The 144,179-nt window shown below is 35.2% G+C and overlaps 4 protein-coding genes across 5 annotated transcripts; 1 reads left to right on the top strand and 3 right to left on the bottom strand.

The window, feature by feature from the left end:
* Window positions 1–6,939: 6,939 nt before the first annotated feature.
* On the bottom strand, window positions 6,940–26,698 carry vrk1 (VRK serine/threonine kinase 1). Its single transcript, XM_056477548.1, has 13 exons — window positions 26,618–26,698; window positions 24,419–24,599; window positions 24,043–24,098; window positions 21,652–21,721; window positions 21,007–21,094; window positions 19,383–19,491; window positions 18,133–18,225; window positions 14,209–14,341; window positions 12,723–12,843; window positions 12,403–12,461; window positions 9,437–9,609; window positions 7,317–7,410; window positions 6,940–7,220 (listed from the first exon to the last, which is right to left on the bottom strand). Exons 2-13 carry the CDS (start codon window positions 24,579–24,581, stop codon window positions 7,102–7,104), a joined length of 1,278 nt encoding a protein of 425 aa, XP_056333523.1. The 5' UTR covers window positions 24,582–24,599; window positions 26,618–26,698; the 3' UTR covers window positions 6,940–7,101.
* Window positions 26,699–27,564: 866 nt separating this feature from the next.
* On the top strand, window positions 27,565–105,535 carry si:dkey-288a3.2 (protein phosphatase 1 regulatory subunit 37). The gene is made up of 12 exons (XM_056477287.1): window positions 27,565–27,694; window positions 29,424–29,521; window positions 35,917–35,962; window positions 38,423–38,587; window positions 39,031–39,131; window positions 39,616–39,735; window positions 40,845–40,992; window positions 47,746–47,901; window positions 48,023–48,135; window positions 57,132–57,273; window positions 57,404–57,570; window positions 105,001–105,535. Exons 1-12 carry the CDS (start codon window positions 27,565–27,567, stop codon window positions 105,169–105,171), a joined length of 1,557 nt encoding a protein of 518 aa, XP_056333262.1. The 3' UTR covers window positions 105,172–105,535.
* Window positions 105,536–113,864: 8,329 nt separating this feature from the next.
* On the bottom strand, window positions 113,865–125,589 carry ak7b (adenylate kinase 7b). Its single transcript, XM_056477161.1, has 18 exons — window positions 125,500–125,589; window positions 124,736–124,915; window positions 124,511–124,622; window positions 122,398–122,492; window positions 122,157–122,267; window positions 120,732–120,815; window positions 120,563–120,651; window positions 120,384–120,474; window positions 120,224–120,301; window positions 119,965–120,114; window positions 119,696–119,824; window positions 118,734–118,827; window positions 118,342–118,470; window positions 118,187–118,240; window positions 117,523–117,720; window positions 115,873–116,093; window positions 115,606–115,764; window positions 113,865–114,099 (listed from the first exon to the last, which is right to left on the bottom strand). Exons 1-18 carry the CDS (start codon window positions 125,587–125,589, stop codon window positions 114,064–114,066), a joined length of 2,100 nt encoding a protein of 699 aa, XP_056333136.1. The 3' UTR covers window positions 113,865–114,063.
* A 615-nt stretch (window positions 125,590–126,204) lies between these two features.
* On the bottom strand, window positions 126,205–133,427 carry galcb (galactosylceramidase b). Of its 2 annotated transcripts, XM_056477375.1 has the most exons (17): window positions 133,227–133,427; window positions 133,035–133,103; window positions 132,874–132,937; window positions 131,428–131,541; window positions 131,194–131,333; window positions 131,055–131,093; window positions 130,538–130,668; window positions 130,104–130,259; window positions 129,441–129,565; window positions 129,208–129,335; window positions 128,817–128,906; window positions 128,621–128,710; window positions 128,307–128,451; window positions 128,026–128,203; window positions 126,906–127,069; window positions 126,738–126,814; window positions 126,205–126,584 (listed from the first exon to the last, which is right to left on the bottom strand). In XM_056477375.1, exons 1-17 carry the CDS (start codon window positions 133,365–133,367, stop codon window positions 126,441–126,443), a joined length of 1,995 nt encoding a protein of 664 aa, XP_056333350.1. In that variant the 5' UTR covers window positions 133,368–133,427; the 3' UTR covers window positions 126,205–126,440. The 2 variants fall into 2 exon arrangements, with proteins under 2 accessions (XP_056333350.1, XP_056333351.1); XM_056477376.1 differs by lacking the exons at window positions 131,055–131,093; window positions 131,194–131,333; window positions 131,428–131,541; window positions 132,874–132,937 and having other exon boundaries at window positions 133,227–133,426.
* Between the last annotated feature and the right edge of the window lie 10,752 nt (window positions 133,428–144,179).

Genomic DNA, 144,179 nt, shown 5'->3' with positions numbered 1-144,179 from the left:
CATACTTTGAGTAACATTTACAACAGATACTTTTACTCTACTTGCACAACATTTTAGATTTTCAAGTAATGGTACTTTTACTTGTGTATGATTTTTCAGTACTCTTTCCACCACTGAAAACATGTCAAGGATGAAAAAGTGATCCAAATGATCAAACTGATTGTCAGTGTTGTGGGAAATACCCCTTTAAAAATCGACAGTCTATTAAACTAAATTACATAAATCACACATTTGTTTCTCTTCCACATTCAATTAGTAAAAATCAGTGGGTCTCGTACAGTATGACCAGTCTTTTTTTCAAAGTATTAAACGTTGGTCCATTGACTTAATAGTGGGTTCACCTCAAACAGATTATGTACACATCTATTCCAATCCTCATATGTTAATAATTTGCATTTGCTAAAGTCAATATAGGCTTAAAGTAAGATATTTTACATTCATCTAATTGAAGTGCTTCCTTATCTGCTTGTCCATAGCCAGCAAAACCAACACAGCCTGCAATCCAACAAATCATCGCATTAAAATTGTGCTTCTTTAAAGAGTCCACTCTAAAAGATTCTATTATGCCATCAATCAAGCAGGATAATTGACTCCCTGTTAATAAAATGATGTTCAGCGTCCCATCAAGAGCCTAAATAAATACATTTGGTTTCGTCAAACGACACACCAGCGTGAAGGCCATTAGACAGTGGGACTTAATCGAAGGCCATAAGCAAGCATCCAGGCATATTGTGATTTTGATATTGCTGAAAGACAACGATCACCGGCTAACGGGCCGGAACGCAAGTTTGAACATCCTCTTTAGGACCCCTTCAGAATTCATTAGAACATATAGCAGCACTTCATTAGATGGTTTTCAGTGGGCATGAGATACGTGTCTGTGTCACATTAATTAAGACTCCTGCCTCGTCTATTTTCTCACCGATGTCACCAGCGGTTACTTGGCACTCATCGCTAGTCTGAGACACGGAGGGTCGTCTGAGAGAGTCCTGATGAACGGCACGGACAGTTCGCCTCACACTGATGAACATGTCTTTTTGATGACCACTAAACCCATTCAAACCCCTGCCAAGGGTAAATCGAATTAAAGATTGCAATTTGGCCCGCAGACTTGGACTTGGCACTTTTGCTTTGGACAAGTCTTTTGCCTGGAGGATCAACGGCTTAGAAGGCAGAGCTTTTCAACTTACAAACAGTAAAAGCACACACACACACACACACACACAAAACACGGGCAGAATCCAGCCAATAATGCTGAAAAGAAACAGAAAAATCAGTTCACTTATTTATTTTTTTCCCCAGAGTTTCTCCCCTGTTTCCCCCAAAACAGAAATTAAGCATGTATCTACATTTTATCATGTGTAGTATCACCTTTGAAAATTGCAGGTAGTGGAGTGTTTAACATTCTCTTGTCAAGCATACCCCTGCTGGGACAATAAATGCCTGTCCAGTTTTGCTCACAGCGGCGGCGGCAGATTAGAAACAGCAGGAGGACGGTGTAGTGTGAATACAATACCGATAAGAACGCGCGTCTTAGCCCCATTGCTATGCCTTTCCTCGGTGAATGTGAGAACCTGCTGTTTTCTAATATTTACACACAACTAGAATCGCAAATGTACCATAACTGCATTGAAAGAGCTCTTTCTCTCTCGGCCATGTAAAATCAGTATATTTCTTTTTCCATGTGTGGGTATTTGGGAACGGGGGCACATGGGGATGGCGAATAAATACAAACACAATAACAGTGAAATTTATTTCATCTAAAGAAGGAGAGAAAAGATGGAGAAAGATAAAAAGATGGTATTGATATAAGACTGGAGAATCTATTCGTTTACGCCACCGAAACACACAAATGAAGATACAAATTTATTGGACGCCGCAACAGAAACAACTGTAATAAAGTCAAATGTGTGAAGTATGTGAGTTTAATTAGCTTGGAATCCTTATTGACTAAGTTTCATTTATTTTATTCTGTCACTGTTGCTTGCCAAATATTAACTTTATTATATAACTTGAGACTCTAAACGTTGGCTTTCTGTTGTTTTCTCAAAGGAAAGGTACTCTACCTAGCAAAATAAAAATTAAATAAATATCATTCATTTTCTTTTAAGCTTGGTCCCTTTATTAATCAGGGGTCGCCACAGTGGAATGAACAACCAACTTATCCAGCATGTTTTACGCAGTGGATGCACTTCCAGCTGCAACTCATCGCTGGGAAACACCCATACACCGGAGCACCTAAAGAAAACCCACACCAACATGCAGACTCCACACAGAAATGTCAAACCAGCGACCTCCTTGCTGTGAGGTAACAGCGTTAGCCACTGCACCGCCCCATAAATAAATATTCATTTTTTTTTCGGCCCAGTCCTTTTATCAATCAGGGGTCGCCACAGCTGAAGGAACCACCAACTTATGCTTTACGCAGTGGATGCCCTTCCAGCTGCAACCCAACACTGGGAAACACCCATACACTCTTGCATTCACACACATACACAACGGCTAATTTAGCTTATTCAATTCACCTAGAGCATATCTTTGGACTGTGGGGGAAACGGAGCACCAGGAGGAAACCCAGGTGAACATGGGGATAACTTGCAAACTCCACATAGAAATGCCAACTGTCCTTGCTGGGGCTCGAACCAGTGACCTTGCTGTGAGGGGATCATGCTATCCACTGTGCCACTGTGATGCCCCTTAATAAAGATATAACAACAAATTATAGTTTATAGTAAAAATAAAGTTCCCATAAACATTTGGCACCGGGATCCAATGTTCATACACTAATGTGGGACTCTAAATGTGGGATTCGGGTAAATGTTTCTGTAAATACATTGGCAGCCTTTTAGATTGTTTAAAAAAAAAGGTCATAAAATTACTTGCCATCTGTATCGTTCACGTTTCTGTAAAACAGATTACAATAATTAAGTAAAATAATGATTTCAAAAGCAATTTAAAAAAAGCAAAAAAACTTTGAGACTATTTTTGGGATATTGCAAGTATTATTTAACATTATTTTATACGCTAACAAAATGTTTATTTGAAGGGGAACAAAGTAAAATTGGAACTACAGTGCTCAGCATATGACTACATCCCTCACAAAACTTTCATTTAAATTCATATTTTCTATAGAATGCATTAAACTATTATGTTCTGCATATATATTAGGTTAATCAGTACTGAAGCCGAATCTGGAGCTCATCTAACAAAATAACTTACAACAGTCCAAAAAACATTAGCTCAAATTTATATTTTAGGGAAAAATATGAAATACGATTAAAAAAAAAAAAAAGAGGAAATAAATCGAGAGAAAAAAACAAAAAAACAAAAAAGACTTAGTTGAAATTTTGCAGTTTGTAATTTGTTTTGCAATATTTTGCATGAATTTAAATGTATAATCTTTCTATTTCTAAAGATGTTTAGTGAATAAAATATTATTTTAATAAAAATATCTGATTAATAAATCCATTTTGTTTAAATGCACCAAAATATATGACCTATATTCAGTGAGAAATGGATAAAACTATTAATTTTATAATTTATCTTTATATTAATATTAATTTACTCGTATGCGGAGTACTATATCATTACAACCTAAAACTTTGTTTTTTTGTAATGGCAAAGCTGAAATGTGAACAGCCATTAGTTCAGGCTTCAGTCACATGATCCTTTAGTAATCATTTAAATATGCTGTCTTTGTGCTGTCTAATAATGGTGAGAAACACATGCTTGTGTATATATATTAAGAAAAGCACCCATCTGAAACAGATCTCTTTTAAAGCATTACACATGTTCACTGTAACTGTTGATAAAGTTAACACATCCTTGTTAAGTTAAACTATATATTTTTAAGTAACTTAACCCTAATAAATAAATGCTTACTGTTTACTAACCCCTTATAATTTGACACAAATTTTGTCCTAATTTTTTTTAAAATCTGTTTTTGGCCAAATCTTTTTTTTATAATGCCAACATTTGTTTAGAGTGCACCACTCCAATAAAAGCCAAAAGTTTCAAGAGCACAAAAATCCGTTAATAACAACCAACACCTTTTCCAAAACACTGAGGAAAGCAGAGCTCCAGTGAAGAAATGATTCTCCAGCTTGAAGCCCTCCAGCAAACCCCAACAGCCCGGGACAAACTCTGAGAAACTAAGAGAGTGGATATAAACACAGGTCAATCAATGGCCACAGCCAGGCCCATCAAAGCAGCACGTCCTCCGGTGAGGTACAGGTGGGTAATGTTGCGTTTAAGGTTTGCCTCCCCCACCCAGCCTGCACCCCCCAGCTGTGCAATCATTATGTACTACTGCCCCCTACTGCGGAGCAATGGCTGTGCGCCCTGAAGGTCAGCGGTGAGGAAGGGGAAGAAAGCACACAGGGGTGCACTTTAGTCCTCACTGTTGGAACAATCGATGCCGGCATCAGCTCAGGGCTCATGCTGCTCCGCTCTAAAAACAAACATTAGGAGAAACATCTTCCTCTTTCACTCTTCTTGCTGGGCCACCAGAGTCTAACTAGAGTTAACAAGGCAACCAAGGCTGTGGTCCCCCCTCAGCAAGGTAACCCGAGAGGGTAAAAGGTGGAAGATTGGCCTCAGAGGAGCCACAAAATGGGCAAATTGGGGATAGATGGTTAAAAGAAAGCTCAAACTCTGAGCTTTTGGGGAATGAAACAAATTGGTTTAATTTGTCATGGTTTGGCAACTCAGGTGCATCTATTTAGCATCCAGATTTGGATTATTTTGCAGTTTGGCTTAACAGAACACAGGACAAGCTGAAGAAAACTACAAATTGGTCCAGGGCTGGTACAAAATCTATTTTCTCTAATCAATTCTTAGTGGTTTTCCAATTAATTGTGATCTTTATTTGAATAATCCAAGTCTGGGTCAATATTTAAAAAACTAAAAACATCACATGGCTAATGTCAGGGTTTCTGCAGGTTTCATCAAGTCAAATTTAAGACTTTTTAAGACCCTTTTAAAACCATTATGAATGAAACTTTAGACTTAAAAGGGGCTAAACACTAATGATTATTTGTAATGCTTTATGCTTGCCATGAAAAAAATCAAATGTAATTATTTCTTAGCAACATACTTTAATGTGTCAAAACAAGAAAAATCTATTTGTATATATTTTTTATTTTTAATGACAAGTTTAACATTGTTAAAAGTATATTTACTGTGGAGGCAATTACATAAATTTAAAAATATATATATATATTTGCTGGATTTTGGTCCAAATTGATTGAGTAAAACTTCTATTCAACCTAATGCATTTCTGTTTTAAAACATTACGTTTCATGCCTATTTATAAATATTGTATCTATTCCCACTTACTCCTGTAAAGAGTTTTTTGTATTATTGAAAGTTAACGTAAAGGGATATATTGCTCTGTTATTATCATGAGCAACTGTGTCATTTGTGTAACCTTTTAGTTTTCTTTCCCAGATTTTAGTAAGATGGATTTTTAGTGAGTGGATGAATGTCAGCCAGATTGGGTAGCTTTACTTGGACAAAGGAAAATTAAAAATTAAGACCCGTTTAAAATGATTTAAGACATACAACACGCTATTTCAGTGAATTTAAGAATTTTTAAGGCCTAAAATTTTGTTCAATTTGCATTAATTATATAAATGAATGGTTTACAACACAATTCAATAATTAGAATCAGTCTGATGATGCATGTACACACATTTTAATAAAATGAAAAAAAAAAAAAAAGGGCGTTTTGTGGGCCTGGAAAAAACTTAACAAAAAGTTTCGATCCTACTGTCATCATCTAAACTACAAAACAGCAATTTTCTGAAAACACTGTCATCATCGTGCATTCACCCTACAAAGACATGCATAATGCAGTGTCAACTATATGCTACATTTTTCAAAATAGAAAAAAAGTCTATTTTTAGCACATTTTTTGGAATGCAAACATACCATGAAATGCTGCATTTTTCTAGCTCTGCAGATTATGTGCAAATGATGGAAAAAAATGACCATGCCGTTAATACTATACGTTAATAATGTCTTCCATTTGTAAAAAAAAATTGTATATTTTAAATGAAACGCGAACAAATAAATCATGATTTCAATCATATCGATTCTAAACCACAGCATGTGAATTTACGGTGAAATCAGCAAATCTGTATTTATGCCTTGGATAGATTCTTTCTTTGATAATGCAGCAGCAACTTTGTTTCTTTTATAAAAGAACACGCTCGAGTTTGTTTTTATCTGACAAGTACAACTCTTGGAAAACATAACTGTGCTCTTCCAGTCACGACCCTGTATACATGCCATATCTATTATTCATGTATTCTAACCTGTCCTCATCAAATTATTCCTGTCCCCTCAATGTCATATCAATTTTGCTGCGATTAAAAAGCAAACAATTCAAGATGACATTTGGACCTAAAAATACGCCTGCGAACGCTGTCGGTGCGTTATCAAAACCTGCGATAAAGTTACAATGCATAACAAGTGGTGCAGCCACAACTAACTTTTAATGATAGCTCTTTGAAACCCTTTCCTAGCGGAGAACAGGAAGTTAAGAAAGACTCGAGCGAGAGTGACACGGAAAGTAGGACCCAAGTGCTAGTCTTTTGTCTCCACCTGATCAAATGGCAGCCGAGCGGAAAGGCGCAGAGCCCCCTTCTCCAAACGCACGTACCCGGCTCAGTGGCGTCTGCCACACGTTTGCCTGCCTCAATGCAGGTATCAAAGACCAGCTCGCCTCTCCCACAGACGTCGCAGTGCCAGCCGCACGCCGGCTTTCATAGCACAACAACAAGGGGAAAATGTGGCGGGGGAAGAGTCGGGACTCTGAGCTCCTTCAGGGATTTCCTTATCGGGGGCAAAGCAATCCCCCCTGGACCTCATCCGCATAGGCTTGATTATTCAAGGCATTACAAAGGAATGAAAATAACTCACAACTCAAAGCCACTGTCGTTTTTTTTTTCTTTACCCCATATTTATTATCATTTCACTGCGAGAGTGTACCCAACACCCTGCTAAAGTTTAAGAAAATTCAACCACAGAGAACAAATACAGACCAGACAATTTAAAAGATACAAAAAGAAAACGACTTGAACTGGAGTGCAAAAAGGATTAAGAGTTCTTCTTAGGCCTTCCTCGGCTTTTCTTCACCGCTGGCTCAGTGGAGGCCTGAGCTTCTTTCTTTGCTGGACGCTTTGCAGGACTTGCCGTCTTTTTAGCCCCATTCACTTCTAAATAGGTTACATGTTCATTTTAAAAACATTTATCATTTCAACAAAGACGACTAATATTGTTGATTGACACTGGGGTCTGTTTAGTTGACTTACCCTTCTTCTGAGGAGCTCGCCTCTTCTTTGCTGGGGTGCCATCGGTATCGTCAGCAGACTGGCCTTTTTCCTCTGCCTTCTTTCGCTTGGGAGTCTTTCAGTCAAAAATAAAGAGACAAACACAGGGATGGAAAAGATGGAAGAGCAGTGGTCAATGCACTTGCCTAGAGCAACCTTGGAGCAAGTTCAAATAAAATATTAAGAAGGGACCTTTCGCTCAGTATACACATGGAAACTATTACGTACGCCTTGAGCATTGTGAACGCTTGAGAAAATGTAATTACGATTCAGCTATCCAGCAAATCCAGCAAGAACAAATAAAATAATTTGAATGTCAAACACAATACACAATACAACAAAAAACGTTTGGGGGTCAATAAAAAGAAGGGGTGTGGAATCAATCCCACCTCCCATTCATTAAACATTAATGAGCAGCACTGTACTTTCAGAATGTTTAAACATTATTAATAATTAGAAAAGTTTCTTCTGCTCCAAATAAGAATATATTGACCATGAGCGACTGACGCAGTGGCTGTTAAAATTTCAGCTTTGAGGTCACAGCATTTTAAAATATATTTCAACAGAATAACCATTAACCACCTTTTTATCAAATAAATGTAGCCTTGGTAAGCATGGAGACTTCTTTCAAGTGCTTAAATAATTATTCCTGATACCAACCCCTCAAACTCTAGCACATTTTAGCATTGGAAATTATCAAAGGAATGGCAAGGAAACTGATTTCAACATTGAGAATTTTTGGAGGGGTGGGGTGGGATTCCAAAAAATAAAAACCTTCTATGAGTTAATCTATTTTAACAATTTTATCAATCAAAAATCCATGTTTTTTTCCCTCAAATGAAAATTCTAGCATAGAAGCTCAAGTCCTCAATTCAAGGAAATCATACTAACCGAACCAGGGGTTATGAAGAAGATGCACTTAACGACAGCAATCAAATTCTCCCTTTTCTTCACTCAGACTGCATAATGAATGCTCGCCCCTCTCTCGGACTTGAACTATCATCCTTACTAGCCCCCCCCCCAACACCCCCTCACATTTCCCTTCCATTTTGCCAATTGCTGCCTCATGATTACCATCCAGACCCTGCTGAGCAGAACAGATTGGCTCGATAATTACATACAATAACGGCAGTGGGCAGGTAACCCTCAGCTGGCATGGGCCAGCTCCCTGGTGGCACCTTCCATATGCAAACTGCATTGTGGGAAGCGAGGAGAGTCCGTCCCCTCCCCTGTCGTAAGTGCGGCTCGCTGATTGCCGGCCTGCGCCGACTCCAAGGTTACCGTGTCAGCAAATTTGTGATACATTAGCAGGGAATAAACACAGGCACTCAGGACCTGTCTGTGGGAGGAAGAGGAGGGGCCACTGGGATAAACACCCGGGCGCTGGAGAGAACCTGAGATGCAGACGGCTTTGTTGCCAAGAGCTCTTTGTGCCGGACCCCATGAATGAAGCCACAGTCTTATCGTTTTCACAAAGTATATGCCATCAAGGGCATCTTTGTGGGCTCAGGCGATTTGTTTTACATGAAACACACAAAAACGAAACACGATGGCTGCAAAAGATGATTTCGCTGGAAATCCAGACAAAACTGTTCAATAACCTCTTTTACAAGTATAGAGATATGTCCATTTATTTCAGAGGACTGCGATCCGACAACTTGAGGGTGTGGAGTGCAATATTAAGATATCAGGAAACTAAGGTCAGGTGGCATCCTTCCATTTGAAATGCAGAAATAAACACTAAAAGATTTGACACTTAAATTAACATCGTGACACTTTCAGGTGAAATGAGGTGAACAAGGGGCACGTTTGCAAGAAGGAATTCAAAAAAGCTCAAGACACGTTTGTTAAAAGCATCGCAAGTTAATCGTATTTGAAAATCAATGCACTCAACAGCATTTCCTACTAACCCGAGCAATTAGTCTTGGATCGTGTGTGGGCATTTTCAAATTTGAATCTGCTTTCAACAGGTAAACAAATTATAGGATGCTGAAATGGGCTCCTTTTATAAACGGCTGACTTCAAAAAGGTAGCGCTGGAGCATTTTCAACATGGTGTGAAAGAGGTCGTCTTTTTGATGCTCTACTGAAGGTGGCTCTCACCTTGACAGAGGGCAAACTTGTGCTGTTGGTCGACACTCCAAAGTCCAGCTTTTTGTCATCTGTTGACCCTATGGACTTCAGGCCTTGCTGCAAAATACCTCGTAATTTTGCGTAATCTGGCTTCTCTGTGTATCCGAGAACCTTGACCTCTTGCATGAACTTCCCCATTTCAGCTGAAAATAAAAAAAAGACATTAAAGCACAACAATTTAATCGTAAGGCAGATGGATTTATTTTTTCAGACAGAGCGATGTGGCTGCACACTATTAAAGACACTTCTGGGTCAATAAACAGCAATTAAGTGTGAGATTAAGTGAAAGTTACTTGGACCTTTAAGTTAACCTCGTACAAACAGTCCGACGTTAATAAGGTGCATGTTCACGTATGCTTAGCATTGTGCAGGCGAAGACAGAATGATCCCTGTAGGGCAGCGTCTTCACAGCAGACGCTCATACTTTAACCTTCAGGCTAAGTTTAGAGGAGAAGGGCTGACATTTGTCACTTTGTTCCTTCTACTTCTCCACTCACAAACTGTTGTTTACTGTCGGCTGCTAAAATAGTCACACCAAACAGAATTAGTCGTGATGGCCGCGCTAACAGTGCCGCCTCCCATCACCTCGGTGTTGTGATGCTCCGTGTACGCACAAGACAACAGCCTGAGGAGGGATCTCGCCGTCTGCCGCGCGGCTGTCACAGGGCTTAAGAACTGCCATCACATCAGCGACTGAGCAAAGGGAGCCAATGACATCTTTGATTTTTAAACGACACAAAGAAAGAACGCCCTAAAGTTCTGCAAAAGTATACAGGCTGCCACACGCTGACTGCAAAACTAGGCAACGCAGAGGTCGAGAACGGAGAAGGGTGAAAAACAAGTTTGTTTAAAAACTTCATCTTTTATTTATTGCGTTGTTTTGTGGTCGAGTAGGAGAGCTGATGTGGTGCTTGCATTTGTATTTACATACCTGAGGGTTACAAAAAGTCGAAGATTACATAAAAAAACATTGAATTTTAAACAGAAGTAACATTTTATCATTTTAAATCGATGTAACAGTTGCAACAAATGCTATGATGTAAATGAATATGAGATTCTGCTTAATGTTGGGGCAAATTTAAAACCCCTTACAATATCAAACATGACTAGACAAATACAGGTTATGTTTTATTTACATTTTTAAATTAGTTCCATTACATTTTACTACAAATATCTATTAACAGAAATTATGTATATCAGGGCTCGACAATAAGGACTGCGCGATGGCCCAGGGGTAACGTGCGAGACGCTCGGGACAGTAGACAGGATCGTTGCCTTGTCATTAAAGTTTAATTTTGCTGTGACTGTTTGTCAATTGTGTGCAAATACAGTCTTGAGATGCTTCACAACTACACGTCTGTTTCGGAACTTTGTTTGTCCAGTTAGCGCGGTACATTTGGCATATGTGAATCGCGCAATTGTGCTTGGATCTGCACCAAATCAATCGCCTGAATGAGGTGGTTTCAGCTCGATTGATACGAACTCCGGAGCAGATTGATTGTAGCGAAAAAGCAAAATTAACTAACAAACCAGTATATGTCTGTGTCTTGTATTAGGCCTTTTGTTTCATTCATTTGTGCACTGACACCTCGAAAGAAAGATCAACATCTATTATTTCGCTCTATAATTTAAGTCTATAACGCCTAACTCTAGCCAACATTTTTTATAGATTGACTGATTCAATATATATATTTTTACAAAACTTGACAACTGAAATGAGCTCTGAATGAGAAAGTCTAACTTCTCTGATTTATATTTGGTCTGTGGGTGTCAAAATTGCACAACATTTTCAACGATTATTATATAATCAAAAAAATTACAATTGTGAGGTAACTATATATATATATATATATATATATATATATATATATATATATATATATATATATATATATATATATATATATATATATATATATATATATATATATATATATATATATATATATATATATAGTTGAAGTCAGAATTATTAGCCCCCTTTGAATTTTTTTTTTTTTTTCTTTTTTAAATATTTCCCAAGTGATGTTTAACAGAGCAAGGACATTTTCACAGTATGTCTGATAATATTTTTTTTTCTGGAGAAAGTATTATTTGTTTTGTTTCGGCTAGAATAGAAGCAGTTTTACATTTTTTAAAAAACATTTTAAGGTCAAATTCTTAGCCCCTTTAAACCATATTTTTTGATAGTCTACTGAACAAACCATCGTTATACAATAACTTGCCTATTAACCTAGCCCTACCCTTAATTTTTTTTTTTCTAATTTATTTACATCACATTTGTACTTTTAAAATTGTCTGTAGAATTTAAGTAAAAGTTATGCTAATTAAAAATGTATGTATACAATTATGTTTGACTTTTGACACATTATTTAAAATATGTGGCTAATGAATAGCTGTTAAATTCATTTTTTTAATGAAAACTTTGGCAGGGCAAGTAAAAATCTAAACTACCCGATCAGGCCAGTAGAAAAAATCCTTAGCGTTCAACCCTGTATATTCATACAAAGCACAAAATGAACACGCTCTACTTTAAAGTTAGTGTGAGAAGTTGCTGGAAATTAGCACGGAGCTGATAGATTAGCTCTAATTAAGGCTAAATCACCAGGTCCGCACTCATTAACAAGAGAAGAGGCCCTTGCACTCTTGTTTGCGAATCAGAGCTCGAGAGTGCGTCACTCCAATTACCGCTTGGCAGACAAACAAAAAGTAATACTGCAGAATTCACAGGTGCTGCTGCCGTTGCCACAAGGTTAAAAAAATAATAATAAATATACTTAAATCCCATTTAGTAGTGAAAAACTGGCGAAGATTTCAGACTATTAAACAACCATATTACTATATAACGGATAATTTACAACCAAAAGATCATTCACCTTTTTGAATGCACGACAGCTCCTCGCATAAACTAAACGACTGCTCAATTTTTTTCTTACCTGGTATATTTCCTGAAGCGAAACAGCTTTTCAAGAACTCATCAATATTGTCTCTACACCTGAGGAAAGGAAAATTGAAAAATGAATCAAAGTAAATCATAGAAATGCATTTATTATAATTCCCTAAATCTAACCTATTATTATTTGTATCCAGAAATGAGCTATAAGGCAATCAAGGGAAAAAATTAATTACCTATACTGCAGGGGCATTATTATCATTTGAGTTAATATTCATTAGCCCATGGCAAAAAATATCATGTAGATTGCACCTTGGTTCGAAAAAGAATTAATTTGCCACAAGTGACATTATAGACACTTACCTAAGCTTGGAGTCTCTGACGTAGAGCGGGTCCTGAAGTTTGTCTTCCCAGGGCAGATGGCTGCATAACCACTGGATCATGCAGTAGCCCATGATTTCCAGGTCAGCTCGTCTTGATGGAGCTGAAATGTAATATTTATTCCACACAGAAAAGAAATAAACATAATAAAAAAAAACAATGCTAAGAATTATTACATTTGACATAGCTTGACAAAAGTGTACCAAAAGGCGGAGCTAGACGCACAACTGAATTGGTTTACAGACAAACCTCACCAACAAAGGAAGCACTATTTTTTAATACACAGCCAAGACATTACACCGTAATAATACATACATTTAATAACGAGCTATGAAAAATCATGTCGTCGTCTTGATGATCAGCCACAAAGCCAAGAAGAAGAGCAGAATCTACCCTGTGCACCGTAGTTGTTTACAAGGTCGTCTAAAGCGCAAGCGGTTTCGATTTCTCGTTTGTGCTCGAGGCGCGTCTATTTTTGAAAAAACTAACTTCTTAAGCTGATGATAAAAACGGGAGCGTGATTATTGAAGTGCTTCTGACATCCGATGCTTTCAGAAACGGACAAACGCGAGAGTGAAGCACGAAATAACAAAGGGGAAGCCCGAAAAAACAAAGCAGCAAATGATTCTTTCAGCAACCTAAAAGATGAACAAACTGCCATGTTTAACTATTATGATCATCTTTTGGACTATTATGAAGTCCGAATGATGAAATTACTTTCTAACAAGAGGTTGCATGTGCTGGTGAAGATTATAGATACAGATGAGAGGTTTGCACTGACCGTAGGCTATATGTTGTGTGTTGTTTTTAAATATATGCTATGTGTAGTTGATCTGTAATTGGTAACATTTCGGAGACTGTAAGGGGCTGTATGTGTTCATATATGTTGCATTTATTTATATATTTTACGGATTCCAAACGTTACAGTAGGCTATTTCGCATTGATCTGCAGTTATAATCAAATCATTTTCATAGAAATGTTAGTAATTAGCATTTATACAAAAGTATTTATGTGTATAAAGCATCTGTTTTGGAGAAATTCTTCTCATATGATATAAGAACGACCCGTACAGCTTTACTTTGACATTTCCTCAAGCGAGAATGACGTTGACTGAAACTTTGTTGTACACCATGCCCACCAAAAGGATACCATTGGCACGTTTTTGACAGTGGAAGCGCAAGTCTGATAAAGGCGACCCATACCGTACCGTACTGTACCACTCAGTGGAAACGGGCTATTATGCTCTCCAGGGTTCAGATGGCAACATTCACAATTAGCAAAAAAAATTACATAATTGTACAATACCTCAATTTAGTCAAATGAAACCTTCCATGACACACAAAATCATTATCAATGTCACAAGCTTAATCTATAATGACCATTTAATCATCTGCTTAAATCTTGAATCTTCTTCATCTAGGCGAAAATCTAACTTAAAAGTGTGATGTGATTGTTCCAATTACTTACAGACTCCTTTGTGTGCGTCAATGCTTGTGAACTCAATGGTACCGTCATGACACCTCTTTGGGTCTTCTTTATACTCCTTTGGCACTCCTTCAGGAGCATATCTATAGGCCAGTCCGTAATCTACTAAAAATACCTGTTAATTAAAACAAAAAAACTTAGAATCAACTGTGCAACAAAAACATCTTAAAACAATTATAGAAAGACTTAAAAAATGATTTGATATGACATTATATTTACAGATGCTAGGCACACGAGATGATAAAGTCTTCTTTAAGGTTACTGCAAATAAATCGCATATGCTGCTGCAAAGTAACTGATTGCCAATTAGCAGTATGTGTCACCTATAAAGGAGGTCTGACAATTAGCGCTTTGATAGCGGAGTTTTCAAAGCAACAGGAAACAGCTAGCAGAGCTCCAAAGACACCAAAACAGTCAGTGCGCAAATTACAGGTGCACCTATCTCCTCAAAAAGTGGTAGATTATTTGAAGTGTCCATGTAAAGTCTCAAAAATAACTGCATGTGCCAATTTCCAGCAGCATTAGATTAACAGCTCACCTACAGTGAGAAACATCACAAACATTTCTGAACTAAACTTTTTTTAAACTAAAACGTTGTCATACATGTGGTAAGCAGAGGCTGCTAATCACAAACAGCTTGCTTTTTCATCAAACACACAATGATTAGAATAAAAATACAGAAACATTCACATAATATAATCTGTTAAATGACTCATTGTGCTATTTACATCCGGACAGAGTGTAAAGAACAAAATGTCATCATCATACACTGCCAAATGTTAAACAGTTTGTAGGACGTTCTGTCATTGCAGATGAGTCTTTAAGAGCTTAATTTAAGGCGAGTAATAGCTTTTTATTTCATGCTTAATCTCAAAATATGTATTTGACCAACTTTTCAGGGAGATCTGAATACTGAGTTTCCTACACATATCTGTATGTGTAACAGTGGAGCCCTCACCTAACTTTCACTTATAAAATCCATTCCTAATACATAACAAAATATAAAATATTTATTCTAAAAAAGAAGAAGATAAAAAAGTGCAATTACAAATGTCACTATGTTTACATGTTAAGGACATCTCTGTAGCTCACATTCAGACATAGGTTTCATGAACCGATCTGCTTTCTGATTTCCGAATCTAAACTTCTACTTTTCCTAGTTCTTCTGCTGTCCATCTTTACAACCTTATAATTTTAACAGAATTAGAGTTTCTATTATTTTGCTTAATAACAGAAATCTCTGTATTACAGTACTGTCTTCCATAAAATATATATTTTTTTAAAGAATTATTCAGGATGAACAAGCTCTAAAATGTAAAAAAAAATAATAATAATTACAAAGAAAAATTATGAAAAACAAACATATTCCATAAAGAAAAAAATCCATATAAATTTTCCAAAAAAGACAGCATCACAATTTTTATTTATAACTTTAAAACGTCAAGGAAAAATTATTAGCTCTCTTGTGAAATTATAATTAACTTTTACATATTTTCCAAGTATGTAAAACACAGAGTACTGTTTAACACAGAGAAGATTTTCTCATTTTAAACTTAAGAGTTTTATTGACTAATTTCTACTAACTAATTTCATTTGTCTTCATGATGACAGTAAATAATAATTTCCTAGTTATTTTACAAGATACTAGTATTAGGCCTAAAGCATAAAGCAAGATCCACCTCCTTTTGTAATTTTAAAACCTCACTCACACACCAGATGAGTAGCACCTTTGCACCTACATCGTCTATGTGTCTATGATGGCACAAAGTTTTACTTTTAGGAACAATGCGGCTGCACAACATATCAGAATCACCGTGCCTGTAATTATCCATCAGTCCAAATAAAGCAAATTCTGCAACATGCATATGTGTATCTATAAACCCTTATTTCTGTTAAGAACTTTTGCCAATACAGGCCTAAATCGTCACAACTTAATTTGAACACAGAATCAATTCTAAACTTTTGAGAATCGATCCAGAATTATTGAGAAAGTATTTCAATGCATCAATTGTTTTTCTCCCTTTAGTGTTTAAAGGTGAGTTTTTGACTCTTCTAAAGCTTAAACATACCCTAATATGTCTGCAAATATTTAAGAAACATGCCAAGTGAACACTTGTTTATCTGAAAAACAATGCTAACGTCAGATATTCTGCTTTAAAAATGTGCATTACATGCCGGAATGTCTGTCTTTGTATTGGTCATTTAACCCGAACAATGCCAGTTTAGGCTATTATTTTTAAGCACCCCGGGTTGCCTTGATGAAAAAACACGTTTCATCCATTTAGTCAGAAAGGCTCTCAAAGTACGCATCCGCGACTGAAATGTGACCTCCGGTGGACAATAACAGCCTCCAAAATAAGACGCAGATTCAGAGTTCCACATGAGGTGGTTATTAATTAGTAAATAATATAAATATTTTGAACGTAAACATTAGGTGAGCAGGTTATATTGTAACCCTGTGTCCTAACATGCTACGTGACAAGATTTGCAGTGATAAGCAATTTGTCTGCTTGCCCCATACGAAACACAACAGAAATTTAAATACAGCCATTCAGAAGCACAGAATAATACACTGCACTCCAGCAAAATGGTAATCTAATTAATACATATTAAAACTCTTTAACATTATTAAATGTACATGCTGAATCACTGATATGTGTTGGCTTGCACTGAAGATCCATTTCAAATGGTTCATTTTATTTTTAAGATTTGAGGTGAACTATCTGCTGCTGCTTTTAGTGGTGTGGCAATGTTTTTTGAAATGGAATTCAAACTCACATTGAACACTAAATAAAGCACATGAGGTGTATCTGAAGTGATCATTGTCATAGTTTTCTGTTGTTCAGCTGCAAGAAATAGAAGCTGTTTCTAAAATATAAATTCGAGGTGTTGGTTAGAACAAAAACTCCTTTTAATATGGAAAATATTCCTTCTATTGAGTGTCATTGCTTTCACGGTTTTTCATTTACACGGCTTTTCATTTACACAGTTTAAATCAGCCTTTAAGCTCAACAGTCAGGCACACTCCTTTTTGTCTTCAATCTGGCAACCTGCGCTTGCGTTTGCTTTGAACCAGGTGTGCAATACCTAGTTCAACCACTGGGTGTAAAACTTACATACTGCACCTTTAATACATGAAATAATTCCTTCTATAAGATTTCATTATATATTAACTCTGTGCAAGAATTATTGAACTGATTGAGACGAGTATCTCCTGAATTTGAGTCTTTGACATAGTTAAACCGGTTCAAAAAGTATTCAGAAATCAGTGTTCTAAAGTGAAAAAACGTGCTAACAGTTTACAAAAAACTACATCCTGATATACCAATCACAGACAATTCACTGGCAGTAATCAAAAAAGTGAGAGGCCTTTCTTGCATTTTAATGCCTGTGCTCTGTTTGTACACCCATTTATTAAACAGTAATACATGCATTCCGAAGCAAAGAGAACACCCTAGCAATTTCAAAAAGGGATGCTCAGTCACCAAATAAGCAGTGACTAATCCCAAGAGGCCGAGTTTTAAATTGTGACTTTAAAAATAGCAGCTTAATAATACACCACTGATACATTATTAATCTTCAAATTAAATATTTGCTCCTGCCCAGCCCCCCCAACCTTATTTGCTAGAGACAGCTTCAATACTGTCTCTAATCTCTCCAGTTTATGAGCCGCATTAAAGGCTTAAATTGTTTTGCTTTTTTCCCAACCCAAATCTCATTAACAGATGGAAAAAAAATAAGACAAGTAGTTTCTTCCATTGCAAATCACTGGTACTCCAATTAAAAGAAGCAGGAGCTCTGTACAGTCCTGTGGTCTGAACACATTCCCTTCTGCATCTCTACAGTTCGAGCTGTACAGCCATGGCAACAGAGATCTGTTAAACATGTGCAAGGCTTGAAACAAACCTGATTGGGGTTGGTGTAGGACAGGAGGAGGTTGGAGGCTTTGATGTCTGCATGCACATATTCATGGTCATGGATGTACTCCAGAATGTCAAGCTAGAGAGATGAAAGATAAGTTAGAATATAAGATTTTCTCACTGCCTGCACTGACACAATAGTAGTGTTGAAAACTTATGTGCATGTTTAATAAAATTGCAACTTTTTATGTAAAGTAAGTTTAGGGTAAAAAGTTTTGGTACATATTGACAAATATTATGAACAATTATGTCAACTGTGGATTGCTCCCTTTATTTTAGCAATATGTAAAAGTTATTTTACTGACGATTGCTCAATTTATTTTTGTAACCCTGCTTATTATCAGTTATTATCATTATTTACATTACTCAGTCAGATTTCTTTCAGTGCTGAGAATAAGTAGGCTGGTCACAATAATCTATATATCGCACAACACATGGACATCAATAATTTTTGGTAATGCAATATATATCGAATAAATTTTTGCAACAATTTAGCTTATTGTGTAACATCTCTATCTCTATTGGAAGCATCAGTTTCAGTATGGTTTTAAAAAAACACCATAGTACTTAATATAAATTAGTATGGTATATTCTAATGTAGGTGCCTGACAACTGAAAATAGATCTGGTAGCAGGCATCACATCCTCAGTTTCTTTTTACCTTGCACTTTTTGTAAACATTTATTATTATTTATTTGTTTAAGATATACATTTTCCCATTCTGATTCCAATGCCTCAATTTAATTACAGCCAATTGTTAAAATGACTGTAATTAAATGAAATATTCTTAGAAATAAAATATTCTGTGTTCTTTGTTAGAGTGTACTTGCATTATGATGCTATTATATTGTCATTCTGGCATTATATACTGTATCAAGGGGCATAAAATGGTCTTAAAATGACAATAATATTATTTATCGCAAACTATTTTGTTGCAATATATCATACAAAAAAATTGATTTCATGACAGGCCTAATAATAAGCAACTTCCATGTTTTTCCCTTATTTTAGATAAGCCACAAATAGTATTGATTTTTTTGTTGATAGTGTGCAAGTGTAATCGCTGACATCTCATTTTAGTATTTCGGAATTGACTTTATTGGTCATGTACTTTAATCCTTTTTCTCAAAAAAGCTACATTATATGCTGCCTTATAACAGGTAAAATTTGAAGAAAAAAAATAATTTTCAGTGAAATCAAGTACAGGATGACTGTCATACTCTTAAAAGAAACCTACAAGTCGAAGGCCCAGCTGTAGAACCAGTTTCCTTGAAAACTTCTTCCCATTTCCTTCAAACAACTTCTGTAGATCTGTTCCAAATCGATCCATTACCATAAATCTATACCTGGTGATTGAGGTGAAATGACACTTATGCATATTCAACAAAAAATACATTTAAATAAAAACAGCATGCCACTTGTTGGTAACCCTTTATAATAACTACACACTATAAATCATTTATTAAGAATTAGAAAATAGCTATTTCATTATTTGTTAAGCATTAACTCTAGATTAATAGACGTTACTAGGTAGTTTATAAATACAGCTACAAATGCTGTATTCGTGATTTATATGATTGTGTTTTCATAATTTGTTAATGATTTATTTTTCATTACTAAATTATTTCCTGGAATAAACTATTCAAATGAAATTTTATATATCTTATTATTCAAGTATATATTAATAGTTACTATGAATGTTAATAAATGCTTTATTAACACAACTTCATCCAGTTTTGTGACCTAATCTAAAGTCAGGACTATCTTTGCTTTGTAAATCCCATATAACATTTAAAGGCTCAGCATCAAATGAACAATGAATCTTTGCAATCCTATCTAAAAATATATAATTACTGTAAAATGTAAACATTGCTTAATAACAGGAGTGTCAAAATAAAACATAAAATTGAGTACAGTAATTACTATTAATTTATTTTAGATAAGATCACAAAGACTTATTTTACATATAATAGGGTCTTAAATAGTCCTGATTTTAGATTGGGTCACAAAACTAAATCAAGTTGAGGCAAGTGCTATTTTGAGGTTTCCACCTGGATTTTGCCATCCCAAATTTAAAAGCTTCCAAAATACACATGCAGAGGTGAAAATGCAAAAGATTGGTATTGGTATCACTTTAGAGAAAACCCTTTGAACTTTCATAAAACACTATAGAAAGTGATTAAAATAATTGTATATGTTGTCTGTATTATAATAACCTTTACAAAAAAAAGAGGCGCTTTTTTTTGTAAACTCAAATTTGAAAGTGTACTGTTTAGGTTCTGTGTGGTCTAGGTTGCTGTAATTAATTTTGGTGGTTCCTGCACATGTCAGTAATCAGAAAAAAGAAAAATGTCTCAATCATAATCTATGCAAAAGTTATTTTATTCCAACTGATGAGAGAACTAATCCACTTACGGGGGTATTGGGCCAATACGGACCTTTAAAATTTCAAGAATTCTGAAGTAAATGACATCACGGACCCGGTACTGGTTACACAGAGCTTAAAGCATTTATTAACATACAAAGTAACTATTAATATATGCCTGAATAATAAGATATACAAATGTTCATTTGAATATTCAATCATTTGCCTACGCCTTCTTAAAGATCTTAGAAAAACTATTCTTAAATAAATGGTTTGTAAATATTGCAATACTTAATTTTGTAATTAGTGCTTATAAATCAAGAATACAGCATCTGTATCTGCAGTTATAAACTGCTTACTAATGTCTATTAATGTAGAGTTGATGCTAAACAAATAATAAATTAACTATTTGCTAATGCTTAATAAATGATTCATAGTGTGTTATAAAGTGCTACCTTGTTATGTAATAACTTGGAAAGTGATGTTTTTCACGTACCTTTTCCCATTTTTCTCATGAAAACCAGAACCCCAATATTTTGGAACTCCCAAATACTCCATTTTCTTTGACTTCATCCAAGCCCCGACTGAATTAATATAAAACATTCTGTCACAAAAACGACTCGCAACATATTCACACCTCACTGTGAAATGAAGAAACACTACCACCTCTAAAATTAACATTATCACACCAACATTTAAAAGCAATCAAATAATCAATTCATCAAGTGAGTAAATTATTCAAAACTTTTATTCTTTAAACTTGTTGGTGCTCAAAATAATATAAGAGTATCCCTTGGGGACCCAACTGTGAATGTGCCGCAAGGTAATCTGCTGGTGGGACAAATATTTACCAACATTACAATATTCTGATGAATAAAACATGAGCATCCCTTAGTAATATTGCAGTTAATTGTCAAGGGAGACTGACATTTGGATTGTTATTAAATAAAGCGCAATGCTGTGGCCTTGGGGCAGCCATAAGAGCCACCAAAGGCAGAGAGTTATGGTTTGTCTGTCTCCATAAGGCCCTCAATGGTGAGCTCAGAACTTTCTTTAATTAAAAGAGTTGCTCTTCGACTTTATTTTTTTCAGTGTGGTTCATCATGCATATGAGGGCGTGTTTGCAGTCACAAGGGCATACTTAGATCAGGTTTGGCAGCTCGCATGTAGAACTTCAGTTCAGAGAAGAGAGGGCCATTTTCACTTGGTTCCTGCAAGACACAGTGAAAATAATCACCAAAAATAGCTGACATTTGGAGAAAACTATATAATAGATATTAAAATTAAAATTTCCCAGAAGAGGGAAAGCGTACGTCCATTATCACATTTCCATGGGATCTAATTTCATCTAAACACTAAATCAGAATTTAGCTTATGTTAAAATTTCTGCGTATTCACAAGAGTGCTGAATGCTTATGGAATGCTTATGGAAAGGTTGCTAGGATGCTGGATAGTTGCTTCTATGCCTCTATATACTCTTATGGTCGTTGTTGCTGATGTAATCCATTTTCAAAACTGGACTGCATCACTTTCTAAAACGAGCTATGTCTAAGTATTTTTATGTATTGACAGTATATTCAGGAATTAGAGAGTGAAATTCAATATCTTTTAAGACCTTTTTAAGACTCTTTCCATACATTTTAAGACATTATAACTACTTTGAGTTTCAACTGGAAACACTGGCGAAATTTTAACTTAAAGTAAATTTACTTAATATTAATGTAAGAAATGAATTCAAAATTAAAACGTTATTCATATACTGAATACAAATCTATTAAATCTAGCTAATTCAGCAGGTTGGCACCAATAGAGCTGCAGAAATAATGGTGTGGCCTCATTTACTGCAGTAAACAAAGCAGCATGATGTCAAATCTAGCAGGATTTTATTGATTTCATAAACTACACAGCATCCTGATATTCACAGATTTCATTCAGGCAAACTTTAGCATACAACCATACATTGCATAATAAAAAATTATATAAAATGTAATACCTTGCAAAATAGCGTTTAAGACTTTTAATACTTTTTAAAGGCCTTAAATTTCTCTACACTGATTTATGAACTTTTAATACTTTTAAAAGACCTCACAGACACCCTGATTGATTAGGGGTTTTTATCTTTTCATTGGATTAGATAAAAAAAGAGTTAAGACCTCAACATGTGAGTGGAGGGATCAGCAAAAGACCTCTAGCCGGTAATTGAACTCAGGTCACCATGAGAACCACAGTGGTATGTGTTGGCACACTTAACTACTAGGCTATTGATACCGCCGTTGACTACTTTGCCAATATGTAAACTGCTTGTAAGGAAATATTCAAAACAAGACCTTCGCAGGTTGTCCATAAAAAATGTGTACGCTCATTTTTTTATGTAAAGAACTTGGGACACTTTGGAAAACTAAAGCATGTTTTTTTGAGAACCTATATTGTGTTCTGTACAGCCATTCATTGATAAATATATTACATTTATGGTCCCAAATATACTAGTCAAACAATCAAAAGTGTAATTTTAATGACCTGTCATCAAGATGCACAGAAAATGCAAAGCTTGTGCAAACACAATACTATGATCATCTGATTTTGCTTGCCGATCAAATATTCATTATCCAAAATAAAATGTTTGAATGAATGAATTTAGCTAGATAGAACGATAGATAGAACGATAGATAGAACGAGACAGAAAGACAGACAGACAGACAGACAGACAGACAGACAGACAGACAGACAGATAGATAGACAGACAGACAGACAGATAGATAGATAGATAGATAGATAGATAGATAGATAGATAGATAGATAGATAGATAGATAGATAGATAGATAGATAGATAGATAGATAGATAGATAGATAGATAGATAGATAGATAGATAGATAGATAGATAGATAGATAGATAGATAGATAGATAGATAGATAGATAGATGGATAGATAGATGGATAGATCTTGAAAAATATCTAGTAAAATATTTTTTACTGTCATCATGGCAAAGATAAAATAAATTAATTAATGGAGATGAGTTAATAAAACTGTTATGTTTAGAAATGTGTTAAAAAAAAAATCTTTGTTAAACAGAAATGGGGAAAAAAATAAACGGGGGGGGGCTAATAATTCTGACTTCCACTGTGGATGGATGGATGGATGGATGGATGGATGGATGGATGGACAGACAGAAGTATAGATAGACAGATAGAAAGACCGACCTAGATACACAGATAGACAGAACGACAGAACGACAGACAGACAGACAGACAGACAGACAGACAGACAGACAGACAGACAGACAGACAGACAGACAGACAGACAGACAGACAGACAGACAGATAGATAGATAGATAGATAGATAGATAGATAGATAGATAGATAGATAGATAGATAGATAGATAAAAATCTAATGTATTTATTACAGTGTGTGATGTAGACTCTTTTTTTTAGAACTACACATTTATTGTTATAGTTATCATCCATGTTGTGATGATGTAATTAGAAATAAACACATTACTTGAGCATTTGTAAACATAGCTTTTGCCCCTACCACTTTAATGACATAAGGTGCATCAGCGGTGACAGGTCCAGAAGAGTCTTCATTTGCTAAGAGGATGAAAGACATATTCAGATACATGATTAACCACTGATAAATAAAACCACTATATACAGTGCCTATGGACAATCATCACACCACTTTGAAATAATTATTTTTCCAACAGCCTGAAGTAAAATCACAATCAAAATTCAGCCTTCTAAAATGTTTTTGTAGCCTTCTCCTAACCTGTGCCTTTCTACAATTTTATCCCGAATGCCTTTTGAAGGCAATGTGAGTAAAAGTATAGATTTTCACAGGGTAAGATGATTTTCTATAGGCACTGTATTCGAACCTCATAATTTCCTTTGGCTTTTCTTATTAATATTACCAAGATACAGCAGGCCAAAACCTCCTTGTCCAACAGCTGATCCAAGCTTCCATTTTTTCTTTGCGTTATCTGTCAGGACTTCTCCAGACGGGAATTCTTCAGCCAGTTTTCTCTTAGCTGGAGCTCTTGCTTTCTTCACCCCATCTGCCTTCTTTGGTGGCATCTTGCTTGATTATAAAAACTTCAAAGAAAAGGAACCCAAGTTTTATTAGAACACTTGTAGTGGGGACCACTTGTAGTTATATATACACTATTTAGTTATATAATATATTGTACTTTTATTTTACAATATTTTCTCATTTTTAATATTTTTCCCCATTGTGAATAATATAGGCAAACAATAAAAAAATGTAAAAAGTAACTAACCTAACTAACTAGTCTACTAAACATTATGTAGACTAATGTCTACATAATGTTTCTTTCTTTATAATGACCACGTTGGTAATATTACTTTGAGATTATACCCTTTTATGAATTTAAATTAAAATAACATGCACACATAGTTGCAGAAATGTGCTGATTTGTCAAGATTTCTATGACCACTGTAACCACACATTTGTTTACATGTAGTGGTGGTCAAAATTAATAGAACACCGGACAGAAATAAAAATATTGACCATTATTTTTCTAAAAACATTATTAAATTTCATAATGTTCATGACACATGCAGAGAGTTGCTTTGAGCATAACAAAAACCAAATAAGTCATACAGTATAAATCCATTTTCAACTTTAATATTTGGAATTTTGTCCAACTTCTGCTGCAATTACACAGTAGAACATCTCTCTGGCAGAGTCTCAATATATTTGATAAGAATGTCAACACTAACATAACACCTTCTGCAACCAAAGCTAAAATCTTTGCTTTCGATTCTATTAAGAAACATGAATATGTGACATTAACAGTAAATGTTTTTGTAAAAATTACCTAAAACGCATTTTTATTGTTCTATGGTTATAGAGCATACTGATGACTCTTAGATATTTGGCTCATTATAGGGGTATTGTGTTAGCCAATTCAACAAACAATATCTCAAACCTCATACAGCAATATGCCAAGTGTTCTAATAATTTTGGCCACCACAATATATTTGCATACATATTTTAAACAATAGGTGTAGTTCAAATTTCCACATATATTAACATGGTCTAGACATTCTCTGGCATTGTCAATATATTTAATAAGAGCGTCAACACTATTATAACTTCATCTGCAACCAAAGCTAAAATCTTTGCTTTCGATTCTATGAAGAAACAGGAATATGTGACATTAACAGTGGATTTGGCCTGAAATGTTTTAGAAAAAAGTACCTAAACTTCATTATGACTGTTCTATGGTTTATAGAGCATACTGATGACTCTGACTATTATTTTGCTCAAAATATGGGTACTGTGATAGTCAATTCAACAAACAATATCTGAAACCTTATACAGTAACATGCCAAATGTTCTAATAATTTCGGCCACCACAATATATTTGCATATATATTTTAGATAATGGGTGTACTGCACAGATTTCTACATATATTAATGGGTTCTAGACCTCACCATTTTAAAATATTAAAAACTAGAATTAACCCTTAGATCAAATGCAGCTTCTTATTACCATATACAGACTTGCAGAATAAATTTTATTTTCAAATAGCATCTATTTTTAAAATAATAGCACACTAATAGGTGGCTACAGGTTAAAAAAAACAAATCAATAATAGGGTGTCATAAAGGTTATTAAAACTGACAATTATCATATGGGAGCTTTATGCGTCACAATTAGACATGTAAACAGTACACATATTTACTAGTCAGAGTTTAAACATGGCAGATATATTAGTAAGGTAAACCACTGAGGCGTGTTCGTCGACACTTTCAATTTTGCAGTCCTCGCAGTTTGTTTCACTTTTGAATTTAAAATAACAGACATTGAGCTCTGTTTAGGAGTCATACAAAATCTTGGAAAATACAAGATGAGTTTAATGTCACGTTATCAATGAGGGTGACATTTATTATTGTCTTCATATTGTTTTGGAGGGGAAATGGAAACTGCGACTCTACAATCTGAACTCGTTATGCTAACTTAGCAGTTAGCTGCCTTATTACGTATATTTATCACAGCAGAGCCTGTGATCTGTCCTCATAATCCGCTAATAAAAGCATACGGACGTGATGCTTTATTGGTGCGAATGGATAATAGTCTACTAACCTTTCCTCACGTGAGCGGCAAGTTGTTGCAACAGCTCTGCTCTCCAAACTTCCCGCAAAACGACTGTTCAGAGTGAAGCACAGCGACAGTGATTGGTCGGAAAGAAGACTGTGCGGTTCCTGGTTTGGCAATGCTTGATGGGATATGTAGTTTTTGCACATTTCCCCCTTCACAAATATTTACAGCAACGGCAGTCATTTATTTTGTTGTTATCGAAGTAATATAAGAATACAGCAAAATACCTGATCAACCTTGGAGAATTGCTGTCTTTTTTCCTTATGAGTGACTAGCATTGCTTTCATTTAGCTAATGTTTGTCATTTGTATTCAAAATTGATTGAGATTCATTCATTTAAGTATTACATAGATATACACATTTATTTTAATTTAACAGAAACTGTTTCTCTCACAAAAAATACAATACTTTGCCAACTATATCAATTCCTCTCAGATTTGCCCCTCAACTCTTTTGTTTACACTTTTAAACATAGCAATTTACAACATTAAGTAGCCCTCGAAAATATGTTATGATATGTTTCCCCTGTGCATATTTGATGTTGACTTATATAGAGTTCTACTCGCATTGAGAGGCACAAAGTTCATGAATAATTTACTATTTGGTGTCCTGTAACTGTTTTGTAGAAGCGCTATGCTACGAGTTTAAGTTTCCATTAGCCCAGTGACTATTAGGCTACAGAATAACAACACAAGAACTCAAAGAGACTGATTTTGGAGGACAGTTCATGGCTTGTTTTCTGCAGCGATGAGGGATTGATCATGTGTCCAGAGACGTTATCATTTATGAAAGGTTTTTTTTTTTTGGATCAGAGGCTGATGTCTGAGCAAATAGGTTGTCTGACATAGAAGTAGGCCTACATGACAACAGAACGACATATTGATGGAAAATTGGGTTAGTCAATTTTGTGGGATATCAGTTATTGCAGAAGAATGACGGGACACTCGGAGGATGAGACAAAATCTCTGTCTGTGAAGGATGTGAAGGAAAAACGGGTCTCATTCCCGCCCGATGAGGAGATGGTGTCTGACTTTGTGGAGAGAAGAGCTGAACTTCATCAGGGTGAGATGAAGATGATAATGTTATTTTGAAGGCCTCTTCTTAACAGAGGTGCTTGTCTTGATTTGTGTAACATTGTCACAAAAGCAACAATATTTTTTTTGGCAGTAAAAGTGAAAAAAGTGATCATACATTTGAATTTATTTTACATTATTTTTTAAAATATATTGTTGACAAATGGGAAAAGTGTAAAAAGATTTTAAATTACAATTAATTAGTATAAAGTAATTGAGTAATTATTTTTTATTATGCCGTCAAATGATTATTGTTATAAATATGCCATATAGTCTGGCATATAAACTAAAGTGTGTGTCTTCTGTAAATCATGGAAAAAAATGTCATAATTATTAAAAAAACATATTAATAAAAAAAACAACAACAACAAATGAACCAATCTTACCTATGAAAAGTATTCCTTTGATGGATTTGCTGAATTTCCATCTGAGCAAAAAAAAAAAAAAAAAAAAACTGTAATACAAAAAAAAAATGTAAATACAATAATTGACATAAATCACAGAATCACATCATAGGCACTCAAAACACTCATATAGCAGTAATATTTATATAACAGTTATATCAAATTCTCACTCAGTCACTTCAGTTTATTATCTGCCTTATTAAGGGTCGCCACAGTGCAATGTAAAGCTCATTTTTCTTGCAGATACACATCCTACCACAACCCTCAGTATAGGCAAATTTTGTTTATCCAGTCAAACCAACAACCTTCATGCTGTGAGGCAACCATGCTAACCACTTAGCCAATGTGCTGCTCTTTATAATTGAAGGGGGGGGGGGGGTGTGTCTTGATGATCGGATACGCGGCCGGCCGGAAGTGCGAAATGCACATCAATATAGCAGCATTTTTTAACAATAATTAATATTTTTACATTACTGTGATGGTTGGGTTTAGAGTTGTGGTGGGGATGGGCGTTAAAAATGCTATTTATTGGGTAATGTAATAGCATAAATAATACTCGGTACAACTACTGTTTTCACGTTACTGTGATGGTTGGATTTAGGGTTGGGGTGGGGAGTAGACGTTAATAAAATACAAAAGTATTAACTTCCGGCTGCAACCATATCCGATCTAGCAACAACGAGTAGGGGTGAACCCCCAGTGTCCTGCCAAATTCCCCACATCGGCCTATTTATATAAAGATTTCATGGAATCCCAATCATCCCCATCCACCGAATTGGCTCTGTCACTGTCTCTTCACTCCAATAATTGTACAAACAAATAAATAAACATACATGCACATGCAGTTGATGTCATTTTGACTTTGACTTTTTTTGCTTTTGTCATTTTGAAGTCATTAATCCACTTGTTTATTTGTTTGTTTGTTTTTTTGTCATTCTTTTTAATTATTTTTAAAGTGATGTTTTATAGACCAAGGAAATTTTTATAATATTACCTATAATATTATTTTCTTCTTTGTAAAGTCTTATTTATTTAAATATCATTAGCCCCCTTTAAGAAATGTATTTTTTAAAATAAAGATATTAAATTTGTATTAATTTATAAATAAAGAAAATAATAAAATAAAATGTTATTAAATAAATTCAATAAGTATATTTCTAAAATAAAATAGTCTTTTCCTAATAAGCTACTGTATATGGCTACTGAATCTGCTATTCATTTCTTTTGTTTTTTGATTTGTTCTGTTTTATGATGATAAAGGTAATATTCCTGATGTGGCTTTAATAAGTGTCTTCAATGTGTGCTCTGTTTCAGCTGACAGTCTCACTCTGACAGATATAATTCTGGCCTACAAGCAGAGCTGTGAAAAGCACCACGTGAATCCAAACCCAAAGGCTCTTGATCAATTAAAGGTACAGTGCAGAGAAACGTGCATTAAAACACACGACTGACTTATCATGCTTTGATTTCTTGCTAATATTAGTTTATTTGCACTGAAGATTTGGTTCGAAATAGCTTTAATGAACGCTATTTGGTGAAAATAACTTTGAAATTAAAGAAAGAGCGAGGATGAAAAGAAAAAATAAACACATTTTAATCCCTCTTAGGGAGCAGGTTAATTAGCCAACTGCGTTTTATTGAACTAAAAAAGCAAGACAATAACAAACAGGTAAATGAAAGAAAATGAGAAGCGCGCACACACACATGCACACACATATGCACAAATACACACAGTGGCACACATGCATAATTCAAGCTCTGCACTTACTTACTTTACTTTGACCAGCAACATTAAGAGCATCGGTTTCTCTTCTGCATAAATTTACGATTAGATCAAGGAGAATTATTTGTGGAAAATTAGGGACTTAGCAGTGCTTACATTAAACACACTCTAGGCATTATCTGCGAGCTGCTAATGAAGCCCACTGCATTTGAAGGGAATGTAGGTGGTCCCCCTAAAAGGGTGAAATATGTATGGTTAAGCAGAAGCTAAAAGGAGAGATATTTAGTTGAGAACTGCATGTGAATTTCTAATAAGAGAATGCTAAATGAAATTTGCTGCTTAAAGAGCATATTTATCAAATTAGGTGCTTTTTTCCAGGCAGGATTGTCCCTAGAGGATGGCTGCTGAAAAATATTTAAAGCTCTTATTGTACCCGTGGGCTTTCTCTTTTCTTTGAATTTTCTTTTCTTTTTCTTTAAGTGGGTTAAACAGTATTGCTGTTGGTTATAGTCTTCATAGAAAAGGTAAACAAACAAAAGGCCTGTTTGAAGGTCCCTGTGTCTGCTTTTAAAAAAAAAAAAAAAAAAAAAAAAACAGATGTTAAATGCTTAACCTTCAAAACATATTTGAAATATGTGTACAATTGTGACCATGTTTTTACCATGCTATTATTACCATGTTTCCCAAGCTATAAAAAAAGATACATATAAATTAAACACTTCAGCTTTCAAATCTAAACATTTTTTTTGAGACCTAAATGTCCTATTATTCCACTGTTTCTCAACCACATTCCTGGAGAACCACCAGCTCTGCACATTTTTCATGTCTATTTAACTCAGTGGTTCTCAGTTCTGGTCCTCTATTAACGAGCTGATGATCTGAATCAGGTCTGTTAAGTTAAGCTGCGGTCACACTAGCGTTTGAGCTTGTGAAATTCTGTTGTATGGCACTGCGAAAGGGGGCAGGATTAAACAAGATGATTAGATGTTTAAAAAAGCGAGCGATTGGTCCATATTTTACATTTATGTCCAGAGAGGTCATGTTTTGATCTTCGATTGGTCTCACGCAGTCAAGTGATGCAATTTCGCAGGTCAGAGTTCACCAAGTTTGAACTTTGCAATGTGGTGAACTGCGAAACTTGTCACACAAGCTTGCGTTGACGCATTCGCGGGTGTATGAATGGTAGTCTACGGGAAGAAAAGCCCAGTGTAACCTCAGCTTAAGGAAGACATGCAAAATGTGCAACGTGGGCAGGGTTGGTTGGTGAATTTTACAATCTTATTTGCTGAAATAATAAATTAAAAACTCCTTTTATTATGTTATAAAGACTTTCAGGAAATGGAAAAAAATCGTGTGAGACTGATGAGGCCAGAGGAGAGAATAACATCAAATTTACTGTCCTGTCCCATAGACACTGCATTAGAAATGCCTTGCACAAGCGGTTATTAGTTTTTTGTAATTTGAATAAAAGATGATATTATACATACAGAAATACACATAAATGTCCATACGTTTTTTTAAAAATCTAAATTTTAAAAACTTTCAAGAATTTAAGATGCTGATGACCGTGCTGATAAACGTGTCATAACAGGCTTCCGAAAAGGGTCCATTGAGAACATCTGCCTTAACCAAACATACCTGATTCAGATCATCAGCACATCAACACAGACTGAAAGTTTTTTAATGGGTGTGTCAAACAAAGGAGACATCCTAAACATGCAGTGTTGGTGTTCCTTTAGGAACGTGGTTGAGAAACACTGCTCTATTCTGTTTTGCACTGTAAAACATGCTAATACAGAATTCATGTTGAATACAGAATAAGATAAGATTTTGAAGAATGATGGTGGCTGGCACCTATTGATTTTCATAGCAGGAAAACAAATTATGGAAGTCAATTAGTGCCAGCAACCAGCTTTTTTTTTTTTTTTTCTTAATTTCCTCATTTTCAGCAGGGAAAATAAACTCAAATAGGTGAAGAGTGAGCAAATGATGACAGAATTGTTTGTTTTGGAATGAACTGTTACTTGAATACCTTTTTATCTATTCTGTGTGCTCAGGCCCATCTACTGAAGGCCTATTGTTGTGATCATATCACAATAAATAATTAGTAAAAATCTAATATATTCATTAAGGTACTGCATTTGCAAAGTTTTTTTTACTAAAAACCCTGCATTGCTTATATATGAGCATTTCTGTATCTCCTCCAGGTCAAAATGTATTTAAACAGTTTGTGGGCTAAAGCAGCGTCATTTTCATTTCCTGTTTTGTTTAAAGCCTTCAGCTCACTCTAGAAGTTTCACATTCAAAGTTTTCCATGTCCACTCCTTTCTCAGAATGCTCAGAAACTTCTTGATATGAGTTATTATCCCAGGGGCTTGTAAATGAGTAACGTTTGTTGAAGTGTCACCGCCACTGAAGTGCAAATCCTGTCGGAGGTGGTGGCAATTGTAGTATCAGAAAATAACAAAGAGAAAAGACTTACAGAAGCGCCCCATACTGTATGAGTGCTCGCCTCAGAAGCATCATCAAACGATTCAGCATTTCACATCTCCCTACAGGATAAGGCGTAGATTTTTTGAGAAGTTTGTATTTCAGACTGAATCGTCCTCCCATTAGAGCGAATGCAGCGCTGCAGAGCTCCCCGAAAACATCCTTGCTCCCAGCCTGACTCTGTGGAGCTGTTGCGCTCTGAGCGCTGAACATTCATCAGAAAGACACAGAGTGTCTGAAGTGAAATAAATGTCCTCCCCCCAATATGGAGGAGAATTTCACAATCTCTCACATCTAAACACAGTACAGTATAAATAACTTTCACACTTTTAATCTTTAATGTCCATCGCACCCTCTAGACTACAAGGATCCGCAATGATTTCTTTCTTTGCCGCATGAAAGTGGCATGTTTATTCCTTTCCCAGCTGCACCACCGCAGTCACCATCCATGTAGCCAATCATGTTGTTTTTTAGGCTAGTTATTTATCATTTTCTTTGACAAGCACCAAATTGTTCTATTAAATGTCTTTTTTTCTCCCCTCAGCTCTGGTGCTGATGAAGAACCGGGGAGACGGCGTAACATTTTATGAAAAAAAAAAATTGTGTACATTTTCATTTTGTTAATGATAAATTAAGTTATTAATTTTGTCTATGCTCTTTCTAGACACTGCAGGTTTAATTGCTAATTGTTAACTGGGAATGAATATATTTGCATATTAATTAGATCCCAATTTACATTTTTAATTTGCTGCCTTCAAAGGGTGTGAGATAAAAGGTCGTGTTATTTTAAATAATTTATCCTTTATTGCAGAAAAGATGCTGAAAGGAAAGTGTGCGGCTGATTTTAATCCCTGAGAGCTTTTACTGTATAAAATGTTTCGAAATAATTTTTTCCACTAATTAAATGAGGAAAAAAGGAGAAATATATGCTCTCAAACAGTTGCTAATACAAAGCCACCCAGACTGCAGAGCGCTGGAGTGGGTCTCCAGGAGTCTTTGAGCGAAGAATTGGAAATGCACTTGAGATGCCGTCTGTGGAAGTCAAGTTTATAAGCTGTGTCCCGTTCTGCCTGGAGGAAGCAAAGCTCTTTTTATCACTTCATTTTGTCCTCTCCCTCCTGACACATCAATGCATTTTGTACTTTGTCATTTCATTTTCCTCAATACACAGCACAGAACATTGCGAAGCAGCGAAGGGCTTCAGAACTTTTCACATTTATTAAGATGGAAAACATCAAACAAAAAGGAGAGGTACAAATCCATGGCCTTAAGTCATCCTTGTCGAGACTTTTCTTTTAGAATAACATTAAACCGGGACGGTCTTCTGTGCTTAATTTGTTTTGCTCTAAACGCAGAATCCCATATGACGTCCTGTTCGTGTTTACAGCAGGTTGACTGAGGGACTTCATCAGTCCGTCGCCTGATAGATGCTAACTGCCATCTGCTATAGCTACAGTCTAGCGGCTAGATTGCCAGATTGAGTTAAAATGATCTGTGCTGTGACATACTTGAAATCAACATAAACTGTTTGGTGTCACTTTCAAACGTTGATGATTACATTTCGTTTGAAGTATATTGGTGACTGGAGTATAATTACAAGCTCCACACAATACTTAAACATTAGCTCATTTGATACTGCAGAGATGCAATAGTGGTTCGGATCATTTCTGAAACAGCACAAATAAATACAAGTGGACATGAAAGATGAGCACAGTGTTTTTTAAAGGGAAAGTTCCCTTTAAAAATGTAAATGCTGTCACCATGTACTCACTCTCAACTTGGTTCTAACTAGTTTGAGTTTCTTTCGTCTGTTGAACACAAAAGATTGAAGAATGTGGGATAACAGCCACCATTGACTTGCATAATATTTTTCTTTCCTATTCTGGAAGTCAATGGCTCCTGGTTTCCAACATCCTTAAGAATATCTTGTTTTGTGTTCAACAGATGAAAGAAATTTGTTTGAGTAAGAAATGTTTCATTTTTTAGGGAACTAATAATGAATAAAAAATAGCACAGCATTGTTTTAAATGTATTACTTATACACCCACTGATCACTTTATTAGGTACACCTTACTAGTACCAGAGGGGACCCCCTTTTGCCTTCAGATCTGTCTTAATTCCTTGTGGCATAAATTCAACAAGGTACTGGAAATATTCTTCAGATATTTTGGTCCATATTGACATGATAGCATCACACAGGCTGAACTTCCATGATGCAAAGTGCTCTATTGGATTGAGTTCTGGTGACTGTGGAGGCCATTTGAGTACGGTGAACTTATTGTCATGTTCAAGAAACCAGTCTGCGATGATTCACGCTTTATGACATGCTGCGTTCCAGATTCCTGCTGGAAGTAGCCATTAAAGAGAAGGACATGGTCAACAACTGTACTCAGGAAGGCTGTGATACAATGCTAAACTGGTACTAACGAGCCCAAAGTGTGCCAAGAGTTGATTTGCTGACATGTGATTGGCTGATTAGAAATTTGCGTCAATGAGCAGTTGGACAGGTGTACCTAATACAGTGGCCAGTGAGTGTATATTATTAATATAATATGTATATTATATTTACAACGATAAACTCTAAAATCAGCATTTTGATATCATTTTAAGAGTTTTTGTCCATTCAAGCTTAACAAAATGCAAAAGAAAATGCTATTTGCTGTGCGAGCGTTATGAGACATGCATGGCTCTCATTGTGCCAAATTGAGTTTTCTTTTGATTCTTTCTGGTTTCACTTAAAACAACTGAAATAATGGAGGTGAAGGTTAAACTTTATTAATGGATCATGTGTCTCAAACCATATGGCAGAACTTACCTGTGATTAGTTACATACCTGACAGAGAACTGCTTTGATAAATACTAAACATAAACCCCAAATAAAATGGTATCTGCATGCTTGGCCAAATATAGAAGATATAACTCTTAAGAGTATTTAGATAACATTGATTGGCTCTGTCATCTTAATATTTTATAGTCATATTAATGTAGCAAAGAATTCTAGCCCAGATTTGGCATAAATCTGGCACAGCAGGGATTCATTCAGCATTGGCATACAGCATGTGGACTAAACATGGCCCTGGTTTGGCAGAGGTGGCACTGTCTTTAAGGTGGCACACAATACTTGGGTCAGATGTAAAATGTAGTATTTGGCCCAGATGTTAAGAATTCATATGTGGGCCATGTAGGTTTGGCCAATCTTGACCCACATTTAAAATAATTTTTTATTGTTTTCAAATAAAGAAAAAAAAATTTTGACCAATCAGGTCGCTTCGAGAAAAAGCACACCTATGAGTTTATCAATTTCATTGTAGTTGTGACACACCAACATATCTGGCCCATTTTAGGCTCAGTTATAGGTTATTGACTTGGCTGAGACTTGGCCCAGCTATGGTCCATGTTTGGCCCTTGTTTGGAAGCCAGACTTGGCTGATGGGCCAGAGATGTTTTGCTATGTGGGATGTTATCATATTTCCTAAACCGAAGCATTTTACAGAGCACAGGCTGAATCATGCATTAATATTGAAATATTGGCCTATACGATAACCTTTGAGCTCAGTAATCTCTTGATTTTCTGTCTGCCTCTTTTTCATGCAGCAAATTACCTGTGTTACCGACAGAGCCAGATGTTTTGACCTGTCTGGTAAGTTCAGCAATGCACTGTTTATTATTTTTACTATACCTTTCGAATAGCATTATTTGTTTTTAAAGCTAAGCACCACCAGAAAAATCCCCCCAGTGCTATCATTTTACCCGAGACATTCATCCCTTCATCCATTCAGGTATTGCAGCTTTATTCATCTTTCCACCAGCACGTATTTGGCATCACTAGCCTGACCTCCTGTAAACGCTCTGCTGCGCAATCCTAAAACAAACAGAAAAATCTTTCAAATTCATAGACACAACTCTGGGAGGAGACGCACACCAACCGTGACAACATAATGGAAGGTTCAAACATGCATTTTAGCAATCAGATGTTTTGTTTATCTTTTCTTCAGTTGTAAAACTCGGATAATTTGCCCTTTGTGCAAGACTAAAACGTGGAATCATGTATAAGTCTGTTTGTTCTGAGAATCTATGGAAATTATGGGACCATAAGAATATGCAGCTAAAACTGGTTTCATTCATGCAAACACAACAAGGGCTAAATAAAAAAAAAACTGCCCTCTTTCTCTCCTCCCATTCCCTCGAATAAATAATTTAACATGCAACTGAAATTAAACAAGATGTATGGAAAATTGAGAATTGTGACACATTCATTCTCTCAAATAATGATAGAAATTTTTGTCACAAAATAATAGTTCCAGCCCAAACTCATTCCAATGGATGAGTGGGTGTTTGACCATCAATTAATTTGTGGAAATTACATATAAACTTATTTGTATTAATAAAAAAAAAATCACAAAAAGTTTAATTTTAAGGTGTGATCAATTTTTCAGCATTAAAAGCATTAAAAGGATGCACTGTAAAATGCAGGGTTCCACACAATTCATTCATGTTATCCCAACACAAATTGATTAAGTTAACTTAACACTTTTAACAAATTTATGTGAATTGAACATAAAAAATAAGTTGTCCCAATGAAATCTCAAAAATTGTGTTGTTTCAGCTTATTTTAAATAAGTAGTTTGAACAAGCAGAAAAAAAAATATTTTTTGAGTGTAGTTTGGCCAAAGATGAAAATGTTATCATCATTAACTTTCCCTTAAGTGATTTCATATCTTTATGAATTTATATTTTAACAACACACGAACAGATGTTTTGAAGAATTTTAGAAACTTGTAACCATTGACTTCCATAGTAGGTAAAATAAATACTATGGAAGTCATTGGTTACAGGTTTCCAACATTTTTCAAAATAACTTCTTTTGTGTTCAAGACAAAAAAAGACACTAAAAAGGATATGTGAAAAGTGAAGGGTGAGTAAACGATGACAGAATATTCACTTTTGGATGAACTATTTTTTTAAGATCAACTCAAATAGCTATAAATCTGTATAATTATCAAGAAATAACTTTCTGCATTTCACAGGTAAAACATTTATGGATAAAAATCAATCAATGAATGACATTTTCGCTTCCAGAACAGACTGTTGATCTCTGTTGGGGGTAACGCATTACAAGTAAAGCGAGTTACGTAATAATATTACTTAATACTTAATAAGTAACGAGCAAAGTAACACATTACACACCAAGTAATAATATTTGAGTTACTGGTTTAAAAGTATGACTTAAGATACTTTTCAGATGAATTAATTCACTTTAAAAAAATAATTTGCTGAATTAAAATGAGTGTAATCATGTTGAATCACACTCAATGAGACAACGAGCTCCCAGCATGAACAGACAGAACCCAAGATGGCAGAGCCTTACATTTCTGGAAGTATTCTCATTACTTTGAACACCTGGAAGAAAAGGGGATTTTCTCAATGGACAGTGATTTTACTTCACTAATAAGACAAAAACACAAAAGTAGTGAACATATAGCTATCAACTTTCATTAATCTGTTTATACAGCTGCGTTAGGAAGTTCTCAGAAGGTAACATTATTCTAATCATTTTTTTAAATAATTAGTTTTTTTTAAAGGTAAATGAAGGTTTAGGTTATACAGTGTGGCATTAAATGCAGAGCTCCTCTATTTAAAAAAGAAAAACACCCTCTCTGAAAGAGATATGTTTGAAAGGCAGGTATGAAAAAGTAACTCAAAAGTAACTCAAAAGTAACAATGCGTTACTTACCATAAAAAAGTAACTAAGTAACATAACTAGTTACTTTTTTGGGGAGTAACTCAATATTGTAATGCACTACTTTCAAAAGTAACATTCCCCAACAATGTTGAACTTTATCAAAGACCTAAACAGATTGATGACCCATGCATCTCAGACTTTTTATATGTATCAAACATGTAGCTTTTTAAAAAGTTAGCAGTCTATTTCCATTTTCCCTGAAGTGTGGTTTAAGCCAACAGCAACTGTACTTTTTAAAGCTACTACCACACTCTGATAAGATCAGACTTTGACGAGTCTGTTAATTGAAATGTACATGCCGATGCTGAAGGGCATTAGTTTGGGATTAAACTGCTGTCCCTTTGATGACTGAAACAGCGGTTATTGATACCAGCAGAAGTGAGCTTGAAGTGCGGGTCAGCATGTTCTGGCTTCCTGCGCCCTGTCACGCACTGATGCCATCTAACTCCAAGTCTCAGTGTCATTATCTGCACATGGCAGAGGGGATTAGAAAAATGGGATTTCTGATCCCCCCTTCCTATGGTACAGTTAAGTGATTATTGTTAAAAAAAATTACAAATGATTATGCTAATGATGAATAAATTATTATCTTCCCAACATGCAGCTCTGAGCGATCTGGCTTCTCCCCGACCAGGAAGATAAGAGTTTATGAGGGGAAGGGGGCCTTTGCAACGCGTGTCTAATATAGACGGACTGCTGTGGCCATCAAAGTATTTCTCAGGGCTTTGTTTAAAAGTCATCTGTTCCTGCATAATCAGACGCTCTTTGATTGTCTTCTCCACTGAAGGGGAGGGGATCAGACGTGATTGTGTTATGTGTGTTAGTGTCTAATATCTCCTTCTTTGGAGAGGCAGAGATTGTGTAGTGTGTTTTAGGGAAGCTGGTGCTGTGAAGAAATTATAAAATCTGGTAGGAAAGAGGGTTACTCAAAGTGTAAGGCGTCTCCATTTTGATTGCTTTTCCAGGTGAACGGTTAGATTATTGCTCCTGCGAATCTCTTGAAGAGATCCTGAAATCAGTGCAGTTTGATTTTATCAGTCTGCAGGGGACCGAGCTTGAGGAAAATGTAAGTACAGTAGACAATGGACATTTGCATCTATTCACACATGGTTCTATTGCTGGCCAAGACATCAGTTTTCAAATTTGGTAAAGTTTTCCAAATTGTGTATGTTTTTATAAATTAATGAATGCTTAAATTAGGCTAACTGGAGAATAAATAAATAATAGTAGCTATACTTATACTACTACTACTGATAATAAAGTAGTCTGCATTATAAGTTAATGTATTTTATTTACCATATAGTTATAGGGTAACCTAAATTAGCAATTGCTTACTCTATCTTCCCAGCAATATTTCCAAAATTTTCCCGCAATTTAGGCAATTTTCTGATTTGGAATACATGACTGAGTCAGTGGCTAGTTTATTTATTTTAGGTAGATTTGGCAACCGTGCCTATTCGCGCCAAACAATGCATGTCCGGTTTCTGTTTATTTGTTCAAATTCTCGGGTTTGTTTTGTTACTATTATGTTGTTTATTTTATCTCATAAGGGAGCATCATCTTTGCTAGATATGGTTTTGTACTACGAATCGGCAACACACCTCGATGTTTCTGCAAACTCAGGCATGGGTTTCTCCGGTTGGCTTTCACTGTCACATCTCCTCAGACAGGTAACTATAAGATTTTGATATTTACTGCACATAAAGTGCCACTGGACAATTGCTTATGGCATGTAGTTTAATAATGTGATACAATATAGTGAATAATGAATAATAATATATTAATCTGCAATAACATTCTGAGTTCATCCTTTATTAGTACACTTTATAAATATTTCTGCATTAAGTAACGTTAGTCTAAATAAATGTTAGCCACTACAGTAACTGAACAATTCACTAACTCATAGCTTCTAAAATAAATTTGTACATAGACAACATATAGTGCAATTATAATGCCTACAGAGTGAATAAAGATTACATTTAGCATTTTAATTTAAATAAAAATGATCGTATTAAAAAAAAACACTTTGATGAAACAAAAACTTACTATACACACACGCACATGCACGCACACACACACACACACACACACACACACACACACGCACACACGCACACAGACAGACATATGTATGCATACAGCTCCCTTAATCTTTTAAAGTTAAATTTCACGCCTCATGTTTTAAATGTGTTATCAAGTGTGAACCGATACCGCACAGTGGTATTCAGCCTGAATTGGACGCAATGAATTACCATGCATCAAAGATGAAAATGTCCGCACTGCTGAATAAAGCCACATTCACACTTTGATTTTAATGGACATCATTATAGTCCTCATAAAACTCCTGACAATATGTGTTCATTTAGCAACCGCTCTAGATGAAAGACAGCATCACCTCATGGTGACGAGGACTTCAATGGTAAAAAGCAAAGGCACGCTCTCAGGCAGTATTATATGAGATCAATCAAATTCTCCCAAGAAAGGGAAAGAAGAAAAAAATCTGGACACTTTTGAAGTGGTGGACTAAAGGATGAATCTCCGGAATGGCCTGCAGATCTTTGGGAACCTCCCGTCAGAATTGTTTTCCGGTTTTTGACGTTTCTGCTTCTGTAGACAGGGTGGCTTTTTGATGAGAGAGGGTGAGACAGAAAGGCCAGTCCGCAGTGAGGGCAAAACCAGGCCTCTGAGTCTCTCTCTCTCTCTCTCTCTCTCTCTCTCTCTCTCTCTCTCTCTCTCTCTCTCTCTCTCTCTCTGATGGTTTGCTGTCTGGTCTCTTCAGAGTGGATGCCTGTGGAGGCTGGATGCTTGCAACATGCCCATGGTGGACTACGCTGCGCAGGCCTTGTCAAAAGCCCTTCTCACCAGCAGGCTGACAGTGTTACACCTTGAAAACACCTGCCTGAGCGGCAAACCTCTCTTCACACTTGGTATGCCCAGCACACACCATCCGCTTGAAGTGCATGCGATCCAACAATAGAAGAAAGTTTGGGTGCCAGCGGCCTGAGAATATGACCTTGTGCTGTGAAATGCAAATAATGGTGCATTGTGGGAAATGGGGTCAACTGCATTTCTTCAGACTTTTTTTTATGTGTTTGCGCTGGATTAAGACCTCAGTGTGCTTCAAGTGAATCTGAAGAACAAACTGGCATCATTTCAAACTAAATCAGACCGAAACAAACGTCGTTTTGTGAGTTTTAAACTGCTAACCAAAACAAACGTTGTGGAAAACTTTGCTTCAGCAGAATCTACTACTGTTCTGTGGCAATGGGTTATATGCACAGCTAATGTTTTTCAGCCAATGATAAACCTCCGGTGAAAGCTTAATGTGACTATTTTTAATTTCATAAGGTTCCTTTTACAGCATCGATGTTGTAATGTAATTACAAAACATTCAGTTAAATAGACTTAAGCTTTCATTTAGTTGTTTAAGCATAAAACGAGATAAAAGACTGTGTACCCGCTAGCGCCGTCAAGATCAGCAGGCGAGTGCAGAAACTCCATTAAAAATACTGGGGTAAAATAAACTGTCATATTTTAAAGACATGGTGGTGGAAAATGGGATTTAATGCAGTGCTTCTTGTGCAATCTGAGACCCACTTTATGTCGTATATCTATCAGGCAGTGAAGATCACTGATTTTTAAAGAAAAGAGACCTTAAACATTGCAATTTTATAATGGAAAAACTGTTCACCGGAAGTGCTGAGGCTTGCTGGCTGAAATTAAAAGTCGGTGTGCATATCCTCCATTATGTGATAGATTGGTGTAGCTACAGTGTATTAGACTAGGCCTGGAAAGATAACCGTTATCACGGTATACCACGGTTTAGAAATGTCAAGGTTTTAAAACCGCCAAATTTTTCTGCTATACCGTTCCTATGGTTTATGTAAGGTTTTTTAAAATGCTTTTTAGGACAACAGTATCTCCAGCAAAAACGATATCCAAAGATGCCATTTTAAAATGTAAAGAAATCAGTGTTTTTGAAACTAATGAAGACAGCAGAAGTTAATAATTAGTTTGAATTGTTTAGCTACTTCTCCAAAATATTTTAAATGTTTCTTATCATAAAATATATTGTGTTCAAAGGGGAATAACGTTTTTGTTTTTTACCCAGACATTTGAAAAGCACATATTTTAGAGCAGTAATCACAATGCCGTCAAACCGTGTTATTTTTATCTAAGGTTATCATACCATCAGAATCTTATACCGGCCCATGTCTATATGAGACTCAACCCTCTTTGACAAGGAAATTGTCTCTAGTGCATACAAATATTCGCCAGTATATTTATAGTAGAAATGGAAATGCATTTCTGCTTGAAACCAACACTGACACTGTTTTTCCATATGTAGTACATGCAAAGCATGCTTGCTTTAAAGCAATATCCTGCATAAAGTGCTGTACTGTATACATAAGCATGATGTGAGTTGAGTGCTGATTTGCACAGCTAGAGCAAACATAGCACATGACTATTATCAGATGCTTTCAACACTGTAAGTGTTTGTTTATTCACTCCTGTAATTTTAGCTGTATGCTTATTGTTGTTTAGAGAAAACACATATTTACATATTCACCCAAACGCAGCATCGTAGGTGACATTGACTACGTTTACATAGACATCATTAATCGAAATAATTGCCTTAATATGAATAAGACAATAATATGATTGTGTTTACATTAGATGCTTTTTGAATGTTCCTATAATGATCCTGTGTTACATGTTATAGTACATAGTTCGATTAACGTCAATGCGTCAGCAAGCTATCTACATTTCCTCCGGAGTTTCATGTATTTTAAGATGTTTTATTTATAATTTGTCAACTTTAGCTGCAGTTTGGCACTTTTACTTTCATTTAGGAACATGTCATGCATGCCCCCCATGACAAACAAGATATTGGATGCGAGTATGAACTGCTGGAAGAGTGTTTTTTTAATGGAATTTGATACTGTATGCCGTATGGGGAAAAAAACTCAACATTTTGCAAAGTCTGTGGTCCTTCACTGACTCGATAGATGCAGAGAATTGTGTCAAACAGCTGTGAGTGTATGCAGTATTCTGTTGACAAATGCGACGAAAATCCTACACAACGGAACTCTCACAGTGCATTGTGGGTTTTCTCAAGTGTGCATCGATTGTACATTCGTTATTATGGTGCAATGAAAGTGAAACTGCCGAATTGCAGTCATAGTCGAAAAGTCAAAAAATTTTAAATGAAACACCAGAAATTACATGAAACCCTGAGGGAAATGTGGATAGCATAGTGTCGCAATGACGTTAATCGAATTGTCCTATTCCGATTAAGCCAAGTCATATGATTACTGATGTCTATGGAAATGTACTCAATAGCTACGTTTCCATCCAGCTATTTTTATAAGCATTTTGGAAATGCCATGGTTAATGGAAATGCCAAGATGTGCATAAATTTTGAAAATGCACATAAAAAACCTATGTGCATAACTGAGGAGGATAAACTTTTTATTTGATAAGATGAAACTACGATGGAAAGACTAAACAAATTCCAGTATGTGCAATAAAAAAGTCATGTGATTTTGTTAAAAGAGATCATGTGATGATAAAAATGTGTGGGAATGGACAAACCAGCACGCTGACCACATTGTCTGTGCTCCATGTCTCACGGTCAGGATTGTCAATGTCAGGATTGCCTTCAGAGTTGCAAGTCATTTATTAAATGAAGAAAGGATTCACGCAGCTTCTCTTATCGCAGCAAATTCCGTTTTTACTCTTGATATTTGGCACCAGATAATCAAAAAGTGACGATTTTGTTTGCTTTGACTTGTTGGATGGAAACACTGGTTTATTTACATGTCTTTAATGTGATAATCCAGTTTTGCGCATAAAGTTAATTCGCATTTTTGGATGTTAACATAGCTATTGAGAGGTTTGCTAACAGTATACTGTTAAGGTATTTGAACTTTTGTTAAGCAAAGCATAAAAACGGGTCTTAAATGTAAGCGAATTCTGAAAACACTGCATCTGTGCTAATATAAACTCATCAGGGAGGGCCAAATGTTTTTTTCTTCTCTTCATTGTGACATTTGGCTTGGTGTTGGTCTAACAAGTGCTGTGCAAAATTTCCCACTGCATAAGTACATTGACTCCAGGCGGAGTTTTACATACTTTAATGATATCAAGACAGCACAACATACCATCCCAAAGGGTGCGTTATCTTCAATCAAAATCACACCTAATGTTCACAAAGATTTTTTTTAACAATGCAGAAAGTGCTAATATCGGCCTACAAGTCGCTTCACTTGCTCTATAGTGCGAACACTGCAATATGTCAGTAGTAAAGTACAGATAGCATGTGTTTGAAATGAGCGTTCTTCATGAGCGACTCTGGCCAGCAGGAACAGATGAAGCAGGACAAGGGGAGGAGTGGCAGATTTTGGCCCAGTGACCCTAACAGCCAGACTGGGCTTGGATTAGATGTCGTAATCTTCTTCCTGTCACTTTACACATTGCTGCACCGATCCGTTCAGGACACTTCGGCCAGCTCGCTGTGAGATGGAGTCTTTCCCGTGGCACTGTAGAGCTTACCTCTTAAAAAAGGACACAGGACTACAGCCACAGGGATGAGACGGCCCTTCAATATTGTGAAAGGCATTGCCATTAGGACATAGGTTTCTGCCTCAGAGTAAAAGGTTTGCTCATTCTAATTGTCATCTCACAATTTTGTGGCTTTATTTCTCACAAATGTGAAAGCTTTGTTTCACATTTCATATTATGAATTTATGTTCTATTTTACTATAAAAATAACAAAATCAGATCTCTTGTTTAAAGAGCCCCTATTTGGTTTTGGGGTCTCCAACAACAGGCTGATATGCATGCAAGGTCAAAAAACACTTTCATTGTACTATATTTTTGCATTTATTTTTACCTAATTATCGCAACAACTCCCATATGATTAGTTCAGTGATTCAGTTGTTCCCAAACCCCTCCTTTGCCCGATGCTAATCTACGCTGATTGGTCTGATAACCCATTCTGTTGCGATTAGTCGACTACATTTAGCGCAAGACAGAGAGAAATGCCCACCACGGCTTTATCAACATTGTTGAAGTAGTCAGAGTGCAGGGTATATGTGTGAGCCCAATGCAGGAGTGCATTAATGCAATGCAGTTAAACACCAGCATATTGATTAATTCTTAACCATAATAACAATGATATGTGAAGATGGGATATGTGAATATAAAGAGTTAACCAAATACAGTACAAGCCGCATGGAGCGATTACAAGTGACACATCACAATTAAATACATATTAGAATCGCATTTACTTACACTTGTGAAATGGAGGAAGAAACTGATCCATGAACTGTTTACTGATAAAGTTCCTGTTAAGCTCTGGCAAAGTCCCATACATCAAGAGTCTTTTCTGATTCTTCCTTTAACGAATCCCCTCTTGCAGGGTAGATTATGGCATTAATCACCAGAACGTTCACTCATTATAGTTCACTCATCTTCAGTCATTATCAGTCCCACACACACCTGCACTCTGCTAGCGTTTGAAGGAAAAGGCACGTTCACGTTTTACCGGATCCAGCACAGAACATATTTGGCATTGTTTCGTGTCAACGCCAATACGAACAGGCAAAAGATCCGGACAAATGACAAATCATTTAAACAACTCTGAGTTGAATCTTATTTAAAAATCTATATCTTTAAACAAGGTGCACTTTCAGATTTAAACCTCAGCTAGATGTTTTCATTCACTTATAGCTGTGTTGCACACTGTATAGAAGGTAATATAGAAGGTAATTTTGAAAAACCCATAATAGGGGCTCTTTAAGTTGTCCTTTCAAGTAGCATGCAAAAAAATGTGGCATGCAGTACAGTTTGATTCTTGAACAAATGACTCTTTTGAACTGGATATTTTCAATTAATAATTAAAAAAAGCTAATCAGATAAAACATATTAGATTGGACTGACGCTTTTTTGATATATTTCATTAATGACTCTCTCACAGTAAAACCGTTTTTGTACATGTAATGTTTGTCTTACTGAGCACTTGTTGATTTTGCCAACTGAAGTCAATGATGCAGCTTTTTACATATAGAATACAAGTCAGTTTAATATAGTCAAATGTAGCTTGAATGCTTTTGCAGTCCAAAATGACTTCATAAATAATGCTATGGATATCCTTTTTAAATAAATTAATATATTGTCTCATTTGTTAAGTTACAAAAATTAAATGTAAGAAAGAAAAATCAATAACAATTATGAAACTTAGGAAAAATCAAATGATAAAAATATGAAAATAATTTGCCAGTAGGTGGCAGCAAGTGACCGACAATAAGTGAGTCATTCAATTAATTCATTCAAAGAGCTGATTTATTACAGTTTTGAATTGTTGAATGGTGGAGTACGGATTATTGAATCATTGGATCGCCTGATTCATTAAAAATTGCTGAATTGTTTAGATGTTGATACAGTTGTTCTGCTGTTATCATTCTTCTGAAGTATTTTCTTAATGAAACAGAGAGAAAACAACTGTTAAAAACAGACAGACATAATTGCATAATACACAGAATTGTACATAATTGCATAATTGTATCTTTAGTGGCATTCCTATATTGATGTTTTTGCAAGGTTATTGTCCAGTTAAGCATCTTATTGACAAGTATACAATTATGTTAAGCCTATACATATAAATGCTTTCCATCATTACATTTTATTGTTTATGACATAATACAATCTATATTATTACTATTTTTTATTAGGGATGTGATACATGAATTATATGTCAGAAAAAAAGGAAAATCATGGCTTATGTGAGCCAATTCATTCACCAAATTTATCACAATTTGCATTTGGGAAACAATATTGGATGTTGAAAGCATATCACACTGCTCTTTTTGGCCATCAGGGTATCCTGTACATGGTTTGTTGTCACTGCAGTACCATGATGCTAATGTCTGAAAGGAAATGGCTGCCCCTGAAAATGACTGAAAGGGAGAAAGAGATGTTGTAGACACAGGCCATTAACAGAACCCGATAAAATGACCTTAAATGAGACAGAGGAGTGGAGTGGCACATCCCATGTCTTGGTGGCTCTGTCTCTTTAAGCAGCATGTGGATCCATTTGATATTTTGGGGCCACTCGGCCGCCCCCCTCATTCTTCCCAGCGGGATGCCCAGCTTCTGATCATTGCTATCGATCGGTGGGGCCCTGATTGCGGGACTCGCTGACTCGCACAGTGGAGTCCCTCCGATCAATTCAACGATCCCCCTATTTGGTTCCTACTGTGTATGATGACGATGTTGGCATTCCGCATGCAACCGAAAGGGTCTGATCAAATCTGCCGCATTGATTTGGACAGTCTGCTCTGCGAGTCCACAGACAAAAAGCCCATGAAAGCTTCTCTGGCCCTAAAAGGGAGACGTAATGATGTTGACGATTAAAATGATGGCCGTGATAATCACAGCGATGTAAATAAAAACGATAATGGAGTTAGTCCTGCACAACCTCAAGTTTTCAATGAGCCTTTGTTGTGGTTTGGAAGAACTGCTCTCGGCATTCATAGAAATCCGTTCTTCTCCTTTTTATTTTTTTGTCCATCCAGATTGTCTTACATGACATCTTTTGTTGTTGCACTGGGCACACATATCTCGGACAAGGACAAAGGACAATGCTTATTGAACATTTTTCTCAATTCTTGCCCTAGTCGGTGCTCTGAAAAGGAACGTGGCTTTGCAGGAGCTTTACCTCTCTGAAAACAACCTCAACGGCTATCAGGACTCCATGCAAGTTGCCGACCTGCTCAAATTCAACAGCACTCTTAAAACCTTGGACCTAAGCAACAATGCCACGTCTGACTCAGGTACACCCATTTGGTTTGAGGACGTATTGTGCGCTGCCAATAGCACGCTTGAATAGGTTTTTGTGGTTAAAACGCACAATTTGTTTCAGCTCTTGTGTAGTCATCTCTCTTTGTTCCACAGGTTTGGAGGAGATTTGCGATGCTTTGAGCTTTCAGAAGACTGGTTTGAGAACGCTGATACTGAGCAACAATCACATCACTCATCTTGGCATGAGCCATCTACAGAACGTTCTGGTGAGATTTTTCTCTCCGGCAAGATAATAGAGATATGTGCAATTTTAATCATTATAACAGCACTTCTAGACGCGCGACGTGCGATTAAAAAAAGCAGAGGAAGTTAAAAAAGTAACACATCTGGGAGATTGTGCATCAGTAATTTGCTGAAACGCTTTTCACAACTGCTTTTCACGCTGCGTTTTATTTAAAGGAAAAGGTTCCATCCAAAATGAAAGTTCCCTCATCGTTTGAATGCTCTCATGTTGGTTCAAACTTTGATCCTGACTTTGGAATAGAAAAGGACAGAAAGAAAGAAATACTAACTGAAAATTTTTCCTTGTAGTTGCTAAATGAAAAAAAAAACTTAAGATTTTAAGCTTCTAAAAAGACAAAAAAGCAATCAAACAGCAACTTGATATATTAGATGTCTTCTGAAGCAATACAGTATCTTTTTGTGGCTTACGGACAGACGTTAGGTTTATCTTCATTTCTAATTCAATGATAATTTCTCTCAAGTGGTTTAGTGAGCCAAATCAGTGTGATTCATTTACACTGGCTTTGTAAACTGGATCAGGTAATTCATTAAAAAAATGACACTATGCTTTAATTAAAGGAACAGGTTCTCCAGAAATCTCTGTTATCATTCACACACTTGCATGTTGTTCTGAGTAACACAGAATGAGTGATTTGAGTAAAAACCATGCAAAATTGAAAAGCTTATAAACTAAAAGGGATAGTTCACCCAAAAAATTTAATCTACTCACTGTTTACTAGAGGTTCCAAACCATTAAAAGCATCTTTCTTCTATTTATCACAAAAGAAGATTTGGTAATACTTTATTTTGATGGTCCATTGGAGTATTAGTAGACTGTCTGCTTAATATCTGTTGATACTGCTCCTTTAACAGACATTTAACTCACTATAAGGTACGTCAACTTGCTCTAATCCTAACCCTAACCCCAACCTGACAGTTTACTTACAATCTAATGAGAATTAGTTCCATCAAAATAAAGCGTGACTGAAGATTTTTGAAGAAAGTTAAAAACATGTAACCATTGACTTCCAGGGAAAAAAATACAGTCATTATCAATAGCCTAGTGGTTAGAGTGTTGATACATAACACTGAGGTGTTCACGGCAACCTGAGTTCAATTCCCAGCTTAAGGTCCTATGCTGATCATTCCCCTCTCTGCTCCCATCACTTTCCTGTCTGTAATCTTCACTATCCTGTCCATTAAAGGAGATCCCCCCCAAAAATAATAATAAAAATGACAAATACTAAGCAAGTCAATGGTTACAGGTTTCCAACATTTAAAAAAAATATCTTCTTTTGTGTTGAACACAATAAAAAAACTCAAAAAGGTTTGAAACAAGTAACGGGTGAGTAAAATAACGACCAATATCAAACAAAAAGTGGTTTATTGTGTGCTATATCAAATGTCTTCTGAAGCATAATGATAGCCTTTTGTTAATGTTACGTCCTTTCCATTACTTTTTAATGGTCGAGGAGGAATGAAAAGGAAACATTAGGCTACTGTAGTTATAATTATTGTTGCCATTTATAATAGATGAAGAACAACATAACATGAAAGTACTATTTAAGTGAACTTGTTTATTATTTCTAATTTCTAATAACTGATTTATTTTATCTTTTCCATGATGACAGTAAATAATATGACTAGATATTTTTCAAGACACTTCTATACAGACATTTAAAGGCTTAACTTGGTTAATTAGGTTAACTAGGCAGGTTAGGGTAATTAGGCAAGTTATTGTATAATGATGGTTTGTTCTGTAGACAAGTAAAAATATATAGCTTAAAGGGGCCAATAATTTTGACCTTAAAATGGTTTTAAAAAATTAAAAACGTCTTTTATTCTAGCTGAAATAAATCAAATAAGACTTTTTTCCAGAAGTAAATAGATTATCAGACATACTGTGAAAATTTCCTTGCTCGGTTAAAAAAATCATTTGGGAAATATTTAAAAAAGAAAAAACTATTCAAAAGGGGGCTAATAATTCTGACTTCAACTGTACATTACGTGACAGAGCTTTCCTATTCCGTTTCTTCAATCCAGAATAATACACAGACACAGCGTTCACACTCCATATCACAAAGGAGTTTAAATGTTTGAAAATGTATATGGTAAATAAAGCACACTGACAAAAGTTAAACAAACAAGCAGCAGAACAAACCAAAAAGGCAAAAATCACACACATAAAACAAATATCAAACACAGCTCAAGTTCCCACGTCTATCCTGAATGATTGGAGCTAGGGGTGTCAAAATTCATTGTTTCTTTGGTGCACCACGATGCAGACGCGGACAATTAGGTATTGGTTCAGTAATAATCATAACCGGTTATTATGTAGTGACGTCATTTATCTCATATGCGCTATGTCGCCGTAGCTTACTATGGCGAGGGAGGCGAGCGTGAGTATGTACAATGCTCCAACTACTTAAATACGCAGAAACTGTGCACAATTTCACTGCATGTGTGTTTTCTAAACAGTCTTTCACTGACACTAACAGCAGAAGCCTCTATTTCACTGTTATGGAGAAACTGAAAGTAAACAGCATTTCTCTCTCTCTCTCTCTCTCTCTCACTGTGGCCCGGTTGACCTGCTGGCATGACTTTTTCTCTCCTCTCGGCTGTTACAGCGATATGTCTGGATACAGACACGAGCGCGTGTCTGCAGAGTTTTCTCCACAGTGTCTATCATGGATCAGCTGTGATCGCCACTGCCATTTATCAGTGTCAGTCATCTGTGAAGAGCGTAGTGCGCAAGAGCCAATCGCAGCCCTTACTGTTGAGCGTATATTATTTGCTATAAAATGCTTGTGTTGTTTAAAGGTACAGTTTATATATCTGACTGTTTGTAGTAAAGGACAAAACTGTATTACAAATAGTATATAAATATATTTATAGATTTTAATACAATAATTGCTGCTGTGAAGAAAATATAAAACTGTGTTTGGAAAGCCTCGATGCACCGAATTGCATATTGAATTGAACCGAATGGATGGCATGATAATCGTAACTGAACTGAACCGTGAGACCAGTGTAGGTTCTCAGCTCTAATTGAAGCTCCTCTCAATTACGTCATCGAACATCAGTTAATCCTGAAAGATTAACGTCCAGCACAGCCAACCTGCGTATCCAATTGACCTTACTCTTCAATGTGGAAGCTCGCTCGTTTTTGCAATTGTTTTGTAAATGCCGATTCAGCTGCCTATGGAAGAAATTACAAGGAATACGAAACCGCAGAAAATGGTCAAACTATATAGTCATAAACTATATAGTCATGTGTTCATGACTATACAGACAAAGCAGAATCATATAATAAGAAAACATCAGTTTGCAACATGAAGCAGCAGAACGAGCTGTTGTTAACATCTAAAAACGAATGGAAGTGAATGAGACCGGAAGTCTCGATCCAAAAAGATTCAAAAGGCTGCGCCCACTCGTACGCGGAGAATAAGGTGAATAACAAAACTAGCTAAACAGAAACAACAGCCCCCAAACTGTATAATATCATATGGACGTAACACCCTCACATTTAAGAACAAACGTATATCATTTGAGAATGTAAATTAATTAATGTATATTGGAATACAATTCATGTCATTTAGCAACTCATCCTAATACTCTAGAAAGGGCTTCAGCCAGGACATTCTCAGATCTCTTTTTATTACGAATTTCCAGATTGTAGTTTTGCACAAACAATAGCCAGCACACAAGTCGTTGATTTGCATTATACACACTATAAAAGAGACAGGAATGTAAGTTCCTACTGACTGATAACTTTCAAGTGTGATTTGTTCACACTGACTTTATGAACTGGATCATCTGATTCATAAACAAGGTCTGAACTAAAAGAACAATTAGCAAACAGATGACCTGATTTGACTGAGTAACTGTTACATTTCAGTTGTTCCTTTAAAAAAAATGCCATCTTATGGTTTCCAAATTATTGAAAAGTATTCTTATCACATAAAAGCAAAGTAAATATGCTAGTATTGAATAGTTGTTAGGGAAGGGGCAATGTTTGGTCTAACTAATAACTATTTGAACATCTGCAATCTTAGGGAGATCAAATAAAAACACTGAGAAAATCACATTTAAAGTTTCTCAAAATAAGTTCTTAGCAATGTACATTACTTATAAAATAATTTGTTTTTATATATTTACAGTAGAAATTTGCCAAAAATAAATTAAAAATAAAAAGATTTTTAGTCCAGGGTCACATTTGGAAAAAAAAAACTACAGTTGGAGCTCCTCTCAATTACGCCATCAAACGTCAGTCAATATCCCAAAAGATTGACATCCAACACAGCCAACATGCGTATCCTATAACAAAACCAGCAAAACAGAAACAACAGTCCCCAAACTGTATAACGTCATATGGACGTAACACCCTCGCATTTAAGAACAAAAGTATATCATTTGAGAATGTAAATTAATGAATGTATATTGGAATACAATTCACGTCATTTAGCAACTCATCCTAATACTCTAGAAAGGGCTTCAACCAGGACATTCTCAGATCTCTTTTTATGACGAATTTAAAGATTGTAGTTTTGCTCAAATAATAGCCAGCGCACAAGTCGTTGATTTGCATTATACATATACTGTATAAGAGACAGAAATGTAAGTAACTCTTGACTGAAAACTTTCAAGTGTGATTTGTTTACACTGACTTTATAAAATGGATTAACAGATTCCTAAATAAGGTCTGAACTGAAAGAACGATGGGAAACAGACAGATGGCCTGATTTGACTGAATAACTGTTACATTTCAGTTGTTCCTTAAAAAATGGCATCGTATGGTTTCCAAATAATTGAGAGGCACAGTCCTAATTCACTTTATTTTTATGGACACATAAAATGCCACCTTATGCTATCAATGAGGCTTTTATTTTTGATTCGGTTTATTCTTGTATAGAAAAAAAACTGCAGGTTGCATATAATAGCAAAATACAACGATTTTCACTTATCTGTTCTATTTATTCATCCCTATTTTATGCGAGCGCGGCTTTGATTAAAGACGAACAGTGACACTGCATGTGGCCCCTGCTTGGCTTTGGAGAGGAAGTACCCAAACTGTCAACATGACAGCTACTGGATATATCTCTCTTTTTTGTGTGGTCTACGGCAGAGTTTGACACACAGAGAGAAAAGAGAAGAGAACAAAAGGAAACGGCTTGTCTCATCCTCACTGGAAAGCTCATCTCTAATCCTTAATAATATCTATTCCTCTTCAGCAGCTCTGATTGTCAGAATAAACTGTACCTTTCTGTCATCTGAATGGCGATTCAAATCAAAAGCTACAAATTAAAGGCCTGCTTTCTCTTCTCTCGGCCTTTGGCGTGCTCACAGAGAATTCATTCAGGCCAAAAATAAAGGCTGCTCATTCCATTTTGCCTGTACCAAATGGGAACAGTTTGATTAAATAATAGATATGTGTTTAGAGGGCTTTTTCATGTGGTCTGTCATTAAGAAGGATAAGTAGACATCCATGCGGCCATAATGAATATAATTAGTCCAATGGCTGGTCGTGTCGAATATGACACAGGAAGGGTTGTTATTAACCTTTCTTTCTTTTTTTTTCCTGGGGTTTCTTTAAAGGCAGAAGAAGAGAGCGAGCGAATAAATGGGTTATTTGGGCAGACGTAGAACTCTCTGATGTCTGCGGAACATAATTAAATCACAATGTTATCCACATTTTTCAGCGGATTCTTGTCTGACCAATTGGAAATCAGACGACTCAAGTTGTCAACCGTAGGCTCTTTGAATGACGCTACTTCAGTTAACTTGCAATGTTAACAATGCTTGAAGTGGTTAAGATAATAGGACTTTTTGTTCCATAATTATTGTACTTTTTGTACTATATATATATATATATATATATATATATATATATATATATATATATATATATATATATATATATATATATATATATATATATATATACAGTTGACGTCAGAATTATTAGCCCCCTTATGATTTTTCTTTTCATTTTTTAAATATTTGCCAAATGATTTTTAACAGAGCAAGGACATTTCCACAGTATGTCTGACGATATTTTTTTTTCTGGAGAAAGTCTTATTTGTTAATTTTTTTAAATTAAAAATTAAAAATTATTAGCCCCTTTAAGTTATACTTTTTAGTATAGTCTACAGAACAAACCATCGTTATACAATAACTTGCCTAATTACTCTAACCTGCCTAGTTAACCTAATTAATAGTTAAAACTATTATGTTTAGAAATGTGTTGAAAAAAATCTTCTCTCCGTTAAACAGAAATTCTGATCGGAGCATCCCTAAAATGGTAATAAAAATGACTAACAATGCAATTTTGAAACTCAGCGTGTCTCAATCATAAAAAGTTTAAAGTGCATATTTGATGCACAAAAAGTTAAAATACACATCTATGAATTATATAAATTCTTTACTAAAGGAAAAATGGCTATAAAATACTGTTTATTGCAATAAGTAAATTTTAAAAAGTTATATTATTAAATATCTTTCACAATATCTTTACTGTTTTATTCATTTAACAGGAGGAGGTTGCTCCACGTCTGTATATATTTTAGCTGCTGTGACGCGAGCACAGCAATCACTCACACCCCCACACATCATTTACCTTGTGTTGTAGCTGCTGATGTAAAAACCTGGGTGAGCAGGTGCCTCTTCCTCTGCTTGTAAACTCATAAACAAACACCTGCGATCGGTTCATGAGATCGGCCAGATTGGCGAGTACCGATGAAGTCATTAAATGTGATTATCGCCCGATACCGATCTCTGGCCAATCGAAATATATATATATATATATATATATATATATATATATATATATATATATATATATATATATATATATATATATATATATATATATATAGTACTGTAATTAACTAATTTATTGATTTTATTAATTCTCAAAATAAATAGAATTTACTTAAAACACTTGTAATAATTTGTTAAAAATAATGTTTCACAGAAGAAAGAAAATTATACAAATTTGTGGCCTTGGACTGCAAAACTGATTTATTTTTGGTTTTATTTATTTTAATTTTAATTACATTCTTTAAAAAAAATTGTGATTTATACGTCACATAAAAGCCAAGTAAATGAGCTACTATTAAATAGTTGTTAGGAAAAGGCCGATATTTGGTCTAACTAATAACTAAAATAAAATCTAATAAAAAATAAAGTAAAAATAAAAATATTTTTTGGTCCAGGGTCACATTTGGAAAAAAAAAAAACATGAGGATACCACTTAAATTTATATTAGTGTATTATGGCATTTATACATGTGCAAACACTAAACCCATTCATTTATTCATTCATTTTATTTTCGGCTTAGTCCAGGGGTGCCCAAACTTGGTCCTGGATGGCCGGTGTCATGCAAAGTTTAGTTCCAACCCCAATCAGACACACCTGGGATAGCTAATAAAGCTCTTACTAGGCTTTCTAGAAACATCCTTGCAGGTGTGTTGAGGCAGCTTGGAGCTAAACTCAGCAGGACACCGGCCCTCCAGGACCAACTTTGGACAACCCTGGCTTAAGCCTCCTTTCCACTGCGCACGACAAACGACAAGTGACAGACCGGAAGTCATTCATTTCCAATGGAGAGTAGTCCGGGAGCTGCGGGGAGTTCTGATCATCTCCATATGTGGAAAATCCGATTTGAGCTGCGTATCCGTTGAAATATTTGAACTGCTGCGACTAGACCATATGCAACCGGCCGACCGGATGTAATGTATTCCAGTGTATATATATATATATATATAGACATTTCTATTCATAAATATACATAATATTCATAAGTATTAAAAATATAATTTTTTATGTTGTCTCCACATTCCCTCCAAAAATGTGTAGCTGTCCATTAGTTTCTAGTATTTATTCATTTAACCATGGTGAACGCACAGAGAATAAAGGCTTTTGCACTACTTTATTTCGGACACTGCGAGAACAGCTTCTCTCTCATTGGTGACATGGTGCATGGCAAAACTGAATATTCTGTGCGACTGCCACAAGGGGGTGTGTTCCGACAGTCGTGTCCAAATGTCATGTGCAGTGGAAAGGCGGCTTTAGTCCCTTTATTAATCAGGGGTCGCCACAGCAGAATGAACCTCCCACAACCTATCACTGGGAAACACTCATACACACTCAGTCACACACATACACTATAGACAATTTAGCTTACCCAATTCACCTATTTAGCGCATGTCTTTGGACTGTGGGGAAACTGTAGCACTCAGAGAAAACCCATGCTAACTGAGAACATAAAAAACGCCACACGGAAATGCCAACTGACCCAGCCAAGGCTTGAACCAGCGATCTTCTTGCTGTGAAGCGATTGCGCTACCCACTGCACCACCATGCCACCCCAACACAAAACCCATACATTACTAAAATTCTGTTGAATTCTAAAGCGTTTTACATTTGAAGTGACATTTCAGTGACATTTTCCTCATTTCATTTTTCTCCTCTGTATCTTTGACTGGTTATGTCTGTATGCATAAACTACGTGTGTGTGTGTGTGTGTGTGGGTGTTTACATGCTTGAATGTTGTAACAGTGACGCAAATGAACCGTGAGCTGATCTCTAAACTTGTTTTTTTTTTATCCGTCTATGGTTTTTCATTTAAAGCAGGAGACTAAGTGAGAATAATGAGTGTAGCGAGCTGGCATGGTGTACATTCTGTTATGCAACATGGCTTTTCCCTCATGTGCTCTGCTATCTCCTGCTTTATATGACTGCTAATCGTGCTTCATAAATGACGCGGCTAATATGCTCTTGAGAGCCAATCTATTGCCACGGCACGGCATCTGACACTTAAAGCTCTCAAAGTGACACAAATTCACCATCCATAATTGGATTCAAATGCACAGAAAAGGGACACTTTCGAATTTGAAAAAGTGATTTAAAAACAAGCTCATCAGTGTACGTGTTCTTAAACATGTTTTTTTCTTTCTCTTTTTTTCCCCCTTCCTCCCAGCCCCGGTTAAACTCACTTGAAACGTTAAACCTTGGCAAAAACAACCTTGAGAACAGAGGCATTCACATGTTAAAGGAGTCCCTCATGATCAATCGCTCTTTATTGCAACTTGGCCTAGCCGCCACAGGAATAACATGCGAAGGTAGGGTTTGTAATATTGCTTTTCTGCCTTATTGGCACATCTTGAATTTCCCTTTTTTCATGGATGCGTTTCTGGTTCACCTTATAATGAAGCGTGCTTGTGTGTCTGTGTGTTGTACCAATGGTGCCAGGTGCTGTGACTTTGGCTGAGATTCTCGCAGAGAGTCCACAGATCCAGCGTTTGGATGTTCGGCAGAACCAGGTGCTTGCTGGAGGCCTCATGGCTCTATCACTGGCCCTAAAAATCAACCGTTCACTCATCAGACTGGATCTGGACCAACACCTGAAAGAGGAGAAGGTGAGTTGTCAACTGTACCTCATCCCGATCATCCCAGTGTTTAGAATTATAGTTTTTCACACAGATGGCTGGATTTACTTAGTAAATATCAGGGGATTTTTGCAAAGTGTAGTCCTCGCTCAGGCCTAAAATATAGTTTAAATCATGAACAATTATGTGTATATGTAGATTGAAGAACCTTTCCTGGGACTGCGCTGTATATACACTCACTGGTCACTTTATTAGGTACATCTTACTTGTACCGGATTGGACCCCCTTTTGCCTTCAGAACTGCCTTAGTCCATCTTGCATAGATTCAACAAGGTACTGGAAATATTCCTCAGAGATTTTGGTCTATATTGACATGATAGCATCACACAGCTTCTGCAAATTTGTCGGCTGCACATCCATGATGCGAACCGCCCGTTTCACCACATCCTAAAGGTGCTCTATTGGATTGAGATCTGGTGATTGTGGAGGCCATTTAAGTACAGTGAACTCATTGTCATGTTCAACAAAACCAGTCTGAGATGATTCGTGCTTTATTACATGGTGCGTTATACTGCTGGAAGTATCCATCAGAAGATGGCTACACTGTGGTCATAAAGGGATGGAGATGGTCAGCAACAATACTCAGGTAGGCTGTGGCGTTGACACAGTTGATACTAATGGGCCCAAAGTGTGCCAAGAAAATGTCCCCCACACCATTACACCACCATCACCAGAATGAACCGTTGATACAAGGCAGGATGGATCCAAGCTTTCATTTTGTTGACGCCAAATTCTGACCCTACCATCCAAATGTCGAAGCAGAAATCGAGACTCATCAGACCAAGCAATGTTTATCCAATCTTCTATTGTCTAATTTTGGTGAGCCTGTGCGAGTTGTAGCCTCAATTTCCTGTTGTTAGCTGACAAGAGTGGTTGCCCATCTGACTCAAGGTTTGACGTGTTGTGCATTCAGAGATGCTCTTCTGCATACTAGCCCACAAACATACCACGTTAAATTTTACTTAAATCACCTAATAAACCTAAACCTAATGGCTGGTGAATATATATATATATATATATATATATATATATATATATATATATATATATATATATATATATATATATATATATATATATATATATATATATATATATGAAGTCAGAATTATTAGCCCCGTGTTGATTTTTTTTTTTCCCCAATTTCTATTTAACGGAGAGAATATTTTTTTCAACACATTTCTAAACATAATAGTTTTAATAGCTCTTTTCTAATAACTGATTTATTTTATCTTTTCCATGATGACAGTAAATAATATCTTACTAGATATTTTTCAAGACATTTCTACACAGCTTAAAGTGACATTTAAAGTCTTAACTAGGATAATTAGGTTAACTAGGCAGGTTAGAGTAATTAGGCATGTTGTTGTATAATGATGGTTTGTTCTGTAGACTATCGAAAAAAAAAGTTAGATTAAAGGGGTAATAATTTTGACTTTCAAATGATTTAAAAAAAATAAAATCTGCTTTTATTCTTGCCGAAATAAAACAAATAAGATTTTCTCCAGAAGAAAAAATATTGTCAGACATACTGTGAAAATTTCCTTGCTCTGTTAAACATAATTTGGGAAATATTTAAAAAAGAATTAAAAATTCAAAGGGGGGCTAATAACTGTATAAATAATTTTAACTAATAAAATATATATATATTTTTCATTCATTCATTAATTCATTTTCATTTCGGCTTAGTCCCTGGCGAACATGCTACCCACTGCGCCACTGCATAGTACTTTCAGATTGAAATGAGCCATTTGAAAATTCCCTGAAGCCAGCAGCACGTGTTTTTTATTTGTAGGCAACCTATCAAAATAAACGTTTAATGGGCTCCTTATTTTTGGAAATGAAAACATTAAAAAATGAAAAATAAAATGTATTATGTTTTATGTACTGTAAAATGTACTTTTTATTTTATTTTATGAAAAATAAAGAAAATACTGATATTGTAATAATAATAATAATAATAATAATAATAATAATAATAATAATAATAATAGTAATATCTAGATATGTTTATTTGTTCAAAATAATGGAAACGTAGCCTATACAACCAAAATGGGGAGATTTAAATAACTGCATTTTTCACCATTAAAAGAAGGAATATCATTTACTTTCTGAAACAAATTCCTCCCAGAAATTGCTCAAATTATTACAATGAAACTGTAAGTGTAAACAATAAGTAAGCAAGTAACTTACTTAAAAAGTAAGTGTATATATATATACTATATATATATATATACTATATCTTACTGTAAAACAAAATAACAATTCTAACTTATAGTTGTAACTAGAGATGTTTAAAGGGAAATTAAACCCAAAAACAGAAAATTTGACAATTTAGTATTTATAAACCTTTATGAGTTTGTTTTGTCTGTTGTACACAAAAGAAGATATTTTGAAGAAAGCTAAAAACCTGTAAACATCGACTTACATAGTAGAAAAAACAAACAGAAAGTCAATGACTATGGAAGTCAATGGCAAGCGATTTCCATCTTTCTTCAGAATATCTTATTTTGTGTTTAACAGAAGAAATAAACAGGTTTTGCATCTCGGTTTTGGGTGAACTATCCTTTTAAATCTGAATTACAATGAGTTTTGATATTCATTCATTGGTTTACTGGTCATTTTTTTTAGGTATAATTTTTTTAAAATTGCAATCAGAATTATTAGCCCCCCTTTGATTTTTTTTCTTTTTTAAATATTTCCCAAGTGATGTTTAACAGAGCAAGGAAATATTCAAAGTATGTCTGATAATATTTTTTCTTCTGGAGAAGTTTTTTTTTTTTTTAATTTCAGCTAGAAAAAAGCAGTTTTTTAAATCCTTTAAAAACCTTTTAAGGTCAAAATTATTAGCCCCTTTAAGCTAAATATTTTTTCGATTGTCTACAGAACAAACCATCATTATACAATAACTTGCCTAATTACCCTATCCTGCCTAGTTAACCTAATTAACCTAGTTAAGCCTTAGTTAAGGCAAAGATAAAAGAAATCAGGTATTATAAATGAGTTATTAAAACTATTATGTTTAGAAATGTGTTGAAAAAATCTTCTATCCGTTAAACAGAAATTGGGGGAAAAAAAACAGGGGGTCTAATAATTCTGACTTCAACTGTATATTGAAAGTTTTATTTCTTGTTACGTGTTGGCTGAAGACCCCCAAAAATTAGTTCAATTTAATTTTCTGTATTTTCCAGAAAGGATTTATGAGCTACAGCATTATCAGCTCAGGTCTAGTGATATAAATCATTAGTCTCACAAACTAAATGTGTATATTTTTACAATAAAGGGAACATAATAGCTCTGCTGTTTCAATTAAAAAGACAGAAGTTTTCACTAAGTTGGGCAAAGCTGTGAGTTGTTGCTGATCTCTCAGAGCTGCTGCTTCACACATCGTTGCGAAAGCCCTGAAAAAATGATACCGCAACTTAAGAACATGCCAGAACAGAAAAAGTTCACTTGCCATCTGTTTGTCATGAATTTATCTCCTCGATCTTATTTGCATATTAAAGCATTAATTAAAATTGTGAGAGGACAGAATGCTCTCTTTAAAACAGACTCTGAAGCCTACGAACAGAGCTTGTTTTCTTTTATATATATATATATATATATATATATATATATATATATATATATATATATATATATATATATATATATATATATATATATATATATATATATATATATATATATATACATGTAATTTGTTTGGATTCTGATGTTTTTAGCCCGTCAATCAGTTACACCTTTAATATATTTTCATCGATAAACGGCCTGAAAACACGCCATCTGTCTTAAACGTGTATAAATGTGTCATATTTAAGCTGAGCTGAAACAGAGGACGATGTTATTAACATTTCCACCGTGATAGATTACAGCAGGGTGGTATTTAACCGATGGAGAATGAGACATTTCACTGTGGCAGTACAAGAAGACACACTGCTGGGATTTGTCTGGGCCAGGCACAACGTGGCAGAACGACTGACGATTGTATTAAAAAGCAAATCTTTCCATCAGAAATCAGCGGGTGGTCAGATCAAGTGTTCTGATTCAGTTTCGTGAAATTCCCTGGGACTGAGAAAAGCGAAAATTTCATTCTTCAAAAGAAAAGTGCATGCGAATGTGTGCGTGCATGTGCGTGGCATGATTTTACATGCGCATATTTAAACCAGAGGAAGGTGGTAGAGAGAATGTAGGTCCTCGGGTCTTTGTTTACCACATCTGATTTGTCGTGTCTGTTGAAGCCCAGCTCTTTTTGATCATTGCCCTGTTTGCCGTTAATTATTCATTATTTATTTGTTGATCTCAGATATTCACTGTGGCGCTATAAGGAAGCTCAGGATTTCAAGACTGTTTCCATCGCTTTAGTAAGGTGCTTATAGTTAGTTCTTTTAGTTATAGTAAGCATACACAACCATGAGCTTTGCGAGAAGTTCCAACCTTTCTTAAAAAACAAAACTGAGCTGTGTTATTCTCAGATATACACTGTATGCCAACTAATATAAGAAGAAATGAAAGGGTTTTCCTTGTTAGTCTTATTTTGTTCTCTTAAGGTATATTAAAGTGGTGGTCCAGAGTGTATTATATTTATAAGCGTTTATAAGATGCAAAGCAATGTGTGCTCATGCTTCATTTATAGAAAATCACGTTATTTTTTCATATATATCTTATACAGCTTCTCAGCTAACATGAAAACGAACCTCATGAGGCTCTGATTGGTCAGCTAATATAATATGCTGTGATTCAGTTATCAGTTTATGCCTGAATCAGACAGAAAATGACACAGAGGACACAGCGGAACCTCATGTCTGCTCTCTAAAATGAAATCTGACAAGTGTATCTTACATATATTCGGAATAAGCATAAGTAAAATGGAACGTTCAACAATCTTTTGTGAGTTTGTTATTTGAGATGTAGAATGCAGGGTAAGCAGCTGCATAGAGAGACACTGCAGTGCTGCTGAAGATTCTGGGTGTTTACAGCAGTTTTACAGATAAATATGAATTTGTAGCTAGATTGTTAGCGGTGCCAAACAGCATTTCTCATTGTTTACATCCTTGTTTACGTCCTCGCTACAACATACTGTTAATGCTAGAAACTGTGCATATAATTGATCAATTTTAACAAATAAAAACACTTACAGGTTGTGTCTCACAATCCACAGTGTCATCTATAATGGCTGGAGGAGTTTTTAGCCGAATCCAGCACTGAACTGTGTATATATATATATATATATATATATATATATATATATATATATATATATATATATATATATATATATATATATATATATACACATCTACATTTTTAAGTAAGAATTTAAAATAAAACACTAAAATTAGGAAGTTTAATCAGAAAAGTAAGTGAGTATGCCGAGGGTATATGCAATTATTGATCCTCAGAAGTGGTAATACCCAAACAGCTCGTAGAAAAAAGTAAGCGTACTGAGTATACGTGCGTATAGCAAGGACTACACCACTGGTTTAAACGTGTTTAACTTGCTGGAATTTTAGTTATGTAACCCTTTTTGTTTCTGTTCATACCGTAATCTTTTTGTAAGTTTCCGTACTCCTGGTTGGAGAAAGACGAGTTTAAAAAGTGGCCTGTCGCTAAAAACAACCGCATAATTTATTCTTTCGAGGTTGTTTCTTCCGAGCTTATCGGAGTTCTGTTGCATGGTTGTGCTCCATTGATTTATTTAACTACAGCTGTTTATTAACAACTGTTTAAGTTAAAAGTTTGATACTGATTAGAACTTGAAGTGTCTTTAAAAAGTCTTAAAAAGGAATTGAAATTTTCTTTAGGATTCCTGCATATACCCTGATTTAGCTTTAACTTTAAAGCCTAGTTCACTTTAAAGGCTTCAAATTGAACTTTGACCTGAATACCATTATCTTGTAAATAAACAAATTATTTATAAGATATTAGGTATTAAAACCGTCATGTTTAAAATGCTTTGAAAAAATTATCTTCTCTCCATTAAAGAACACTTGGAAAATATTTTAAAAAGACAAAGAAGGATGGCAAATCATTTTGACGTCAACTATAACTATTTAAATCCTAATTATTGAAATCATGTAAGATTTATTATATACCTGAATTTACTTACTATCTTCTTTCACTTAAATCATTAAATATAAGTATATGTAAAACATTTATGAAAAAAAAAGTTTAAATCAAACAAATAATAGCTGTGTTCACTTTTAACATTTATTATAAACATCAGGCCTAAAGTCATTCATTCAAAGCACTAAATATAGCTATGGGAAACACTTTTCATGCTCATATTTATCTCATTTGGCAGCAACCTAAACGTGTGTGTGCTTGACGCTAATTGCATTAAGTCACTTTGAATATGCCAACAAATTTCAGATTATAAAAATGTTATATAATTATGAGTATATTCTATAAGGTAATAATCCTTACAACTCAAAAGAAGATACAGTATCTTAAACAACAGTTCTTGTCCACACAATGCAAGTAAATGGTGTTCAACACCGGAGACCTCTGGCTTTAATTAAATGTATGACCATTCTTTTTTTTATTTTTGGTTGGACAATCTATTAAACACAATGGTGTAAGCAGTGACATCAAAGGATTTATCCTTGCTGTTTGTAAAAAGTCACCATTGCTGTGCATGTCAGAGTCAGGTTGCTGCTGTTGTGTCTCTCATTAAGGATCATTAAAGATGCAGGTAGGGTTGCGGAGGGGCTGGTGGTCTTGTGGGAGCCTCCAAGACTCCAAGAGGAACTAAGAGTTGAGTAGTGTTTGTGGTCTGTCATGGTGTGTGACTCTATGATGGCTGGAGTTGAGTGAGTGAGCACGCAGAGAACAGGTCCTGCTCTTGGGAGATCTGATGAGCTGCGTATGATGAGTTTACACACACACACACACACACACACACACACACACACACACACACACACACACACACACACACACACACAACACATACACGCACACACTGCCTGCACACACACATTTCAAATTCACAAAATGTGTGTGTGTGTGTGTGTGTGTGACTGCGTATTGGTTTTGGTGGTTTACAAGGACAGAACCTTATATAATGACATATGTATGACCTACAGTGCTCAGCATATATAAGTACACCTCTCACAAATCAATCTTTTAAATTCATATTTTTAATCGGAAGCTATACAATATTATATTTGTGCATAAACATTAGAATAGTCAGTACTAAAGCCAAATCTGGGGCTTATCTAACAAAATAACTTATGATTGATAATGGTCCAAAAACTAGTACACCCAATTTATATGTTATAGCAAAATATTAAATACAAATTGAAGAGGAAAAATCAAGCAAACAATGGAAAAATTTGTTGAAATTTGGTTGTAATTTATTTTGCAATATATTTTGCCAGAATTTAATTGTATTATCTTTCTTTTTCTAAATATGTTTGGTGACTAAAATATTATTTTAATAAATATATCTGTTTAATAAATCTGTTTTGTTAAAATGCACCAAAATACATTGCCTATATTCACTGAGAAATGGATACAAAAATTCTTTTTCAAAATGGGGTGTACTTAATTATGGTGAGCACTGTAGGTAGTACAATGTTGAGGTGGTTTATGAGACATGCCGTATGTCCTTGTAAGTAAAAATGCTGAAAAATCATAACTTGCACAGTCATAACCACTTAACACAGTCTTCTGACATTCAAAATTAGAAACGGGGGTTTAGGGTATAGGGACAGAGGTGGGGTAGGGCCGTATGATAAGCGTTTTTTTTACAGTATAAAACACATTACGCCAATGGAGACCACCAATACCAAAATGTTATTATTTCAACCCAGGCTCATTCTGATAATGTACCGCTATACACATTTCTGGAGAGAGCAAAATATGTCCCAGGAGCTACATTTATTTTTTGCAGTTTTAGTTTATGCAAATCCACCTGAGACCACTGTGTATGCGTTTTCAGATCTCAAATTTCTCTCACGAGTGCCATTCGCGCCTGCTGTTCTCACGTAAACCAACCCAGGTCGCTGTTGACAGACTGACTTGTTGACTGAACAATCGACCGATCCCCCACCCTCCCCCTTCTCTAAACCAGCCAATAGTATGTTAAAAAGCACCGATTGACCCACCCACCCCTTCCATAAACCTAACCGCAGTGTTTTAAAAAAGCAATCTAGAAAAAGAAAAGCCCCTGATTTTTACCACGTTTTCAGATTTTACCCCATTCTCACCCCGTTATTTACTTGCTTATTTAACTTTTTAGCCTTTTTTTTTGTCTTACCTGCTTTCTGTAACTATTCTTCGCCGGACTCAAACCCTGTCATCATGGTCAACCCCCCCAGCGATTGTGTCAAGCTACCGGACAAACTGACAACATCGGAAAAGCCATCCATGTGGAGGTAAGCGGTCAGCTGGTAAACGAGAAAAGGAGCGGCGTCATACCACCTTGCAGCGTTCATTTTAAAGATGAAATGCAACCATACGTACTTCTGGCTACATAATTCGTGATCTCCAGAAATGTATATAGGGCTGTGTTTTCAGAATAGGCCTATGTTGTATTATTTTGTGAATAATTTACATGACAGCAGTATTTGGTACTGTACTGCTCTTTCTTTCTTTCTTCACTGTAAAAAATGCAGAGTTCCACACAATTCATTAATGTTGTCCCAACACAAATCAATTAAGTTACAAAACAACTGAACAACAAATGTTAACAATTAAAATAGTTCATTCAGTTATTCATTTTCTTTTACTTTCTTGTTATTTTTGTTATACTTTAATGTTATTATTTCAACCCAGGCTCATTCTGATAATGTATGATAATGCCATTCATACATAATGCCTGCTGTTCTCACGTAAACCCACCAGAGGCCGCTGTTGACTGACTGACTTGTTGACTGAACAATCGACCGATCCCCCACCCTCCCACTTCTCTAAACCAGCCAATAGTATGTTAAAAAGCACCGATTGACCCACCCACCCCCTTCCATAAACCTAACCGCAGTGTTTTAAAAAAGCAATCTAGAAAAAGAAAAACCCCTGATTTTTACCACGTTTTCAGATTTTACCCCATTCTCACCCCGTTATTTACTTGTTTATTTTATTTTTTAGCCTTTTTTTTGTCTTACCTGCTTTCTGTAACTATTTTGTGAATAATTTACATGACAGCAGTATTTGGTACTGTACTGCTCTTTCTTTCTTCACTGTAAAAAATGCAGAGTTCCACACAATTCATTAATGTTGTCCCAACACAAATCAATTAAGTTAACTTAACACTTTTAACAAATTTATGTGGATTGAACATAAAAAATTAAGTTGTCTCAATGAAATCTCAAAAAATTGTGTTGTTTTAGCTCATTTTAAATAAGTAGTTTGAATAAGTAAAAATATATATTTATATGTGTGTTTCTTGCTGGTAAATTGACTCAAGTCATTGTCAAAAAGACAAAATGTTAAAAATGGCACAATTAAACAACTGAACAACAAATGTTAACAATTAAAATAGTTCATTCATTATTCATTTTCTTTTACTTTCTTTTAATTTACTAGAACGTCATCTATGTTAAGCTGCTTTGACACAATCTACATTGTAAAAGCTTTAGAGAAATAAAGAGGAATTTAATTGAAATTGGATTGGTCCAGATGGGACCAGACGTAAGCCGACATGAGGCAACAACACAGTGAGTTTTGTTGGTGCTAGTTGTTTGGCATCGGCTTGCTGTGTATCATGTAAAATAATCTATTTCCCTATTTTTTTGTTAAATAATACTCTATTTAATATACACGAAATATACCATATGTGCCTTCACAGGACAACAAAAGTAGAGTGTGTGTATGTAACCCCCGTTAGTCCTACATCACCCAACCCTCTCCGAGCTGGTAATGAACCGGTGACTTTCCGCATAGAAGTCGGGTGCTCTACCAAGGAGGCTAAAGACCATGGCCTCTAGCGTCTGTCGCTAGAGCACCTTTAGAGGTCAGAGGAGTGAGGTTTACCTGCACAGCACTTACTAGCTGGCCTCCGTTACATGTAGAAAGTCCTCACCTCATAATTTTCTTCTGCTCCTTTATAGATTATATTTGTAACGAATATTATGCACAAACCTGCAATGTGTTGCAAGTGCTTTATGTTTGTTTCTGCTTTTACGGGGAGGCATTGCCTTCCAGACCCAGTGACTGCATAAAAATACCTTCTTTATAAGTTCTTTCTGGCCTCAGACTTTAATTAGAGAACTGCAGTTTTAGTAATATGCTCCATATTTTAGTGATACTTTCACAGAATCATCTCCCATCAACTTCACATGGTTGGAGGGCATGAAAACAACAGGCGTATAAAGGCAGTCAAGTGTCATATGTTTATCAAAGCTAAACCAAATCACACTCTCACATCTCTCTGTTTCTTTTGCATCTGCTCTCACTGTCATGGAAAAAATAACACTTGTCACCAAGATCCTACAAAAGTCAGTCTGCTTAAACACTATATGCTTAGTAGACACCATATTTCACTTGAGAACAAATATGAGGTTATGAAGCACAAACATGTTTCACTGCTGTGTGAACTACACTCTAAACAATTTCTGGGTTATTTTAACCCATATGCTGGATACAGTTTCCTGGGTTGTTTTAATGGGTTAAATTTTTTATTAATATTTTTTAGTCCAAAATTCTGGGTTATTTTTTACTTAAAATGCTTGGTTGAGCATTTTGACAACATTCATTCATTCATTCATTCATTCATTCATTCATTCATTCATTCATTCATTCATTCATTCATTCATTCATTTTATTTTATTTTACACTTTTAAAAACAACCCAGTGCTGACCACAGTGCTGTACAATTAGAAATAAACATAAGAATAAAACTAAATAAACTCTTATAGAGGAAATACATTTTCCTGGGTTATTTGCTCTGTAATCCACTGGCGTACTATGTCACATCCTAACTATTATAGTCATAATGGTCAACATGGAGAAGTTCAAGCAGGAGAAACAATGACTGAAAATCAACACTGTTTTAATATCTAAATGTTACAGTAAAAGAAGTAATTATTTTGGATTTCCCTAAATAATGATGCAGAGAGTTAAAACGAATGTTAGACTTTATCGTCTGTCAGCTGTTACATAAAATTTAATATTTACATGCTCTATCATCAGTTATCCCACTTATTATACTGTCATAATGTTTAAATTCTAGCCATTTTTTGGTGTTTGATCTCCAGACAATTTTTGAGTTTGTTTTACTCGGTGGTGATGGATCACTGGCTACACTAAAAAAATCTTGTTGCCTTAAAGATTTTAGTTGAGTCAAATGAACTTTTCCAGTACTCTCAGTTTAAATCAATCAAACTGACAAGAAATATTAAGTTAAACTTTGTCTTACCTAAAAAATATGTTAAAACCTGGTTAAATTATTAAATAAGTTAAAGAAACAATAAATATTTGTTGTCTTGTCTTGACTTTTTGTCATTAGATTTCAGTCTATGAGAATGTTACCTGTCAAAAAAAGAAAGATTTTGACCCAGAACTGACCTAAAAACAACCCAGTAAATAGTTAAATGGTTAGTAATGGCTAAAACAAACAAGAAGGGTAAAAGTAATCCTGCATGTGTTCTGTCCAATATGAGTGTATGTTTTTAATAAGTAATCTGTACAACAGATTGTCCAATTAATGCAAAATCCAATTAAATATATTAAGAGGCTTGTTCACCCATAAATAGTAATTGGCTGTTCATTTACCCTCTGGACATTCAAGATAAAAGTGACTTTTTCTTCTTGAGTAGAACATAAAATATTTTTTTTGTTAAAAGTGTGGTTCTTGGTAATTTATAAAATGCAAGTCATCATGTATTGGAACTGCAGCAATGGTTTGTCCGATTGGCATCCTCTGAGAAAACGGTTGATGGTTGCCTAGTTACCACAAATGCCAGGGGAGCACACATTAAAAATGGTGTAAGAATTCATGCGCCGCGCACTTTTCACATGCTTTTAGACATGATATGTGAATTGACTCTGGTTGGGTTGCGTCATCGCTATCTTAGGTCAGAATAACAATACACGTGGAAATTAGATGTAAGGATGTCGCCAGAATGGCTTTTTGGTTTCTTTTTTTGTGCATCCCATCACTTTTTTGTGATTATCACATTTGTTTTGTTTACAGAGTTTGAGGTTTATCTTTATTGACATATCTACCTTTAAGTTTGCTTTGATTTTTCATCATTTACACTTTACCATTACACATTCTTTGCAGCATTTTATTGATCAAGTTTAAGAGTCTCTTTAACACTTATGTTTATTTCATTATAAGACATTTGCGACGGTACATTGTTAAGTTAAATTTATTTAATTTTTGACTATTAAAACTATTTTCCTTAGTAATGTTGATAAATGAAAATAAAGTGGTTAAATAAAAAAATCCTAATATTCTTAAATTCTTAAATAATTATTGAATGATATGAAATATTATATTGTGATAATTTGTTTTGCTGTATCGCGTAGACATTGATGATACATTGAGGTCTCATGAAGCAAAACGATTGGACTTGCACTGTAGAATGTTCTGGATTCTATCCTGTAAATAATATTTATTTCATAATACTTTAATGTACCTATATTGCCTGGAGTCAAAAGTATTAATTTGGTTAATTTTTTTCCTTTTATATATTTTTTTCAACCCACATTTTAAAATACAGCTAGCAATTGAATTTAATAAATGATCATGCTTTCATCCAGGGCTTTACATTAACACCCGCCAGCCCACCAAATGCGGGTAGGTTTCAGCAGTGAGTAAGGGTAAGACAGACATTCCCACTAGCCACTTTGGCTGGTTGAAAATAATTTCGCCAAATAATAATTCTTAAAAGCAGAGTTCGACAATAAGGATGGTCCAATATGCATGCAAAGGCGATCTTAGAATTGAGAAGCAACACGACTGACAAAAATAATTGCGCTCACAACTTCGCACAAGCAAAGCAGGTGAATACCAAATGAGAGGATAATCACTCATGCAAACAGCTGAGGTGATGCGCACGACTGTTTATAACACGTGCGCGCTCCCGTTTTCTTTCGTGAAGCAACTGTGTCTAGAAACACAACTGATGCGATCTGTTCGCTTTCAAATAGACTACACAAAAAGTTATAAACATGCACCCACAGTCTTGCTGCTTTTAAGATTTCCAGAGTTGCCTTATTGTAAGCAGCGCCAGTTGCTTTCGCTTTAACCATTCTTTGAACAGATTATTTATAGGTCTAACATTAACCGTGTGTGTGATCATCCTTTCATTATCACACGGTATGTTTTTAACCTGCTTTCTTTTGCGTTAATATGGTTTAATTATACTTTTTTACAATAACATTGCTTTAATGGGAGATTAACTCCCCATTTATGTGTAGTTAACTGGTGATCTGGAACCTTTATCCAGGACAGATTACCGTGCATATGTTTTGTTAAATAAAAAGTATAGTATACAGCTATATTTTGCTTGTTTTGACACATTTATAATGTGTGGCTAAGAAATAATTAATTGTTTATGTTTGGTGTGGTCAGAGATAAATTTTGGGCTCTGAAAATTATGTGAAATAAAAACTAATTGTAATACTGTGAAACCATGACCCATTTGCTCATGATTATTGAGCAAACTCATACATGACACAAAGTTAAATGAATGAGGTGGCATGTGGAGATAACGCAAAATCTAAATCAAGTAATTTTTGCATGTCAAAGTCATATTTATGTGTATAAAATATATTTTCCCAACAATAAAAATGTGGCTAGTGAAAATAGCAAGTGGCTAGTAATGTTGGAAAACTACTAGCCACAGTGGCTGGTGATCAAAAAAGTTAATGTCAAGCCCTGCTTTTATCTAAAAGTCTTACATGTTCTACTGGAGAAAAAAAAATCAGTTTCATTTTAGGAAAAAAGTGAGAACAAATTTCCAATTTTGGCTCAACTATTGCTTCAGTTAAGGTTATCCATGAGAACATTCGCTCTTTAAACATCTTCAGATCTCACAAACAGACTCTTGATAAACTTGTACCCCTGTGCAAAACTTTGAGGTGAAATTATCTTCACGGTTTGGAAATAAACCTTCTGTCTCTTTGCATTCACAATCCACATGCAGTCTTGCTCATTTCCTGATGTAGTTTTGGGGGCAAAACAGGCATATTTGCCAGCTGTGTAATTTACTGTGGCACTCATTTGCATATTAAAGCATTAATTAGCCCCTCTGAGCGCGCGAGCGGGAATAGTGTAATCATTGGACGTGTAGTCGCGGGGGACGAGTCTGTGTTTGGGTCTGGGGGGAGGCCGAGAGGAGAGCGCAGGAGTCTCTGGGTGCTTGTGTTGACCATGCGGCGCGTGCTTGTCGGCTTTGTGTTTTTTTTTCTTCCCCGCCGGAGGGTGGATGAGGAGGTTGCGCTGCTCAGTTTTCCAGCTTTTTCCAGACCCTTTGAAGTGTCACACACGATCTGTCTCCGTGTCATTTTAATGGCTTTACTCTCCCCCGTCAGTGCAGTCAGAGGTGCGACCAACAGTTTCACAGGAAGTAGAGGTTGTTGTTGTGTTGTTGTTGTTTTTTCATCCTCTTTTCCATTTGAGGGCGAAAAGGGGGGAGGGGTGCAGGATTGTGGGTAGAGCATATGAAAAACAAACTGACAAGATGCAAAGGTCTGTTTAGAGGTTGCGGTGCTGGTGTTTGCGAAAGCGATAGAAACCAACGCAAATCATGTTGAGATTTCAAATGTTTTTGAAACAACTTGTATTTGAAGTATTTGAAAGTTGCTGAAAATTGTACATTCATTGATATTGTGCATCCAGTTTGTTTATTTAATCCAATAATCTTGGAAGTAGGGATGTCCCGATTAAGGTTTTTTGCCCTCAAGTCCGAGTCTGAGTCATTTGATTTTGATTGTCATTTGATTTTCTGCTGCTTGTGTTTGCACCAGCTCCATGTCTACAGCTTCACACATTGGGTTAAATTAGGCTGTCCAGTCTCCATGTTCACACCATTGCTTCCACTGTATGTGTTCACCTGAGGGAAAGGAACCAACCTCGTGACGTCAGACACGGCGCCCTTGGTCTAAAATCTATAGTAAAACATGCCGTTTTCTTCTAAATCGTTACATTAATCAAGTTTGTTTAATATATATATATAATATATTATATAAAAAAAAAAAAAAAAAAAAAAAATATATATATATATATATATATATATATATATATATATATATATATATATATATATATATATATATATATATATATATATATATGTAAACACACACAGTTGAAGTCAGAATTATTAGCCCCCTTTGAATTTTCTTTCTTTTTTTAATATTTCCCAAATGATGTTTAACAAAGCAAGGACATATTTACAGTATGTCTGATAATATTTTTTCTTCTGGAGAAAGTCTTATTTGTTTTATTTCAGGTAGAATAAAAACAGTTTTTAATTTTTTAAACACCATTGTGAGGACAAAATTATTAGCCCCTTTAAGCTATATATTTTTTTGATAGTCTACAGAACAAACCATCATTATACAATAACTTGCCTAATTACCCTAACCTGCCTAGTTAACCTAATTAACCTAGTTAAACCTTTAAATGTCAGAATAAAAGACAATAAAAGGTAGAATAAAAGACAGTCATACCTGTTTCAGACAAAAACTCTTCAAAGTGTTTCATATTCAACTCAAATCAAACGTGGTGCCGCACGAACTGTTCACCCAAATCTCAAAAATGTCGTCAGCTCCGCCAGCCGAAATCATGTCGCGCACAACCGAAGCGAACCTCCGCAAACACAGCAATGATGTCACATTCGCCGTGCGCACTGAGTTTAATAACAGATAGCTGATTAACTATTGCATGTTGGTCTCATTTGTAGTTGTAATACCGCAAATTACATTTGGACTAGTGAAATAAAGAACTATAACACCACGAAACACCAAGCAACAACAACAAAAAAGAATTTAAATGAGCATTAGATGTAGCGTTACATGGACATCGGAAAAAAAAAGACCTGTGCAAAAAAAAAAGTCTAAAATTGTAGACTTTGTAAGACCCTGAGGAAACCCTAGATATATATTATTCAGAGGCATGGTGGCTTAGTGGTTAGCCCTGTCACCTAACAGCAAGATGGTCGCTGGTTCGAGTCCCAGCTGGGTCAGTAGGCATTTTTGTGGGCAGTTTGCATGTTCTCCCATGTTCGTATGGGTTTCCTCCAGGTGCTCTGGTTTCCCCCATGGTCTAAAGACATACGCTATAGGTGAATTGAATAAACTAAAGTGGCTGCAGTGTATTTGTGTGAACGAGTGTGTATCGATGTTTCCCAGTACTGGGTTGCAGCTGGAAGGGCATCCGCTGTGTAAAACATAGGCTGGATAAGTTGGCAGTTCATTCCTCTGTGGCGACCCCTGATGAATAATTGGACTAAGCCGAATGAAAATGAATGAATATATTAATCATTCTTTTTGCGATGGGACAGTAGCCATAACTGGCTTAATGGCTTGTCAGAAAATCTGTATTTTTGAGTCCTGACGTGGTCTTATTTGAACTGGGTAAGTTCTGTCAAAGAGAAAAATTATATAATGGTGATTAAACAATGACAGGAAGTTCATTTTATAATCAGCTATCCTTTTTTATTTATTAACTAATAAATAAATGTCCATATAGATTTCCCCTATAAACGCACAGCAAAGTGTGAGATGCCTAGCTTCAATGGCTCCTTGTTGAGCTGTCTGAGAAGCCTTTGCGTGGAACACATTGGCTCATATTTTGATGGGACTGGATGCTATATTTTCCCTCTATTCCACTAGAAATGGCCCATTGGATGAGTTGGTCCATCAGAATTTCAGAATCTCCCTCTGGGCATGTCCACCAACTCCATGCTCAAGCGCCTTGAGTCACCAGTCACCCGCAGTGAAGGCTCATCTGAATATCATGAAACTGCCTTTATCAGAGGGCTTCAGCCTTTTCAATGAAAACCATTGCACTGACATGGTCTGCATATGAATATGGATGATTTATTAGGTCTTCCTTGGAAGTAATCTTAGCGTGCAGGTGTCAGCTCAGTATTTACCGTTACATGGTTTCAGTGGTTGAGCATTTTCTGAAATGTCTGTGAATAAGCTTTAAAGTAGTGTTTAAAGGGCCTAAAGACTAGCAAAAAAATCTGTTTTAATGAGCTAAGATTCTAAATTAACATGGTACATTTTTTTTGTCATGCTACTATACTGTCAGAAACAAGGTATCGTGGAGGTACTATTTTGTTGGGGAGCAAAACTTAAAAATCTATAGTAAATAATTATGGTTACAGTTTTGTATCTAAAATGACTTACAAACTATAAACTAGATATTTAAAATCGTACCTCCCCAAGAATGCCATTTGTATCTTAAAGGGAAAATGAAGCACTCAGTCAAGTTTACATTATTTTCTAAATTGATTTACACTTCAATGGAAATATATATAACAAACTCTAATTAATGTAACCATTTAGCAGAAAACTACATGTTTTACTATAGATTTTAGACCTAGGGTGCCACCATCTTGGAATATCGCTGTGTCTGACGGAGTTGGTTCCGTTCCCTCAGGTGAACATATGTGGAAGTAATGGACTGAACACGGAGACTGCAATGCCCAATTTAACCCAATGCGTGAAGTTGTGGATGTGGAGCTGGTGCAAATCCAAGCATCAGATGTGTGTCTAATATAAAAAAAATACATATTTATTCTATTTTTCTTTTTTTCCCTTTTAATTATCGATCATTTGATGCGCTTTGGTCCACTCTCTGTATTACGCTGCCCGACTGCCTGTATGGGTTTCAACGATGGTGTCAACAAGGTCCGCTACTGACGTAATGGGGACGGGTACTTTCACTTTTCACTACTACAGCTGCTCGCCTCTTTCATGTTCAAACCAAACTAAGGTCAGCACGTTTTTACATCCTTCATACATGTTGAGAGATCGAATTGATCGACTTGAAAAGGGAGTATGTCTTGGCATAATCCACACAGACGTGACTTAGTAAAGCATGAAGTCATGTATCATTTAATTGTTGCATTAGTCTGAATGAAAATAGCCTCCTCCGGCAGTGCTGGAGCAGCATGAGAGAGTGGACCAAAGAGCATCAACCGAAAGGTATTAGCAAAAGAAAAATACACAATTTAAACACAATTACAGTTAAAGTCAGAATTATTAGCCCACTTTGAATTTTTTTTCTTTTTAAAATATTTCCCAAATGATGTTTAACAGAGCAAGAACATTTTCACAGTATGTCTGATAATATTTTTTCTTCTGGAGAAAGTCTTATTTGTTTTATTTCGGGTAGAATAAAAGCAGTTTTTAATTTTTTAAACACCATTGTGAGGACAAAATTATTAGCCCCTTTAAGCTATATATTTTTTTGATAGTCTACAGAACAAACCATCATTATACAATAACTTGCCTAATTACCCTAACCTGCCTAGTTAACCTAATTAACCTAGTTAAATCATTTAATGTCACTTTAAGCTGTATAGAAGTGTATTGAAAAAATATCTAGTAAAATATTATTTACTGTCATCATGGCAAAGATAAAATAAATCAGTTATTAGAAATAAGTTATTAAAACTATTATGTTTATAAATGTGTTGAAAAAAAATCTTCTCTCTGTTAAACAGAAATTGGGGAAAAAAATAAACAAGGGGCTAATAATTCAGGGGGGCTAAAAATTTTGACTTCAACTGTATATGCTTGTATTTGTTGTATTTGCACCAGCTCTGATGCACGTCCACAACTTCATGCATTGGGTTAAATTAGGCTGTCCAGTCTCTGTGTTCAGTTTGTTACTATCATGATTGAAACCTATACAAGCCGTCAGGCAGCGTAATACAGAGAGTAGACCAAAGCGCATCATATGATCGGTAATTAAAATGGAAAAAGAAAAAATAGAATAAATATATATTTTTATATTAGACACACATCTGATGCTTGTATTTGCACCAGCTCCACATCCACAACTTCGCACATTGGGTTAAATTGGGCATTGCAGTCTCTGTGTTCAGTTCTTTAGTTCCACTGTATCTGTTCAGCTGAGGGAACGGAACCAACCCTGTAACGTCAGACGCAGCGATATTCCAAGATGGTGCTGCCCTTGGTCTAAAATCTATAGTAAAACATGCCGTTTTCTTCTAAATGGTTACATTAATCAATTGTGTTTCATATACTTTCGTTAAAGTGGAATCTAATGTACAAAATAATGTAAACTTGACTGAGTGCTTCATTTCCCCTTTAAGAAGTCATTTTGTGCCTTTTTCATATATAACAGAAATTTTTATGCCCTTTTTATATAACAGAAAATGTGAAATGTTGTATTATAGTGATGCACTAGTCAATTTATGTTGCTGGCATTTAGATTTAAACAATAGTACAATAAGAAATGTTTAGTTAACTACTTTTTAGACTGTATTGTCTATTTTTTACACATGAAATTATTTTGAAAGGCTACCACAGGCAAACTGCAGAAGATCTCTGAGCAACAAACAGAAGTGGCATTTAATGAATGAATCAATGTTTTTAAACAAAGCATTCAGTGGCGGTTCAGTGACTCATTGAGTCATGACCAGCCAATGCAATTCTACAAGTAAAACATAAGTGGTGTTTAGTTCCTATATGAGTCAGTATTGTTTTTTTTTTTTTTGTAATTCAGTTTTTATTTCCAAAAATAAAAATATACAATTTTTACAATCAGATAGAAAACTACTTTTAACAGCTATTACTAAGCCGAAAAGAAATGAATGAATTAACAGTTATTACCCCATATTTATCCCCCATTTCCCCACCCTGTTATATGCACATTAGGAAACACAGAACAACAGTAGTTTAGACCAAGCTACTAGATATATTACATTAAATTTGACATTCGTAGTATCAGATGAGGGTTAAGTGTCCAAGATTTCTTTAACATGTTTTGCATGGTTGATCTGTGCTGATGACAGTTCCAGATATTTTCCAATAGTGAATGTAACCAGTGCTTAACAGAGAGATCATGAGGGGGTTTCCACCTTTGTAGCAATTGAAGCAGCTAACCAAAATGTACGGACCTTTGCATTTAAGGGAAATTGAGAGTTATCATTCTATAATAGTAATACAGGATTTTTGCGGAAACTAATTTTTGTAACTTTAAAAAAAATGTCCAACACAGAATCCCAACGTTTTTGCACCTCCGGACATTTCCACATCATATGTAAAAATGTATCTGGTTCACAGAACTTACAATAAGGATGTGGAGATAAACCTATGATATGTCGTATACGTTTAGTTAAATATGCCCTGTGAATAGTTTTAAAGTCAATAAACTGGTGATTAGGGTTTGTGGAAGCATGGAATATATTATGCTGCACAGTTTTCCAATTGATAGTTGTATTGGGCAGAGACAGATCAGATAGCCATAGTCTTTCTTTTGAGAATTATCGTATATATATATATATATATATATATATATATATATATATATATATATATATATATATATATATATATATATATATATATATATATATTATCATAAAATAATAATAATTATTCCTTACATCTATATAGCGCTTTTCTGGACACTCAAAGCGCTTTACACATTGGGGGAATCTCCTTATCCACCACTAGTGTGCAGCATCCACCTGAATGACACGACAGCAGCCATATTGCGCCACACCACACCAGCTGATTGGAGACAGGAGACAGATTGATGGAGCCAGTTATGATATGGGGATGGTTAGGAGGTCATGGTGGACAGAGGCCAGTGGGCAAATTTGGCTAGGATACCGGGGTTGAACCCCTACTCTTTTCGAAGGACATCTCTCATACGGAAGATGGCACTCACTGAGCAGTATAAAGTCCCTTTCACTATACTGGGGCGTTAGGACCCAAACATACCTCAGGTTGAGCGCCCCCTTTTGGCCTCACTAACACCACATATGTATATTATTATTAGAAAGACAGCAATAAAGATAGGAGACAGTTCCTTTTCTTGGAGCATTATATATCCATTTCACAATCAGGTGGGTATGAAGATCCATACCCCATGGTATCTTATGAGCCTTTAGTGTGAGTCAGAATGAAGGACTCAGCAACTTTAAAACAGCCTTGCATCTAGGTTTGGGTATCATTTGAGGTTCGTCAAATACAACTCTGCTTATCAATTCCAATTCTTACTGATTCCCAGTTTCAATCAATGTGGTAAACAAAAGCATTAATATATAAAACATGTATTGTTTTATATATTGTGTCTTTGGTAGTTGGATATTATAAACATTAATTAGCACCAGGCCATGTAAAACTAAGGAGTGATTTAAGAGTGAAAAAATTGTTAATACACAATGCTTTAATAAAGAATTCCGACCAATACACATCCTGAGAAAAACATATTTTTATATTTCAGGTGTGTAAATATGTAAAAATAACAATTACGATATCATGAGAAATAATTGTTCAGTAGTAGCTGTGCTTACTTGTATAAAACTCCATCCTACACTCTTTCTCTGGCTAATAATCAGAGGTGAAGATGACCTGCAAACAACAATAAACAATCAATTCTTATTTCTTTAACATGCATTAAACAATTCTCTGATGCTTCCAGTGTAAGCTCATTTTGTATATGGATATTTAATTGGTTTATACAGGTTAACTGAGGGCTCATCAAAAAACACTCATCACAAATCAGATTTGAGCACAGCATGCATTAAGTCAGTGTTCTGGCTAATGTCGTGTATATATATATGTCCATGTGGTGGTCCAATGTCAAACTACCGTGACTGACGGCAGGATTATTATGGAATTTTGGTTGACCAATTTGCCATGGTATACCAAACAAGAAAAGATAATATTTAATTTTTAAAATGATGAAGTAGTAATCATTCATCAAAAAAGAATAGTATCTCTTCGTTTATACAGTGCTCAGCATATATAAGTACACCCCTCACAAATCTATCTTTTAAATTAATATTTTTAATAGGAAGCTATAGAATATTATGTTTGTACATATACTGTACATTATTAGTCAATACTGAAGCCAAATCTGAAGCTTATCTAACAAAATAACTTACAATAATTGTCCAAAAACTAGTACACTCAAATTTATGTTACAGAAAAAATATTAATTAAATATAAATTTTAAAAAGAGGGAAAACAAAAAATTGTAAATTTTTGTTGAAATGTTGTAGGATGTAGGATGTAATTTATTTAGCAATATATTTAGCTTGAATTTAATTGTATTATCTTTCAATTTCTAAACATGTTTGGTGACTAAGATATTATTTGAATAAATATATCTGTTTAATAAATTTGTCTTGTTTAAATGCACCAAAATACATTGCCTATATTCACTGAGAAATGGAGAAAAATATTCGTTTTCAAAATGGGGTGTACTCAATTATGCTGAACACTACATCCTAATGTCATTTCAAAATCTGTTCCGGTCTACATTCCATTTGACTTCAGTGGTTTAATTGTAATCATCAAAGAACAAATTTGTGTTCCAAAAAAACCTGAAAAATTACTTTGTCTTTACTTCCACGTGCACCCTTATCTGATGTAGAAAACATAGGCAAACAAAGTTGTTTTTACAGCTTTTTTGGCAAACAAAGATGCTCTTGGAGCTTTCTATAATTATAATTGAATCACTGAAGTCACATGGAATATTTCTACAATGTTTTTGGTTCCTTTTCTGGATTTCAATGTCTAAGGACCATTGCTGTCTAAGGAGGATAAGAGAGCTTTTGGATTTCATCTAAAACATTTTCATTTGTGTGTTCTGACGATAAACCAAGGTCTCAGGAGACTGGAACAACATGAAGGAGTGTAATTAATAACAGAATTTCCATTTTGGGATGAACTTATATTTAGCTGCATTGCACTAAAACATGGGTTTTAGTGCAATACACTAAATTTGTTAGTACTCGGACATTACTGCAGAAGTGATTTAGGCTGCATTTACACTGCAGATCTTGATGGTCAATTCTGATTTTGTGACTGTATCCAATTTTTTATATATTTTTTGACGACCTGCTTAGATATCACATCTTATCCGATGTCTGTGTTTACAGTGCACACAGCAAAAGGTGAAATGACACAGAAAAAAAGAGCGGGCGCTAACTGACAGCTGATAATAAAAGAGTGCTCTTTCCTCCATTCACGTATTTAATTTGTTGTTTAATCTAAGTCTGTTCTGAATTAAAAGCGTCCAAGATGACGTCATTCGCCAGAGTTTTTAATGACGTGCGACTCACATTGACAGGTGAAAATCCGATCTACCTGCTTACACTGTTGACACAAGGTCATGGATCAGATTCATATCGGATAAATTCCACATATGAACAAGGCCTGAATCTGATTTGAGTAAATTGGAATCCATGTGATTTTTTTTCTGCACATACATGGGCCATATCCGATCTATGCCACATGGGAGAAAAAAATCGTAATTGGGTTGAACCATGCAATGTAAATGCAGCCTGAGAGTATGACAAATTAAGAAAATAGGGTCTCAATAAAATCTAAACAGAAATTGCCTTTCAACGCATGATATTATCAGGTGGTTATCCATCTTATTATCACTTTCTCTTTCAGTTTCTTTGTGTTTTCCGCCCTTAGACCACATGAGCCCTCTGTTTGTCCTCTTGTCCCTGTGACTGGAGTGATGGGGCAGTGGTTTGTGTGTTTGTCCACTAAAATGGAATGGCATGGGCAGGGCATTGCCTGTCCCCGTCCTCGTCTCTGTCACACCGGCATGGGCTGCCTGGGCTCCATGGAGGGGAGATAATTGGATTTGTTGTCACCTCCAGTTGCTGCCAGGAGCGGGCGTCTGCTCCGGTTAGCGATGAAGACATCATCGTGACAGGGACCCTGGGAGAGGATCAGCTGGTGTGGTGGGCACCACTATCCATGCTCTAAAAGTGCCATGTCCAAGCGGGCAGGCGTAGGCCAGCTGTTTCCCTGCCCGTGTGTCCTCAAGCCAGGCCAAAGACAGAGATCCAGATCCAGCGGAGATGAGGGGAGGGGATGGAGAAGATGACCTCTGGCCAGATAGCGCTAGATGTTATAGGGTTCGAGCTGTGCCATGTGCCCCTGTGGTTTTAGGCCCAGGCCAGGGAATCGTGCCACAGTAGACAAGCGTGGCGGACAACCAGGGATGGCACCTGCTTGGCGTGGGTGTGAGGTAATGATGGGCTCACAGGTGAACGGCCCCAGAGGTAATCAGTAATTAACTCGCAGCCACTCCATCACCACAGCTTTGGGTCTGAACCGAGAAGCTCTGCCATGTCCTACAGACATTAATGCCCTCCAAACACTTTCTGCACATGCTTGAATTTTTTTTTATGTAGTATTTTTTATACACCATCAGTTGTTTTGAATATGTTTTGCTTTTTTGTTTTATTGGAAGTCTATTTGCACTGTCCAGAAAGCAAAACACGTGTCTTCTGGTTTTATTTTTAAAGCTTCGGTCTTGCAGGATGGGGTAGAAATAATAAAAAAATAAATAAAATAAAAAACCTTTTCTACTTGTGTAAGAACTTTTGAAGAGACTTTTGAAAGATGGTCTCTGTTCTGACTTCAGTGAGTCAGTGGCTGCAGTGGAACGGGAAGGTGAATTGTATTTATATCTCGAAGTTCTGCTTCTGTCTGACTGACCTCCAGTCAGCAATTCACGCATGCTGTTTTCCATTTTCCTGTCGTCCAGTGCAAGCCTACGTGCCCATTCACTAAGCACGCGGGTAGCTGTCATTTAAACTCTGGCAGATCAGATGGAGATAGAGATACAGAGAGACATGTTTTGTGGTGTGTTCAGTGGTACAATAGTGTAGCTGTTTGCACTCAGTGTGTATGTGCCAATCGCACAGTAGTGGGCTTACAGCTGCATTCAGCTATATTCATGGTCAAGGCAAAATATAGGGAGGAAGTGTGTAAATTGAATAATCAGTTCATACTGCATTGGAGACAGTGCTGTATCATTACACCGGTTTACATTATGCATTTAAATGATTACAGAATAGTTCATAGTAATAATCATTCATTCTTCTTCAGCTTAGTCTCCATTTCAGAGTTCACCACAGCGGAATGAACCACCAACTATTCCGGCATATGTTTTAAGCAGCGGATGCCCTTTCAGCTGCAACCCAGTTCTGGGAAACACTCATACACACTCATTCACATATACACTCATACACTACGGCCAATTGAGTTTATTCAATTAATTTACAGTGCATGTCTTTGGACTGCGTGGGAAACCTAAGCACCCAGAAGAAACCCACGCAGACTCGAACCAGAGACCTTCTTGCTGTGAGGCCACAGTGTTAATCACTGAGCCACTGTGTTGCATAATAATATATTCAGCTAATATATCACATACTGTATGATACAAAAAAAGTTTTGTGAAAGATGTGAACTTTTTTTCTGCAAAAACGCATTCAAATGATCAAAGTTACAATAAATCTTGATTAAAGTAAAATTACAATCAAACAAGTAAATAAATGTTTTTCTTGTGAAAGCTTATTTCATCCAATAATCATGAAAATTAAGCAGCTTTTTTTTCATCCAATTAGGATGTTAGAACTATTTCTCATGTGATACTGAAGACTGGAGTTATGATCCAAAAAATGAAGCTTTTCCCATCATGTGAACAAACTACACCTTAAAATATGTTAAAATATGAAACAAGAGTAAATTCTAATTATATTAACAATTTTATTGTATTTTAAGTTTTTTTTAATGGTTTTGGTTTTAAAAATTGTAGAGCGTAATTTAGTTTAAGTTTAACAACTTTAGGACAGTAGCATCATGATACAACAAACACAGACAAATCATATACAAACAAACAATATTAAATAACACAATCCAGCATGTTTCATAATAACTTCAGAAATATAATAATACTACAAAAAAAACAAAAAAAACAATAAGGAATGACCCATACATTACAAATTTAAAAACTTGCTAAAATGTAAGGTTATAAACCTTATGGCCTCAGGAACAAAGGTGAATTTATATCTATTAGAAGAGCATTTAATGCTTCTGAACCTTCTTTCAAAGGTCATAGTGCAAAAAAAAAAAAAGGCTTCAGAGGATGGGAATCATCACCTATCACACTTTAAATGTTCCTTATCATTTGCTATTCATGTAATCAATGTTTTATATAAATCAGGGGTGCCCAAACCTTTTCTTATAAAGGGCCAAAATCCAAATATCATCAAATGCCGTAAGCCAAAGGTAAATATCAAACTATATTACATTAAAGTTGCCATGAGTAATTTTCTAATTTTTTTTATAATATTTCAAAATAAATAGAAAATATTACTTTAATTCGTATTAACTAATGCAGTATAATTTTTTAAATGATAAGTTACTGCAAGAAAAACAAACAATCCCATTTATAACACAGTGGAGTTCAATGATCAATACACCAGTCAAGCAGAATATGCCTTTGACTTGATTTGCTCACCAAAGTCTCTGGATTGTCGAGTGACAGTACGTACATTTTAACAAAATCTGATTAATTGACACCATTTAATTTAAATTAGCTTTTAACAATAAAACAGGGCTACATTAAATTTGAAATGACAATCTCGAAACTATCCCTATCATTCTCTCACTTCTCAGATGGGATGGAGGGCCAAATCAAAGCTTACCATGGGCCAACTTTGGCCCACGGGTCCTAGTTTGGTCATCTCTAATATAAAAATAAAAATATATAGTATAAACTATTTTAATGTAGTGATGTCATTGGCTCATGAACATTTCCTGCTTGTTCTCAAACTATTTCATTACTGAAACGAGGCAGTTCAATCATAACTTAATGTTTAAACAGCTATCATAATATTATTTATCAATATGTGGAACTTTCAGGATTCTCGGAAGCTATAGAAATTAAAAATGTAAAACAGGAAATACGTTAGGACCATTGTTATTGTTATCCCTCAAAATGTACGATCTATATCGTATGTGTTATTTTACTTAATTCATATTGACATGCAATAGTATTAATACATTATGAAAAACTTCAATTTTGATATTGTGTTATTATGTATATTTATTTACACAAGTTTATGTCATGTCGTATATGACACTTTGCACTTTGTAGGGCCCCTATGAAGGCAGCTAGTGTCTGTGAGGATGTGTGAGTAGCACAGGCATTCTGACTAGGATGTACGCTGCGATTCTGTTTTTGGAGCGCGACGGCATTCGTAATTGGGGGAAATGTGGATTCGGTGGGCCTAGACATCCTCATCCCCCAGGGATCAATTACAGAATGACTCATTCAGCTCGGTCTATTCAAATGAACACCTGAAGAGCGGGGACAGTGTGCTGTTTTAAAACTAGAGGTATTACGAGATAAACAGCCTCCCAGTAAAGACCTCATCAGCAGCAATTTGTATGCATTTACGCAGACAGTCGGGGTTTCGTCTCTTTCCACTGTTGTCTTACCTTCTTCCCCATGTTTCTAATCACAGCGGTAGAAAAAACTTCAAAAATAATGAAATAACCTTACACTTGTAGCGCACATACACAGGCGGTTAAAAGCGACTTTCTCTTTGACACATCCCCATTAATCAAAAGCCAGTCTAAAAGCAAGTTTAGCAGCCATCTTACTAACAAAAACTTGAGCGTTTTCTAATAAGGATGATCTGAAGTCTCAAGTGTTATTAATATCTGACTACGTATTTTAAATAAATTCGTTCCTGTAAATCTCTTCGTCTCTCTCTCTCAAGGTTTTTGGGCATTTGTACACAGTGAAGAGCTAGCAGTGTTTAAGTCCTTCAGACCTTGCGAAAGTAATGAATGCCAGAATGTTTCTAATCACTGAATCATTCATGCTGTATAATTTGCTGTAAATAGCCAAGGTGCACTCTTGATTTACAGCTTGCTCAAAGATCCTTGACACCACTTAGCGACTGAAAAACACTCCATATATACATTGAGGCTTAGTTTAGCACTTTGAAAGGAATTCGAGCCGTAACTTTTCATAACATCTCATCTTATCCGGTCACCCAGACCCGAAATTGCTGCACAGTGATTCCAAATGACAGAAAATGCTCAGTTTTTTCCATCTTTGATCTCAAGCACAGTCACCTCACGGTAAATAAAAACAAATCTTTTGAGAAACGGCTTCTCGGAAAAGGTTTCCGGGCACTGTGCTGTCGTCGCTTTAGCGGTTCCACCTGTAGTGACCTTGTCCCGCCATCTCTCTACTCTCGACACAGAGTGTGAGATGGATTGCTGTGACCGCTCGACTACCTTACAGATGGCGAAGTGCCGTCACCGGCACCTAATCTTCATAGCGTGCATCGAAATGACTCATTAAAATCAGCACAGGCAGGACCGGCAGAGAGGACGACCAAAGCTACACTGGCTAATGCGGCTCGCTCGGGTGCCACTGCCTGTTTTCTTCTTTCCTTCCTCCTCTTCTGTGTCTTGGTCCTTTTATTAAATTCCCTCTCTCTCCCTCTCCCTCTTTTTTTCTAATGTGGAATTTCAATGCTTCCTGCTTTGAATGATTGGATGTTATTGTCATAGTTGAGCGGAGGAAAATGCGTTTTGAATTAGAGGCAGTGTTTTATTTCTGTTTTATATTTAAATGCACTCCCTTTTATGCAGTTTGGCTTTTCTTGCAACAGTCCCCTTCAGATTTTGTAATGAAGTTGGGGTTTTAAAGACACTTAATATTTATTAATATCAATGTTCGATTACAACAGAACCTAAACTGAAATGAGCTAATTGTGTCTCAACCACCAACACTGCATGTTTTGGAGACCTCCTCTGTTTGCCACACCCATTACAGGTCTTAGTCTCTGCCAATGTGCTGATTATCTGAATCAGGTGTGTTTAGTTAAGGAGACACCGAAAATGGGCAGAGATGGTGATCCTCCAAGAACGTGGTTGAGATACACTGAACTAAATGATATATTGTCTGCTGCGGAGCTTTCTGTTGCTGAATCAAACATTTATTCATAGCTGACAAATGATGCAACATCAACACTGTTATTGAACTGAACTGAATCAATGTTGACTCAAGCTGAATAACAGAACTTTTACTTTCTGTAGAGCTGATTTATAACTGAACTGATCTCAGTTTATAAATTGAAGTGAAATTTGAAGTGACCTGGGCTTCTAATTTTAATCAAATTAGCTTTATAATAAGCTAATTGTGCAACGGGCGACACAGTGGCTCAGTGGTTAGCACTGTTGCCTCACAGCAATAAGGTCACTGGTTCGAGTCCCGGCTGGGCCAGTTGGCATTTCTGTGTGGAGTTTGCATGTTCTCCCCGTGTTGGCATGGGTTTCTTTCGGGTGCTTTGGTTTCCCCCGCAGTCCAAAGACATGCGCCATGAAGTAGGTGAATTGAATAAACTAAATTAGCCATAGTGTATGTGTGTGAATGTGTGTGTATGGATAGCGACCCCTGATGAGTAAAGGGACTAAGCCGAAGCAAAATGAATGAATGAATAATTGTGCAATGTCATTATTGTAATTGAACAGAAAAAGTTCTAGGTTCCTTGAGAGTCTGTAAACAAGAATAGGAAAATTCAATAGAAAAAATATACAATAAAAATTAAAAGTCTAAAGGTAAAGTCCTTTTACCATAAAGAAATTAAATCAAATAAGGAAATAATAAGCAGCAGATTCGGCACAGCATGAAATACACGCTCTAAAAAAATATGTATTGTTTCAACCCATTTTTGGGTAAACAAAACCAAACCTCTGGGTAAAATTTCAGAAAACATTTTTTATTTGAATGTATGTGTTTTTTATTTATTTATTTATTTTTTTACCAACATTTGGGTCAAAACAACTCAGCATTTTTAGTGTACTTTGCTTCTTACTAGCGTTAGTTAATCACATAATAGCAGTGAATGATTCTTTGATTTTCTTTTGTTGTGGTAAAATGATAGTGTCATATAATATCAGTGTCACTCAATTACTTAAATTATACTATAATTTATATTATATATAATTAATATATATATATATAAATAAATTAGCAATAACCTCCTAGGGCTTGAGTGTCCACATACAGTATCATCCTTCAACAGTTTTGCAGCAAATGAAATGTCCCAAACACTATTTTTACTGTCCAAAATGGCAAAAAAAAAAGAGAGTTTTTACTCTCTGATATTCAAAGCAAGTTCAAAAAAAAATTCTATGTTAAATATGCATAAAAAAAACCTCAGGAAAATGTGTTTTATGTAAATTCGCACCACCAGTCCAAATATATGGACATAATTTTTCTCTAAAAGTACATTGTATCAAAAGATAATACTTAGGTTTTTATTCTAATTAGGTTCTAATAAGCCCAAAATAGCAAAGAGAAATAAAAAATGCATGTAAAAAAACACCTTAGGCCTTAAGAGGATAAAAAAAATTACTGACAGTGAACGAGTCAAGAGGCGTCATTTTACTAGCATTGCCATTATAGCACAGTGGCGCTATTGCAAGCAGTAGGAACATTATTTGAGCAGACTTTATTTCTGCAAAGAGCATGTGCGGTTCATGCATAAAGAACTATACATGTACATTAACGGAATATCCACAGAGAGGAATATTGAGCAATTTTGAAATTTAACCAGAATACGCATGCAAGCTAGTAGACGGTGCTCCGCTACTCTTGTGCTTTTCATTGCCGCAGCAACGAACTGACCTTGAAATGAATGGGTTTCATTGTGCAGCGCTTTCTGCGTCTGATGTAAAAGCTGCCTCACACCTTGCAGTGACTATGGCTGGAGGGATGTTCAGTGTGCATCTATTCCCAACTCCTTATGTTCATTCAAGTTAAAACTGTTTGAGCAAGTTAGCCTACATTTGTCCGTGTTTCGCTTTTTGAATCGTGTTCATATGCATATCGAACACATTCGATAATCACCCAGCATTACAGAATTTGACTGTTGGTGGTGATAATGGAATGGTGACATAACATATGTGAACATAATGTGGCATGGTGTTTTCATAACCATTGAAATCTTATCAATTGACCGCATACATGGAACCTAGTTCTTAATGTTGTTGGTATCTTCAATTTTACAGTATAGATGTAGTGTAATACTATAATAATATAGTATGCTAAACAGTCAGACCTTGCAATTGTTCAAATGTAAAACTTGATGAAAAAGATGTTTAAATTTAAGTGTAACTAGAGGACAATACTCAGTAAAATTGTAAACTGAAATTGTCTGCACTATATTTGCCACAACAAACTCTAGGCTTTGTCTTCACTTTGAATTTGCAATTTCCAACACAATTTACTGATCTGAGATTCTCCTTAACATCCCTTCTCTGGATCAGTCTCTGGAGAGTAAGATGTTATAAACCAACAGCAGTCTAATATAAAAAAGAAAACAGCATTTGATCTAATAACTTCAGTACAGTAACTTAGTATTAATTATACTTCATTTATGTAAATGAATGTGTCTGCATGAAATAATTAAAGAATGCTATATATAGCTAAGTTATTATAAACAGTGCATTTTATGAAAAGAGTTTTTGTTTAATGTTAGGTCACAACAGTAACAGTCTGTGATTGTATTCACAGCTTAATATTATTCATATTAATGAAAAGTATTTTCTCCAAGAATATATTTAAAAAAAAGTTTAAATATCCAATTATGCAGAGTTTAGAACCAATAATATGAATGATCAAACATTCATTCCTTCAGCTGCAAGCAGTAGTTACATTAATTGAGCAGACTTTATTTCTGCAGTTAGCATGTGCGGTTCATGCATAGAGAACTATACAGTACATGTACATTAACGGAATATCCACAGAGAGGAATATTGAGCAGTTTTGAAATTTAACCATGATACACATGCAAGCTAGTAGACGGTGCTCCGCTACTCTTGTGCTTTTCATTGACGCAGCAAAGAACTGACCTTGAAATGAATGGGTTTCATTGTGCAGCGCTTTCTGCGTCTGATGTAAAAGCTGCCTCACACCTTGCAGTGACTATGGCTGGAGGGATTTTCAGTGTGCATCTATTCCCAACTCCTTATGTTCATTCAAGTTACAACAGTAACAGTCTGTGATTGTATTCACAGCTGAATATTATTCATATTAATGAAAAGTTTTTTCTCCAAGAATATATATTGTAGTTAGAAATGTTAGATATATGCTTAATTGGGCGTCACAGTGGCGCAGTGGGTAGCACGATAGCCTCACAACAAGTAGGTTGGCATTTCTGTGTTGAGTTTGCATGTGCTCCCCGTGTTCGCGTGGGTTACCTCCGGGTGCTACGGTTTCCCCCACAGTCCAAAGACATGCGGTATAGCTGAATTTAATTAGCTAAAATTGACCTTGGTGTATGTGTGTGAATACAAGAGTGTATGGGTGTTTCCCATTGTTGGGTTGCAGCTGGAAGGGCATCCGCTGTGTAAAACATATGCTGGATAAGTTGGTGGTTCATTCCGCTGTGGCGAGAACTGATGAATAAAGGCACTAAGCCGAAAAGAAAATGAATGAATGAATATGCTTAATTGATGTTTCCTGATTTTACTGAGATTTTCAGTGAAATCGTGTGAAATGTAGTCAACTAAAACGATTCTGATGACTAAAATTTTACTAAAACTAAATGCAATTTTAGAAACTTATTTTTCAATTGGTAGAGTTTTGGTCACTGTCGCCTCTGGCTTGCTTGATTTGTGGAAGCTGCTCTTCAGTGGATCATCTTTCAACAGTAATATTCATATCAAACTGAACTGAATCAGTTTTAATCTTACTAAAACTACACTAGCATTCTACCATTACTCAGCTGCCTGCCTGATACAGAATGCTGAATATGGCCTCATATTGCTTGCCTTTTTTTTTCATGTTCAGCAGTAAAGTGGCTTTGACACAATCTAGATTATAAGGCACTATAAAAATAAACACGGCGTGACTTGACATGTGACCCCTAATCAAAATGAGACATTTTTCTTTGATGCCAATCACTACACTATTGATCACTACAATATTCAGTAAAAATTATGTTTCGTTAAGATATTTAGTTTCCTTCAATAAATATATAAAAAAAACGTTCATTTTGATTAGTAATGTGCATTGGTAAGAACTTAATTTGACAACTTGAGCATTATTTTCAGTAGTTTTTTCATCCTCAGATTTCAGATTATATCTCAGCCAGCTTTGTCCTATATCTTCTACATCAAACTTATTTATTCAGCTTACAGATTATATAAATCTCAATTTCCAAAAAAAGTCTCTGTCTGTCTGTCTAATCTATATATATACATATACATATATACAAACACAGAATAGTATTTCATTTTAGCTTTTGGTTCTCATAACAGTACCTACAGATGAGGTGGGGATGAAGATAGTAAAGGTCCCATCTGATTGGTCAGATTTGGATAAACAACATATTCATGTAGCACACAACCATAAAACTATTTCAATCTAATCCTCCTCCCTGCGATGTGGATATTACATATACTATTATCGTGATGACGATCATTTCTCAATATATTGCGCAGCTCTAGTCTATTGTAAAAAGAGTTCTACACACAAAGGCCACTTGGCTTTTTTATTTTTGTGTCTACTCTCTGACAATCCCCTTCTCACATGTAGCGACAACAGTTGAAACCAACCATCACCCAAAACTGCCTCTTTCCAAGCGGGCGGATCGATGTCTGGCTCTCTTAGGCTGAACAAACACAAGAGTTTAGCGGGGAGGGAAGCCATCAGGTCAGATCTGCACGGCGAATAATCTCTCCTCAGCCACACGCAAGAACAAAGCCTATCTGGAGCTCATCGCTACTGTGATGATATTTAAATGTAAAGCTGAGGAGATCAATTAAATTAGCCGTGGCTTCAGCCAGCAGCTCTCCAGTCTGCCCCTGAGGTCACAGCGGTGTACTTTTCAGCTCTCGCTTCTGGTAATCGCTTCAAATCAAGCCTCTCTTAAGCACCGCGGCCCACCTTAATTACACGTATGAGGTGGAGATTTCACACCTCTGGTAAAGAGAAGATAAAGTCAAATTGATAATAAACGCCTGAAAGATACATTTTTGAATCAGCCGGGAGAGCAGAGCTGACTGCCGTCCTCCGTGGAGATATATATTCATACCATTCACTGTGTGTGTGTGTGTGTGTGTGTGTGTGTTTATGATGGAGCTGCTCAGCTTTAGTGCTCTAACTTTATTTTGACACATTCGACTGATACTCTTCCAATATGAGCGCGCTTATTATAATTATCAGATTGCGCATTCATTGTACTCCTCGTGAGTAATGTGAGGTAATTAACGAAAATATGCTGTTAAGCTAAATTGAATATTTTTAATATATGTTTATTTGTAGTTTCACATAAATGTACAAAAAAATACTTGATAATTTCAAGCTATCAGAGTTGGAATGAATTTATGGATCAAAATTTGATGGGTTTTTTTTTTGTTACGCAAGTAGGTTTGTGGCAGCGTATCAGGATTTATGTGTGCAAATGTGTTAGTTTAGTGGCAGAATGAAGTACTAGATCTGATTTATTGATTTTTAGTGGAAGATATTAATGAGCAAAATATTTGCATGCTTTTTTGGAGCATTATTATTATTATTATTTTTTACTTAGATTTAATTCGATGTAACAAACTTATTAGAATAATTAAATAGGGAATAATTAAATAATTAACACTAATAGCTCAACCTTGATTTGCAACAACAGTCTATTAAAAAGTCATATTTCAAGTCTAATTTAAAGTATTATATTTAGGAAATTAAATCATATAAACATAAATAACTTAGATTAATAAATAAAGGTATTATTATTATTATTATTATTATTATTATTACAAGTATTATTATTAAAAGTATTATTATTATTATTATTAATATTATTATTATTATTATTAATATTATTAATATCATCATTATCATTGTTATTATTATTTATTTTATCATTATTATTATTATTATTATTATTATTATTATTATTATTATTATTATTTAATATTATTATCGTTGTTATTATTATTTTTTATTTTATCATTATTATTATTGTTATTATTATTTTTATTATCATTGTTATTATTATTTATTTTATTATTATTTTTATTATCATTTTTATTATTATTTATTTTGTCATTATTATTATTATTATTATTATTATTATCATTGCTATTATTATTTATTTTAATATTATAATTATTAATATTATTATTATTATTTTCATCATCATCATCATCATCATCATCATTATTGTTATTATTATTATTATTATTATTATTATTATTATTATTATTATTATTATTATTATTATGTTCCATAAACGTGGTCCTGTCTTTCAAGTATATATATCTGAGACAAATGTTCTCCCTGTACTCTTTTACCTAACAGTAAGCATCCATCATCTTCCAGGCTGAAGTTTACAGATCCATTTAGTGTACAACAGTGACATCTACCTTCAGAGATGAGAAACAGCTTAACATAACACAGGACAATGGAGAGCACACTTTTCATGCAGGTCATAGAGTGTGTGTGTGTCTCTGTGTGTGTGTGAGAAAGGGAGAAAGAGAGAGATAGAGCGAGCGAGTGAGCGAGAGAGAATATGTTGGTAATTATAGCTATTTATGTTAAGAGAAAAGACCTAGTCAGATGGCGAAGTGCATTCATTAACATTTACTTAGCGGTGAAGTCATTATCCTCTTTCCCACTAACAGAGAAGGGGAGAAAAAAAAGAAAAATATTAATGTGCCGACACAATGACAAATACGAAATCCAGGACGCACTTAAATAGGATGTAAGGTAAGTGTAAAAATGCAGTTTGACTGTTGGAGGGAGAAATAAATGCGTTTGCTGCTGCGCTCGTGACTAATTCTCATTGTCATCGTGGTAAACAAAGAAATGATGCAAGAAAGTCTGATTGTTTCCAAGATTCTTTCAGTTACAAAATGTATTGGTTGATTGTGTTGTCTGAAATAATTATTTATTATCAAAAATTAAGCTATATTTAAGAGCTCTGTTTTGTTTTACTAATGCATTACTTTTCCATTTGAAAATATATGCGTATATGCAAAAAAAATGCATTTAAAATGTAAAATAGTATCTTTGAATTAAAAAAAATAAAAGACTTCAATTGTATTGCAGGAATTAAAAATAATATACAATACAAGCAGTTTTTTTTACTGGCATCTCAAATGCTGAGTAATTTACATATATTAGCATATAAAGTAATTGGCACAGATGCCAAGAAAACACTGGAAAACAGATTAATTGTCATCCACCAGCCACAGTGACATTGTTAAAAATGAGATGCTTTTAAGAAGCCAATTATCAGAGAGTTTCCAAAGTAACCCTTTTTTCATCACTGAATATCAACTTAAAGCCAGCTTCATACAAATATGCAATGATTACGTATCCAATCCCAAAAGTCCCTTCATATGCATGCACACAAACACTTTCAAACTGCATATATATCATTATTTAATACGTCAAATATAGTTTTAAGATAAGTTTTAATAAGCTTACAGGGTGTTATATAAGATGTATCGATCTTAACATGCTAGATAAGTTACAAAATAAACAAATTTGCATGATTTATTCTAAAATATAAACTCATTTGAATATTTTTGTTTACATTATGCTTAATTATTTGTTACATTATTTTTGTTTATAAAATTAAAGCCAGCTTTATACAAATATGCAATGATTACGTATCCAATTCCAAAAGTCCCTTCATATACATGCACACAAACTCTTTCAAACTGCATTTTTTCAACACATTTCTAATCATAATAGTTGTAATAACTCATCTCTAATAACTGATTTGTTTTATCTTTGGCATGATGACAGTAAATAATATTTTACTAGATATTTTCAAGACACTTCTATACAGCTTAACGTGACATTTAAAGGCTTAACTATGTTAATTAGGTTAACTAGGCAGGATAGGGTAATTAGGCAAGTTATTGTATTACGATGGTTTGTTCTGTAGACTATCGAAAAAATATATGTAGCTTAAAGAGGCTAATAATTTTGACCTTAAAATGGTTTTTAAAAAAATAAAAACTGCTTTTATTCTAGCCAAAATAAAACAAATAAGACTTTCTCCAGAAGAAGAAATATAATCAGACACACTGTGAAAATTTCCTTAATCTGTTAAACATCATTTGGAAAATATTTAAAAAAGTAAAAAAAATTCAAAGGGGGGCTAATAATTCTGACTTCAACTGTATATATCATTATTAAATGTCAAATATAGTTTTAAGATAAGTTTTAATAAGCCTACAGGGTGTTATATAAGATATATCCCTCTTTATACTGTATAGATAAGTTGCAAAATGAATAAATTTGCATGATTCATTATAAAATGTAAACTTATTTGAATATTTTTGTTTACATTATGCTTAATTATATTACATTATTTTTGTTTATCAAATTAAAGACAGATTCCTACAAATATTCAATGATTACGTATCCAATCCCAAAAGTCCTTTCAAATGCATGCACACAAACACTTTCAAACCTCATAAATATCATTCTTAAATGTCAAATATAGTTTAAGATCAGTTTTTAACAAGCTTACAGGGTGTTATAGAAGATATATCCATCTTTATACTGTAGGTAAGTTGCAAAATGAATAAATTTGCATGATTCATTATAAAATATTAACTTATTTGAATAGTTTTGCTTACATTGTGCTTAATTATTTGTTACATTATTTTTGTTTATCAAATTAAAGCCAGCTTTATACAAATATGCACTAATTACATATCCAATTCCAAAAGTCACTTCAAATGCATGCACACAAATATATATATTATTATTTAATGTCAAATATAGTTTTAAAATAAGTTTTTAATAAACTTTCAGGGTGTTATATAAGATATATCCATCTTTACACTGTAGGTACGTTACAAAATAAACACATTCCATATAATCTTTCAAATTGCATGATTTATTATAAAATATAAACTTAATTAAAAAAAAATTGTTTACATTATGCTTAATTATTTGTAACATTATTTTTATTTATTAAATTAAAGCCAGTTTCATGCAAATATGCAATAATTACGTATCCAATCCCTAAAGTCCCTTCATATGCATGCACACAAACACTTTCAAACTGCACATATATCATTATTTAGTTTGTCAAATATAGTTTTAAGATAGGTTTTTAATAAACTTTCAGGGTGTTATATATAGATATATCGATCTTAATACACTAGGTAAGTTACAAAATAAACATATTCCATATAATCTCTCAATTCGCATGATCGATGGATGATGTTTACCTTATACTTCATTTTTTAACATTATTTTTGTTTATCAAATTAAAGCCAGCTTTATACGACTACGCAATAAAACCCTATCCATTTGCAAAAGTCCTATGCACACAAACACTATCCAGCTGCATACATCTAAAATAGTCAAATATCATTTTTCAACAGTTATGCATACTTCAATTGTGCTATGTAAGGTCATTTAGAATAATCGTATGCCTTTTAATAATAAAGCAAAGCATTTAATGCAAACTAGAGGTTTACAGATTCATATTTATGTATTGCAGCAGATCATAAGAGAATGTGTTTCCGTCAGGGTTGAAGTATATTCATGTGTTTAGGTCTCAAATGTGTCACCTGCCCTGTATGGAGGAGTGTTTGAGGCATATGGGCACAGTTTTTCTCTTACACACACGCACACACAAACTCTCGCTGGTAATAGATTCTGCTATGGTTTGCTGGAGCTCTAGTTTTATCCCCTGTAATAATTGGATAGTGCCTCCATTTATAAGGCTGTCCAAGGGAATGCAGAGTGAACAAATGAGCTAGTTTAGTTGCCAAGACCACTGCTTGGGGAGAAGGGCTTAAATGACTCCCATTTTCACAGCCATTGTGCAATGGCTACCTTAAATAATATTGAGATTACACAAGGGAAGGGAAGACACGCTGAGGATCTATTGTGCAGATAAAAGGAAAATGGAAATTAAAAGGTTTTTGGGGGGAAATGGAAATGAATGATTGTATAGCTGGACAATGAAACAACATAGTGTCTAAATTGAAGATGTACTCATAGATATTGATATGTTAATCCATCTTTGATATGATTGATATATAATTATTTATTTACATCTTGCTTAAATGTATGCAGTAATCTGATACACATGCAATAGATTTATTTATTTTTGATTTAATTCTGCCACAACATATTTTATTTTGTTATTTTCATTATAGAAGAGAAATACAAAATTGAAATATATTCTCTTATTAATTTTTAGGAATAAGAGAATATATTTTAATTTTGTGTTTATGATAAAATGTGTATAGTATGCAATTTTTAGTGGAAATATATATATTTTTAATTGTTTATTTTCTTAGATTTATTTCTAAATAATGAAATGCATTTCGAGACAAATGGAAAAATATAAAAACATATAAAATAATACAAATTACAAATATTTATTAAAAAATAAGTGAAGTTTTATAAACTAATTTAGAGAAGAGAACGTGATATGATTGAGCACGGCTGGATTCTCATCCGTAATCAGTAATAATTCAATCAGATTGATCCAAGCTTACAATAAATAGACCCATTTTACCCTACTGCCTTATCTTCATTTTGAAAGAATCCCCCCTTCCACCCCATCTCCTCCTTTTGCTCCCTTTTCTAAGGTCTCGAGACCTATACCTGATCTCGGACCCTCTTTACATGCTTATAGACCAGGCGAGAGCCTTATCTTCAAGCTCAGGGTTCTCTCCCGAAACAACATGACAAATCTGCTATTCATGCCAAGCATATCTAAGTGTGAACTCTTGAAATATATATAAAAAATATAAAAATTACAACATTTAGGGAAAATTCATATATTATCATATAATGTTTTGTTTAAATTTTTTTTGCATTAATTTTGTTTGATTTTAGTTCTTAAAGTTAATTATAACCCTTTTTAAAACCAAATACTGTAGGTATTTAAAGTGCTTTCAAATACTTTGTCATATGATTTATCATAATTTTTTATTTAACATGAATTTGACTACTATTTTAATAATATTTTAAGGTCATAATCAGGCCCACATGGAATCTGGGCTTTCTGCAGATTTCTGCAGATTTTCAGCCCATCATTGAGCTATGTATATACTTGTGTAAATGTGTGTAAATTTATATTCAGTTTTTAATTTCAATTCAGTAATTTTATTGTGATATAATAATACACTGTAAAAACCTAAAAGTTAAGGTAACTCAAACCATTTAAGTGCAAAAACTAATTCTAATGAGTACTGTGAACTTAATCTTTTTGAGTAAACGAAGCAATTTGAGTACTGTAAAACTCAATAAATGAAGAGAACTCAAACCAACTGAGTACTGTAAAAACCAATAAGTTAAGGCAACTCAAACCATTTGAGGAAACCGATTGCTACAAACAATTTAAGTTAAAAAGCTAATCCATATGAGTACTGTGAACTTACTCCATTTAAGTAATGAACTCATTAGCTTCAACACTGAGTTCAAAACTATTCAAATGAGTAGAATTAACTTTCAGTCAGTTTTGAGTTAACTACACTCAGTTCATTTGATAAAGTTAACTGTTGGATTTTACAGTGCAGTAATATTAAAATATTCATATGATTTATTTACAATACAATTTGTAAAGTCATATTTTCTCTTTTAGTAGATATATTATCTAATTGGATTTGCATTGTAAACATTAAATAGAAGTTAAAAATGTATTATTTTCTATTTCATATATTAAGTTATTAGTTCTGATACTCCTAAAATCATTCCGCATAAATCTCCGCAGAAATAGCAAAAAATGCCTGCAGATTCTGTCTGGCCCAGTCACATGACATACAGTAAATACATGCACCACAATCAGCAGAAACTCAGTTTGAGCTAGCTCTATCATGTCACACCGCAGGATGACCTGTTTATTTTAAGACCCCGTCAAATAGTAGAAGTGTAAATCTGTTTACACTCTCAGAGACGTCCAACCTCGGCCAGATTCCCCAAACCTCTCAGACTCAGCTGGTCTGAGAAAGCCTGCTCTCCTTGGCCCTTCATTCTCAGCCTTATTTGTATTGGTTAATGACTTTATAATTCCTGGCCAGCGGGAACCTGCTTTTATCTCTATTAGTTTAGTAGCCAGGCAAACAAAGGGAGTCTGGGGCTGGTGGCACCGTGCCAGCAGGAGCCGCCACCATAAAGGCTCTTGTCCATCTGTGTCGCCTTCAACGCAGCGTCACTCCTCCTCTTTTCCTTTCCTTCTCTCCACAGAAACTTCTGGTTCATATTCCTCGTATTGATCTCGGCGATGGCCAATGAAGTGTGAAAGAGACTTCTGTTTTTCCCGGAATGAGAAAATGACAGCTCGCTCAGCGCTGACATGTGTATATATAGAGAAAAAAAAGCACTTGATCGCAAACATCCCAGGGTGACGTTTCAAAAACGAGTCTCCGAATGTGACCGAAATTCATTCGCATTGTCAGGCCGGGGATGCGATATGTTGATTAGGGCTGAAATGAACCGTTTACCTCCCATTTTTTGGGATGTTTTTCATCTCTTTGAGGGTCATTTCATATGCTCGGAATATCATTTGGACTCAAGCGGGCGTTAATTTGACATTTGTAATGCGTGCACGATGTTCCATGAATGCATTCATAAGGCCTGAATCTTGCAAACTTTTTTGGCGAGGCCTCTTTATTTTGCTTTCCGTCTCTCTCTTTTCCCCCCTCTGTATCGTGTCAGAAAGACTGCATCCTTCTCTCATCTGAGATGCTGGTCAGATCAGGGGGCCCTTCATTGTATATTTTACCTTGGAGTTGTTTTGATCTCGCTGAAGACAGGGAGCAGCTTTTTTTTTCATTTCCCTTTCTCGTTTTTTTTTTTTTATTCCTTCGGCAGCCCGTGTGTCTTTTGCATGCATTGTCTTTGAACAATGCTCTGTTTGAACAGTGCGCTCGCAACTCAGGATACAGGCGCGCTCGACGGATCAACTTTTATCACCTGCTTTTCCCAGTGATTCTATTAACGCTTCTGTTTCATTAAAAAAAGGGGGACGCGGCCAACAGACAGGCGCACCGGCGAAGAGACAGACAAGAGTGACTTCAAACAAAGTCAGTCGCGAGATTGCCACTGCGCACAGACAGCCCTTCATTCAGGGGGACTGACAAAGCAGGGCCGGATGCTTGTGTGTGTGTGTGTGTGTGTACCTGTGAGGTGCTAAATCATTAATTAGAAGGAAGCCACTTCTGCCTTGCTAATGCACTGTTGCTAATCCATGAGCATTGAAACATATGGTCCCACAAACAAGCTAGTCCAACAGGCTGAGTGGGTCAACAGTTATGTTTACTCGCCGAGGTCGCTATACATTCAAGCACACAGATAATCAGATTAAAATAAAAGAACAAACGAGAGATTGAGATAATTAGATGAGAATCCCATTCTAGAGTGATTTTATATTTGTGACTGGAAAACAAGTGCGAGCGATTATTTCAATATTAATGTTGTTGTAAGTAAAATTTCAATGTTGAATTCATTTTTTTACAAACTTTCAAATTTTTATGGATTTCTCAACTTTTTTATAAAGGATTTTTTGAAACTAAAAAGATTGATATGATAATTCTTATTAGTATGAAAAAGTTACAGTTGAAGTCAGAATTATTAGCCCCCCTGAATTATTAGCCCACGTTTATTTTTTTCCCCAATTTCTGTTTAACGGAGAGATTTTTTTCAACACATTTCTGAACATAATATTTTTAATAACTCATTTCTAATAACTGATTTATTTTATCTTTGCCATGATGACAGTAAATAATATTCGACTAGATATTTTTCCAAGACACTTCTATACAGCTTAAAGTGACATTTAAAGGCGCAACTAGGTTAATTAGGTTAACTAGGCAGGATAGGGTAATTAGGCAAGTTATTGTATAACGATGGTTTGTTCTGTAGACTTTTGAAATAAAAATAGCTTAAAGGGGCTAAAAATTTTAAGATTAAAATGTTTATAAAGAATTAAAAACTGCTTTTATTCTAGCCAAAATAAAACAAATAAGACTTTCTCCAGAAGAAAATATATTATCAGACATACTGTGAAAATTTCCTTGCTCAGTTAAACATCATTTGGGAAATGTTTAAAAAAAGAAACAATAATTCCAAGGGGAGCTTATAATTCTGACTTCAACTGTATTATTATGAAATTACTGGAAATGAAAATTCTTCTAATTAAATAACAATGAAATAAACATTTTTTATGATGGACTTGATCCAAAACACATGGACAAGAATGAAACAATATAAGTAAAGTTTTACAAACTAATTTCGAAAGGAGCACAAGATCGCAGCTGGTCTCTCATCTGTAATCACCAATAATACAATTAGATTGATTCAAGCCTACAATAAATAGACAGATTTCGCACTTATCTTTGTTTTGGAAGAATCACTCCTTCCACCCCATCTCCTCCTTTTCCTCCCTTTACAAGGGGGAGCTCTTGAGACCTACCTGATCTCTGACCCCCTTATATGCTTATTGACCAGGCGTCAATTATCTCCAAACTCAGGGTTCTCTCCCGGGACAACCTGCTAATAGTGTCAAGCAATATCTAAGTGCAAACCCTTTAATTGCTATGAATATTCTGAAAAGTAGCTAAAGTAAATAAATAAGTTGTGGAAAATGTTTAAGGCATTTTTAATGAAACTTTCATTTAAATTAGAATGTACATTTTAATCCACCCTTATAATGCAAGTCAACTGTTTCCAATACTGTAATTTATGTGGTATATACAATACCAGTAAGTTTCTGAACTATGGAAAATTTTATCATAATGGATTATTAGAAACCAAAGAGATTACTGATTATTGAAGTGTAATATCTATTGAAATTTTACTTTTTCAGTTTTTTTTAATGCTGAATTGGAAATTAATCTGAAACTGGGACAAATATGAAATAAAACCTATAAACACGTTTTTTGAAAAGTAGCCAAAATAAATCAAGAAGGCATGTCAAAGTTTCTGATTTAAAATTCAAATCCACCCTTAAAGAAACACTTAATAATTGCTCAAAAGTGTAAATGCTGTATCTGATAGGAAACCTGTTCACGTGTGTTGTTGTTGTGAGCCGGCAGTGAGTCTGCTGCAGGCAGCGGCGCTGAACTCTGACTCTGGCACAGGAAGTGAAGTCAGCAGCCGTGTAGCTGCTGCTCCAGAAGGCGATGGCTGTGCTCGCGGCGGGGCTCTTCCTCCCTGCAGCAAGGTTGGCACGGTGCGGAGGTGCTGGTGGCGCGGTGCTGGTTCTGGCGCTCTTGGCTGCTGCGAGCAGTGCGTGCCCTCTGTCATTCATGGGGAGTGGCTCTGTCCAACTGTCACTTCCTGACAGGCTGATAATCAATCTCTTTATTAACTGCTCTGCTGCAGACGGGCCGCCCGGTAGGGAGGGTGGGCAGCCTGTACCGTATACCGCAGCACTGGGCTCCGCTGGGGTCGGAAAGGTTGGCACCGTGAGGTGGCACCACTTCCAGGCAGGGCCCATCCTCGTCACTGTTAGGAATCACACCAGAACGTGCCCGGTCATAATTTATGAAGAGGAAAGGGGCAGGAACATCAGTGACATTTCACAAAAGGTTCATTGGTAATAGAGATGAGTAGAGATCTCATCACATAGTTTTTAAACCAAGCTGCTTTCTAATGGTCTGTGCCATAGACTTAAAAAACACATCACTGCCCCATCCAAACTCATGCAGAACCAAACATAAACCTAAAATCATGACACCACAGTCCACTTTTTAAGGATCATTCTTTCATTATCTTTTCGGCTTAGTGCCTTTATTAACCTGGGTCGCCACAGAGGAATAAATCGCCAACTTATCCAGCATATGTTTTACACAGCGGATGACCTTCCAGCTGCAACCCATCACTGGGAAACACCCATACACTCCCATTCACACACATACACTACGAACAGTTTAGCTTACCCAATTCAGTATAGTGCATGTCTTTGGATTTATGGGGGAAACCGGAGCACCCAGAGGAAACCTACATGAACACGGGGAGAACATGCAAACTCCATACAGAAATGCCAACTGACCCAGCCACGTGTCGAACCAGCGACCTTCTTGCTCTGAGGTGATTTTGCTACCCACTGCGCCAACGTGCTGCCCTTTTAAAGGATTTATTCATTCATTTATTCATTCATTTTTTTTCGGCTTAGTCCCTTTATTAATCTGGGGTGCCACAGCGAAATTAACCGGCTTATTCAACCGGTTTAACTTATTCAGCATATGTTTTACGCAGCGGATGCCCTTCCAGCTGCAACCCATCTCTGGGAAACATCCATCAGCACTCATTGACACTCATACACTACGGACAATTAGGCCTTCCCAATTCACCTGTACCGCATGTCTTTGGACTGTGGGGGAAACCGGAGCTCCCGGTGGAAACCCACGCGAACGCGGGGAGAACATGCAGACTCAGACTCACACAACTGACCCAGCCAAGGCTTGAACCAGTGACCTTCTTGCTGTGAGGCGACAGCACTGCCTACTGCGCAACCGCGTCGTCGTTCCTTTTAAAGGATCATATACAGATTTTGCTAGAAAAACGCTGCATACATCAATGTGAGAAGAACTACCTAAGAAACAATTTTACTGGAAAGAGATGGTCTGTGCCATAGACTTAATAAAGATGGACAATACATGTCTGTTTTTTTTTCACTGTAGATAAAATGAAGCCGACGTGTCCTGGGTATGGTCACTGGCATCTTGCACTGATAACAAGAGTTTGCACTGTAGTAATTATAAGCTAAAGGTATAGACTTAAGACAATAATGTTGCCAAACACACAAAAATCTCATATACATGACATCCCTAACACGTACTATGGTTGCACATGATGTACAGTTTTCACAGATTCTCATTTCAGGCATTTACACAGATGCTACAATGCAAGGGTTTTCAAAAACTTCCATACTGAAACCAGTTAAGAAAAAAATTACAAGTTTTCAGTCCCTAAAACACTATTGTTGTGTAAAGAAACAGGCAAAACGCACAACTTTCACACTTTTGGCGGAAAACAATGTTGTGTCAATGCCCCTAATTTAGTTGACCTGTATGCCAATGTCACACACTACATTACTTGAAAAAAATAACAAACAATACAGATACTAGTCTTCCAGACTGAAGTCATGCCATGTACATCAGCAGCATCTTGCTAGACAGCCCCCATCCAAATGCAGAACCAATTGTAAACCTAAAATCCTGACACCACAATCCACTTTTTAAGGATCAAATACTGTCAAATTTTGCTAAAAGAAAATGCTGCATACATCAATGTGATAAGAACTACATAAGAAACCATTTTAATGGAAAGAGATGGTCTGTACCATAGACTTGGACAACATATGTGTTTTTTTTATCCACTGTAGAAAAATGAAGCCGACATGTCCTGGGTATGGTCACTGGCATCTTGCACAGATAACAAGAGTTTGCACTGTAGTAATCATAAGCTGAAGGTATAGACTTAAGACAATAATGTTGCCAAACACACAAAAATCGCATATACAGTACATGACATCCTTAACATGTTCTATGCATGCACATGATGTATAGTTTTCACAGATTCACATTTCAGGCATTTACACAGATGCTACAAGGCAAATGTTTTCAAAAACTTTCACTTTGAAACCAATTTAGAAAAATAAATAATTTCAGTCCCTAAAACACCATTGTTTTATAAAGAAAGAGGCAAAACGCACAAGTTTCACATTATTGGCAGAAAGCAATGTTGTGTCAATGGCCCTTATTTTTCATTACTTGAAAAATAAAACAAACAATACAGATACTAGAGCGAAAGCATGCCATGTACCTCGGCAGCATCTTGCTAGACAGCCCCATCCAAACTCATGCAGAACCAATTGTAAACCTAAAATCATGACATCACAGTCCACTTTTTAATGATCAAACAATGTAAAATAACAAATAAGAGCAAGTTTTGCTAGAAAGAATGCTGCATACTTTAATGTGATTAGAACTACATAAGAAACCATTTTAAGATGGGGAATGAAGTGTACATGTACTGCAGCCAATCACAAGCAGGCTACTGAAATGTCTTGATTTTTATGTGGCCAGTGCAGAAAAATTGTGACCAGCTTAAACGGGACTCAAAATTGCACTTGACTCAAAACTTTTCCCTTTAAAAGAAACTCCTGATTGCTCAAATTCCTGGATTTGGCTCATAAAGATTTTGCCGAGCTCTGGTAAATGTGACGAAACCTGAAGTCACACAAGACAGCTATGATTCGCTTCCAATGTTTGCTAGCTCGTCGCCACCAGATTGTACATGCCTATGTGAGCAAGGATTGCTTTTTTACTCTCGATTATCGCTCACACGTCAATTCCACATGAGCTAATGGAAAAGTCATGTCGGACTGATGAAGAAACAGTGGCGTATCACATTAAATATGAATAAGCTACAACTCTATCACTTTCTGTTGTTCTTAGGACGACTTCCTGATGGAAACGCAGAAGACTCTGCTGAGCAGGATCTCCGATCTGTGCGCAGCAAACGCGACGGCTGCCAAGGGCACGAATCTCCAGCCTGCTCCTCCAGACCCACCGGACTGCACAGAGACCACCGATGCGCTTCCCACCTATAGTCTAGAAGACGTATAAGCATAATAATTCTACAGCAAATAACGATAACCATAAAACTCCAAATCCCGGTAATAAAGCCGAAGCTTTTCTCCCTAATGAAACAGTGGCCCTCCTGCTGTTTCCTGCCTAATGTTCCCGCCGAGGCTTCCTCCACTTTCCATAAAGCAATTTTGCAAGCCCACTCCCAACGTGAATCATCTGGAAAGGAAGAGAAGCCTCTCCCTCCATCTCTCCTCGTGTCCCCGGAGGGTGACGCTGACTAAATCTGTGTTGATACAGAGGTGTGCTCTAAATCCTGTTTGCTCGGGCTCCATCTCCCCTAATATTCACACTCGTGTATGAGGCCCCTTCCCTGCCTGCGTCTGCTAATGTGGCGTATCGTCGTCTGGATGACAAGAAGACATCGGCGAGCGCCTCAAACTCCCTCACACGTATCGTTTACTGCCGGCACGGAGAATCACAATGTGTGGGAAGAAGAACATATGTTAAATTTAAGAAGCTGGGATTTACCTCTGCACGGGTCTTAGTTTACACGCGCTACTCGCCGCTAGCCGGCAACAAAGGACAGATCGCCGTTACAGTGCGGATGCAATTGAAAAGGTGTTACATCTAAAAATATAGGTGGAACTCGCACCATCTGCCGTTTGTCTTTAAATTTAATGCAATTAAGAGTATGTTTGGGAAATGAAAAACAACATTTCTGAAATGCAATAAATGAGTTTGACGAGTTTGAGTTGGTAGATTTGATTTGAATCTCCGTCAACTTTTCCGAGCTCTGTTTAAAAATAGACTAGCGTGATTTTTTTTCTTAAATTATTAGATTCAATTTCCACAACATGTGCCATTAATTTATTACCAATTATTGGTGTTTACCTGATAATTCTTCAAAAGGAAAAACTTAAAATGCAGCTGCACGAAAGACATCTGTTTCTAAAATAAGACAAATGGTTCCACGCGCATAGCATATCAAAAACTACAGTACTGGCACTCCGAGATTTGACTGCCTTTCTTGGCAAATCCCAAATTACTCAAAGATTTGGTGATTGACAGCTGAGGGGGGATAACTGTATTTAGCCAGGGACCATGTTTCCTCGTCTGGCGTGATTTGGGTCTCATGGAGGATCGGCCCCCCTGGTGGTTGCCCCCCTCCTCCTCTCTGCACGGGGCAGGGGCAGATTGACAGAACAGCATGGGGGCAAGCGCCACTGTGCCAACAGCCCCCCCCCCAACCAACGCTCTACCTGATGTTTTTAACAAAGGCTTCCGTCTCCCCAACTCCTCTGCCGAACATCGCCCAGCCAGATTCAACCCACCTCGGCTCCGCAACAAACACATTTTGAAAGCCGATCGCGAGGATGTTGGGAACAGATGCACAGACACTAGCAATGATGCAGCGTCTACGGCTGCACTCAAAGATAAAATGTCAGACACTTTTCAGTCGGAGCCCGAGAAATTGGACAGTTGTTAGTGAGCACCTGCTTGTCATTGACAGGAGGATATCGGCGGCTTGTTTTCTTTGATTTATATATTTAGTTTTGTGTTGAGGGAGACCGACCGGGGTTAGTTGTTACAGTTTTTTACTTTAGGGAATATTCTGCAGTGTTGGTTTGTTTTTATCAGTATGGCCATGAGTACTGAGTTTTGAAAATAATATAACATACAGAAATAAATTCCAATGTGAAATTTAAATTTAAAAAATGTAGCTCATTGTCACAATTATTATTATATATATATATATATATATATATATATATATATATATATATATATATATATATATATATATATATATATATATATATATATATATATATATATTTTTTTTTTTTTTTTTTTACATTAGTAAATAGGTTAGGATTTAGGTTTCTTAAGTCAGCTTCTATACAGACATCAATACCAAAATCTTGAAAATAAAATAAGATTAAACAAACAAAAAAAAAAGATAATGGCTCAAGGAAAAACATCCATGTTAGACTGAAACTAGTTTTCATATGTAAATATGAAAATTATGTAAATATTTCTCAATGTAAGACATTTAATATAAAGGTTTAGATACTGACAATTTGGCAAATAGAAATGCAATTGAATTGAATTTAAATAAATAAATAAATAAATGTAATAATGGGAGAGGAATAAAATATTTACCACATATACATGTTTTAATTATGCTAGTAAAATTATGTAAAACAAAAAAAAAAGAAAAAAATCTAAAGGTTATAAATGTATGGACATTTTGATGCATTTTATAATATAATTATAAAAACGATTCACATTGCAGTATATTCATTCCTCTAATCTAATGAACACATTTGGAATCCTTGGTAAGCAACTATTGTACACTTTGTGAAAAAAATGTAATTTATATTTTCTGTTTTTATTGGCTTTTAGTTGAAGTTTTAATAACTTGGTTGCGTGATTTAAGTAATTTTACTGTTTTTGTTTTTTTTTCCTTTTTTTTTTTTTGCAAAAACCTTCATATCCTTATAATGCTTACAAAAAAAAAGAGATGGACCATATAGTATCAACATTCTCTTGGAAGTACAGTGCTCTATTCCAGAGAATTAAGCTTACTACAAAACGGAACTCAAAACCCTACCTCCCACCTCACCCATCTAACAGTGATCAAAATATTTTGGAAGGTTCATACTAAATAAAATAAGGCATAAATGAATAACATTTACAATCATAATATGGAACTGGCTGGGACAAAAAATTTTAATTGAAGCAAGGTGTACATGGACAATGAAACCAAAAGAGACATTATAATATAAGATAATTATAAAAGAAATAATTTAAATAAATAAATTAACATACAACAGTCTTGTAAAAGTCTATCAGTTCAGTTTATCTGCAAAAATAATATGGTTTTCAAATCTTGTTAAAATTTGTCACTTAGTGTGCATCTTAGTTCTTCTAAGTGTAACATATTTCCAATATTTTATCATTTTATCATTTTACCAGGGTTTTAATTAATTTATCAAACTCATTTAAAGTTGGAAATAATTTGAATGCATTTCTTATTTTAGTTTTCATTTTAAACTGAAAATATTTCCCTGCCAACTAACTGAAATAAAATGTGATTATTTATTCAATTTCATTTATCATCAACTTTATCTCAAGTAAAACAAAAAGTATACTTCTCTTTTAATTCTCTCTGTTAATGATGCACGTTGCTCTTTTACTGACCCCCTTCCTAGCCGTCATCAATCATTGGGAAGAAATTCTCTGACTTTCCAAAGGGGCGATTGGAGAGGAGCGCATGCCGTCTGACGCACATTTCTTGGAGGTGTTCCCCCGTTTTGATGAATTTCCGGCCTCGGCACCAGCATCCCTGCTGCACGTGTGTCTGCATCTCCTCTTTCCTCCTGTCAACATGATCCTGAGCACAATCAGTCGCGGGGCGCAGACTCGCAGGGTACCTTTCCGCTTCTTGCCGCGTCCTCTGGCCTCACCCGCTCCGTCTGCTTCATCCGTGAGTAACACAACATACAAAAATCTAACTCAAACTAGCTTGATGGCCGGATCCATGAAAAATGTCCACATGTGCAGGCCAATTTATTTTTAAAGCTTAGTTTGCTGACAATGAAGTTATTAATAAACATACTACCCACAACATAATTTACAAGAAAACCGAAGACAAGTTAATTTTTTCTAACAATTTTTTTTACGATACTTTTCACAATATTTTTACGAACTTTTTTTTATTTTGTGATGGTGCATTTAAAAAAAAAAAGTTTGCTGTTTGTTCAAACTATTTATTTAAAATGAGCTGAAAGAACACTCTTCTTGAGTTTTTTTGAGGACAACTTAATCGTTTTATGTTCTATCCACTTAAATTTATTAAAAAAAATAATAAGTAATTTAATTCCTTCATGTTGCCCCAACAGAAATCAATTGTGTTGAACACATTTTTCCTACATTGTTGGCTGTTTTAGGCCTGTCATAGATGTCAAAATGCCAGCAGGTGCTAGGAAAGTGCTGTCTTAATGAGTGACTCGTCAATTTGAGCGATTCGCTTAAAACAGTGATTCATTTAGACACAGCAAATTACAGGGTTCAAATAATTAAATCATTGATATAATAAATTCACAAATGGAAAATTACTCACGTTTCTGCTCCGGATATGTTTGGAATAAATTGTTATAATGCAAGAAATCAGTAAATATGAAAGCCTCGTAAAACCAATTTATTTATTTACTTATTTATTTTTTGCAACTGATGTGTAAAACAATTAATTTGTGATTATTCTTATAAAACGGGAGCATCTGAACTCTTTAAAACTACAGTATAGTTAATTATTTCACATAACCTTTTCCATCTGTAGATATTCCATCAATCTTAACATACTGTAGCGAATACACTTTATTTAATTTGATAAAATAATGTATTTATTATTATTATTATTTTAAATTATAGTTTGAATCATCCCTCTGGTTGGATTAGATGTGTTTGTAATCCATATGTTTCCCCATTGAACACAATATGTCTTATTTTAGGAAACATTTATAATATTTTGGAACAGTAAACATGTAAGGCTTAAGAGTTAAACTAAATCATTGACCTCTGCTATCTTCTTGTTTCAAAAACACAACCTTTACATATACATTAGGAACCGTAAACAGACAATCTTTGTGGTTTTAAAACCTTGATTTTCCAAACTGCAGTAAATGTTATCATCCCATGCCTACATGCCAGCAGGAAGTAGAGAATTTAATGAGCTTTATTTTTAATGATGAGTGAATCAGTGACTCATCAATTCAAGCGATTCGCTTAAAACAGTGATTCATTTAGAGACAGCAAATAATTTAATCATTGATATAGCTTAATTCACAAATGGAGAATTACTCACGTTTCTGCTCTGGATATGTTTGGAACAATTTGTTATAATGCAAGAAATCAAGTCTAAAATTTTTGTCTCGTAAAGCCAATTCATTTCTCTCTTTTTTTTTTTGGAACTGATGGGTAAAACAATTAATTTGTGATTATTCTGATAAAACGGGAGCATCTGAACTCTTAGTCATTTGACACTACAGTATAGTAAACTATTTCACATAACCACTAATTCATTGCAATGCCTTGCTTCTAATAGTCCTTAACTTACATTTAACGCTTGTCTGGCTTTGCTTGCAAGTCTTTAAAGCTACAATTATAATATTATAGCACATGTTATAGTAGACAATACATCACACTTCTTGTTCCTCAACTTTTTCCATCTGTAGATATTCCATCAATCCTAAATAAAATACTGTAGCGAATACACTTTATTTAATTTGATAAATAATGTATTTATTATTATTTCATATTATAGTTTGAATCATCCCTCTGGTTGGATTAGATGTTTTTGCGGGCCATATGTTTGACAGCCGTGATGTAGACAATTACATCTCACCACTTCATAATCTTTCATTCTCATCACTACCGCATTGTTGAAGGGAAAATGGATCGATCTCTTCTTCTTTTACTCTTTCAGTCAGCAAGAAAGTAGTAAAAAATGACTTTGTGGGGCAAAAACAAGGTATATCGAACAGTAAACATTATATGCATTTTACTTTTGGTTAGTTTGCCAGCACGAAAAGGCCTTTCATTGTAGATATCTAGAATATTATTTTGATACAAAGTAAGTTATAATCCCAGACTCTGCCCTGTAATCAATAAAAAGACATTTTCAGGGGCTCGCAAGTGAGTGCAGCCAATGATAAATATTGGCAGACAAGAAAAAAAAAAAGTGTCATTTTTGTCGATTGAAGGGAACATAATGATATTCAGGAGGAGACCCCACTGCGACACACACAACTGTTCCTAAGCAACAAAACACTTTCCCCCCTTCCAAATGAAGATGGGTTTGGGTGACTGTTTGCAGACAGAGATACTTAGTGACAAGAATAAACGCACAACTTCAAGACTTCTGGATTTAAAGACACTGCGGGTGAATAGGGCGAAAAACAACAGCAACAAAAACCTGACAGTTATCATCATACTTCCCTGCTTGATTGATTGTGTTAAGATTTGTGTTAAGTTTTTTTTCATGTTATTTTTAAATATGCAAATTAGGCATAATTTAATAAAACGTGAGCCAATTTGCATACATTTCTAGCACGAAAATCGGAACACTGGATGAAGACGAAATTCATTTCGCTGTCTTGTGAGAGCTGCTGATGTAGAGATTTACGGGCTCAGTGCAGGGGATTAAAAAGAAATCACATTTTGAGAAAACAGCATTTAAAAATGTGCACCGCAATTAAATTCTACAGACAAATCTACAGAGATACAATAGAAATACTTAAAGTGGATGTTTACTGTCCATTAAAAGGGAAAAACAAAAACATTTTTAAATATGATTATTATTTATTTATCCAAAGATGCAAATATAGTTAAGACATTTTTAAATAAAAGCACTTAAAATAGATTTTAAATAAATAGTATAATCATAATGTACATATTATTTAGATTTAAAATTAAAACTGAAAAAATATCTCAACAAGACATGTTGTATATTGCAGAATTGCTTATTTGTATTATCAATATTCGTGGTCGATTTATCCAAGTGTTCATATTTTTAGCGTTTGAGCACACAAATAAGATATATTTATATAGTACTCAAAAGTAGTGTATTCTTTTGGTTTAATTGTTTAACATTAATGAGTGTTTCTGCAGTGTGTGAACTCTGTTGTCTCCATCTCATGGTTGTCGAGGGGAAAAGGCTGCAAATGTCTTATATAGCTTAGTTAAGACTGCCATCTAGTGGTTCATTTAGCAATCTACCAGTTTTGAAAGAATAGGATATACAGGATGAGCAATTCCAGCGTTATGGATGTGACATTTGCAGTTAAAACTCAAAACATAAATTCACAGAGAAAGTATATGTTAACATTATATTGAAACATCTGGGGAGGGACCAGAAAAATGTCAACCGGTAAACATGTTTTGTACTTTAAATGAGGAAAATAAACATTCGTTAAGGATGTGACCAAAAATGTCTGAGTTTGCGGTATACAACATACTTAGTAGAAATTCTGTGAATTAAACTGCACAACCCAAAAGAAATAATGCTAATTAAAAGGATAAAATATGTCTCTCTATAGAACAAAAAATTCAAATTATTGACATTTTTTGCATTTATGAGGAAAAAGTGTCGTTATGAATGTGACACCTCTCCGTTATGGTTGTGACCGATGTGAAATTGACACTTGTGTGACTTTTGTAAATCAAATATATATGACAGAGACATTTTTGAGTATTTCTAAAGTAATTTAGACATTGGTCTAACGGTTTCCATATTTTGGTGAAAAAAAAGGTTGACATTTGCGTGGAATGAGGTAAATTCAACACTGATGAATTTAATTGATGAAAAGTAACAGTAAATACTTATATTGTTAGTTTTCATGAGAGATTTTGGGGAATGTTTGTGGAAGCAAATCAGCTTTTAATGATTTCTGACTGATCATGTGACACTGAAGAGTGAAAAAAGTACAATATTTTCACAAAGAACACAGCTATTTTAAATAGTAAGATAATTTCACAGTTTTACTCATTTTCTTTAATCAGTTAAATAAGTCAATAATAAAGATGAATTTTTTTAACATGACTATAGAAGTTACATGTTCTATTCTATTATGTTCTATTTCCACTCTATAATCTCCCCCCAAATTAATAGTTTAAAGAATGATCTAAAGTATGTAATGATCAAAATACTGTACAATGCATTTGCCTTTAAACAAGTGGACTCTCCTATGTTTTCTAGATTATATTCTATTTTCCTCAAGCATTATTTAAAAGTGAGAGAATATTAAATGATCACAGCTTCAATCACTCATATTTGCCAATTTGAGTTTGTGATCCTGAGACTGAAATTTAGATTAATAAAACCTCTAGAATATAGATTATAAACTTTAAGAGTTTTATTTATGAGTTTTACCATTTTTTAATCCATGGTGGGAGCACTTTTACTGTAGCTTACCTTGGCATAGATCATTGAAATGACATCAACATTAGCATCTTACTTAAAAAATGAGTTTTGATCATTTTCCAATTTAAAGCTTGATACTTCTGTAGTTGCATTGGGTACTAAAACCAATGGAAAATAAAAAGTTGTTAAGAACTATATTCTCATTAGGGTGTAATAACCAAGGAACTTTGTTACCGTACCATGGCTGCAGCAGGTGCAATGATATAACGCAGCACCTGAAAAAAGGTCTGAATATCCTTTTTGAGAGAGATGAAGATAATGTTTTCATCCAATTCAATGATCTATGCTAAACTAATCTAAAAGTGCTCCTTTCAGACCCAGATATTGGCTGAATGGATTCAAAATGCTAAACTCAACTGTTTAACTATATCTGGTTTACTGTTATTGCTCCCTTCATCTCTTGAGTCTTTGTAGACCTTCTGTATCATCATTGTATTATTTATTTGTATATTATTATATTCCAGGAAAGAAGAAACTACAGCTAAGGACTTGAATCTATTATCATATTAAGGCACTTAAACAGCATTTTTGTTTATTTCACTAAATTAAATTAATTACGTTCTGGGTCTGTTAATTATCTGCCATTAGTAACATTAATCCTTTAAAAGAAGAGGCCAAATCCAAATGTACATGCTTTTTATAAATGAACTTTTAATTATAAAGTTTACATTTATTATTAATAATATTTTACTATTTTTGTCATGCATTTAAAATACATAGGTAGACAAAAAGGAGTTTTTGTCATTAGATTTGGACTGCATTCATTCATTGTAGCATTACTATATCAATAGTATTCATAATCACAGGCTATATTTTAAAATATAGATTTTAAAGACTTAAATAAACCTTTCTTGAAAAAAAATACAACAAAATGCATACTTGCTGCTGAAATCCCAATGTCTAAATAATGTCCACATTGGATTGCAAATAATGTCCACTCTGGATTATGCTTCAGGATTATTTTGGAGAAGGTACTCAGCCTGAAAGACACAATTACAAGCAAATTTAGTTTTTTTCATCCCAGAAATCGCCTTTAATTAAACTAATGCTGTGCTGCTATATTTAGGGGCTTTCACACTGAGTAGTTCATAGGATCATAGCTGGGGTGACAAACTTAGTTCCTGAAGGGTCTCAGCCCTGTAGAGTTTGGTTCCAACACACTTACCTGTAGGTTTTAAACAAGCCTTGAGAGATGCATTCCAAATCACATATGTATATAAAATTCTATGCCATTTTGTAGTATAAATAGTATAAGTAGTTCATTCACACTGATATATTCTTTTTATTCTAAAATGAATAAGTGCACTTTAAAGACCAGGATGATGCACTTATTCAACTGTTAAAAATAAGTATGGAATGTTGGACAATTCACATACTCAACAGTCACAGTTTAAATAAGTATGGAATGTTGGACAATTCACATACTCAACAGTCACAGTTTAAATAAGTATGGAATGTTGGACAATTCACATACTCAACAGTCACAGTTTTGCTCACGTAGTGGAAGGGGAGAAGCTATTGGAGCTGCTGCCTCCTGATAGTGAATGCGATTATACTCAAGGCTGGTATTATTTAGTAGTTTAGTTATTTATTTTACCATTTGGCAACCATCAAACTTCATCTGAGAAACGGTTTATATTTCCGGCTAGTAAAACTATCATTAGTGTTCCATTTGGGTCGACACTAAATTCATATACTAGGGTTGTAGTGTAAAGTGTGCCATCTGGGATGCAGTTAAGAACTCAATTAATTTGATTGGGTGTTTAATTAATGTTAAAGGTCTCATGAAATGCTTTGAAATGTGCATTTTTATTAGATGTTTGACGTAATTTCAACTGAAACATGAGGAGCGGGTGTGACAGACTAGCTCCTCCCCTTTTATAAAAAACAGCCAATAATGTTTCGTTTTAGTGGTTGAGATCACGCGCATCAAATGAAATGCAAATGGGAAGCGTCTTGAAGAGGGCGGGGCATGTCAGATGCTAGAGAGCATTTGATTTGTCAAGATTTGATGAGAAACTGAAATATGAGGTGACTTGAGAAAAATCGTTGATCCATTTAGACAGAAGTGACAAACTGCAAGCTTTGGATGTTTATATAAATTTTATATTTTCTAAACATTAATTTTGTCACTGTTTTGGAGCACATTAGCTAATAGATATCCTTAAAACTAACATCTTAATTTTTTTATTTTAATTTCACAGGACCTTCAAAACTAATCTGTGCAGATCTGTGGCCTTTTTGGAATGAAGCTTGACACCTGTGGGTTATAGGAACTAGTCACCAGGACAAAGCTGTAAGTTGTATTCATAACAGCAGTAGAAACTCTAAAGCATACAATAAAACTAAAATGTGTTCCTAGAACTACAATCATTCCCAGTTCTTAAGGTGCAAAAATGCAAAAAGTGGGTAGTTTCGGCAGTAGTTATAGGAACTATGAACCTATTTCTCTGTTGCAAAAGCCCCTATTGGGAGAACCGGCATACCAGGAAATCTATGGGGTCATCAGGACGTAATCTACAGCATTCAATGAGTCCCTGTGTGAGAGTGGGCATCACGTCCTGCATCAGATAGTCCCTGAGCGGTTCTGACTGAGATTCCAGCAGGTCAAGTTCTTGTCTCTTCACCTCAACAAGATGTTGGCTCTTAAAACACACATCGAAATCACATAAACACAAGCATATTTTTCTGACTGAACATATTTTTCTGCAGTTCTAAAACATGAAAAGACAAAAATTAATGTTGTTTCTCACCCACTCTCCCCAGCGCTGATCCCTGTGTTGGGCTTCTTCCTCCTCTCGCTGCTCTTCTTCAGCCCTCTGTTCTGCCTGTTCCTTTAGCCGCTCTTTGACTTGACGGCGCTTTTCTTCCTCCACCTCCTCTAAGATCGGCCCATAGTTCCTTGGTTTGCCCACTTTTTTACAAATCTTGTCAATGATTAGCTGGTACTCATTGTCATTATCGCTTGTAATCTCTGAAACGAAAGGAAAATGCGTGTACAGGGGACACACTTTAATATATTCAGGTGACTGCACTCGTTAATTGGAGTATTATTTATTGTGAAGAATATTTACACAAACAAACAAAAATCAATATAAGTTGAAGGTATCAGTTAAAAAAATATCTAGAAAAATCCCCCCAAAACATCTGAATCAATGTTTTGTTTTTTGTTTAACAATGGGGCATTTTCATGTGTCTTTTTTTGCTTGCTCTTAACGCTGATGTTTAATGCCTCATGACTAAATCTTTAGGCAAATTTTTTTGGTTTGATGCTATTGGCAGTGAATATATATAACATATCATGTTCGCTCAGGTTATTGCCAGTGAAAAATGCTTGGGTATGAATGACAAAAAAACATCAAAAAATGCTGACTATAAGAGTGAACAAAAAATCTTCCTTTTTTCCCATACTGCATGGATATCTATTGAAATAACTGGATTTTTCCTATTAAAAAAGTCAGATAACAAAATAATAAACAATTAAACAAATGATAATTGTTTAATATATTTAAATAAATGGTAATTAAACAAATGTGCACTATAAAACTAATGCAGTGTTCCACACAATCGACTTGTGTTGGGACAACATTAGGGAATTAAGTTATCATTAATTTTTACAGATTTAAGTAGAATAAACATAAAACAGTTACGTTTTCCTGCCAAAAAACTCAAGAATTGTGTTGTTTCAGCACTATATATATATATATATATATATATATATATATATATATATATATATATATATATATATATATATATATATACATACATATATACAGTTGAAGTCAGAATTATTAGCCCCCTTTGATTTTTTTTCTTTTTTAAATATTTCATAAATGATGTTTAACAGAGCAAGGAAATTTTCACAGTATGTCACAGTATAATATTTTTTCTTCTGGAGAAAGTCTTATTCGTTTTTATTTCGGCTAGAATAAAAGCAGTTTTTAATTTTTTAAAAACCATTTTAAGATCAAAATTTTTAGCTCCTTTAATCTATATTTTTTTGCTAGTATACAGAACAAACCATCGTTATACAATACATTGCCTAATTACCCTAACCTGTCTAGTTAACCTAGTTAAGCCTTTAAATGTCACTTTAAGCTGTATAGAAGTATCTTGAAAAATATCTAGTAAAATATTATTTACTGTCATTTTGGCAAAGATAAAATAAATCAGTTATTAGAAATGAATTATTAAAACTCTTGTGTTTAGAAATGTGTTGAAAAAAATATTCTCTCCGCTACACAGAAATTGGGGAAAAAAATAAACAGGGGGGCTAATGACTTCAACTGTATGTAGTTGGAACAAACAGCAAACATAATTTTTTTGAGAATATGAGAATCAGATGTACTGTAGTATTACTATGCTTCAAATGTCATTTGGTTTTCTCCCCTCAGCATTACCCAAGTGTTCAGGATGAATCTCCAGATCCTCAAAGTAGTTCAGCGGCGTCTCATCCTCTAAGTTTCTCTCTCTGAATCTGGCTAAACGCTGAAGGAACTGTTCAGGCATGTAGGAAGTTCCTTCTACAACAGTTTCAGGTAGATTCAGGACACGGGTTTTCAGGAAATCATCCGTGGCGTTAACAGAGAACACAAACTCTAGAAAATAGAAAGATGATATAGAAAGTATAGATATAAAAAATAGAAAGACCGTTTCATTAATGTCAAATAAAAGCATGTTACATCTTTTAAATGGGTTGTGTGTGTGATATTAAAAGATCATATTAGAACCATAATTATAATGATTGTTGTATAAGAGAGATATAACTTCTGAAGGTTCATTTTGACACTGAAGCCTGGAGTAATATCTGCTTAAAATGTTTTAAAATACAAAACTGTTACAACATTTAAATTGTAACAATATTAAGGAATATTAAGCATTTTTGAAATATATTTAGTCTTGGTGAGCATGAGAGATTTCCTAAAATAAAAGCAAAACTTTTGAATGACTGAAGTTAAATGAGTTTTATAAGATTCAAATCTCGAAGTCTTAAGGCTAATCATTATAATGGAGAACAGATGCATTTCTAATCTGCATTATAGTTTATATTAATAAATTCCAGACCTGGGATGATTTTTGTCGCATGTTTAGATTCCAAGTCTTCCGGCTCTTCATCACCTGTTGAATATTTAAATAATCGTGTGGCAAATCAAATCTCATGGTTTATTAATCAGAATCATGTTTTCATTTGTTATTATATCACCTAAAAAACTTCTCACCAGTAAATAACTCCTTCGCTTGCTCGCATGTCTTCGGAAAACCATCCAAAACAAAGCCCTGGTTCATACAGGGTTTAGTTCTGAGTTTGTCCTTCATTATACGAATCACATATTGGTCATCCAGTCGTCCTAAAGAATTAATAAATGAAGTAAATATTCATTCATTCATTTTCCTTTGGCTTTTTGCCTTATTTATCAGGGGTCACCACAGCGGAATGAACCACCACTATTCCAGCATATGTTTTATGCAGCGGATGCTCTTCTAGCTGCAACCCAGTACTGGGAAACAGCAACCTTCTTGCTGTGAGGCGACTAACCACTGAGCCAATGTGCTGGCTGAAGTAAATCTATATCATTTCAATATAACAACTAAAAAGTTACAATTATACAACCTCCGTTTTCATTCATGTTTTCCTTCAGAGTGTCCAAAAACTCCTGAGCGTCATCCTGATCATTTTCTTCATCCTCCGTACGAACACACAACTCCTGAGTGATTCAAATAAGCATCATCATAAGAATCATTTGATTGCATATTAAAAAACTACATTTAAAGATCAGTGCAACCTCAAAATAACAATTAATTATAATTGCAACTTTTGTTATCATTCAAATTACTAGGTTTTGTCAATTTGTCAGCAAGAATGCTTTTAATAATTTCTAATATAATTTGTAGAATTGTTTAACCCTTGCATAATGTTTAAATTTACTACCCTTTCGTTATGTTCGTGGCTGTTTTTGCTCCATTGACTTTCGTTATGATGACATTTCTTCATTGCAAAGCCATGACAGCATATAATCATGCATTCTTGATTGTTGGTGGTAAAGAGGTAAAATCACAGTAAAACTGTCAAACTTTACCTTTTCCCAACAGAGAAAACCAGCAACAATCAAGAATGCATGATTATATGATGGAATTATAATGGAAGTCAATGGGGCAAAAACAGCCACAAACATAACAAAAGGGTAGCACATTTTTCAAGAGTATATTGTTGCAGTTTTGAAAATTTCAAAGCATTCTTCCAAAATATGTGTCAAAATATGTTTTGTCATCAAAAATCATTCTATTTGCTGAAACACAGAGAAAGTTGTGGCCAAATTAAGATTCAAAATCACCCCAGAGTGGATGCAAACATCCCCAACTACACACAAGGGTTAATATAACATATATCTTTAATACTGAATAGCTGAATTTTACCCATACTGTATATTTAAAAAAAGGATCATTGGATCATTACATCCATTTAATATGCTTTCTAGGTATATAAACAATTTTCATCATTTTAATTTGATGTCAGTAACAACATTGGATGCTTTGATATTTCTGAATAAATTCTGGTTATTGTATAATACTAACCAGGTTTTCTAAGGCCTCAGCGATTGCCTCCTTAAGTTTGATGTGATGAAGATTGTAATGTTTGCAAATCTTCTCTGCTACAGTGCTCTTCCCAACTGCAGGTGGTCCCACAATGCACATACGAATGGGCTGGAAAACATACACACACACGGGTGTTTGAAACTTTGGATGTAGTCAAATAGTCCAACAAAGTACACTACTAGTGAATTTTCAACAAAAAAAGGACATGAAATAAAAACATATAACACTATTAGAGAATTGCAACATACCAGCAATCCCCTGCTCTCCTTGTATTCTTCAATGACCTGCTCAATGTTTTCAACCATACCAGCTTCTGACACCCACTGGATGTTAAATTTGTCCTTCAGATACGGCGCTTCAATAGGAAGGTTGACAAGCAAAGAATCAATTTCTGTTTGCTGAAGAAAGTGAGAGAGGAAAAAAAAATCAGTCAATACAAAGCCAAAGCTTAAATTATTGATCATGTTCTCTGAAGTAGGTGATAATAATATTGACACCAATTCCTACCGTCAGATTCTGTATGAGATAAATCTCCTCTTTTGAAACTTTCAGAGTTTTTCCTGGTCCGAGCATGAGTGTTATTGCCTTAAAGAAGATTTATTTGCATGAGAAACATTTGTTGTGTACAAACAAAAAACATATTGTGTGTGTGTGTGCGTAATCTCACCTTTATGATATCCTCCATTGTGTTTTTAGAGTCATCAACTGCAACAAAGTATTGCACCTTTGGCTTGTGATCAAGGACATTTTGGATGATCCTTTAGAAACACAAAGGAGTTTATGCTAAATGTAGGATCACTTGGCTTTTGCATGGATGATGTCATAAAACTTCACAATTGTACTAACCCTGCCAGATCATTGATGTGAATGGTGGGGATAATATTGGAGCCATCTCCAAAAATGGGCACATGGGAAACTTCACCCATCCATGACATCTATATAGAGAAACAACACTCAACATTCTTTTTAGCCTTACAATTTCAAGCTTTTTTAAAAATATTGTTACACTATTTACCTTAAAAAACAAGTGAAACACATGCTCTTCCATTCCATATTGTAGCCCCGATGCAACAACATATGTAGAGAACTGAGAGCTTTTCTGAAAATCATTGATGAATAAATACTGATTTAATTAAAGTGTTATTTAGCAATCTTTATGACTAAACTGACTGTAATTTTGCACTAAATTTATGCTAAGGGCATTTTTTGCTCAATACTATTCAATCTAAATCTCATTTATATGACAACAGAGTTTAGGATTTTGAAAATGGCTTTAAAAGTGCACGACATCATGTATGTATAAAGTTATCAGTATTGACCTTATTCTATAATGCAGAAATGCGCTCGTTTTTGCAATTGTTTAGAACTTCCAATTCAGTTGCCTATGGGAGAAATTACTAGGAATAATAAATGGCAGAAAATGGTCAAACTGCTTGCTCTACAAACAAGTGTATTCATGACTATACATAAAAAACTGGTAACACTTTAGTTTAAGTGGATGTAGTTACACACTACAATGAATTATGCATAATTACATGTACTGGAACTAACCCCAACCCTATAGTAGGTACATGTAATGTAAGTGCATGTAATTAATATTACTCAGTAGTTAAATGAAGTTACTCTATACTATATATGTCACCTTAAAATTAAAGTTAAAGTTAACTAAAATTATTAGTTTACAACATCAAGCAGCATAATAGGCTGTTTTAATGTCTAAAAACCAATGAAAGTGAATGAGAACAGTCTCGAGTCAAAAAGATTCCAATGGCTCCACCTGCACGTACGTGATGAATAAGATCAATATACTGTATACAGTTGGAGTCAGAGTTATTAGCCCTCTTTTGATTTTTTTTTTCTTTTTAAATATTTCCCAAATTATGTTTAACATAGCAAATACTTTTTTACAGTATGTCTGATAATATTTTTCTTCTGGAGAAAGTCTTATTTGTTTTATTTCGGCTAGAATAAAAGCAATTTTTAATTTTTAAACACAATTTTAAGGTCAACATTTTTAGCTACTTTAGGCTTTATATTTTTTTCAAATGTCTGCAGAACAAACCATCATTATACAATAACTTGCCTAATTACCCTAATTAACCTAGTTAAGCCTTTAAATGTCACTTTAAGCTGTACAGAAGTGTCTTGAAAAATATCTAGTCAAATATTATTTACTGTCATCATGACAAAGATGAAATAAATCAGATATGAGAGATACGTTATTAAAACTATTATGTTTAGAAATGTGCTGGAAAAAATCTTCTCTCCATTAAACAGAAATTGGGGTAAAAAATAAACAGGGGGGTAATAATTCTGACTTCAATTGTATGTGCAAATATTTGACAATAAATCAACTGTGTTGTTTGAAATTTCTAATACACTGCTGTCATGTAAATGTATTTTAAAATGACAACAAATTATTCTGCAAGTTCTTGCTTACTGTTTTGCCTAATTTGACCACATGTTTCTCCAATCTGATATGCTTATAGAAGTTGGGGTGTGCTTTTCTTCTCCTGTAATAACTATCTGTAAGAGGAGTCTCCGGATAATCCTATGGAGAGTTAAGACATTCAATAATACAACTGTTTAATCATGTTATATTACATGGTAATCAAGTAAGCACTGATAAACAGATAATAGTCATTAAAAAAAAAAAAATTAAAAAATTAAATTATTCCTACTTTATCGGCAGGTTTAGTCATAGCCCATGTCAAAACAGTTGACACCAGAATGAAGATCTTAGGTGCAGAAAACTTGTCCATTTCTTCATGAAGAGCTGCGATTGGATGATAATTTACATTTACATTTACATTTAGTCATTTAGCAGACGCTTTTATCCAAAGCGACTTACAAATGAGGACATGGAAGCAATTTACACAACTATAAGAGCAGCAGTGAACAAGTGCTATAGACAAGTTTTTAGGTGTGTAAAGTCTAAGAAGCAAAGCATTAGTAACATTTTTTTTTTTTTGGAGAGAGAGAGAGAGAGGGCACAGTTAGTGGTATAGCCAGAGAGGCAGTTGCAGATTAGGAAAGAAAGTGGAGACTAAACAGTTGCGTTTTTAGTCGTTTCTTGAAGACAGCAAGTGACTCTGCTGTTCTGATGTAGTTAGGGAGTTCATTCCACCAACTGGGCAGATTGAATGTGAGAGTTCGGGAAAGTGATTTCTTCCCTCTTTGGGATGGAACAACGAGGCGACGTTCATTCACAGAACGCAAGTTTCTGGAGGGCACATATATCTGCAGAAGTGAGAGCAGATATGAAGGAGCCAAGCTAACGGTCACTTTGTAAGCAAACATCAGAGCTTTGAATTTGATGCGGGCAGCAACTGGCAGCCAGTGCAAACGGGTGAGTAGCGGTGTGACATGTGCTCTTTTGGGTTCATCAAAGACCACTCGTGCTGCTGCGTTCTGAAGCAGCTGAAGAGGTTTGATAGAACTAGCTGGTAGCCCGGCTAGCAGAGAGTTGCAATAGTCCAGTTTGGAGAGAACAAGAGCTTGAACAATGAGTTGAGCTGTATGTTCAGATAGGAAGGGTCGGACCTTTCTGATGTTGTAGAGTGCGAATCTGCAAGATCGAGCAGTTCTAGAAATGTGGTCAGAGAAGTTCAGTTGGTCATCAATTGTTACTCCAAGGCTTTTTACCATTTTGGATGCAGTGATGGTTGCTCCGTCCATCTGGATTGAAAAGTTATGGTGAAGAGTCGGGTTGGCAGAAACTTCAAGCATTTCCGTTTTCGTGAGGTTAAGCTGGAGATGATGATCTTTCATCCAGTGTGAAATGTCTGACAGGCAGGCTGAAATGCGAGCTGGAACCGAGGGATCGTCAGGGTGAAAAGAGAGGTATAGCTGGGTGTCATCAGCATAGCAGTGGTAGGAAAAACCATGTTTCTGGATGACTGTTCCTAAAGATGCCGTGTAGATAGAGAAGAGAAGTGGCCCAAGAACAGAGCCCTGAGGTACCCCAGTGTTTAGATGCTGTAGGTTGGACACTTCTCCCCTCCACGACACCCTGAATGACCTGTCCGAGAGGTAGGAACTGAACCATTGAATAACAGTGCCTGCGACGCCCAGTGACTCAAGCGTAGATAGCAGGATCTGGTGGTTTACAGTGTCAAAAGCAGCTGATAAATCCAGCAAGATGAGGACAGATGATTTAGAGTCTGCTTTAGCCAGTCTGAGATCCTCCACGACCGAGAGCAGGGCAGTCTCAGTTGAGTGGCCTTTCTTAAAGCCAGATTGCTTGTTGTCCATGAGGTTGTTTTGAGTAAGAAAGTCTAGGACTTGATTGAACACTACTTTCTCCAAAATCTTGGCCATGAATGGAAGCAGGGATACCGGTCGGTAATTTAAAAGGGTAAGTTTACCCCAAAATGGAAATTTGCTGTAAATTTAATCACACCTGGGCCATACAAAAAGCAGGTGACATTGTTTTATTTTATTGCTGAAACTGGAACTTGATGAATTATACGATACAAATCATCAAGACCATTTGCAAAAGCTGTGAATTAAAGGTAATATTGTGGTAAAAAAAATTTTTGATTTAACTTCATGTATTTCCATGGAGTCACTGTTAATTCATTAAAGGTAAAAACTTTTTTTTTTTTACTCTTGAAGCACTGGTAGCCATTGACTTATATTTCATGAATCACTTAGAACTTCTTTATTTTTTATTTTTTTATGGGAAAAAGTGCCCTCTTGGATGGCCTGGAGTGAACTGTCTCTTTAAAAAGCATCTTGTCAAGAAAAGGTTCATAACAGCACTGTATAGTTAAATAAAATAAATTAAAATACCTGAGACAGCCCACTGTGCTTCATCTATTTGATCAGCATGCTGAGTAACATCATAAATAATCACATCACATTTCAGAAGGTGATGGAGAAGTTCTTCACGCTTCGTGTGATGCTAGGGAGGAAAAACGATATGATAAAAATGCAACAAAAAAAAGCAAAGTGGCAGCACAAGTTATAAAAGACACAGCTCTTGCAAATTTCTGCAGTAAAGAGTGATTTATTTACACTGTATTGTTCAGCTATAAAGCTGCACTTCTCTTCTGTTTGGCTGGAGACTGTTCCCACAATCTGGAAGGTTCTGTCTTTGATTTCTGCTTGGTCATCATGCAGTCTGTCATCCTCCTCCTCCACATCAGCCTCTCCAGCAAATACAAGAGATGCACCAACTACACACAAGTCTAGAAACTAAACACAGCAACACCACAGCTCAAACATTCGTTTTTCAAACAATGATTTAAAACGTTAATATTTCCAGATGTCTTGATTGTAATGCTATTTGAAAGCTTACAATAAAATCGGATCATCGTCCTAACTTGTTAACGTTAGTCATCTTAATGTATGCTTACAATATAACGTATTATAAACACGTTAAATTAATATTTAGGGGGATTTCAGGCAAAGTTCATCCTTTCCATGAAAAAATAGTTATTTAAATAACAATTTTGTCAGCCATCTAAAAAGAAATCTTCAGAATAATTTAAAATCATGAATTTCCTAATGTCAAAACTAACATTCTGGGTTGGTATTGACTTTTTTCTTACTTTCTTCAGCAAACATATTTGCATGTCAACTTTTGTAGATTGTTAACGTTAATTATGCAAACAGATTATCTGTATATTTCGTACGGGTAAGAGTTTTGATAAGATTATCAATATCAATCCATGATAAGAGTTTTGGTAATTTGCTATTTTAACATTATATATTCATCATGAGTACAAATGTTCGCACGCGTTTAGTATTAGTATCGTTATTATTTACAAATAGCTTACCCTTGCAATATTTTTCGATGTGTATGTATCGACATTGTTAATAAAAACACGTCGGGAGTTTTGAGGTTTCTCTTCTGACTTGTCCGCCATTACTGTTTTGTTTTTTGTTGCTAGGAAACGGATGCTTTCGCGCGGTTTACACAACATACCCTTTGCCTGAATGACTTTTTAATGGCTTAAAACCTGCCGTGAGCCTTCTTAAACAATACAGCGTATATTGTTTACGTCATAAAATTTTCGAGAACATATAAGGTGAGTGATTCGAGATATACATTTATTTGGCTTCCAGTTTAAGCATATTCATCATGTAAACAACAGGTGTAACGTTACAGTTCTCAGTAGGCCCATGTTAGAGTACAGACATGACATCACAGGCAGATGGTTCTGCTGTGTATGATTTATCACGCTGGTCATCTGAGGGCATTATGTGGTACAAGCTGAGCTATGTGATGGATCATATATGGGTCTTCCCACTAGGTAGACTTTTTTTTTTTATTAATCAAGCTGGTTGAAATGAGGCAGACATTGATGAAAAGTTATAACATCCCTGAACAAAAATGTCACTGAACAAAATGCTCAAAAGTCTAGCGATATCACATCAAGTAATATTACATTGTGAATGCATAGTGAAACATTCATTCTAGAGGCTCAATGCATTTATAAATAATAATCAAACTAAACAGAAGTCAAACTTGAGCATCAGAATGTGAAAGAGAGGCGATTTATTGAAATTAGTGTTTCATTTCAAACAAACATTTTAATAAAGTAAATGTTATTTTATTGTCATTTCACATTTCTTGATTTTAAAAAAGGCACATATCTGCATCATTAATAAATTAATTTCTTCATAAGTCACATTAGTCACACACCTGAAGATGCTTGTTTTCAGTATGCCTGTTTACACACGGACACGGCAATGAATATAAATACAGCATTGGGTGTTATTCTGCCTCTATGACAAAATTATCAAACTGTGCAAGTTGAAAAGAACTAGTGCCTATGGCCGCCCATCCACGTGATGGCTTCAAGAACACTGTATTCTTCCACAGAGAAGAGCCATTGAGATCTGCTGAGGCATAGTTTCCCTGAAAACACAGAATAAAATGACAGATCAGCTGCATTCTGGAAAAGTGCAAATCTGACAGCGTGGCAAAATGTGACTCAACAGATAAAACAAATCAAGGCAAAACTCAGCATTAAATTATGTTAGGAAGCATTTTATACATAATTTAACAAACCTTGACTGTAAGGGTCAGCGTGTACCATACACGTGCTCTAGTTCCAGACGAACCATTGGCAAAGACAGTCAATCCACCTGTAAAATAAAACATGGAATTGTGACCTTCCCCTAGTCAAACATACAGCAGTAGAGTGGGAAAAGAAAAATCAGTTATTCAGCCACTTACGGAGATCATTGGTGATTTTGTAGGTGCCATCAGCAAACACCCAAAAAAAGATTCCCTTCGTACTTCGGACGAAACCTCCACCTTTGTCCACTCGAGCAGCAACGAAGACTCCACCGGTCTGGATATCCTCCATGTAAACGTCACACGACACTCTCAGGTCACGCCTGTTAAAGCAATCAATTTTTAATTTAGCACATTAATAAAAAAAGATAATATTCTTTACACACAGTATGTACACTGCAACAGGAAGCAAACAAGGACAGTTTGCTAAGGCAATGGATTAAAAGTGTGATAATGTTCAGTTTCTTTCATACACTGATCATTTTGCTTTATATTAATTTTATTATGCCTGTATATGTTTTTAATTTACTTTCAAAGTGCCATTTTTTTATCTCCAGGTCCACAATTTCAGCGAAATATCTTCTTTAAAAGGTTCTACTTGAAGGAAAACAACACTACAATTTGAATGGTAAGTAAATTATAAATTTTTCCTGGCTTAAAATCAGTACTGAAGCCCGTTTACACCAGGCACAATAACTAGAAATAGATTTGGGTCTTCACATCCAAATAATAAAACTGTTTATTTTAATTGAATGTATGCTTTTCATTATGCATTACCCATGTGTAACCACAAGATGTCCTCAGTGTGCTACTAGTACATCTGGCTAGTCAATTCTGCTCGTAATCTAGCTAAAAAAAAAAATTATTAAAATCGAATCAAATGAATTTAGCGATCAGTCAGTGTAGTGGAATAAACACCAAACTATTTCCCCCAGAATTTTCAAAGTCAATACAAAGATGCTGAAGCTAGAACTTGATACCTAAGGTCCTTTTTATAATTCAGTTTGCTAACCTGGGTTGCATAAAATGCATGTATTTTTATTTCACATGGTGTAACCAATTGTTTTCTAGATAGGTTATTCATTATCTTTAAATATATGTATCGTTATCTTCATAGCTATCGTGCTTTGTGTGAATGATTCAAATCAACGTAGTGCATCCTTTCAAAGAAACAAAAACTACATTTAACAGACTCTGACTTTGGAAAATTGGTTTACATAACAGTCATCAAATCTAAACAAAAAGTTATGAAAGCCAAATGGAACCCTTCTGCACTCACCACTCATAATCACCAATGACACTTATTGTCTGATCAGCATCTGCAACCCATGTGATGGGACGCTGAGTGACCACCTGACGCAGAGTCAAACCATGAGGTCCAGGATCTGTAAGGTTAGTGAAGCATTCAAAAACTCCTGTCTGATCTGCAAAGTTCTGAGCTTCTGAGAAATTTCCAGCTGGAAAAAAAAAAAAAAAAAAAGCAAAGTTTAAGTTGGTACGCTGTGAAAAACATTGGAACCATTAACAAATGAGTGAAACTATTATAACGAATTCACTTACGGACATCAAAATCATCTCTGTATGATTTAGGAAACGGAGCAGAATGTGGAGGATCAGGGTAACGCCCTTTCTGACCGTTTGTTATAGTAGTAAAAGTATATACTTCATCGACATCAAGCTCTATGCTGAAAGACCCATTTATTACCTACAGCATTCACACATAAATATATTACGATATTACAAATATCTCATAACAAGTACAGTAAAATATTATTTCTACAGAGCCTATTTTCTTTAAAGAAACCAGCAAATATTCCCTTAATTTGTCTCAATTCTTTTTAATTTATTAAATTTTGCACATATACAGTACTTACTTTTACAGGCTTAAGTTTTTGGAAGAGAACTGTCTTATTTGTCTTAAAATCAAACTTTGAGTGCCACACATCCAGCTGGCTGATGGAAGCCTGTTTAAAAAAAAAAAAAAAAAAAAAAAAAAAAAGTTCTATAAATTTTTCCATACTGGTCATTTTATCCATGGTAAACCAATGAAAACTATTAAACAGCACTTACAAAAGTTCCTTTCAGATGGAATGTTGCATTCTGGACAATGACATCATAGGGACGCAGAGGAGGTCTGATACAGATAGAGTGGTCATGGGTCTAAAAAGGAAAGAAAATATATGTATACCCACACAAATATTTACAGTGTACACTATTATCCAATATTCTTGGCTCAATACGATTTTACTGAACTAAAAGGTACACTTCCATTGAGCAAATATATGTAACGCATGCACATACACACTAAATTGTAATAATACTTTGCAATGTTACAGTTTAAACTTTATATTAGATTATTTAAATCTTGGCAATCTTACACAACCATTTTACCAACCCCAGACATTTAGATGTGTATCTTATGAAAAATGCTAATTTTAAATATCAATTTCAAAAGTCTCACCATAGTTTCAGTGATTATTGTCAGATTTCCTCTCTGATCAGTCAGTGCAACGTAACTTCCACCATGAGTGAAGTGTCCTACAGTTTGCAGGTATTTCCAGCCAGGCTCAGTAAACTGGGTGGTGTGGGCTTATAGGATTTTATGAATTAAATACTTTGTTAATTGGATCAAACATGACCTTACACTAAGCATATAATTTTCATGACTATGTATAATTTATTTGAATACATTACCTGTTATCCAAACAGGGGACTCAACAATATAATTTCCACTCCACGGCTCATTTGCAGTCATTATTCCATCTCTTGGAAAGGGAAGGTTATCGTAATAACTTGCAACAAGATTCCAAGATATGGTCCTAAAAGCAAACAAGTTTATATGTATTTATTTTGTTCATTTTCAAATTAAAACTAAATTCCACCACCAAAAAAAAAAAAAAAAAAAAAAAAAAAAAAGAAAAAAGAAAAAGAAACTCCTCAGAATTCCACAACATAAATCACATTTGTGAATTTGAGATTTGTAAAACTTGCATTTGTCTTTTCTCCCCTCAGAATTTGACTTAGCAAGTTTCTCTTACAAATCTGATCGAAATCATTAATTGATTAGAAAAGTCAGAATTGCAGGTTTAGGTCTCAATTCTGAAGAAAGAAGAATGTATTTTCTTCTTTATGACTAGCAACTGAGTTCATATTACGCAAAAAAGTCTGAATTCTGATAAGGTTTCTATGACCCTTAAAAAAAAAAATAATAATAATAAAAAAATAATTTAAAAAAGGGACAGAAACGAGCTTTCATAGATTTAAATAGCTTTTTTATCTCTGAAATTAATGCATGGTAAGTCTTCCTTATTAAATGGAAAATGCTAAACAAGTCAGATCATAGAAAAGCAGTCATACGCTGTCATTTTGCCATTGACGTAGTTCTGGTTGAGAATTCGGGCCCAGCAACCTCCACCCACATTGTCATTAAAGGTACTGTAGTCTTCAGAGGACCACAGTTTCTTGCCAGTCTTCAGGGCACCAGGCACATTTTTTGTGCCTGGGTAATGAACTCTGCAAGCCAAATGATTCAAACGTCAAGAATACCACAATACTCTTTAAATGTGCTTGCATGCAACAAAACATAAAAAAAAGACCTTCCCTGACTCCTTATGTAGTGTCTGAAATGTATGCTGAATTTTATGTGAAGATTTTTTTTTTTTGCCAAGGATCTCAAATGAATGTGACAATGGCAACTTCTCTTGTTCTTTGACATGAAACAAATTCTTACGCAATGTTCAATATAATGCCAAAAGAGCTATTCTGAAGGACTTCTAAATAAATTTACATACCCCAAGACGTCGATAGCATCAAGTAGTTCTTTGTCAGCAAGTACAGCAGAGGTGATCGGCTCCCAGAGGTTATCACTGGCGATGATTTTAACTCTTTCCAGCCCACTTTTATCCAGTGTATATCGCAAAACCTAGCAAACAAGGTATAAAGGCAAAGAATTTAACAAAACAAATAGCATTACAACTATCTATGGGGTCATTAAGAGTTATTATATTATTAATTAGTTATTTTTCAGTTTATTTTAAAATGAAAATGTACTGCTTTGGCAGCTAAACTCAATTTGTTTTGGTGCTCAACAAATATCCTACATTGTCTGTTGAAAGTGACTATTTACAAGTTCAAGATCATATTAGCATACTGTAGTTGTTCAATATCATGTAACAGGCAAACTATTACTGAACTACTTCATTTTGAGGGCATCAACAGAAAAAAAAAAAAAAAAAGCTTAAGTCAACATTTCAAAGAGCTGAAAATAATAAATGAAATAAATGGAGTGACACATTCGATCGTAGTTACCTTTATGTATTTAGTATTAAAGCTCCTTTCATTCCATATCTGCATAAACACAAATACATATTCAGAAAAACTAATATGGCCACAGAATATTTATAAAAAAAAAAAAAAAAAATACAATACAATATATTGAGGTTTTTACCCCGACATAGTTAATATCCAAGTCATGGTACTTCTTAGCTCCAATAATCCATGACAGCACATAAGAGGCAGTGATATCTGGGAAACGATAAGGCCAGTTTTCACCATTTCCAACCCAACCTGGAAAGGCCCATGGTAGACCTTTTGATAGACAAATCGTTAATTAAAATAAATAAATAAAATAGTATTTTAATAGTAGTTTGGTTGAATTTTTTAATTATTAATAGTATTTAACCAATGAGGGTGATGTTTGGATTCCTCTTCTTGGCTTCCATCATAAGCCACCATTCATATCCTCTAAAATAATTCTCATCATTTTCATAGTGCATGTGGGAGGGCTCAGTTCCATCTGTGAATAATTACATGGGTCATCTGATAAATGTACAGTAAACAACCCTTTGCTGTACACAGGTTTTAAAAGTGAGGCAGGTACTGAGGTAAAGTTGGTTTTAATTTCCCACATTCATTTATATTTAAACAGTGACAACTTGTGACACGGTCTTGCAGGCCTGTAGCCAGGGGGGTTCGGGTGGTTCGAAAGATCCACCCCTCACTGACAAATGTCCAGAATTTGTCCCATACATGAGCTTGTTTGTCCTATTTTGACTGCTATGCCATCATAAATTGTGAAAAGAAAGCATTGAAAAATGTTTTAAGACCACGCAGAATCCTCTGCTGGCTGTCACTTCAGTATGACTTCAGCTAATCAGTTTTGGCCAATGCAAACCATTATGTTTAATGAGTGCAACATCCAGCTGTTCAAGAAAACATACAGAGTAAAGTGTAAAGTGAGTAAAGCGAAGAGTAAAGTGAAGTCATCTTTCACTACTAACCTACTGTATTGTTGTTAAATAGAGAAAACATTTTACAAAAAAAAAAAAAAAAAAAAAAAAAAAATCACTTTTATTCTAAATCTCAGACCTTATTCTTCTACAAATATAGTCCATATTAAAATACTAATGTCTATTGTTGTCATCCATGCATTTTCAGATGTACCTTTTTATAAAGAGAGGCTAGAAAATTTGTGAAGCTTTACATCATTAGTTGGCGTTTATTTTTTTATTATTCAAATTATGACTAAGAAAAGTTGAATGTGCTGGCCAGTTTGTTGTTTGCCTAATAAATGACAATAGGCTACAGTTTCTAAATAAAAACATTAAGATTATTTTTTTTCTAAAATTATGTAATGAATTTGTATATATAAAAAAGTATTTAAATCATACTTCTTTAAATCTTTAGGAAATATTTTTGTTATAACAAAAAGTGTGGTTAAGTGTGATTATGATGATCATCTGATAAGGGGATCCAGCTACAAACTGTGCTTAAAATGTAACTAAAAGCAGTATGTAAATCTCATTATTAAAATAGAAAAATGGAGCAAATAACAGCAAAAAGTTTGACTTTTTGAAGAAAAACAAAACAAAACACCCTTTTCACCAGGCTGGTTGCGGGCCTGTCTTTAATCACGCTGCTTTGGCTTTTCGCTCTGAAAAAGCATGCAAGTAAGGCTTATTTAATTGACTGAACAGTGTTGTACTTTGATAGTCTTTGGTTGTTAATTTGATTTTCCTATTAAAAACTTGCAAAGAATACTTATAATAACAACAACAAAGTATATGATTAACTAGAAAGTTCGAATGTGCGAATATAAAACCAACTTTTCCTCAATAGCAGAGTTTACCTGTAGACTGAGCATCGCCTCCGATTTCAACCTTTAGGATTTGAAAGGAGGCTCCAAATTTTGGCTGTTAAATACACATTTATATGCATACAATCTATAAAGCAACTGTAGAAAAATAGTACTTCAGAAATTGTTGTCTGACCACAAGTTTTCCAACAGACCTTGAATAGGTAGTCCAGTATCTGACTACGATATGGCTCAGCATAATTGACAAGTAAACGCGATGTCGCCTGTGGGGGAAAAAAGGATAAAACACATGTATTTTTAAACATACGTAAAGCCTTTTCTGTAAACAGTTTTAACTAACTAAGCACTTGACAACTGAAAAAGGAAGCGCAGTACTGTTAACTCACCCCACCACCGCTTAATCCACCAATGCCATCAAACGTTTGTCCTAATCCGAGACTATCGTCTAAATCGTAATCCTCCCCTAAACATTCACTAATATAGAGAAAAATACTCAAAAACACACAACACTGATGTCCTATGTTCATCCTAACCCGTGCGTTCCTGCTACACTATCAGCTGACTTGCAGTTTCCGCGATAGGCGGTGCTATGACGTGAAAAGTCACGCTCTTCTTTGAAGAGTCGAGGTGCGTTCGACATGAAGCGCAGCTGCAGCCGATGATCAACGAGATTAGCCGAGCGCAGGCGGGGGCGGAGCAGGGACGGAGTTGTTCCACCATACTCTGTCACCATCGAAATCTGTGACCCAGGGGGCGTGGCTGCGTAATTTAAGCAAACTGCGTAAATGCCTATTAAACCAACGATGGCAAAGTGTAGAGAAAACTTTTGTTTAGAATAGCCGTTTATTCGTATTCAGATCATAAATGCTTACTTGCTCGCCCAGAATGCACGTGTTGTTTACATGTGCGTCAAATATAGGATAATATATATATATATATATATATATATATATATATATATATATATATATATATATATATATATATATATATATTGTTTACATCACATATATATATATATATATATATATATATATATATATATATATATATATATATATATATATATATATATATATATGTATACTGTATATGTTATACTGTATATAGTTATACTATACTGTTATACTGTATAACATTCTATAACTGTAACATTATATATGTACATAACAGCAGAGCCACGTACCAAATGTAATAAGATTGTTTATTTTCTTTGGTCACCAAATTCTTGTACTCTCTTTTAATTCCCTAAAACCACTGTCATGTTGTCCACATTCTCTCTGGTGGTGTTTAATCTCCTCAGCTTTGTAGCAACAGTTTTTAGACATTAAATGAACAGTAACAGAAATACTGCAGGGTCACCAAATATGATAAGGATATTTTATAGTCAAATAATTCTAATACTCCTTATAAAACATATATCATAGTTGGTGACCCTGCTGTATTTCTGTTACTATACTATAGATACTATACTATAGATTCATGCGATTGTTTGGTAAATTTGTGACTGTAAAAGACACAATTTTGAGGTAAAAAAAAAAAAACAACAACAGAGAAAGTGTTATGAAAATGACCAAATATCAAGAAGAGGTTTTAAAAAGCACAGTGTTGGAATTCAGAGCTGTTTTGTTGGTGTGTTGCTTTGTGGTGTCACATAAAGCCATGCTGTTTCAAATAAAGGTTCCTTTGGCCTCACATATTTTTCACCAGTGTTGGTCATTATAAAAAAAAAGAGAGAAATAAGAATGCTTGATGTCAGATGATGGCTTACAACTGAATATAGCATTCAGTTAAAACGTGGTCAATTTTGATTGAAAAAAAAGTGATCTCCCTCTGAAGGTATACCATTTTCTGAATGTCCTCATGAATTGGTGGGTGTCTGTAATAATACATTTTTTACATGTTACTGTAGACCATTGGTAAAGGCGTCATCATCTCTGGTATTGTGATAGAGCATGTGATCGTTCCTCAATTTTTGGGAAACAATTTCAGCAGGGAGAAAGGTTTTGTATAAATTTGATATTCAGTTTCTTTCTTTGATAGTATCCACGAAGATCTTGTCATCTTTCATAAACCATTTCATTTTTCATTCTACGTTTTCATTGCGAGTCAGATGCGAAGGGATTTCTCATAGATGGTATGAATTTTCTCAGATTTGTGGAGCTGCCAAGTCAGCTTTACAGACTACTTTATTTACATCGTTCTCCTGTGGAGGCTTATAATACAATTGGATGCATGCATTGATTACTTAGATTTGATTTTTAAACTCCTACAATCTGTACCTCATTTATCAGTCTGCTCTGGGGAAAGGAATCGCAAGGTCATCAGAGATAGGATTTTGGTTTATTGATTGATGGTTTGATATCTTCGAAATATGAGCTTCTAGCTGATAACAATGTTGGGCTAGAAAATAGCAGCACCGTGTCAATGGTTTATATTTAGAGATAAGTCATTTCATGTGTTTTTTTTGTTCTTTTTTAGAACAAAAGATAGATAAATTAGATACAATTAGGTTTGTTGTTACCATATACTATATATATATATATATATATATAAATCTTATAATTAGTCTAATATTTTTCACTGAAATAATGAAATACTATTTTGATAAATTAAATAAATAGTATTGGATATGAAGAGACCAAATGAGATCAAATAAATCCAATACAATAGCAAACCACAGGGGGGCAGAAGTGATTCACAATTGTTATTTTCTAGTTGTATTTATTATTTATATGTATATTTTAAATGGGGCATTTGTACGCGGTGTAACTGAGATTACACTGATAGTTCCATCAGCTTCCTCAAACCTGCATCTTCATTTTCATGATCAAAGATTGGCATCAAGCTCCCTAATTGCATCAGGTCTTCCTTTAATTGCTCAGACAATATTATCCTGCTGGGAATATCTGAAAGAAAGAGGAGGACAAAAACATGTTACATATGCAAAAGGAAAGCATAATTACAGTGATGATTTAAAATACTTACAATGACTTTCCTCAACGGTCGGAGAACAAAAGCTTATAATTGTATGACGCAAAGCCAAATGAACCACTTCTAGATGTTTTTTCTTTGCAAAAAACCCACTAAAATGTCATTCAGTGTAACAATAGCTTGTATGGCAAAATACAACAACATTTAGAACATGAATCATTTAAGGTCGTATTAATGGGCTCTTTTTATAGATCACAGATTTGCTGCAAAATACTAATTGATTGTATATGCATATTAATCTTTACATCATTTGATGGAGTAGGTTTCACCATTTTGTCTATTATATATATATACTCACTGGCCACTTTATTAGGCACACCTGTCCAACTGCTCGTTAACACAAATTTCTCATCAGCCAATCACATGGCAGCAGCTCAATGCTTTTATCATCTAGACATGGTCAAGATGATTTGCTGCAGTTCAAACTGAGCATCAGAATCGGGAAGAAAGGTGATTTAAATTTAAATTGGACAAGAGAAGATTAGAAAAACGTTGCCTGGTTTAATGAATCTTGATTTCTGCTTCGACATTCAGATGGTAGGGTCATAATTTGGCATCAACAACATGAAAACATGGATCTATCCTGCCTTGTATCAACAGTTTAGGCTGGTGATGGTTGTCTAATGGTGTGGGGGATATTTTCTTAACACACTTTGGACCCATTAGTACCAGTTGGGCATTGTGTCAACGCCACAGCCTACCTGTTGTTGCTGACCATGTCCATCTCTTTATGACCACAGTGTATCCATCCTCTGAAGGCTACTTCCAGCAGAATAATGTGCCATTTCGTGAATCATCTCAGACTGGTTTCTTGAACATGACAATGAGTTCACTGTACTCAAATGGCCTCCACAGTCACCAGAACCCAATCCAATAGAGCACCTTTGGGATGTGGTGGAACGTGAGATTTGCATCATGGATGTGCAGCCGACAAATTTGCAGCAACTGCGTGATATCTGGGGAATATTTCCTGTTCCTTGTTGAGTCTATGCCACGAAGGATTAAGGCAGTTCTGAAGGCAAAAGGGGGTCCAACCTGGTACTAGTAAGGTGTACCTAATAAAGTGGCCGGTGAGTGGATAATTGTTATTTTAATTATTTATTCAATTGTAGTATGATTGCTTGCTATTTTGCATATTTTAATAGGTACAGTTCAGAATAATATAACTCTTACATAAATGTTGAATGGAAATAGAACAATTTCATAACACATGAAACATTAAATAACAAAAATAAGCTGTTGAAGCTCAGATCTATTGGGAGTAAATGACAATTAGTTTAGCGTGTTCCCCTGGTGAGGCGAATAGGTTTTAGGGGTCTATTTATGTCTCATCCAGTTGACATCATAGTGCCAAAATAAAAAGCCGCAACCATGTAATTTTAGCAGCATGAAGGTGTATGTGGCTCTTAAATCACCACCGTGACCTCGCTTGCATCCACTCTTCGCCTCTTTTTTTTCACTGTTTTATTCCTTCTGTGTGCCCTTTTCAAATGTTAATGGCAACACGGTTGCAGAAGAAAGCAGGTTATTCCTTATTCCGGAGAGAGCCGACTTGATCTCTTTGACCATTTCAAGTCAGACATTGATGCATTATACAGTTGGTCAACAATTTATTGCCTGACCTGGTATGCAAGTAATGCTTGGGTGTGTGTGGGAGAGAGAAGCTGTTTGCACATGAAATATGAATAAATGTTTTAATGTCAGCCTGACATCTTTTCTGTGCTCACACTGACACCTATTTGTCTTTCTTTATTCTCTGCTTGTATGGTTATGAATTCCTGGCACATATTTCCCTTTGGGTTGTCACCTTTTCTGTACACTTACATGAATACACTTCTGAAAGACTGACCCTTATCTGCTTTTTGACTCTGTGGAGCTCAATTGAACATGGACAAAAGCTAAAAAAGAAATATGTATAGAGATGTTATACAAATGTCTTACCGTATTTTGTATTATGTGTTCTAATATGTAATCTGTCTTATATTGAGCTTTGGGAGACTATAGGATGCATTTAGGTGTTTCTACAAGAGCCTATGACTTGGTTCAGAGATCTGGTCAAGTGGCTCATGTTTTCCCTACAGAGCAGGATGTGACTGGAATATCTTTACAATGGACGGCTAGTTGCATAGGGAATGCAAGAGGAAGAACGAATGGTTTGTTTATTTATTTACACTTTGTAATTCTTGATTCTGATTGGTCAATGGCACCATTTGACATTCGGATGTTTGTTTATGTTTAGACTGAATTTTGTATTTAAGAGTTGGACATACTTAGGAGTGGGCGATATGCCAAAAGCATTATTTATTCATTCATTCATTCATTCATTCATTTTCTTTTCGGCTTAGTCCCTTTATTAATCTGGGTTCGCCACAGCAGAATGAACTTATTCAGCAAATGTTTTTACGTAACGGATGCACTTCCAGCTAGAACCCATCTCTGGGAAACATCCATACACATTCATTCACACTCATACACTATGGACAATTTAGCTTACCCAATTTACCTGTACCGCATGTTTTTGGACTGTGGGGGAAACCGGAGCACCCCGAGGAAACCCACGCGAACGTGATGAGAACATGCAAACTCCACACAGAAACGGCAACTGGCCCAGCTGAGGCTCGAACCAGCGATCTGCTTGCTGTGAGGCGACAGCACTATGCTGCGCCACCACGTTGCCCCAAAAGCATTATATCAAGATTTATTTTTACAGGAAAATCATTTTTTTATTTATTTTTTTAATTGAGATGATGTTAATACCTAATTATGCAAGCTGTACAACCAAGCTAATTTCCTAATTTTACAAACGAAGCATTCCATGGTATCAAAATATCAAATGAAAAAGAATGGCAGACATTTACAGTAATTAATTAAGCCATCGTTTGTGAAGATAAACCAAAGACTCACATTACAAATAAACATACAATTAAAACAAACAGTGGTTTAGATTTTTAGATGGTACAGGTGTATGTAGCGGTAGCATTTAAGAAGCTGGTATTTAAGAGAATTTTTTTTTTGTGATTTTTATTAATATTGAAGGGATGCTTGACTCAAAAATTGTCATCATTTGCTTAATCTCAAGTTGTTTTAAACCTGTATGAGCCTTTTCTTCTGTTAAACATACTTGACTTTTAAGAATGTATAGTAGAGGTAACCCAACAGTTGCTGCTCCTCACTGACTGTAGTATTTTTTCCAACCGCCATCAACTGTTTGGTCATCCACATTATTCAATATTTCTTATTTTATGTTATATCTCATTTCAACATATTTTATGTTAAAATTAAAGGAGACATGAAGTGAGAAAGCAAAATTACTGGGATTGTATGATATATGAGAGCTTATAGTCCCATAAAAACATCATGAAAGATGTGGAATTCAAAACTTTGCGGTTCCTCTAAAATCAGTTTACACTGAAGGGAGTCTGTCAAAACAACAGGTTCTAGAATGCTCTACTTTATGATGTAATAAGGTGGATAAGCTCCGCCTCCATTGCAGATTGATACCTCCTTCTATTGCAATACCTGTTTAGCCACTGCCTGTTCAACCCTGTATGCAGAACTGTCACCCAATCAGAGAAGTCAATGTTTACTTCTGAATCTTCAATCAGCCACGCCCATTTAAACAGCTTATGTTATACATATTGTTAATTTTATACATGTTATACATAAAAGTTTAAAATATATATTCATTCATTTTCTTTTCGGCTTAGTCCCTTTATTAATCTGGGGTCGCCACAGTGGAATGAACCGCCAACTTATCCAGCATATGTTTTACGCAGCGGATGCCCTTCCAGCTGGAAGCCATCACTGGGAAACATTCATTCACACACAAACACTACATACAATTTAGCTTACCCAATTCACCGTGCAGCCCTATATATATAAGCTGAGGTAGTTCATGACCCTTTTTAATACAGATTTAGTTCAAAAAGTCAAACACAAGGGATAAAAACAAAAAACAATACAAAGCATAGCAGCAGCGTGCAAAAATGCGATCCCTATAAAGACTGTTTACACCAAGAATGATAAAGTTAGCTATATAATGCGGTGATCAAATGCTGTGGAAAATTGCTATGTCCAACAGAATCAGGCAGAAAGTGCTGCAATATGCATGTGAATGATTCAGGATGTAAACGGGGCTTGAAATGAAGTAAACAAAACAAAGCATAGAGTAACATGCTACAGATAAGTGTGAAACTAAACCACTGAGAACAACAGGTGATTTCCCCAGATGTCAGTGATGATTGACACATTTAATCTAGATTAATAGCAGCCAACTAGACAGTTTTAGTAGAGTTAAGAGCACACCAGCATGTTTACTTGTGCATTTTCTGGTCGAACCATCATTCGAAACAGTAAATTCATAACTCTTCCTGCAATGACAGCAAAACACTGTGTTTTGTAAGATAAAGTGAAGAAGTAGTGCTTTTTCTGCCATCTTGTCAGCTATGTTTTTTGGTGCAATTTAGAGCATACTTGAAGTTTGTAATTTTCTCAAGCCTCTCTGGGTACCTGCTTCCATATACAACTAGCTTTTTGCAAATTTTCAAGTTCACTGATGTTAATCTATTAACTTAACAAATACTAGAATTTGATGTGTAAACATGCAGATACCGATACGGCTGGCCAGAGAGAATTTTCCTTGAACATATTTCTGTAAAGCCTTTAGTTGTAATGTTTTTTTTTTTTTTCTGAAAAAAGACCTTTAGCTGTAAATGTTGTATCAGTTATAAGAAATAATTTAGTGTATGTGAATGTTCTGAACATTATTCTAATTATGGATTTTGGTATGGACTTTCTCATTCACATATAATCAAGTTAATTATATAAAATATAGATTTTTTAACACATTTTTTCATCATAATAGTTTTAATAACTATTTTCTAATAACTAATTCTGTTTTTTTATGATGAAAGTACATAATATTTGACAAATTATTTTGATTGATAGAATTTTATTGCACCCAAACTAAAATAAATAATATAACCTCAAATCAGAAAAAGTTGGGACCGTATGGAAAGCGCAAATAAAAAAAGAAAGTAGTGATTTCTAAATTTACTGTGACTTGTATTTCATTGCAGACAATATGAACACAAAATATTTCATGTTTTGTCTGGTCGACTTCATTTTAATTGTAAATATACATCCTTTACTGTCATTCAGACCTGAAACACATTCCAAAAAAGTTTTGACATGAGCAATTTAGGGCTAGTAATCAGGAAAAGTGGTTAAATAATGATGTGATTTGAAATGGGTGATGCCAACAGGGGATTGTATTTATGATTTGGCACAATAGCAGCATCCAAGAAAGGTCTATTCCAGGGGTGTTCAAGCTCGGTCCTGGAGGGCCGGTGTCCTGCTGAGTTTAGCTCTAACTTGCTTCAACACACCTGCCAGGAAGTTTCTATATATCTAATAAGACCTTAATTAGCTGGTTTAGGTGTGTTTGATTAGGGTTAGAGCTAAACTCTCCAGGACACCGGCCCTCCAGGACTGAGTTTGGACACTCCTGGTCTAGACCTTTAGAAGCAAAGATGGACCGAGGATCACCAGTTTGCCCACAAAGAGAAAATTATTGAACTATTTAAAACTGTTTAAAAACAATGTATCTTAAAGAAAGTCTTCAACAGTGCATAACATAATTAAGAGATTCAAGAAATCTGGAGGAATTTCAGTGCATAAAGAACAAGGGCGCAAGCATAAGCTGAACTACCATGATCTCTTATCCCTCAGGCGGCACTGCATCATGAATCGTCATTCATCTATAAGCGATATCACCTCATGAGCTCAAGACTACTTTGGCAAACCTTTGTCAAGTACCACAATATGTAGTTACACCACAAATGCCAGTGAAAACTGTACCGTGCCAAAAGGAAGCTCTATGTTAACAGTGTCCAGAAGTGGCGTTGACTTCTTTGGGCTCGTAGACATCTGGGATGGACCATCACACAGTGAAAACCTGTACTGTGGTCAGATGAATCAGTATTTTGTGGGAGAAATTGACGCCGTGTGCTCCGAACCAAGAAGAAAAAGATCATCCAGACTGTAACCAGCAACAAGTCTTAAAGCCAGGGTCTGTCATGGTATGGGGTTGTGTCAGTGCCCTTGGCAATGGTAACTTGTATTTCTGTGATTGCACTGTTAATGGTGAAAAGAACATAGAGATTTTGGAGAGCAATATGCTCCATTCTTTTTCAGGGACGCACATGCATATTTCAACAAGGCAATGCAAAACTATGTTCTGCACACATTACAAAGTCCTGGCTGATGAAGAAGAGGATACAGGTTCTTGACTGGCCTGCCTGCAATCCCGACCTGTCTCCAATAGAGAATGTGTGATGCACCTTGAAGCGCAAAATGCAACAATGAAGACCCCGTACTGTTGCCCACCTTAAGACTTGTTTGCAGAAAGAATGGGACAAAATTACACCTGAAACACTTCATCACTTAGTGTCTTCAGTCAATAAACAACTTTTTAAGTGTTGTGAAAAAAACTTTTAAAATGACAAAATTCAAAACGACAACATTACAAAGTGGTAAATTCTTTACAGTTCCAACTTTTTTTGAAATGTGTTGCAAGAACTAAAATTGGAATGCGTGTTTATTTTGAGCACATTAAATAATGTTAGTTGTGTTGGTAATAATGAAATACACTTCAAAGTAAATTTAGAAATCGCTATCTTTTTTATTTGTGTTTTCCATACTGTCACAACTTTATCTGATTTGGGGTTGTACTATCCCCAGAAGAAAAAAAATCAATAGGCAATACTCTGAAAAAATTCCTTGCTCCATTAAACAATACTTGGGAAATGCATAAGAAAATAGAGGAAGCCTATTAATTGTGGCTTTTTGTGTTTATGTATATATTCATATGGTAAATGGCCATGTAATATGCAGGATAATTTACCGTCAGTCATTATCATCCTTTGAATCCTGACATGCAGCAGGGGTTTAGTCACATTTATCCTTCACATAATGTTCAAGCAAAGGCATAATATCATACATGAATACCCAACCATATTAAGAAAATGTTCTGAGTCTCGTTTAATGTCTTTAAGCTTATAAACAGAATGGAGGAGGTTTGAAAGATGGCCGAGATAAGATTCCTCAGACGTGCCCTGACCTTCTTTACATCATTTCTTCAAATGGTTATTGTGATAATCTTCTTACCACGACAGTGAATCCATGTTTGCGAAAACATTTCAATGTCCTGAAATGAATGAATCCACTCCCTCGCCTTCGAGAAGCAATCACTTAAAGCGAAGGCCATGTGTTTCATTGGTCGGGCCCGCTGAAAACACAAAGACTGCAAAAAAGGTCATTCATCTTGATTAAATATACATTGGCAGCGGGTCAGGGCTGCAGAAGGGATTCAGATTTAAACCGCACTGCTTCAGAAATTAATTTGATAGCTTTTGGTGTTTATGTAGGTTTTTGTGCTCGGGGTGTGTGCATGTGTGCAGCTCTTGTGTGGATGTGTTTATGTATTTCGTTTAAGAATAGGCATGACTTCTTTCATTAGTGAAGTGGACCTGACTGCATTCATCTCTGTGTAAGACCAACAACCTTGAGTGTTTATGACTCTGAAGACACTATCAAACTCAAACTCTTCTTTTCCACTCATTCCCTTCTTATCTATGGGTTTATTTATTTATTTCTTTATTTTTTTAGTTGGCTAATTCTGGAAGATGCCTTGTTTGCTTTACACGTAATAAGTGAAAGTGCAAAGATGTAGCTTGCATCAGTCTTGACTTTGATTTATTTAATTTAATCTACTTATTGCAATTACATTTCTGTATAGCATGTTGTCACATGGTGTAAGCGGTCACAATGGAAGCTGTCCATAAACAGCTATTTAAAAAGATATTTAGAAAAGCTGAAACAATTAAATATTATTTAAAAAGACCCATTACAATTCGTCACCTTAGAATTATAAGGTTCTATCTGACATTTTTGTCAAAATTGAGTTATTGACATGTTCTCATTAAATGACATCTTATTTACATTACGTGATGTTTTTGTATAAGTTGTTTACATTTTAAGACTTTATTTAAAATACAAAAACAGTTTATCTACAAAGTCAAACTCTAGCTTGGCTCTATAGGGTTCTTTCTGTGAGCCAATCAGCATGTTGAATGCGCGCACGAGGACCAATCAGTATCAGCTTACTTTACCATTTTGCCAGACTGCTCCATTGACAGCGGGAACGACCAGAAAGACAATCTAGTTGACTAAATACTGCACCACACAAAATTGAGAAGTGTGTAAATGTGATGATTTAGAAGATTTTTTTGACATTGAGATGAAACGTTATATTTGTCATTGTTGAAAAAGAATCAAATATTAAA

This window comes from Danio aesculapii, chromosome 17, assembly GCF_903798145.1.
Source record: "Danio aesculapii chromosome 17, fDanAes4.1, whole genome shotgun sequence".
NCBI lineage: Eukaryota > Metazoa > Chordata > Actinopteri > Cypriniformes > Danionidae > Danio > Danio aesculapii.
Note: the sequence above shows the minus strand (reverse complement) of the source record. Positions and strands in the feature narration are given on the sequence as shown.

Coding starts and splice junctions, on each gene's coding strand:
- galcb (XM_056477375.1), bottom strand. CDS start 133,367: ATGAACATAGGACATCAGTGTTGTGTGTTTTTGAGTATTTTTCTCTAT. Junction 128,907..129,207: donor CAATAATCACTGAAACTATG/GTGAGACTTTTG, acceptor TTTCCTTTTTAG/ACCCATGACCACTCTATCTG. Junction 128,452..128,620: donor AAAAACTTAAGCCTGTAAAA/GTAAGTACTGTA, acceptor TGAATGCTGTAG/GTAATAAATGGGTCTTTCAG.
- ak7b (XM_056477161.1), bottom strand. CDS start 125,589: ATGGCGGACAAGTCAGAAGAGAAACCTCAAAACTCCCGACGTGTTTTT. Junction 122,493..124,510: donor AGCACAGTGGGCTGTCTCAG/GTATTTTAATTT, acceptor ATCCAATCGCAG/CTCTTCATGAAGAAATGGAC. Junction 116,094..117,522: donor GATTCATCCTGAACACTTGG/GTAATGCTGAGG, acceptor CTTTCGTTTCAG/AGATTACAAGCGATAATGAC.
- vrk1 (XM_056477548.1), bottom strand. CDS start 24,581: ATGCCACCAAAGAAGGCAGATGGGGTGAAGAAAGCAAGAGCTCCAGCT. Junction 21,722..24,042: donor CACCTTATGTCATTAAAGTG/GTAGGGGCAAAA, acceptor TGTGTCTTGCAG/GAACCAAGTGAAAATGGCCC. Junction 18,226..19,382: donor TACAGCTGGGCCTTCGACTT/GTAGGTTTCTTT, acceptor TCATCTCTCTAG/CTTGACATTCTGGAGTACAT.
- si:dkey-288a3.2 (XM_056477287.1), top strand. CDS start 27,565: ATGACGGGACACTCGGAGGATGAGACAAAATCTCTGTCTGTGAAGGAT. Junction 39,132..39,615: donor GGACCGAGCTTGAGGAAAAT/GTAAGTACAGTA, acceptor TTATCTCATAAG/GGAGCATCATCTTTGCTAGA. Junction 57,571..105,000: donor AACACCTGAAAGAGGAGAAG/GTGAGTTGTCAA, acceptor TGTTGTTCTTAG/GACGACTTCCTGATGGAAAC.